General features: G+C 42.7%; 2 protein-coding genes across 3 annotated transcripts in view; one reads left to right on the plus strand and one right to left on the minus strand.

Annotated features, from left to right (window-relative positions):
* LRP11 (LDL receptor related protein 11) overlaps positions 1-2,000 on the minus strand; it is a 22,058-nt gene extending 20,058 nt beyond the window's left edge. The window contains exon 1 of one of the 2 annotated variants that reach the window (XM_042796037.1): positions 1,446-2,000. In XM_042796037.1, coding sequence (XP_042651971.1) covers positions 1,446-1,973 — 528 coding nt within the window. In that variant the 5' untranslated portion in view covers positions 1,974-2,000. Of the gene's footprint in view, positions 1-1,441 lie in introns of both variants that reach the window. The other variant, XM_042796036.1, reaches the window with a different exon arrangement.
* Positions 2,001-50,179: 48,179 nt separating this feature from the next.
* Positions 50,180-110,561, plus strand: PPP1R14C (protein phosphatase 1 regulatory inhibitor subunit 14C). Its single transcript, XM_042796163.1, has 4 exons — positions 50,180-50,942; positions 97,584-97,667; positions 99,039-99,071; positions 109,255-110,561. Exons 1-4 carry the CDS (start codon positions 50,664-50,666, stop codon positions 109,327-109,329), a joined length of 471 nt encoding a protein of 156 aa, XP_042652097.1. The 5' UTR covers positions 50,180-50,663; the 3' UTR covers positions 109,330-110,561.
* The last annotated feature ends 22,480 nt before the right edge of the window (positions 110,562-133,041 follow it).

The following is a 133,041-nucleotide window of genomic DNA, read 5'->3' on the forward strand; positions in this document are numbered from 1 at the left end:
AAAGGTTTTCAAAAAAGCCCAGTTCTCTGTGACTTTGATGTAAAACCTAGTCTTAAACCTTCTATCTTGCAAGCATGTACAGGGTTATAAAACACAATGACCCAAAACCTGCTACATAAATAATACTGTGGAACTAATACTTTTCCTGTTGAAAACATCAAAATCATACCTTGGGTTTTTCTGGTACCTTAAGATTGCCTCATCTTTACTACCATAAGTTCCTCCCTGTAGCTCTCTAGTTTACCTACCCATGCACTTTGCAAAACATATTTAGGCATCATAACTCCTCTAAAAATTGAGCCCCTGCTCTCTCGTATCTCCAGGGGATTCCCACGGGCATTCTCATACGACAGGCAGGAGTGGACGGACATCCAGCCTGAGGGCTCCCCTGCCAAGGGAGCAGTAACAGCGGGCGTCATCTGGACATGTGGTTTTCATTTACACCACCACTAGGTCTTATTCATGTTCCACGCAGTGACCAATTTAGTTCGGTTGAGATACATCCGTAAAGAAGATGAAGACATGTAGGAAAGTATTGCCAACAGAAGGCAATGAAATGAAGACAAAATAAATTAAGATGCAACTGTTTAACAACAGGCGCTGCGGGAGTAGGAGCAAGTTCTTTGGATCAGATGCTAGGAAACAGGCTCCAAATTTAGAAATCCAGACGTGTTTTCATCTACAGCTGCTTGCTCTGGATTATGTTGTTCTTAAATACGCTTCAGGGTTGAACAAACTGCCGCTTTTGATGCGGCCCAGACGCCAGAAGCGGTTATACAGTCTCCACGCCACCTCTGGACTACTGGTGAGACATCCTCGTCTTCTTCAGCCTAGCTCGCAAGTTCTTAAACCGGAAAAATTCTGATTTAAGCGAACGAGGAGCCCGCTTAGGCGGCGACATTTGGAGAGCACCCCCAAGCAGCCGGGCCCGTGCCGGCCCTCGGGCTCCTGCGGCGGGCACCGGCGGTTCGCACCCGCAGCTCCCCCGCCGAGCCCGCTCCCCTCCCCGCAGCCGGCCCCCCCGGGGCCGCGGTGCCCGCGCCCCCGCGCATCCCACCGGCCGCCTCCCGACGCCCGCCCGGTTGGGACGGGCACTCCCGAGGGGTCTGCACCGGCGGAGGGGTCGAGGCCCGTTTTTATCAAACCCGGCCCCCCCCCTCCACCCGCCCCCTCGGGCGTGTCTGGGCCGCCTCTCCCGCCCCGGGGTGGGGGCCCCCGCCGAAAGGCCCCGCCACGCCTCGTCCCCTCCTCCCGCGGGCGATGCCCCACGGCGCGGAGGCAGCAAATGGCGGCGGCGCCGCCCGGTGCCCGGTCGCCGGCCCTGCCCGCCCCCGCGCCGGGGGCCGCCATTTCCCTCCCGCCGCGGGGCCGCCGCCGCCCTCCCCGCGCGAAGCCATCTTGGGCCGGGCCCCGCTGCCCGCCCGCCCGCGGCGGCCCTTACCCGGCGGCGGCGGCGGCTGCAGGGCGAGGCCGGCGGGCCGGCGGCTGTAGGTGCTGTAGCCGCGGTGCGGGGCGAAGCGGCAGACGGGGCGGCCGCGGTGGGTGCAGTTGAAGAGGTAGCAGCCCAGCTCCGCCGCCGCCGCCGCCCCCCGCGGCCGGCCGGGCCCCTGCACCACGGCCAGCGTGCAGCGCGGCTCGGCGCAGCAGGCGTCCAGGCACTGCCGCCAGCCCGCCACGGCGGCGGGGGCCCGCAGGAAGGCGGCGCCGGCCGCGATGGAGTCCTTGGTGCGGATGATGGAGTCGGGCCTGGCGGAGAAGCCGCCGCTGCCGCCGCACCGCTCCCCGCCGCCCGCTGCCGCCGCCGCCGGCGGTCCCGGCTCCTCCTGCTGCAGCTGCCGGCGGAACTCCTCCAGCAGCGACTCCACGCCCGAGATCTGCGAGCGCAGGTCGGCCAGCGGCGCCGCGCACCGCCCGCCCGGCAGCACGGCCCGCCCGCCCAGCGCCGCCAGCAGCACCAGCACCAGCGCCGCCATGGCCCCGGGCGGCGGCGGCGGCGGCGGCGGCGGGAGCGGGGCGGGGGCAGGAGCGGCCCCCCCCGCCGGCGCTCGCGGGGAGGCGCCGGCCCCGCCCGGCTGCGCGAGGAGGCGCGGCGGCGCTCAGCACCTACCGCCGTGGACAGCTCCGGTGGGCGGGGCCTCCCCGGACACGCCTCCCCCCCCGGACGCGCCCCCTCGCTCCGCCCCTCCCGCCGCCGCCGCCGCGGGGCCCCTCGGCGAGGATTAACGGGGTGCCGCGTCCCCCCGCACCCCGGTCCCGCCGGGTTCGGCTCCTCCCGCCGCCTGCCAGGAGCGGGTTCCGCTACCAACGCGCCTTCCGCGGGTCCCCGGGGCAAACGCGGCGGCGGGGGGGGCGTCTGCCCGCGCCGCCTGCCCCTTGCGGAGGCCGCCCGCCGCTGGGAGGGGTGTGGGAGGGGGCCCTGAGCCCTAGGGACGGTTGGGGTAGGTGGTCACTGAAGCCGCTGGTGGTTGTGTGAACATAAGGAAGCAAGGGGAAAAAAAAAAAAAAAACAAACCAAAAAAACCTAAACACCCACAAAATAAACGGCGGAGGGCTCCAGCCCAGGTGCAGCATTGCTGCTCAGGAATTAAGAAGAAAAGCCCAGTAGTCAAAAGCGTAACGAGCAAAGGTGTGACGTCTTCAGCTTTAGCAAAAAAATCCCAGATGGGATCTTACCCACGCAAGATGGTGGTGAAGAGCTGCTCGTGTGCGTTTTTGAAGGAAAGGCTAAATTAGTTCTAGAGAAATGCTTCGAATTAAAATCACCAGGTTTACAGCTGTCGTAACTTCTGTTTTAATATTATTGTGAAATTAAGGCCTGCCTGAGTCTGTGACACAATAACAGTAAGACCTCCCTGAAAATCAGCAACCCTCAAAACCGCGGCCATATTTTTGTTTGGTGTCAGACAAATGGAGCCTCGAAGCACTGGGATGGCACACTGAGAGCTGCCCGCTGGCAGTAAGAAACGTAAACGTGCCAGTAAACATGTAGAGATGGTGATGGGCTTTGCGCTGCACGCAAAGGGGTGGCGGATGTATTTTTTCTCTAGTAATATGAGGTCTGGTGGTAACTCTCTGCTTCCATCTTGGCTTAGTTTTCTTCTTGCAAGCATCTTTAAGTGCAGACTCGCAAACTTCTTGAGTTACTGGAAAAGTCTTTATAGCTGCATCAAGAAATGATCATTAAGGCAGGGTTATTTTGAATATCCTTCATAATTTGGGCTTCTGTTAGGCCATGTTCCCAGCATAACTCAGAACTGCTTTGAAGACAAATCTGTTTTAATATTCTGCCACTGTGGGGCTTTAAGCATTGCCCAGGAAATGCACGTGCAGTTTATGGTTTGGATTATGATTTTTCCTCCTCCCCCAGGTCACTGGACTGTAGTTTGGTATGTCTTTGAAGCAGGCTGGCCCATCAGCAGTGTGGCTTTTGAAGATTGCTGTTCTCTGGCTATATGCTCTATGAGTTCTCTAAGTTTCTAGAAATTATATTTTTGAGACTTTCAATTTCCTATCAAATTTAGTTGAAACAGGTCAATGCGTTAAAAAGTTATAGGAAGATAGAGCAGCTAGACAGTAAAATGATTTAATCTTCATTTGCTTTGAAAATCAGGCTAAAATGCCACAGTTTTATTCTTTAGGAAAATTTTGGAGAGGTGATCAATCTATTCGTAACAGAGGTACAGACTGTGAAGCACTGACTTGCCAGCGGTGACACTGGTTTGCTACTGCTCTGCCGTTGGACTCTGTGATGCTACTCGTGCCGCCAGAATGTAAAACCATAAATAAAGCTGCTACCACCACTGCGATGGCTGAAGTCGGCAGAGGGAGCAAATGCACTGGGACATCCATCACTTTCTCATAGTCACCAGAGATTTGGGGCTCCTCTGCCTGAGCAGGAGCTCCCAGATGTGGGTGGGCAGACGGCCGGTGTTGATTAGCGGGGGCCCATTTCCAGGGCACGGGGGGGTTGCTCACACCACCACCCCCCGCGCCGCACCCAGTTCCACCAGAAAGGAGGCCCCTGGCTGCCGGCGAGGGTGACAGCGCCGCTCGAGAGGCAGGTTGTTCTTGCAGAAAGCACTCGGAGAAACTGTGACTTTCTGTTGCTTTGTAATGGAGAAGTTGTGGTTGGAAGGGGTCCCCAGGGAGAGTAGACTCTTCTTCAATCAGGTGGGCATTTAAGGAGTAAAGAAGGGTATGGCTAAAGAGAAGTAACTGTACTGTTGGTTTGCTTCAGGGGCACTTTTGCCTGTTTGATGGTTAGTAGATGTCAAAGCGTTTTCCTGAGCTGGGATAAGGATGATGTGCTTACATTGGTGCTTGGGAGTGTCGACACCACCCTCAGATTAGCTTTTTGAGCAAGACCATGCAAATGCAGCAGATTTTTTTACTGATGCTGGAGCAGAACTTGGTTTGTTGCCTAATTTTCTTGGCTTAGAACACATATCTCATTTTACTTTGGCCTTGTGAGAAAGATGGCATTCGTAGTCATGCTGAGCTTTCTTCAGAAGGTGGCAGCAGCTTATTACTTATATAAAAAAATTGCTGCTAGATGTTAATGTCTGCCTAAGTGTAAATAAGTGCTTACGCTTAATGTCATGTTTCTTTACGGGTTCACTGTTGTGAATGCCTTAGGCTTTCTTTAGGCTGTGGAGTTGCAAAACTAAATTAATATTTAGGTTATAGCAATACTTAAGATATTTTATTCCTGCCTATCATTGCAGTGTAATTTTGGGATGTTTTGATTTTCAAGCAGAGGGCATTAGACATTCATAAAGATATTTGTAAGGTTTTAGTTCTTTTTTCCCTTTTCAAAGGATACACACATGTACCACAGTTTGTTGTCCAAAACGTGCACTTCATAAGACATGGGACAGTTAAAGATACTGCTAGCTTTCTTTTCCACAAGTAGTGATTAAACAACACGTATGTTCCTTGCATCTAAACAATACCTGGCAGAGTAATATAGGGATTCAGAATTAATGAATATTCATGTTTCCAACGGTCTGCTGATTAGTTCCAATCTCTGTTCATATTCAAAATTCATAAATAATGAAAACTATGGGATTAAGATATGAGTGCATCTGCTTTTCTCTTCCTTCAGATATATTTTTTCCAAAGTAAGAGAAGAACAGGGATAAAAAAAGAAGGGACAGAAAGGTAATGGAGTAGGATGGAAAGAAATGGAGAAGGTAGAAAGGGAGCAGGAAGATCCAGACTTCTCCCATTTGAAGTGCTTTCCTATGGACTCGTGTTCTCTTTTTTTGCTGGAATATGTGCTCTGAAAAAGAAGTATGTCTTCCTTTTCATTTGATGTCTTCCAGATGCTCTGCAAACAGTAAACACATAATGCAAATGTTATCTGCAGAAAATGTGTCATCGGCATGATGCTGTCATTAAACACATATTCTCTGCTCCAGCTTGCTTGTGAGAATCTGTCGAGTAAACACCCATGATAGCTACAAATCAGCTCGGATGCTGGAGTGGACCGTTGACTGACAGCTGAGTTTGAGCAATTTGCCCACGAATGAATTGAAGTGATAACCTTTTCTTTGCAGCTTGAAGATTCAGGTTTCTGATGGTGAGAGTGAGAGCCGAGGTGTTCAGCAGAAATTAGAGAGGGCAGGGTAGTAAATGTTAGCAGTGGGAGCGGAGGAATTACAGGTATATAACTCAGCTTTTGTGTTTTGTCATTTTTTAATATTTGCCATCCCTCCCAGGCAAAATTGTGTAATGCTATGGTACCAGTGTTATGAAAACAGCAGGAGAAATCATTTTTCAAACTCCTAAATAGAAAATGTAATGTAATCATGAAAATGTTTCATATCATACTGATTATATGTACATCCCACAGTGATGCAAGTTAAACATGTACGGCCAGTTACAGCTTGAGATGGTTTTAGTCCAAGTATGGTAAACAGTTTTCCTTGCCCTCTTTAAGAAGAGAAAAATAGCCAAGCCCAGTCTTGGCACTGTGTGAGTGTGTATAATCGGGCTTGTCTTTCTACTGCTGTATTAAATACCAGTGTACAAAAAGTGAGAGGTCTACTAGTTGGTAAAGTGAAACATTACTAACAAACCCCTCTCCTTTCTATACGCCTGACTGTAATTGTGCCTAACACAAAACAAGTATTTTACTAAAACAGGGAAGGAGATGGAGAACAAAAAAAAAAAAAAAGGCATGAGACTGGTTTTTTAGAGACCCTTTTCCACTAGCAGCAGTGGTAAGGATCAGGCTAAGAAAAAGACATCAGGTGATCGCTTCAACGTTACGTTCATACGTGCTGTGATTGCTTCTCTGCCCAGATACTGCATAATTGACTGCACAGCATTAGCCAGGCACCACGTGGTGTGAGCATAGATACTCTGATGGAAAAAGCACCGAGACTCTGGTAGTGAGATAAATGTTTTTTTAAAAAAAAAACCCTCCTTGAAAAGAACAAGGATGGGTAGGGGTGAGAAGGGCGGAGACATTTCTGTAAAGTGAATTTATTCGTTGTGTTTATTACCTGACGTAAAGAAAAATTCACTGTGAGAGGAGAGATCACATAATGATCGTGCTCATTGCTGATAAGGCATAGGTGCTACTAGGGTGAACTGACTGTTTCATCAGAATCAAAATCATGCATAGATGTGAACGGGAAAAAAGAGTAAAGCTAAGCAAATAAATCCTAGTATTGCTCACAGAATCGTACCACTCTTACCATGTTTTTTAGCTGGATCTTGGAAAAACACATTTCTTTTCAACTTGGAATCCACCAAATGCTCCTTCAGCATTCTTCTGGTCAGTGCAATAGCACCGGCAGCTGCTTCTTTTGGCATAAAGGCTGTAAAACTGCAGTCTGAGAGGTGAAGGACAGTTGTGGTTTTATTTCAAAAAAAAAAAAAAAATGGTTCAAATACTTCTCAGGGAATGGCGGTATGAGAGCAGTAGATTTGTAACTGGAATTCCAGCCACTTCTGTAGAGATATTGCTCCTAATTTACAAACAGTAAAAGCATAATTTAACAGTAAGAGCCCAGGTTAAGTTAGGAGTAGAAAAAGTAATTTTGCTTGTAAACAGCCTCATTAGTAGGGGAATGGTTGAGAGAATGACGATGGGACAATAGTATGCATTTTTTTACAGTCGGCATATATAACCTTGGGAGACACTGACTGCGTATTTGTACTGGAGGAGAACAACTTGTGTTTCAAGATGTTAGCTGAGCAAAAATTTGTATAATCTGTGTCCACCAGTCAGTGAAAAAATTTCCTACTGCATGTTGAAAACGTGGAAAACTATTTAATCTACTGGCTGAAAGTATATAACTGACAGCTTAAATCCTTTATACTTGGATTTTTTTGAAATACACGAAGCTTTGATATTATGCATAAAGCTACAAAGGATTGCTTCCCAGAAGAAAAATATCTGGCTGAAAAATTGACTCATTGCTATTTCAACCATGTGTTCTGCAGTATGGTATGTTGATAAAAATCAATCGGGTAATAAGCTCATGAATAGTGAGTCAATGGAAGCTGGTGGCAGCCTTGATGTTGATCAATAATGTCAAGATTTTGTAACAGGTTACAAAATAATAGCGGGCTCTGCAGATACCGTTGAATTATCAACTGGATGTGACCACCAATACTCCTTTTTCTCTTGGTGACTTCTTCAGATTTTTTCATATAAAGGGTGAAAAGAAGCCAATTAGGTGATCATTGAGAGCTGTTTTCTATGGAATTCATCCTTTATATGCTCTGAATTTATCATGCTGCTCCTAAATAGATAATTTTGAACTTTTCAGCACTTCTTTCTTTTTGGTAGTTTCAAAACTGCAGAAAATACAGGACTTAAGGAATGCTTGCAAGGGCAGTAAGGTCTTTGCATCTTTACTGATTCTACAGGAAAACAGAAATGTAATTATGAAAATGTTTAACTTAATGGCAACAGTAGAAATCATGAGCTGACTGGCCAGCTTGATTTGCAGTGGAAGGCATCAGCCGCCTTCGCTCTGTTTTTTTTTTTAAGGCTTCCTTTTAACCTCCATTCCAAAGTACAAAACTCACTTTAAACCCAAATCTACTTCAATTTTCTTCCCAGATGCTTCTGTTCTCTGTTTTGTTTTGTTTTGTTTTGTTTTGTTTTGTTTTTTTCCTGGGGATGTTAAGCAGTAGAAATGAGTCTAGCAACCATTATTGCTAATTTTAACCCACCGTGTTACAGCTGACAGCTCTCCCAGTGATTTTTCTAAAGTGATTTCTTGGATAAAGCTTTGTCTCTTAATGCTGAGAATGAATCAGTTAGTTTGATAGATCAGCTAGAACAGTGAAAACGTGCAGTTCAGTTCAGCAGCCTGAGTTGCTGCTTTCATATTCTTCTGTTGTCTTAAGTGATTGTGGCCATGATTAGGTGGAAAGACAAGAAAATGCATGTAAAGGATTGTTTTCTGAACCTCGATGTTCAAAAATAGTCAGACTGTTCTTAGGTCTTCATGTAATTTTTAATAATAAAAGTGATAGTTTATGGCCTTGCCACATTGGTTTGCCTAGCTATTATTTTGTCAGAGAAGTAGGACCTGATATATTTTTCTGTTGCAGGCATAAAAAATGAACCCGTGATAGCTGAAGGGTTAAAATTTTTTCATAGTCTGAAGGTGTACAAACAAGATTGGTGGATCCTCTTTCTGTGTTGCAGAGCAGATCAGATAGCTTGCTCTCCCAGCTCTGAGAAAAGACTTATGGCTTTAGTAGGCTTTGGGTCAGATTCATAGTCTGCATCTCTTACTTGCAAATTGGCATTACTAATAGATATCTAGAAAAAGAGAGCTGCAATAGAAAAATTAATTAATGTTAATAACACAGTTTGAGGTCATTGCATTGAATAATTAAATGATGCAATTAAAAATATTCTTGTCTGTTTTTTCACTCGGTACAATCCAGTTCCTCTTTTGCATGTTAAACTGTGTTTGCCTTAGCTTACTATATTTGCATTTGTGGTTTTCTTATTTCCAAGCACTCTGACTGCGCAATTCGAGCAGTTCGCTTGTATTTCCGGCCATTGCCATGCTAGAACTGCTGTCACTGTTGCACTGTAGGTCACACACACACATGTCTCCAGGTGAAACCAGTGGTATGGTTTAGTGATGCTCCTGCTTTTGCAATGGTGGAGAAACGGGGTTTGGGTGTGTTGTAACTGGCCTGTTAACTTGTGCTTTTAGATGAGCTTTATCCCAAGCATTTTATTTCTGTCCTCATTTAAGAAGTCTTTCTGGACTTCAAAACAGGAGGGCTGTTAAATTAACTTAGATGGTTAAGAGAGTGGGATTCTCTTTAAATCGAGCTGCAAATCATACATTTTGTAGTGAAGCTTGAGGCAAAATGACTTGAATGCAGATAATCCTCCAATGTTCTTCTCCGTGTTCTCCCATATGTGTCTCAGAGGATGCATGTGTTTCCTCGCAGGTGACAAACTTGGCTAAGCAAATACTACAGAGGGTGTCAGTGTGAAAAACCCCAGCCATTGTGTCTCAGTCACCTGTAATTTAAATACTGTCACAGTATGTAAGTTGTAATGGGGGGAATATCTGGATTTGGGTTAGGCTCAAATACGGATTAGCCAGGGTAACCATGCAATGAAGATACACTGGTTGCATTAACCGAAAACGGTTTTAAATATGATATAGGCTTTCTTTCGGAGAGTTTAAGTTTCCAATTTTCCCCAATACTTTGGACTGCATTATTATTTAATAAGCACCCAGAGCTTGAGTGCCTATCTGAGCTATTGCATGTTATGAATTTACAGAATTGTCTGGTAATATTATTGAAAAATACTTTTAAAATAAGAGTTAGTGTTTCCTTGCTTCAAATGTGGCCTGGAAATACTGTGATCGCAAATATTTTCCTCAGTGTTTCTGCACTTCTTATCTGGACTAATCTGGAAACTAGCAGTGAAAAAACATTTATTTCAGACCCTCAGAAGAACCCCCTCGGTTGAAGCTCAGTTCTGTCAGGAGGTGAAGATTCGAGCAGGTTCATGGTTTGACCAAACCAGTTTGTCCCTTCTTACGTTTCTTTTAGAGAGAAAAAAAGGAAATACTTGGACTTCAGCAATAGTGACCTTTTATGTATATATATTTGATCAAGATACTATACTCCTACGTAAGCATAGTCCTTCAGCCACTGCAAGGGGCTGTGAATAAATGCAGTTTGTATGCACTAGGCTTTTTGCTCAGGAGGTTTTCTAGTTGCTAATATTGAACAGAAGTTATTTATATGTGAAGTTTGGAAACTGAGATTAGAAGCAGTGTAATTCACAATGAGCGTGTATTCCATTTGTATCATGAAGCCATTTTAAAGGGGTTTCCCCGCATGGTCAGGTTATTTTGTAGTGCATATGTGCTTGCTTGGCTCTTCCGGAGTTGAAAGCCTGCCCATATTTTTATGGCTTCAGCAGCTACAGAAAAACCAAAAGACTAGTGCTGAGACCATGTCACGGGTGTAATTAGCTCTCTGAGTGAGATGGGTGTGGCTGGTTACTGGTATTTCTGACTGGAAGTCACAGTTCATAGCCAGAAGAGCTACTGAAGTGTTTTTATAGGATATTATGGAGCTTTGAAGGCTGTAGAACATTATCACTGAACGTTAATATTATCATTGTAGAACATTATTATTGTTATTTCTTGATTATAAAGCATACATACAGTGCAATAGCTCATTTCAATAAAACTACTGAATTTATTTGTTTTTCTAATCTAAGTAAGTCTTGTAGAAGAGATCTTGCTGGGTCTCTACCAGGAGGGCCAGACTTCAACCTCTTGCTCTCTGTCAATACATAGTCTACAAGTGTTCAGGTTCCTAATACTTGAATAAATACTTGAATGCATACTTCTTGTTTTTCATTCTCTCAATAAAAACCTAATGACTTCTCCAAGGTCCAAGAAATTTGCTATGCATGGGACAAGTATTCAGATGTGTTGTTTAGTTATATCAACCTCACAAATCACGCTGTAGGTCCATCCAGACTGGAATCAGAGGAATTTTGTTGGGTTCTGTATAAACTTCCTGCCAGATGGTATGGAAAGTTTGGATACTGTGTGGGATTGACAGTTTACCTGAGAGGTAGATTAAAGTGATAATGGTATGTGCTATAGGGTTTTCTGGTATCTTTGAACAGCTCTCAATAAAGCTTATGTGCTTTGTTTAATGTTGTTAAAAAAAAATATCTCCTTTCATTCCTTAGCTTTTTAATTTCTGCCAGCAACTTTTTTTAATCCAGAGGAGTCAAGAATGTGTTTACACTTTTTTCCAAGAAAAGGGGCAGGAGAATCTCGTAACTTAATGCTTATATGAATTAGTAATTTAACTGTATGATAATAACATTTTATTTATACAACTGTTACTCAGCTCCTATTTTCAGGAATAAAATAGGTGAAATATATTAACGTAATTTCCACGCTTTGTAGAAAATTCTCAGTTCATGCAGCAAAACTCTCCTCTCCTTAGTGGAAATATAATCTCTATGAGCGGGCATCCTCTTCGAAAATACTCATGTAATATTTTTTCAAGAATGGTGCCATTAGCCAGTTCATGTTTTACTTACAGTGTGCATGACAAAGAGGGAAAGACTTTACCATTGTTTTGTCAGTTATGATATTAATAGGGCATTTCAGCTTTGGTTACTCACTCTCCTTGAGCTGTTGTTGAAATTTCATGTCTGAGGATCATTTCCCTGATATTACTCACTATTCAGTATATCCTGAGATGGAATGTCATCTCAAGGTAAAGACTTTTTAAAATCTGCTATTTGACTGAAGGATGTCTGGTTCTTCTGTGGCCTCCTGTGAGACTGCATATTTGCCCCTCGTCTTTCCAGTGGTCTGACACAGAAGGGAATGGCAGATGTATTATACATTTAAGTATTGCTTGAGCATCTGTAGGCTGTTTGGTGAATATAACACACCTATCCATAGGCTGGCATTGCATTTGGTCAAGATACCACTTAGTCATCCGCCTCTTCCTAACTGAGTTTGGGATTCTACCATATTTTGCATCATTTGTTACTTGATGACAACAAATTTATCCTCCAATTTATTTAAGCTATTTCAGTTATTTATTAATTTTTGTATTGCTTTAAACAGGTTAGCAATAGCCTGCATGAGTACTAAGTATAATTTTCTCCTGTAACAAAGCTGCCATATCCTTGCAAAAGATTGCCCAACTATCACCCTGCAGTGTCCCAGCTAGCTCATCATCCAGCTACACTAATCCAGGTTGCCTTTGCAAACCCAGAGACACTGGGAACACGCCTGTACAACCCTTCAGCTTTAGAATTTGAGAAATAGCATGTTGTTTTTATTGTTTATCTGATTTTTTTTTCTTCACGTATTAGACAATAAGTATAAAGGAAATATCTGCTTAAACAGCTTCCACATTCAGCAGTTTAACAGCATGACTTTTTGTGTAAGTGAATTCCTGGGTACCTTTCACATCCTGAATGCAATCCTCGGTGCAGTTGTTGTAATTATTCCCCTAGGATATCCCAGTTCTGGATCAGGACACTGTGTAAGTGAAGCCTGATCAGTTGGAAGAGTCTGGCCCTGCACTTCAAGATGTGACTTTAATTTATCCTAGAAAGAAATTTGCATTCCTCACACCCCAAGTCTGCATATTGAACAATCATTGTGCTCTTTTCCCCCTCTCTAGTTGCACGCCCTGTCTCTCTTGAACAGGGGACAACCCTTCTGTATCATACCTCCTTTCCTACTCTGGGCAATATCACACCTCACCTCTCCAAATCAGGACACAACCATTTTATTCTCTTTTCACCCTGCTCTCCCTTCCCCTACCTCCCACAGCACATGCCACCTCCCCCAAACAGGACGGAACCCTTGTGCCCCTTTTCCTCTGCCTTCCCCTGCAAACTGGGACCAGCTCTCCCAACTAGACCACCATACTTGTGTGACTCTGCTCACTCTTTCAAGCCCATAACTGTATCCAAGCAAAATGTGATCTGGGTTTAATTCTATTTAAAACAAAACAAAACAAAACAAAACAAAACAAAACAAAACGAACAAAAAACTTATTTGTTTTATTCTGGTTATGCAAAAAGAAGAGAGAGACTTTCTGGCTGTAAAGCCATTATTATATACAGTGGTAGGTAAAGGAGCGTGTTAACATACTCACCAAGGTCATGAAAAGGCTGTTTTGCCTCCCTCCCTCACCAAGGTTCCAGGGGTGTTGCACTACTTTTTGTTTAGCTAAGACAAGAAGTTCTTGTATCCTTCTGAACTTTGACTACATTAAAATAATGGGATAAAAATCTAGTAATTTCATTTGATAATTTGCCATGCCTTCTATTGAAACAAACCTTGTGATTCATTTGGGGAAGGACAATACAGCACTTTTATCTTGGGCTGCTCTGGAGAGACAGGAACTCGCAATCTGCTTAACAGACATTACAGATTGACACCAGAGTTTTCTGCATCCCTTCTCCTGAATTGGATGTAAGTCAGGCTTGCCATGGTGTGATGAGGTGCTTGAGAAGACTTTGGTTAAGCCTGACCCTCCTCAGCTCAGTCAGGCTGAAGGAAAGGGGCTGAAGCAGCTAGCCAGGTCTTGAGTCTTTGCGCCCCAAATTCACTTTTTGCACCAACCCATTTGCACCACACAGGTTACCCCAGCTCTGCCCATTAGCCTGTACCTAACCATCCCCTACAAATGCGCACAGCCCCACCAGAAGACTTACATGGAAACCTGCACACTGTCCCCCCAGGTGCCACCCAGCACTATCTCCACATGAAGCAACCCTGCCCTCCAGGCATCCAAAACACTCCAAGAGCTGGGGCACCCTTATGGTTGCCTTCACTGCACAGTTGTGTTGCCATGAAGTAAAGTAGAGCTGAGTTTGAAGGCTGGATGTGAATGTGACATTTTACAAAGCCATCAGGTTCTCGCTGGGAGAGGAGCAGGTACAGGAGTTGATTAGAGACAGAGAGAAGCTGCCCTTCTCTGCTCTGAAGGTGAGGGAAAGGAGCAGACTCTGTATTGGTGGGTAAAATCTTGTGATTCCCTTGCTTCCTCCTCAGTTTGGGTGCTGCAGAAAGCCTGCAGGTTTGGGACAGGATTAAGCACCTCGTAGTGGTTACCCCAGAGCATAGTTATCTGAAGCCCGAAGGCAGCCTCTAAGTCTAGCTCAGAGTTGTGCCAACCTCTTCCTTCTTACAAGGGAGGGGGTCCTCTTCACCATGGTCGGTGGTTCTGGCACACAGAGAGAGTGCTCCATTATGCCTGATGTGGCTTTTCATTTTACTTTCTTCATAGTAGTATCTAAGCACAAGCCTGAAGTGATGGATCTGCTATTTGCCACTAACAGCTCAGCCTCATAACTCTCTTGGGGAAGATTGTGCTTTTGGAGTAATACTTTGTTTTAACAGGGTATTGTTTTTTTCTTTTAATAGGGTATTGGTTTTGGTTTATGCGTATATGAACCAAAGATACATATATTTGTATGTATAAATCTATGTAAATGTACTTATATCTTTTTTTTTCAGAGAAGGTGAGGTTCAAGAGGAATGTCTTATTTGAAAGATAGAGGGTGGTAATATTTAAGGTGGCTCTTAGTGGCTGCAGGAGTTCACTCTTTAGCCTCCGGCTCTGTCCTGAAAATTATATTAACAGGTGGTCTTTATCCTCACAGTGGAAATTGTTGCTTTGTCGCAGGAAAGGAGCTGTTAAGTGCAGTCTTTATGTCTTATCCAAATGCATGAGAAACTCTGCTATCCCTTCCACCTACTTTTAAAGAACAACAAAAAAAAACCCCAGAATTATTGTTAAAAAGTCTAGGTCCTTGGTAACCATCATCAGCTGGGATGCTTCCAGTGGTCAAAAAGTTATCTGCTAGTTCCATCAGTAGGCTGAATTTTGATTTCAGTATCAGTTGAATAAGTTCTTAAAAAACAAAACAGGTTTGCATGTGAGGCATAAGCTACCTGAGAGTGAGAAAAGATTACTGTACTATTTTAAAAGAAGTGTTTGCTGTCTGCCCTCAGACATTGTAATTAACCTGTATGAGGCTAGAACTATGTATTATAAATGAGCAGAGAACATTCAAGCTATTTGTAGACTAGGCAACTTACCTAATTTACCAGCAGTCATGCAGCACCTAGTACAGCACCTCTCAGTATAGACTTTAAAGCTCTTCATTTTAAACAGTGTTGTGTGATCTGTAATTGCAATATACTGCTGTAAAATATTTTTACTATACTCTCTGTTACCTCTCTGAGTGCTCATTCTTCAGTGGGCTCTGAAAGAATAATTCAAACAAGTTTTATTTATTGTTGCTTCACACTTCCTCAGCACAATAATATGCCTTGTAACCTGTTTAGCAAGAACTTCCTGTTCCCTTTCTTTTTACAGGAAAAAGATTGAAGAGGTCCTAGGAAGTGCCTTCCAGATCATATTGTAGTCCCTGCATCTTCTGGTATTAATAACATTCCCTATTAATTTCCAATTTTTCTCTTCGTCAATCTCTGGCTTTGCAATCACACTCAGAGACCTTTCCATAACTCCTGACTTGGGAACTGCTTTCAATCCACTCTCTCTGGAAGTCACATTGTGTGCATATGATTCTGTCATGAAATACATACGCATAATACGTTTTACACTGGAGATGAAGCTTCAGATCTGACCCAGGCTGTGTGCACTAATGATAATGTTGAAATTGCTTATTATTTACAAACGGAAGTGTGAAATTACAGGATTCATAATTTGCATTACACTGGAAGGACATATAAAGTGGGTGCAATTGTAATGAAAAATAGTCAGTAGGGTTTTTTCCTTTATGCTTAAGAATTATGTTTTAGAAATTCTTTTACTTTTAGGTAGGCCATCTTCTATACCATGTTTTGGGCAAGTGAATGAAAATCAAAAGGTGGCATCTGTACATCTCTGAAGTTCTGGAGAGAAATGATATTCAGGAAGCTCTGCTACCTTGCCTACATACTCAGTCTTGATAGGATTTAAGATACAATCTGGTGTGTAAGAAACATGCTGTGTGCCTTTGTATCTGCTTCTCTATTCTTCTGTGGAATCCTTTTCCTGACGCTACCTCCCTGAAACCCCAAGCCATGCTCCTGAGCCCCATGCAAATGTGTTGCCAAACTGCGCACGACCCCGTGGCTGATGGGTTTTGGGAAGGGGACGTTGCAGCCAGAGCCAGCCCGCTGACCTGTACAGTAACAGAAGGGTAACTTCTTAAAAAGACTAATGAATGTGCTGCTTCCTCTGGTTATACCTATCCGTTGCAAGTGAAGAAAAGCTGTATGGTAGTGAATAAAGAAGGGCTAAAGTCAGTGAGGCAGATGAAGGTGTATACAGAATAGGGAGTGGATGAGCGGTGAAGCCCTTTCATACGTAGGGACGAATCTCCTCAGACCCACAAAATGGGGACTTTAGTATTGCAGACTGGGCAGTGGCACACTGTGGCCTGCGGCCAATTTCAGATTCCTGTTTTATTTAAAGGGGTGGCCACGATTGTGTGGGATCAGGTGGCACTGTCCCCCAGGGCATGTGTGTGTGTACAGGGGGAGAGGCCCTGAGTGTGCAGAGGGGGGTTTAGGCTGCGTGAGTCGAAGGCGCAGGCATGGCACTGGCTCCTGTGTGAGCAGGTGGCAAGGGATCTTGATGTTTTTAGGGGTGCATGTGGGGGCAGAAAGGGGCTGTGCAGCCTCCGACTAGCCCAGAACACCCTTGCATTAGGCATGGGCAGGGGAGAGCAGAGCTTGCTGGAGATGCCTGACAACTCTTCCAGGGTGCTTCTGTGATTTTAACAAATCCAATTGCCCCCAGCACAGCCCCGCTGTGTACAGCTGTACATTTGCATGCTGGCCCACAGCAAGATATGCCCCGTTTGTAAGTTTTTCTTGAGTTATCTAGTCTTGTGAATCCCACGTGGGTTTTTGAAGAGGCCGTGGACTTCCTGGAGATCTAGGGTAAGGAAACAGCCCAATTATGCCTTAACCACAGACTTTTCATAACTGCAAAACACTCAGGTGTAGATCAAAGGCAGTGATGGAGAGGCATTAGACATGTGCCAGTGCCAAAACAAAGGGGAAAAAAGCCTGCATAAGAATTACGGACAAAAACTGAAGGAGATCAACATCACCTATGTCAGTACCTGTCAGTACCTGCTATCACAAGTTGGGCAGATCCTGCTCTACAAACCACCTGAGGCACTTCGTGGCTGGCTCTGAGGGTGCCTCCCCAGCACAAGCAGCCATGCCTCCACCATCCGGGGTGCCAGGCAAAAACGCATGGGCCTCCCCCATGGGCAGGCACATGGCATTCCTTCCAGGCAGCACCCAAAGGGAAAAACACAGATGGGGCAGGCACCGAGGACTGGTTTGCGAAAAACAGCCAAGGAAACCATGAGCAGAAGACTCAGCATCTTCCACTAGTGGGTCCCAAAGGAAAAGATACGCCAAAGTTTGCAGATAACCAAGTTTGCAGATGGTAAGCAGATGGGTATTACTGATTGGCAAATGGTGCCCTGGATGTGAAGGATGAAGTCAGAGACCCCTCTGTTTTCTCCTCCTGATTTGTGAAAGTGAGGAGTTCATCACAGCATATCAAGTGGCTGAGTCATGAATCAGAAGACTTTAGCAGCAGATTATAGCAATAAAAAAATAAAATAAAGCACTTCAAGACTGTTGCCATCTCTGAAACAGGGACTTTCCAGAAGGGTTGTGAGTCTTCCTTACTTATGCTGCACAATTAAATATTCAGCATTTCCTGCTAAATTTAGGGTTATTGAAGTAAACAGTGATGCATAAGGGCAGAACTGGACAATTCCATTTTTAGGTATTAATAATTCAGAACCATATTTGAAAACAACAGAGGGATATGTACAATACATCATAGAGGTTTTTATTATATCCACCCACTGCCTATCCACCCACACAGAGATCTGGATGCTGTTTCTACTTGGAAACAATATAGCATCATCATATCTTAGGCTTGTTTAAGTATACAGATATACAGGATACATTTACAAGAATGCAGTGTTTTATGTGCATCCGGATGAGTCATTCTTTTTTTTCCTGCAACCAAATCAGCCTCTTATTACTTAAAGTTGGTATTGACAAACATTCATGCTTAAGATAAAAGAAACTGTTTATCAAATTACCAAAAAATAGAGAAAACTGCATTCTACAATGTGGAACATACTATTCTAGGATAAAGCTCTGTCACTGAGCTCTCAATTTTAGTATTGTGTTTAAAACCTGAATGTTTTGTTTATCACATTGTCATTATTTATCTGTCATTTTAGGGCATGTAAAAAGTTGCTTTGGGACCTAGCTGATAAAGTCCTTGTGAAACACTGGGTGTTACCTATGTGCTCCCTGTCACTGCCTCTGACACCAAAGCAGCCACAACACAAAGAACTACGTGGGGTGTGGGAGGAGAAGGAGAAGGCAGGAGAAGAAAAGGAGAGACAGTGGTTGCACTTGTTAGGGATATATTCTTACTGCAGTCTAGGCTTGTGGTTTTATTTAAGGACTGATACCTTAGCTGGCTTTCAATAACTTCAAGGATCATTTATCTCAAGTGAAAGAGGTTTCATGTTTTTTTGCTTGCCTATGGTGCTGGGCAGTACCTGCAGAGACGTGAGTATCACTCCTGCCCCATTGGCCTCAGGACCTCTCCACCCCAGCTGCCACCCCCAAGATGTGCAGGGCTGAGCAGAGGTGTATGTAAGACTGATTTCACCATTCTGGAGATCACTCTAAATATTGCTCCATAGACACTGTATAAGAGATTCAACAAGAGAGTTAAGAATATAAGGAGACACATTCAGCCTGGAGGAAGGAGATGAATTTCTATCAAGTAAATTCCAGCAAGGGGCCAAATTAGGCAAAGACCTAAGATATACCTCAAGTGAAAGAGGTAAACAGCTCAGCATTGTTTCAGGTTTATCCTGGTGAAATGAAGATCAGAACTTGCCTGGAGGGAGCTTGATTTATTTTATAGCTATCTAGTTATTTTTTTCTGTTGCCCAGACCATCTGTTCCATTGGTGGGTTTGTCATCATTCGCACACCCACTGAATGCCAAATTAATCCAAGTCACACAGTTTACACCTCCCTACTGACTTAGACCAAACTATATTTTCTTCCAGCATAAAATAGACATCAGAGCTAAGTTTGCCTCACTCACTTCCGAGGAGTAAAGGATGATCTTTGGGGCTGACTCTGATCCCCTAAGGAGACAACCTTAAAACACCAGAACTTTTGTAGTGGGTCCTACTGCAGCTCATCAGCACTGGGCAATAATGGATGCCCATCGGGAAAGGGATGCAAAAACAGAGCAAGGACACAGCCACACTGACAGGCCCCTCCCTCAGACTCCCAAGATGTGGATCTTTGGGAAACTCTCAGTCTTTGTATCCAGTGACTTTCGAATGGATTGACTTTCCATGAATCTTTTAAGCCCACAGACTTTTTGTGCCCGCAGCCTCCTGTGGCAATGAGTTACGCAGCTGAACTGTAGTTTGAAGAATTACCTATTTTTGCTTTCTTTGAAATTATCACTATTGATTTCATTTGAGGTTACATTGGAAGACAGCGAACAATTATTCACCATCTGCATCCTTCTAGCTACTCAAGATTGTTTAGACTTTTACTGTGTGCCCTCCCTGGTTCTCCCAGACAAAGCCTCCTGATCTCATTGACCACTTCTCACATCAAAACTGTTTGAGACTATGGAGCATCTTTGTTTTTTCCCACCCCTTTTTTTGAGCTGTGAAGATGGGGACAGAACAGCACACACTATTCAAATGCAGTCACACCGTGAATTTGTACAGTGACATGATATTTTCTGGCTTGGTCTTCATTTCTTTCCTAACATTTGATTTGCTTTTTTAAATGCTACTGAGCACTGAGCTGACATTTTCATAGACCTCTCTATAATAACCTCAATATTGCTTTCCACAGTGGTAGCAGCTATTTTGAAGCCTATCACTGCGTATGTATAGTTGGGCTTTTTTCTCCATGTGCATTACTTTACATTTATCAATATTGAATTCAGCTGCCTTTTTATTTCCAAGTCATTCTGTATTATGACATCCCTCTGCAGCTCTTAGCAGTTGGCTTTAAATTTACTTATTTGAATAACTTAGTGTTGTCAGCAAACTTTGTTACTTCATCTTGTCCCGTGTTCCAGGTCACTTAAGACTAGATCAATCAGTGTATTATTCCTGTGGGACTCCACTGGCGATCTTCCTCCAATGACTTTTATCTTTTGTGTCCTATCTTTTAACCATTTATTTCTCTGTGACAGTACCTTTTTTTTTTTTTTTTTTATCCCATTGCAGCCTAGCTTCTTTAGCTTCACTTTTTCTCATTGAAAATGTAGCTTAATGACTTTGAGAGGAACTTGAACATTGGTTGTAGCCAAAACAACTGGGTGGGGCACAATGGAGATAGGACCAAACTGACTCTTTTTTGTCACTATTCAAAAACTGCCATCTCTCCCAGTAATCATGAAAGGATGCCTGAGACAAACTGCTGCTGCACAAGCATGTCCCAGGGACGTCCATACTCAAACTGAAGATGCACACAGACATCTACAGTAACAAAGAGCACACCTGTTTGCAAAGATCTAGGCTGGCTCTGTGTTTGATTTGGAATCACTGGAATGTACTGGAGCTTCCTGGCAGTAGAGGAATATAATTAACTGTGCTTTGAGGAGTAGATTTGTTGTTCTGAGTTTATGTCAAGTGTGAGGGAGACTGTGGCCTGCAGAGATGAGGTCACTGAAATCTGCGGTTGGGAGACAACTGTGGGAGCCACTGGCAGATTTGCAGGCCTGGGAGGAAAACAGTAATGATGGCCTTGGGAAAAAAGGGCAGCGGAGGCAATTATCAAGTGAGACGTTTCACAAGGCAGTTCTGCACTGAATGCCAGAGCAGCAGTGATTTAATGTTAGGGGCAGTCAAACTAATAGCAACAAAAGATATTCAAAAATATGGAATTGTGAAACTAAAGGGTAGATGCATAACTGTCACATAGGACTCATTGTTACAAGATATTGCTGAAATTATTACATCAGAGCTCAGATTTAGTGTGGGCTAAATCAGCTTGTCTGGTGACAGGTCTGTCTTTTCAACTGTGCTACTGATGTTGCGAAACAGCTTTCTCTGGTGATCATTCCTATCCATCCTCCGTGTCTCCCTGCCTAGTCCTAATATGCCAATTTTGATACGCCTGTTCATCCACTAAAGTCTTTATCTCTTTCCAGTAGCTTTTTTTCCTTTTCTTGAGAGAAAAAAAAAAAATTCCATCTAGGTTTTCATCTTTTACTTTAAAAACTGGAGCACTGCGAGCATTCAATTCTTCAAGATCCTCAGCTGAACGAGCTTCATCTCCTAGTTCCCTGGGCTTATCAAATTTGGCCTTTTTGCAGGGAAGAATCTTAATTCTACCTCTCTTTCTGTCTAACTTAAAAGTAGGTCACTCCGCTCAAAATACTGATGCATTTAAAATAAAATGTCACCAGAGCACAACAGGATGGAACTCCCTGATCTGGAGTATGAGTCAGGGAGGGTTAATGGTGAGTAAGGCAGGTAAAGGCTAACCCATTACTTGTAAATGAGAGGGCGTCTGGCAAGAAGCCCTTGTAACCTGTAGTAGGAAGCTTCGAATACAACTCAATGGTTGAAAAGTAGCTTGTAAAGTGGAGACATCGCCAGTGCCAAGGCAGGGAGCTGCAGCACGGGTGTGAAATAGCCTCCCGGGGCATGGCAGTGCAGGGGTGCCTGTAGCCAAGACTGCTGGGGGTAGATGAGGAGACATAGAAATGGTCCCTCGGGTGCAGCTCTGAGAGGCAGAGCAGTGACTACTTCTGAAGCCCAGGAAATGGGGATTTTTTTGATTCAGAGAGTCTGCAGGTGACAAGGAAGTTAGTCAGAAGAAAGCTGGAAACCCAGGGGAGGAAAGGCGGAGAATTCCTATTACTGGAGCAGCAGGCAGGTGTGACGCAGTGCACCTCCTCACTGCAGCTCCCACCTCTGCCAGCGGGGCTGGGTGGCTGTGCAATAAGGGAGCAAAATATGTGTGTCTTGGAGAGGTGGCTGCTTCAGTGCCACTAGTGATCGAATGTGAGCCACAGTGAGTGTGACCAAGCGTGGTCAGGGAGTGATGAGGGAGATGCAGCAAAAGACCATCAACATGTCCAGATGAGAGAAAAGTCTCTCAGAATGTCAATTTGATACAAAAAACCCCTGGTGCCAGGGCCCTGGGGGCACAGCCAGCCCTGACTGTCCCTGCCTGGCCCCCCGGGGTTCCCCCCTGGCCCAGCACCCCACATCAGCCCCTGGGGCCGTCAGCCCCTGCCCCAGCGACACCACAGCAGGGCTGGTCTCCAGCTCCCCACAGCCCTGCCCGGTCACGGGCCCCACCGAGCCAGGCCCCCCCACAGACCTGTGTCCTGTCCCCATCCCCAGGGAGGTGCCCAGGGCTGGGGCTGCCCTGGTGCTCCCGGCTGCCTGCTCCTGGCTGGTGGTGGGACATGCCCTGGCTGCCAGGTCCTGCCCCAACAGACCCCCACGGGGAGCCCCTGGTTGGGAGTTTGCTGAAGCAGGATTCCCTTCTGGTCAAGCAGCTGTCCCAGCACACTCCAGCCAGGGCCAGGCAACGGATTTTGTAGCACGTGGGCGTTGCGACCATGGCAATGGTGATTCGCTGCCTGTATCATGTTTCTCAAGCAGGAGATAGAAAAGGGTTTGTGCTAGGCAAAAAAACCTCAGGTTGATTCTTGCTAGCATTAAAGTACGTGGCTGCACCTGTGTGTCTCATCTCCCTGCTGCCCCTGAGCAGGACCCTTCCTGCTCCCCTCCCCACCACAGCTCACGTCTGACGAGTGCTGGTGACTCCAGGCTTGTGAAATTTGGGAGGTGTCTTGTGGTGACTCATGAGGATACACAAGGTGTCATCTCACTCTGCAAGAGCTTCGGGGGTAAGGAGCCATCCCTGATACCCATATGTTGTGCAGGCAAAGCCACAGAGCTCTCCTAGAGCCTATGGAGCTGAGATAACAGTGCAGGTGCAGTGCTCCAGCCTGAAGAGCTGACTGCAAGACACTGGGGTTCAGTCACAGGATGATACTTCAAGAGCAATCTAGCAGCTGGCTGTCTCCAGTCCAAATATAAGACTGAACAGACCTTTTTGTCAATCAAAAGACAGGTGTTCAGGTGTCTTAAGTTTTTCACATAAGGCTGAATAAAACCTCTTGAACAAAAATATTTGCAGTTATTTCACACTTGAAGTATTTGTGTCCATTTTTTTGTTAGCTACCAAGCTGTATAAAACAGCAGGCAGAGGAGTTTCTTGGGGTAGGCTTTTTGTCAGATCTTTCTGAGCGAAACCCAGTATGAAATCATTTTCCACTGCAAAATGGCCCTGAGCATTTTTGTTAGCTTTGTGTATTCCTGCTCAGATATTACCAGTGTTCCTTGCTGGTTGAAAGGGTTTGAGAAGCAGATTGATGCAGTGGAAATTCAGTCAAGCCAGATGCACGTGCCTGCAAGAGAGGTGGTGAATCCTGTGTTGCAGGGATAAATGAGGTCAGGATTTACAAAAGAGACCCGTGTACTGCTCAGCCATGGACATGCTGTCACACTCTCTTTTGAGTGCCTGAAGACAGTCCTATGGTTTGCTCTAGCCTAGACCAGCCGCCACTGAATGTTTTTGGGAGCATGGCAGGGGGTGGGGGGCAGGGCAGAAACCTGTATGTTAGATTTTGCAATGGGTGCTTGTTCTTGGAAAGCTGTTCCCATCTTCTCATTTTCTTAATTTCATTGAATTTGGATGTCACTTAAGATTTAGTAATCTCTATTGCCCCACTGAGAAGCTAGACACTTTTTGTTGAATAACACCCTCACTTCCCATAGAAGAAAGCAGCATGTATGGTGAGGATCTTTCCAGCATGAATTCTGTGATTTGAGAGAGGGATTTACAGACATGTTGGAGAATAACATGCAAAGGGGAATTAAGGCTGTTTTACAATCAGTGCTGCAACCTAAGCATCAGACAGCTACTTCAGGGAGCTGATCCACAATGCTGCAGGCAGCAGGTTCGTGTCTCCTTGAGGAAGAAATTTGTATATATCAGAGATTCTTTGGGGAAGAAAAAGGAGAAAATGCCTGTGGACAGAGAACTTTAAGCCAGGGGTCCTCAAAGTTTTATTAAAGAAGGGCCCTCAATGGCCAGAGCACCTGGCAGGTGACCTCATAAAAGAGTGTGCAGCCTTTATGTTTGATAGATGTAACACTGAAAATGGACCTTGGGAAAGTTTGCATGTAAAATCTCCCAGGGGTATATGGTCCTAACGGTTAATAAAGTCTCTTTATTGCCTAATGATGTTTATGTGCTTAAAAAATGGCTGACTGTAGGTTTCATCCTGAGTGATGCTAGAGCACTGAAAGCAAGCCGTGCTTTTGCAAGTCTTACATTATCAGCACTCTTGTGCTTTTGGACAGACGAAAAATGGAAGGAGAATTGAAATTTTTTTTTTTTTTTTGTAATAAATGTTTCAGGGCTCTGCAAGCTGATTCTCAGTGGGTGGAAACAGGTAGCAGTGCAGAAAATAATCTCTTGCTGGTAAACTGAACAAATGTAAATGTAAGTGCAAAGTATAAAGGGTTTCTGGCAAATGTATACCTGGTACCTGTGATAGAAATGGTGGCACAGCAGAGCAGAGCAGACCTCCATCCATGCAGGTGTGCCATCTCTGACAGAAGCCCAGTATCAGCAAATTCATCTGTAGAGAGCAAACAGAATAGCTTCTGTCCCTACTTCAGTTTGTGTGTGAGTTAATAAGACTGAATGGGGAATTATGCGATTCAGGCACAATGTGGAGCTGCCTGACAGATTGCAGACAGATGTAAGCTGGCTTTGCCTGTGCTCTGCACTGACTGAAGCTCAGCTAATATATTCTGTTTCTCCGTCAGGCTTATTGCATCAAGCTCAGCATTGTGCTGATAGTGCAGTCACATGGCTTCTGCATCCAAATGGGCTCGCTTCCTACCAGCTTGAAGCAAACTTGCATCTTTCTTCGAAATATAATGTAGACATAACCTTATAACAGGCCACCACTTCTCAGCCTGCATAACAGGGAGCTGGGACGTGCTCAAGGCAGGAGGGAAAGGGACAGAGGTTGTCTCAAACACTTTGAAGTAGAAGGGATTTGTAGATACATCGTGGTACATAGGCAACCTGGAAGGGGTTACAGTGAGTGGGAGCAGATGGTAGCTTGACTGACAAGTGGAGATGCTGAGCTTCTGAGTATACGAAACTAACTGGGTCCCTGGAAGGAGAAAATTGAACAGTGTATATTTCACATAGGCTTGTTACTATGGCTGTTCCCTGACTAGCAGGTTACACCCATGTGTGATCGCCCCTCTTTATTCCTGTGATATGTTCCCTACTTGTGATACAGAGCAACCAAGCAATTTGATTATTGCCATGCTGATACAGATGCTTTGAGATCTTTCATTTGGACACAAGATGTCATTTTGTCATAAATACGGAGATATTGATTGCTCCATAAATTATACTGATTATTAGTCAGAGCATAGAAGGGACCAGTGAGATGGCTAGAGAATGTCAGAAAGAATATATCTACTTAATTCTGAGCAGGAGAAAATTTAACACTTTTATTTACAGTATTAGTCACTATTCGTATATGTACCCGCAGTTAACTCAGGTGCTTTTTGCTTTAAATTTGAAACTTAAAGTAGGAGTTCTTTGTTTTAAACTTTATTTTTTTAAAAACTGAAGTAGAGGGCAAGATTCTAATGTTCTTTCATGCTCTAAGTGCCCTGTTCCACTATAAGTCCCATTTGTTTTCTGTTTGGAAGAACTACCCATACAGCACAGTTACCAAAGACAAAAATATTGGGCAGACTTAAATTTCCCCTTTTTCCTAAACAGTACACACCACTCCTGTAAAATGCAAATGGATTTTTCCAGATTAGTCTTGTCCTAGTATGTAAATGTATATTCTTTGCTGTGCAATGGAGATGTTTTGCAAAGCTTAAGCAGATTTTGTTCAGTGTCAAAATGTGTACGTTGACCGCTTCCAGCTAGTTTTCCAGAGGAAAGGATGTAATAAGTGCAAACATTTATAATCCTAACAATTGATGGAAATGAAAACAGCAATTCTTGCTGCAATAAGTGTGTGTGTGTAGAACCTAACCACCAGGGAGAATATTAAATTATTCCTTGAATTTGCATAGTAACAATGATTGACACAATTTAGCAATCATTTTATTTTTAGAATATAAATATAAAGTTGTAAATGTAGTTATTTATGAGGCCCTATATTTAATCTTATGTTTAGTTTGCCATTTACTGCTTACAATTAATACCTTCCATGCCTCATAAAGCTTGTGCACAATTAAGCTTTCTCCAGGACCTTTATTCATTGACCAAAATGCCCCTGCCCTGGTTTCCACTGTGGCAGGAATGGCTCCTATGCTTTTTGCTATTCTGAGATTTCTAGTGTAGAGATGCTGAATGTTTGTACCTGCAGGTGACACTTGTAACCTGATATGTTGCTTAAACTAAAGGACCTTTTAAATGAATGAAAGACTAAAGTATATCAGGCTTCTGTGGTTTTGACACAGGTGGTTTGGGACAGAGGAGAGCATTCAGTTAGTATAACTCTGCCAGATTGCTTGTTACATCTAACTTCTTTCTTACTTCAATTTTTATGAAACTCTTGAAGATAAAGATCTTACTTGAGATAACTTCTCTGAAAACCCAAAAAGACTTCTGAAGACTCTGATGATTTTGCATGTGATTTATAAAGCAAAAACTTGCTTTTAATTTTTGTTTTAATTTCTTCAAGCCTCTGTTGTGGTGTCTCAAGCATAGTAGTGCGAATTTATGGTTTCAAGACTTCAAAACCACAGCATAATTATCTGTGTTTACTAACCAGCTGAACAAGTCACTTGCCACCTGAATACTGGAAAGATTGTTTTTCCACTTAAGAGAAAGAGTGAGGGGTCCATAGTTTTGTCTCACAGAATTTTTATCAACCAGTAAATGGAGAGAAAGTCTTGCCTATTGTAGCAAAGCAAGCTTCAGTAGCAACATTGTGCTGTGCTGAAGATGTGCTCCCGCCTCTCCCTAGAAAGTTGCCACCTACAGCCAGTTGCCTTTCTCAATGGCAAGAGATGGATGTTCTAGAGAAACACATTTAAACTTTTAATAACCTTATGTCAAAAGCACTGTAAAAGCAGGTTACTTCAGGTAAGTACTCCACTCCCTTTGCAGTGGATACTTCGGTGTTTAACTACCACAAACCATTAGAAAGATTTTCCTTAAGGTCATCTTAAATCTCTCATGCTGTATCATAAACCCATTACATTCTCCCCCTGTCCTCAGTCACATAGAAATTAATTAATTCAGTTTATTTTGCAATCATGTTTTAAATGTTGAAAGGGTTCTCACATCCCCCATTTTCTAGAATAACCAATCTCATTTTCCCTTTTTTCTCATAACTCATCCTCTTGCCTTCCCTAGACTTACTCCAGCCTATCTCCATCTTTCCCAAAGTGTACGATATGCACAGCTGTACACAGCACTCCAGCTGAGTGCTTGTATACACCACCCCTGTCTCTGAGATTCTGTTCCTGAGATATCCAGCTCTGAAGCTACATCAGTAAAATACATACCTATGTGGCATAATATAGAATAGATGACAAAATATATGTAGGACAGCAAAGTAAGGTTCTGTAGGAATCTTCTTTGTGGTGTATAGATGTGTATAGATGTGTAGTGCATGATGTGTATAGAAAAGGTGAAATGTACAAACTGGCTTTGGCAGAAAGCTGGTACTGAGCAAAATGTGGCAGCATATGGGAAGAGTTACAATGCATTTTGTAAGACCCTGGGGCAGGTATAAGGAAGTAGAATCTGTTGTGAAAACAGAAATGCAGCTAATTAAAGGACATGGGTATTAATATGCCTACCTATTTAGTACTCAGCCCTTTCATAGCATTTCTGGTGATTACACCCTACAGCATGAAAAATTAAATCCTTCAGTCTTATTCTAAACAAAACCGAAACAGGTATCAGTGCATTGGCTGTATTTCATTCCTTCAGAGTAGGAATATCTAAATACTCAGGACCCCAACCATGGTTGCTGGAAAATAAAAGAGCTGAGGTGTAGAGAATAAGCCTTACGTTGCCTTGCAGTGAGTGTTTACTCTTTGAGCCATGTTTTAGAATAAGTGATCTATATGGGTTCAAGTGCTTCCTTGTACTTAATTTGGGTGTATACTAGGAAGTTCTAAATTCAAGCTTTCCTGAGTCCACGTCAGGAGGGCAGAGTCCTGTCTCTGTCACCGAACACTTGAAAAGAACCAGTAAACCTTAAGTACTTATCTTCTTAAGCCAAGGGAGTGAAATTTGAGCAATTAAACAAGTGACCAGAGAGAAAGTGGTAAAGGTGTTCAGAATGGGAAAAACAGTGGTAAAAGCAAGATGTAGTCATTTCACTTTTGCTGATTTCTTTAGTTCAGAGCTACGTGTGTAACAGGCAAACAGAGTCTAGCAGGACAGACTCTGACGCAGCAATAAGTCTGCCTGAAACGTATCTGCTGATTGCTTTCCCCAGTTCCCTTCTCTCATGCTTGCCTGACAGCTCAATTAGTTCACTGCCATAAGAAATGGGTCATCTCAACAGCACCATAGCATATGGGTCATCTCCGCAGCGCTGTAGCAAATGCAGCAGAGCAGAGCGTGGACTCGGGCTTCTGAGCCTTCGCAGCTGGCGGAGGGCACCAGCGGGCAGCCGGCTTTTCTCCTGGCACAGCTCGGTACCCATCGCTCCGGGGGCAGCGGTGGTCAGGGGGGCTCTCGCTGAAGAGATTAATCCCTCCTTGTGTTAATCCCTCCCTCACAGATCAAGAACTCTTTCTGAGGTTACCCCAGGTTCCCATACTCCCCTTTCATTCACACTTGCATTTACTCCAAAAACTGAGCAATGATTTAAGTGGTTTTATATTTCAAGAGTATGCCAAAGAAGTTTATGGAGACTTCTACATACGGCCCTATAATATTTGCCTTTATTGCACATATCCAGTAGGCATATAGTAGAGCAGCCATTAAATGTAATGTTCAATACATATGGCCAAAGGAAGTGTGTTTAGAAAGCATGGCTAATAGTGTAGGGACAAATTGCATTTTGTATCCCACAGATACAAAGGCTGACAGACTGTTAGTTGCATGATCATTAGCTAAAGTGAGCTCCACAGAAATGCTTGAGGCGAAATAATAATAATATGGTGGCAGATGCAGCAGGAACAGCACAAGTCATCAGCACCAGTTAGAATGTCTTTTGCTTATTAGCAGAACATTCAGATTCCAGACAGAATTGTTAGGTTTAGTCTTTTTCTCATTTTTTTTCTTTATGAATTCTTCCTATCTTCAGGTCTTACTCCTTTATTGACATTGAATTTTCAAAGAATACCTAGAGACTACAAAATTTTCTTTGAAGAAACATATGGGTGAGAGAAGTTTTTTATGGCCTAGGAGAGGCTGTTTTCTTTATAACAGCATGCAGTGTTCAGATTCTTAATTACTGTTGCATTTTAAAAATAATTTATGCATATTTATTATTAATACTCCAAAATTATGATGTATAAATCTATGTCCTGATGCCTATCCCTAGTACTGAAACACAAAATTACACCAAAAACCTGCCTGCAAATGTAAAAAAACCTGCTCTTTATCATCTTCCTCCTTGAAAAGCCTGAACAAAACAGAGGAAGATAATAAGGATTTAAATGCATTCCTCATGATTTGTATTTCTTACACTGACTGTGGTAACAGTAATAGATTTTGTAGGTTTGGTCAAAGACAACCAAATATGAAACAATCTGTGCAGCGTTGTGTTTGGTCCCTGAGGGACACATCCATGAAGAACCATGAAGTCATATTTCATAATGACTTATCTGCAACTCATGGTTCAGCCTTCAAATTTCACAGGCACGACAAGTTATTAGAGTTTAATTCTGTTTGTTACTTCAGTTCCTAACTGAAACCAGCCACTTCTCCACATTATTTAAAATTTCTTCAGATGCTGGCTGGTTTCCTGCTGCCCTCTCAGGCGTGAATCAGTTTAGCAGCACTGCTGAGACCATCTCAGTGTTGTGCTGCACTGGGAGGGACTTTAAGACACCCTTCAGAACATGGTTGAAATAGGACTACAGAGCCCAGAAAACTATTCCAGGAGGTGGGTGTATGTATTTAAATCATGTTTCCCTTCAACACAACTAGCCATGGCATTAAGAATTACCTAATTTTTTACTACTACATAGCACTCATAGATGTTGAGGAATTTTCTCTGCTTTTTTTGTTTAGGAATGTGTCAGAACTCCTTTACTTTCTGCTATTAGCCAGGGTGCATGCAGTCTAGTCTAAAAGGGCTTGATCACACAAAAATACCCCAAGTGCTAGACTGGTCTGATTTTAAAGTGATGTTTGACAGAAATGACTAAATAATGGATGCTCCTTAATTGTAGGACACGTACAAGCACATGTGATGTCTCGCAAAGATGTATTATTAGAATTTTTTCAACCACTCGTGTTTATGTTTTTTTTTAATGTTTCCAGGCAATAGAAATTTAAGCTTACTAGTTGGTATATCATATGTCACCCAGTCTCCACCTCCCTTAGTCGCATTACAGCTTCAGTTCCAGAGTCCTGCATATCTGTAGATGAATTTAGAACTGTGCGTGGAAGAAGTCTTTGGGATGTAAGCACACACTTTGATACTGCCCACAGTAGGGACGGACCTAGGTGGACACATACTTGCTCTCCTAAACTCAGAAATGTGTGAGCATTTCTAGCAAGAGTAATTGCTATTGCCAATTCAAAGTGCATTAGCCATGAATGCTTGCTATATGCAGCTTCATTAGGAATGAAGTGTAAACACTGCTGTCAATCAACATTTTAATTGCCCAAATGTTTGTGGAAAGCCAATTCAGGATGATAGGAACATGTTAAAAGTGAATTCACCCTGAAATTTCAGCACTTGGTTGTGAAAGTATTTGCAGTGCTGACCCATCTGCACCTGGATTCTTTTAAAGCACTCTGGAGCTTTATCACTGCTATGATTTTTTTTCTCGTTCTAAAGTTGGTCTTGTAATAATAGAAACATGAAATTTGCTGACAGATTTCCCAGTGAGCTAGGATGGGCTGAAACTGCTATTTTAAGCACCCTTGTGAGAAGTGATTGGTAGTATATGTACTGAGCCTTGATTCAGCAAGAATTGGTGCAGGATCCCTGCTTCATGTTCAAGCTACAAGAAACATTGAAGAGGAACTCTACTTAAATGAATGGATAGAAACATTGCAAGATGTTTGGAAAAGCAACTTATTAATTTTGTTAGTAATAGAGAGCTGAAGATTACTCAGAAGAGTCCAACTCTATTGAGAATCTCAGCTGATGAAAATGGGCAGAAATTCAATGAATTCAACATGGTTATAATGATTTTACACTCACTCAGGATTTGATCTGACATCTGAATGTGAATTTATTTTAATCACAATTTAACCACAACTTCTGTCAGTTGAATACCTTTATATCTCGTTGTTCTGAAGCAAAGACAAAACTATTTTCCATCTCTGTATGATCAGCTTGAACAAACTGGGAAATCAGTGAAACAGGCAGTTGAACAGGCAGCGTAAACATGGCAGGATAGCCATGTTTAGACAATCTAAACCTATGGTAGATGACAGACCTCTGAAAAAGATTTTTTTGTTAATTTAATAAGTCAGCTGCACCTGAGAGTTGAAATTGATTTTGAGGGTGATCATCCGGAATAGCTTCCTAAAAAGGCCTGGGAAAGGAGGAGGTTTTAAAAGACTGGTTAGTAGTTGTGGTTATTGTGCTGTTGAGATCTGAGGTATACTGAGCTGAATTAGTTCCATATTTCTTTTCAGTTGAGGCTGGATTTAGCTGGAGGTTATCTCCTGGCAGGGCATGAAGCTAAATATGATTCAGAAAGACATTCTCTACAATAACTTCAGTGGTTTTGCACTTACTTAATTTTATTTTGTCAAGATCAAATTAAGCCAATTCTAGTTCATTAGGGAGGTGTGTGCACAATGAGCCTGGGGATGCAGAAGGGGGAAGCAGCCTTCGGGCTGCGTGGATGCCAGCCCTGACAGCTTTCACACACTCTTCCGGGGGGGGATGGAAAGAATGATGTAGCACAGCAGATTTTATCTGCGTGTGATATTTACTATTATTATAAGGGAATTTCAGGGTGTGGAGTTAACCCTCAAAAGTCTCTGTAACTACCTGCATATGTCACATAATGTATGTCATGTAAAATACATTCAGCATTCCCTGGTGAGTCTTTCTCTTCATCCTCTCCTATAATTGACCTGATCCACCAGCGAGCTCCCCGGTGCTATTGCAAATGAAGCTTAGGCCCTCTCCACATCTCCAGCCTTTTCTCTGACCCTTGAGAAGCATCTCCTTCAGCATCTTCTTGCTACTCTTGTCTTGTGATGTTCCTGGCTAATTGCTAGTTATTCCCAAATCCCGACTCACACAGCAGCTGTATACCACTTGCTCCTCCGTGTTTCATGATCTAAAGGAGGGAAGAAGTGCTTTTTGGAATGCAGCCTTCATAGAAAGCAAGAGTAATCTGGGATGGAAGAGTTTAAAATGAGCACCATCCAGTCCAACAAAGAGCTTGTGTTTTGGTGGGGTTTTTTTGTTTGTTTGTTTTGTTTTGTTGTTTTGTTTGGGGTTTTTTATTGTTGTTGTTGTTGTTGTTGTTTGGTCTTGGGTTTTGCTTTTTGTTTGTTTATTTTTTTGTTTTTGTCTTAAAAGTGGTGTGTTTTACACCGTGAGGTATCTCACACCAATAAAGTCTCCTGAGGTTAAAAAACCAAAACCAATGTGTGTATAATACCCTGCAGCTTTAGTACAGAATAAATTAGTTTAGCCTGAAAGGGTGTTTGGACAGAAGAAGAAGAGGCAGAGCTTAGTGCCTTACCTCACTGAATTTTTCTTGCAGTAAAACTGCCGTGCCCAATCTCTCCTGCAAATTTATCACATGCCCATTATTTGCTCCAAAGTAAAGAAAACATATTTTTTTCTTGGGAAGTGTTGAAGACAAAGCCCTAGTCTCCCTTTCCAAGCCTGACTGCCTTTCTGGGCAGCCTGCCCGCAGTTCAGGATCCCTGTTTATCCCAAGGAGAGCAAAAAAGCACAAAAGGCCTTTCTAACATCCACCCCTTTCCAGGTGTCAGAGGCCAGGCTGTGCCTGGGCAGGGGGGGACGGTGGGAGCCACGGCACCAGGTCTCTGCTGAGCCCACCGCCCACAGCCGACAGACGGGGTCTCCAGTGCATCTGCAGCCAGAGAAAGTCACACCAGGCATGTAGAGAATGGGGGGAGCAGAGTGCACCCCTGCCCACCCATGTAAAATGGCCATGGAGGAAAAAAATATGTGTGGCGTCCTGCCTTTAACAGCACAGCAGAGTCCGGCGTTTCCCTGCGGTCTCCTCGGGAAGCATCCCTCCCCAGGCTTTTGCTGGGCAGCACAAGTCCACGCAGTCTCTTCTTGAAGGCTGCGGCTTACCATCTTAGCTAGATCCTAACTGTATCTTTGATTCCGCCTGTTGCCTTGCCTGCCAGAAAGTAAAAATCAAACGTCCCGTTCTTTGTGGGTTATTCTTTTTTTGATCTCTGGAAACCGTATCCCTGAACTGCATTTTCAGTAATTGCAAGATTTATTTTTGTGCTGCTGTACATTAATCACATTGGAATGGGTGGAAAGCAAAAATAGAGAGGGAAGCGCATAATTCTTGAACAGGAAGAAAAAAATCAAAACATATCTAATTTTCTAAGACTCTTGAAAACAATGGTGCAGACTGGGTGGGGGGGGTGGAGGGGGTTGGGAAGTAGAGCAAGCTGCCAAAATGTACATAAAAGCAAGTCAGAACTGCACAAAAAGGCATGATGTTCCTTTAAAAAGCTACGTGTAATCACCAGGGTACCTGACTAACTGGTACATAACATGTTCGTCTAAGCATAGTAACGCTCCCACTGGGAGAAACACCATGAGCCGAACAAGAATATACATGCTTTGGAAATACTTTTCCAGAATCATGATGCTTGTTCCATTAGTCAATCTGGTGCGCTTTCAGTGGGTAGAAGACTGTTGAGCCTTAAATGAAACAGTCACACAGAAAATACGGAGGGAAACCGGGGAGCTTCATTTTTGAAAATGAAACTTCTGCATAGAAGAAAATAGGAGGACAAGATATGATCCTGTTGGGGTTTGCCTTAGAGGCCCTCAAAATGCCACAGGAAGTCCAAGCCACAGAAATGCCCGCCATTTATTAAGTAAAGATAAAGCTGCAATAATCTTGCAAAGGAAAGAACCAAAAAGAATAAAGAAAGAACTGAAACCTGTAGTACTCTTACAAATAAATAAGTTTTCATATCTTTCTAAATGTCTTTAAGTCTGTTATGCCTGACTCACTGCTGCTTTTGACTTTTCTGAAAATTAAGTCCATTTTTCTGCATAGTGTGTCTTTGTGGTACAAAATAAAACAGGAACATAAAAGCCTGAGGAAAGGATGGATTCTCAGTAAACACTCTGAATTTTTGCTCCCCCAATAGTCAGTGCCATCTGTAAGCAGGGTGAGGGCAGAAGGGCAAGAGCTTTGGCCCAAAGTCTCTGAGAGGCTGAAATCGCCTGTTCCCTCTGTCCTACCACAGTGGCAGGGCCCTGTGCCACATTAAGTGCTGGAGAAGCACATGAATCATGTGAAACCCCTGTGGCTCTACAGCCCGCTGTGGTCGCAGGGGTGGCATTGTACGTGGGGCTGCCAGGCTGGGTGGCAGCGAGGGGCAGCGTAACCTCCTCGAGGCTTTGGTTTTGCTGAACAGGATTGGCTCCACTCCAAAGCCGCAAACCGAGCAAAATTTCCAATCCCTTTCTGAATAAAATTGAATGCGTTGTTGATGGGGCCTGAAATATTGATGAGCCATCAAGATTTTTGTTTCCTGCACTCTGATTGATTTCTGGTGCTCAGTAAATGTAAGAAAAGTTCTACACATGTGAAGTGGTTCCCAACTAAATAAATGGGGAAAAAAACATCTCAAAAGGACAATCAATAAAGACCTGATACTTCCTCAACCTAACTGTCTATAAAGGCTAAATTTTCTCCAAATCAAACCTGTTCCATTAATAACAAGAGCAGATGAAGTGAATCTGAGATGTGAACAAGTGTTACAGAAATTCAAAATCTCTTTCCAGTGATTGTCAGAGGTCGTGGCACACAAGGGAAGATGTGAGTGATCAACACACCAAGGGACTGTACTGCCCCAAATGGAGGTGTTATGATGAACTTACACACCAAAAAAGGTTTTAACCTGCACTTACCCTAAAGATGTCCTTGAACTGGGGTCTCAGTTACAGATTTCAGCAAATGATAAGTGTTCAGAAGAGGAAATAGCAATTATTTCAAGGATATTACTAGCTCTTGGACTAGGTAGCTGGTTTGACTCTACATGGTGCTCACTGCTGGTGTGGCCTCAAACAGGCGGGATGGCCCCAGTGAAGCACAGGGAGGAAGCTGTAGCTATTGAGGAACTGCATTGATTGCTTTGATGCTTTCTTCAGCTGAGACACGTGTTGATCTATTTGAATGCATTTGGCTTTTGAAATTGTTTTAGAATACCTTGACAATACTTTTTTCATGGAATCACAGAAAAGGGGATCTGGGAAGCATGGAGGCACCTTGTCCATGTTTGTCCTGTTCCTAAATAGACACAAAGGGAGATGCTCAACTTCCTTGCGACAGTCAATTTGAGTGCCTGATTACCCTTATGAACTTCATAGTGAATCTTGTATATGAGTACTGGAATTGATATTGTGCTGACTAATGATGTATTACAGTCTGATCTATAACCTCATTTTTGTGAGGTCCAGTATTATGCTCTGAGAACACAAAGGGTGAATGTACTTTGCTACCTGAGTCCATGACTTAACCATCATTTTACATTGACTTACACACTAAGCTACTTCCAAAATGTGCTATCTCACCATTTCCTGCCCCCTTCCCAAATATCTCTACTTTCTACCTCCTGGGTATTCATGCAGCTGCAGCAGCTGTACTGGGGTCAAGTCCTTCCTCCTTCCCTACCTCACCCAGGGAAGGGATGTTTTCTGGTGGATCAGGTCCTTGGTCTGGATGACTGTGCAGCTGCAGAAGTCCTCACTTTTGCACCAGCAGCAGAGGGAATATGCAGCCAGGGACCTGGGGGAATGGACTTAGATTAGTGCCAGCCCATTGTGAAAGTGACCCTTAGGTACTGCCCAGGTATTCAAATATTGCAAGCCAGCTTCCCCTCCTCCTAAGATGCATCACATCAAAAAGAAAAATGGTTTTCTTCTGTTTCAAAGCCTTCACACTGCTCAACAGTTTCACATTTGCTCAGTCTTTTTTCCACAGACACTAAGGCTGGGACCTTGCCTTGAGAATGAGGAGACCCCACTATACCGTTCCAAGAACTGACTGAACATCATCTGCTTAAATGGAGTTTTGCTTTTGACTTTGGTGGGGCTGGCTTTCATTCTGAGGCTCTATGCTGGGCACAGAGAAGAGGAGTGGGGTCAGACATCTAAAGAACAGGCACCAGGAAGACTTCTCCCAGCTGTGTGGTGGCCTGCTCATGCCTCTGTGGCCTCCAGGCATGCCAGCATGCAGTGGGCATGGGTGCAGCATCGTGGGGAAATAGGGGTGTTTTGCACATCCAAAGCTGCCACATGGCTCCACAGACACCACCGACATGACCTGCCCTAACTGGTGCCCCAGCACGGCTCTGCTCTCAGCTTTCCCATGTCTGTGCTGGGAGAGCAGGACCTTTTGGCTTTCTGCAGAAATGAGTCAGGAATGAGTTATAAACAGCTGCCCTGGGATTATTTCCCAAATTTCAGGACCTATTTCTAGTTCTGGGTTGGGGTTTTTTTCTCCTTTCATTTGTTTTTATCTCAACTTTTTGCCCCATTCTCCCCACGCCCAGCTTGGGGCAAGATCTAGGTCAAACAGGTGATGACACAGCCTTTCCCTCTGGGCAGTAAGGTCCTCTCTGCTGAGGAGGAGACCAGGAAAAAAACTTTCCAGGAAACAGAATTGTAATGTTAGATGCAAAGGCAGGTGACAAGCACAGACATGGATGAGCACTGCAGAACTTCAGCCACAAAATCAACATGGAGGTTGCCAAAAAAAAAATAGCAGGAGAAAATGGCCAGCCTGCAAGGCAAACCACAGCAACCCAGTTTAATTGCCTAATTCAAAGTCCGCTGCTAAATAAAGATAGATCTGTAGTTCTCTGAAGCAGCTCATCACTGCAAAAGGCTCAGAAAACACAACTCTGTGTGGGGAAAGGAGTGTGGGAGAAAAAGTCCTAGGAATAATCACAGAAATTATGAAATCAGTATTTTTCCCACTCGGGAGGTAAAATTATAAAATAATAACAATAATAATAGTAATAATGGTAATAATACTTTTCTGTATTTACTGAAATAACACCAAACTGGACCAGAGATGCAGCTCTCTAGATGCTGTGCTGAGGGATGTTATGGCCCGTGCCCTGTACCCAGCATGGCCTGGGTCATGGAGTGGCTTTGGGGAGTCCCTGACACCGGGCAGGGTCCTCCTGTTGCATCAGTGCCATAAATCTACTTTTGTCTTCCTCTCTGCTATGCCCTCTGGGAAGCAAAACACAGCGTACACATGGTTCCACACTCCGAAGCGAATTAATGAAAGCTGGACTTTTATAATGATCCTCAGGACTCTTCTGTCATTTTCCTAAATTGGATGGGCACCTTACTTCAGTATGGCAATTAACGACAGTTAAATATAAATTGAGAATTAGTATCTTCCAACTTGATATGATGTAGTCCTAGCAGGCTTTTTAAGCTGTTTCCAACAGAAATCATTATTCTTCAATTACACTGTTTCAGCTTTGTCAGCTAGTATATAACCTGTGCGTGTTGTTCTTCAAATTAAAGAAAGGCTTGGCATTGCAACAGGGAAGAAGCACAGCATCTGCAATAGAAATGCCAAAATCCTGGAAGCTGCTCCACAAGCATGAGTATTATGTGCAAAGCAGATGGCAGGAAACTAAGCACATAGGAAAATACATGAGGTGTGTTTTGTGTAACTGTATTGCTACATTTTATTTAAGGTAAGTTTTTTTCGATGTATGCAATATACTGGAATGCTTATTAAAGCACTGGCAGTGCTCTGTAGAACAGGTGCCATTCTTAGCATTTGTGCAATAATATAAAGCTTCAGTAAGAGAAGATCGTTGTGAATCATAAGGATGACTTGGAAAGAACATGAAAATGCTGCCTGTTTGGCAATCAAGAAAAGATCCAACCACTTCACAGGATGCAGTTTGCAACTTTCATCCTGTGTAATGAAGTGAGCCAGGTTACACACGTGACCAAACACTTATGTAATAAATGTTACCGTAGATTTTCCAAGTGCATTAGTAATCCAATAAAATAATTCCCATGCTTCAATTAGATATGTGTATATTTTTCCCCTGCCCCATCTAATCAGGACAGATGAATTACATCAGATGGGGCCATCATGCCTGCTTAGGCAAGGACTGGCAGTTGTGAGATACCAGAGCTCTGCTTTGCTCTGCAGGCAGCAGACACTCCCATTGCAGGCAGAGGATTATAACCTGTCGAGTCAAAGTCTTAATCTCATCTCAGTCATGAGTCAATGTTGAAATAGCAATCAGTGCATGCACAAACAGCAAGAGGAAGATTTGTTGTGTCTGATGGGAACACTAAAGGAGAAAATGCTTCAGCTGACTTCACTGAAAATTCAGAGGACTCTTTTATGAGGAGCAAAATTTAATGACAGTACTCATAAGAAAATTAGAAATAAACAATTTAGCTGTGCTATGAGGAGAGAGGCTTATTTAAAACCTTCTATTAATTTTGATAAATATACTTTAAATGCTTTGACATAAAAAGAAACATGTCGTGTCATGTTAATATATGAAGCCAGAGGATTCACAGGTCCCATAGCTAATATAGGAAGGATGGAGATCAGCCAGGTAAAAACACTACTAAATAAACAGCTGGTTATTGCTGAATAACTTAATGGTAAAATAGTTATTGCCATTATTATCATATCTCATATAATAATAATATTATACTGTTTAATATATTCATCTATGCATTATGCAATATAGAATACTATAAATTCAGAATAAATTCAGAAATTCAGAATTAATTTCTCTACCTGCTTTCAGCCAATAAGGAACATCTGTTTTTTCTTTTTATCTTTTTAAAAAAGATTTCTAAAAATGTAACTCAGAGAAGCACTGTGCTGCATGCTTTTGAATGATGCAGGGATGCACTTCTGCTAGCAGGTACATCAAACTAGAGGTGAAGTCAGGCATGTGCCTTTTCATGGAAGTGTCTTTTTTTTTTTTCACTAACAGACCATAGCCCAGATTTCTATGGCCAAATCCTATGGCCCAAAATCCTAGGGAGGAGAACTGAGAAAGACTGGCAGGAGGCACTGGCTCCAGCCATGAAAGAGTGCAATACTTCTGTTCACTTAAAAACCTGTAGAAAGGCTGTTTAATAGAATTTTTCAAGACAATTGCTGGCAGAAGTGTTTTAGAGTGTGATGGGGGGTACCAACTGCTATGGAGATGTAGTGAGTAAATATTTGTTTTCCACTGTGTAAATGGCAACCTCATAGTTAGGGGACTCGTGTAGAGAGCTGGAAAGGTTGATTCTAGGATTGCTTCAGAGTCACCCTAAAAAAAAGCTTCCTCTAGCCACCCCAGTGCCTCCTAGTGCAGCCCCTACAGCCTCTGCTGAAGTCACACTGTGAGAAGCAGGGTATATAAACCCAAATAAAGTGCTGCAATGAGGCTGCTACACTGCTTCTAGTTCTCATTTAGAATCAGCCAAGGCAATTCTGAATGAGGCTCACTGCTGCGGACTCAATTTGGGCACCTTCTGCAAAAGCAGGAGGTTTTTTGGATTGCTCTTCTGAGGTAGTCTCCTGCACCGTGTAGAAAATGTAGCTACCTAACCACGGGCTTGGGATTCAGCTCTGAAGGAGGAGGGCAGTCAAAGTGGATTTGCTAACTCTAAAGATGATCTTTAAGGTCCCTTCCAACCCAAACCATTCTATGATTCTATAGATGTAAACAGGAAGAAATTCTTTCCTGTGAGGGTGGTGAGGCACTGGCCCAGGGTGCCCAGAGCAGCTGTGGGTGCCCCCTCCCTGGAAGGGTTCCAGGCCAGGCTGGACGGGGCTGGGAGCACCCTGGGCTGGGGGAAGGGGTCCCTGCCCCTGGCAGGGGGGTTGGGACTAGATGGTCTTTAAGGTCCATTCCAACCCAAACTGTTCTATGATTCCATGATTCTACCTATAATTGCCTCATTTCATAATGCTACAAAGCTTCACTATGTATCATTTCAGGAATAATTTGGATGGATGAATATAAATGCACTGTTACTAGAAAAAATGTGAGTGTGAAGTACAATTGTATATCAAAATATAGGCATAGTTAGATAATTCAACAACAGCATGCCTGAGCTGAAGGACCATTCCACATAGCACCAAACACTGGTACAATCTTTTTCATATGCTCTGCCTCTACTTTTTTCAGAGTCACCTTATGTTTTCTAGAACAGCTGCTTTAGATCCAGCCTCATCATCAGAAAAGCACATAATTTAGCAGGTGTATCTTATCAAATTCAATTTCTGCCTGTTTTTTCTTTGATTCATTAAGCTCCTTCTCCCATTCTCAGCATGATCCATGGCAGATTGCAATCTTTTCCCATTTACAACAGACCAGGGACATTTTATTGTCTGTTCTTTTAAGATGAATTACTCATGTACTAACTTCACAGAAGCTAGCATATATCTACATGTGATTTCTTCAAATGCCAAGGCTTCTTTCTGAGGTCAATCTAGTGAGTTTTTGAGAATCAGTACAGAGGGCTTTAGGAATAAGAATCATTAAAAATGCCCTAAATTATTAATGATTAATTTAACAATAGCTAGGATGACATATTTAAAGGTAGTAACATACTACCTCTTTTTAAGTGCAAAATTTTACAAACATACCTCAATACCATGCCTTTCACATCACATAGGAACAAAATATAAATAAAATTAATAACTTTATTTTTTCATAACTCACATTTTACATAGTTGTATGTGATGGAGGGGCATTTGCAGGCTGTGGGGCAGATGGAGATTGAGCTATGTAATAAAACTAATGCTTAAATTACAAATGATACCCTATCTGAGGCTAATAAATTGACTAACCCTCCTGTGAACATCAAACAGGTCAGTGCAGTAAGAGGTGACTAACTAGCTGATGCTTGTGGTGTTTTTCTTATGGTGGTTTGAAAGGAAAAGAAAATAACCCTGATGTAGATGGTATTTTCACTACTGCAAGAAATATATGGGTCCATTTTGCCACACTTCTCTGAATTTCAATTTAGGAAACAGTTTTATGAAGTGTTGATACCAAACTCTCAGTGGTGTTTAGAAACGTACAAAGCAAGAATGACAGAATAACTTTAAAGTTGACTACTGTTAAAAAGAGTAACCTGTGTTTATTGAACCTGACAGTGTTCCTCTCTCCTCCCATTACAACTAGAAAGTTAAATATAGGACAATACCTGTAGATAAAAGCTCCTAAATCATCTCTGCACTACCCAGTTCTTTGAAGCTTGTTAAAAGGAGGCAATTGAGACAGGAATTTAAGAGATTAACCAATATGTATATTCATACAAGATAATTAAATTTTGAAGCAGTCATACCATTGTATAAACCTTACTTGAGCTGAACCTCCTGGAGAATGAGTTAAGTCTAAGTGGGGGAGGAAATGCTAAATTGTGCCTTATACTGAAAATTACTGCAGACAATCTAATTTTTCCACTTAAAAAAATGTTCTTTATGTAACCAAATACCTTACATGACCATGTGTTTTTAACCTCTGCTCTGTTGTCTCAAACCATACTGTGCAAGGTTCTGGATAGGGAGTGTCTCTTTCTACAGATTTGTAAAAGTACTTAGGATGATGGGAATTTCATCTTGGTAATATTGCGATGAATTATTATAACTATTTTGTATTTATGAACATCTTATGCTTGCACATGGAATATTTTTCTTTCATATATTACATATACAGAGCTGCTAAGTGCAGCAAAATTGCATGAATGCCCCAGAGCTGGATGGTTGTTGTACACATAAAAGCTTATTCATTTAAATTGCACATATTTAGAGAGGGCTTTTGGATCCTCCTTCTTAAAAATAGGTTGGTACAGATTTACCCACAGAAATTAGGACTGAAGGGTACTTTCAGGCTATGTCTTTACAAGAAACAGGGTCATGACCTCTTCTTTCACCCTGAGGGCAAATACCATGGTGCTGTTGATTGCTTTTCCCCCTGAATGTGATAGCCTTGTCCATAGTGGCTCTTGGGGAAAATCTTTGGAGATGTGGTCCACAGGACAATGACCAGTGCAGGGCTGAGCTCCAATGTGAATGCCACTAGCAGCTTAGTGAGTAGCTGGGTACCAGTGCTTGAGCCTGCCTCTGGCCCTGGGGAGCTTGGGGGAATAGGTGTAGTCCAGGAGGCTCTTGATTCATCTCTGACTTCAGCCTGGATAAACTCTCCCTGTAGAAACATAAATAAACAACAAATATTTGCCTTTTTTTTTCCGAAACCCTCTGAAAATGTGGATTCCACAGCCTCCCTAAGCAGCGTATTTTGCCATTTCTCTATCCCTACTGTTTGAAATTTTTTTCATCACATTTAATCAAAATCTCCTTTGCTTCAGTTTAAACTCATTATTCCCTCTGCTCACCACGTGAGATCGAGAGTACATTATTTCCCTCAGCTTTATTGACACTTCTGCATTTTATAAACAAAATAATTCTGGTTCCTTTAGTCTTTCCTTGTAGGTTATTACAGAAAGGGCATATCTTTTAGACCTCCAATCATTCCAGTTGCTTCTCTCCAATTTCTGGCCAAACTGGTCCGATATCTTCTGGAGTCTCGCACTCTTAATAGGGGCCTTACCCACAGAACCTTGCACAGTAAAGTTACTTCATGTCTCACATGCATGACACTCTTCTTTTTACATCCCACTGTGATGTAGTTTTTTTCACCTCAGCATGTTTCTGACTCATGTTCAGTCTGTGATTCAGATCCCCTTGGTCCTTGTCGGTAGAACTGCTGTCAAATTCACATTTTCAAATCATGTATTTGCACAGCTGACTACTCCAGATGAATGTGGAGTGTTTGCTTTTCTTTTATTGAATTGCATCTTGTGATACACATATAAAACTGATGAACTAGTTTTGCTGCTGCTCTACATTTTGCTGATATCCTTTCTCAATGACTGCATCCTTAATGTTTTTTATTTACTAGATTTTGTGTGGCAACTGAGACTATCCTTAAGGTTTGAAAAGTGCGTTCAGCACTCTTGTAAAAATCTTCCAGAAAGAGCAGTAGAACTTATTCTACTTTTGCTCCTCATTTTGATCTCTATTCAAACCACAGCTGATAGCTTTCACCAATTAGCCCTCTTGATTGTTTATGCTCCCTCCACCAAAATAGCTTTTAGCTTGAAAGGACATGCACTGGGATGGCATCAATTACTTAATGCTTTTAACCATTCTGTGCTCTTGACATCTCTTGTTATAGCCAGAGAGACCACAGGCTCTTTCCATGCTAAACAGCCCAGTATCATTCTTGCTTTCCCAAAGGAGGTAACTAAGGACTTCGGAAGTTTAGCATATCTTTCTTGTACAACAACCAAGAGCAGCACCGGGTTTTAGCTACACATCCATGCCGGTTTTTAGACAGTCTTTGGATCACTCTTCATACATTCCTCTTCAGAATGCTTTGAGGTGCAGGGATGAGGGGACATGAGGCAAAGCAGGACTATTGGCACCCAAATTGCTAAGTGATTGTTTTCTGTCTAGCTTCCAGTTTTTCTTTCTTTTTTTTTTTTTTTTTTTTTTTTTTCCCCCAGATCCAAGCACCTGAGTGCCATCACTCACAACTAATTGCTAAGCAAAATGGGTAAAGCACATTATGTCCCGCCTTTACAGGCTGGCCAAGCTATGCAGAATAACTTATTATCATTCTTCATTATTTCTTGAGTACAAGTGAAATGGAGTGTGTAACAGAAGTGACAGGTACCAGCCTGGGAGATGACTGATCCAGAATATTATTAATCTAGATATTGTGAGTGTCTCACTCTAACCCGTACATTCTTTTCATATTTCTGTTTGTCTTTTTTTATGGACTAATACAAAGACTTTATCTGTGTCATTTTCTCCCTTTGTATTTTACCAAAGGGTTAATACTTCTATGTAAACAGAGCGGGATTCAAGGGCAAAACAACAATCAATATTGCTAGAGGCTATGGGATGTTAATTGTCCAGCCTTGCTTCATGGTTTGCTTTGCTTTTTTTTTTTTTTTTTTTTTAATCTTTTTCCTTTATTGATTCCTTACCTCCCCACTAATCCCTTCCAGAAAAAAGGAAGGCTGTCCACATCTTTATAAATAAAAGTGACAGCTTGGGTGGTAGTGCTCAGATGAACAATCATAGGTTATTTGTACCAGGAATTGCTGATGTTATTGAGGGCAAGTGCAAGTAAACAGAGGTTACTCACTTGTTCTTTAGTTGCTACCTATCCTCAACGCAAAGTACCATGGCAGCACAGCCTGTGTATCCTCACATGACAGAACAGCATGCACTAGAGATGCTCAGAGATGTTGTACTTGGTACTTGGGAGTGCTCTGAATTCATGGCTGCTTTCTGAGGCCCAACAGTGGGCACCCAGATTGCCTACCTTTGGAAACTGGAACCCTTCCAGAGAGACCTGCTGCTCTAAAAGACCTGGCATCCTCTCTCACCACTGCCACTGCAAGATCAGCTGGGAGAGCCAGAGCCGAATGGCACCCAGGTCCCATGCAAACTGCCAAGACGTGTGCTCAGGAGGAGCCCAAAGGGCAGGTCTCTCCCTGAGGACACCAGCTGGGCAGCCGTAGGCAGGACCGGGGGAAGGAGAGGAGGCTTCTATGGACAGCTCGTGTACAGGGGTCCTAATTCGCCTTCTTGTCTGGGAGTGGTTACATAGAAGGACTGTGTGGTCCTACACTATGTGTGTAAGGTGAGTGTTTGGAGGAATTCTACTGCAGAGGAATGGCCACCACTGGCAGACTTCAGGGCGTTGCAGTCTCCAGCCATTACTGGTGTAGGGGAAAAATAAGGCTCCAGTCACATCCCATGCTTGGATCTCTGCTCTGAGGCAGGAAGAGGTTGTCATTGTGCACGTTTACTTTGTAGGAAATAATGGCTGTATGTGTACAGATTTGTTTTTCCTTCTATTTTTTGTTCCCTCAATTGTAGCATTTACCTTGTACCTGAACATAGCTTGGCTTGGGTGTTGGGAACACCCGACAATCTCCTCTTGAAATGCAAGACTTCCAAAGTTTAATGATCAGAGAGTCTCAAGCTATAAACAGTTTATATCATAAGCAAGAAGGACCAGAGCAAACACTCCAATGTAACAAATATTTGCTTTGTGTCATTATTTTATATGACTAATATTAGAATTACTGCTTTGAGCACAGGTATTACAGCGGGGGGGCTGAGCAATGAGCTAGTAGTCTCTCCTTTACAAGAAAGGACAAAGAGGAAAAAGCAGCCCTTGGTAACAAACATTTGTAAGAGCCAGACTCTGAGGAGCTTTTTAGTAAAGGCAAAACAAACTAAAAAAGTAGGGGTTTGGATCATCAAAAGGATGATTGCAAGAACAAAAAGTCAGCAGTACTGAGAATGATAGATCGACACAACCACAATGTTTTTGGAGTGTGGAACATCAATATCACAGAGAGATGAAAAGCAATTGAAAATGAAAACAAAATCATAATACATGTGGGGACATGAGGAAGTCACCAGTCAGAGAGAGGGGCATTAATTAGGACATGCAAAGTAGAAAATCACTTAGCGACACAGAACCAGTTAACAGTTCATAGCCCCAAGCTAAATTCAAATAGGAGACACAAAAATGGCTATTATATACTGTCTGACAGACACGGGGTACCACTGTGATGAAAGCAGAGCTCAGTTCTGCAGTGGTTTATGAACGATGGCAATCTCCCCCTGAACTACTTTTGTTTATTGATGGGGAGGATGGCCACACTGATCCAGACACAGCGATGCACGAGCGTGACCCCAGTATCCACACCACAGGGGGAAACATCCTCTGAGCTGAGTGGGGTGTCAAGGCTTCTCATTGATGAAACACTTTTCTCACACAAAAATAACATTAAATATCTCAGGCTCCTCTGATGCAGTTATCAGGCGCAAGACAGACTATCATCTAGTTGATGGAAGTTTCCAATAATTGAGCAAAAGAGAAGCCCCGCGACAGCAAATTTCGATAGTGTTCCTGGAACAAAGTCTCAGAGCTCACCAACATGGTGCCATGCAGAGCTCTTAAATGGTGGGCTCTCCAGTAGACAAATTATTGCAAAAATAATGAAGTCTACCATCACACATGCAGGAGATTCCCTGGCAACTCCTAACTCAGGTATTTTGTTACCAAGCCAAGGAATACAAGCATGAAATGACTTTCGTGATTCTGAGAACGTGTAAAGGCTAACATGCATTTCAATGAGGAAATAAAATCACCAACTGGTGTGTACTTTGCAGTTTTAAACAATTCTGTGTTGCTGAAAATCTCCAGCAATGACTCTTCCACTCGACTCTAATCCTGAGCACATTGTCATGTGAAGCAGAAACCACTAAAATTATATACATGTGAATCCCTTAAAGAGCAAATGCCTCAGGAAAATAACAGATACTAAACTGAATGAAATTTCATGACACATGCTGGTTTATTTCAGAGTCTAGCAACTTCTTATTTCCAAAGTTGTTCAGAAAATAGCATGGAAATATCTAAGAGAAGCTGCTATGAAAGAGTGGAAAGCCATGGAGGAGAGGCAAGCTTTGGGTGTCTTTCCTTTGAGCTGCCTCCAGGGAAGGAAAACTTGTGGAGAGCAGCATAAAAAGGGGTTTTGGTTTTGGCCAGAGTAGTATTTGACAGGAAAATGGGGATTCAAAGTATCACTGAAGATAGAAAGCCTAAACTTTGTTTCCTAAATAGAAAGCTTGCCTAGAGAAGAACCTTTTAGCCACAGAAATGAGTCAACGCTGACATTTGTGGCCAGCATTGACAAAAATGTCAATTGTTTAGGAAGAGAATATACCTGCTGACAAACAGGGTTACTAAAGGTGAACAGGCAATTAATGCTCAGGGCCTTGAACCCTCAAGGGTCATTGCATAAGCCTCCTGAAAAATTAGTCCAGATCCTCTTTAATATTTTATTTGATTGGAAAACAGGTTAGGACCATGCAATTCATGCATGGGAAGTGTGTACAGCTTCATGTTGCTTACATTCACAAGAGATTTCCACATCCACTGTTTGAAAAAGAAACATAGGGAAGTGCAGGTGCTGCAAGTGTTCCTCCACCTTCAGTGTTTCCTAATTCAAGTTCTCTGTTCTTTACTTATCCTTATCAATACAATGTTCCTGTGAGAGAGACCTGGACATGATCACACTGAGAGAGCACAATATTTCAGTGGTGGTGTATTTTATCCCCCGCTTTGGTTTTATTGATCAGCCATTAGCTTTAGACGAAATGCAGCACTGCGATTTTGATTTAGATGCTGGAAGACCCTGTCCTATAAAACTTAATTTCTTATGCCCTGAATTCATTCCTCAAAGCAGGTCTGAAAATGGGGCTGAAGGGTTGGGAAGGATTTTACCTCCCTCTCCTGCATTAACTATTGTCTTTGTTACGGGTGTAACCATTAATGGTTCCATTGTGGTACAGAGAAGTATTTGCAAGGAAACTTCTCACTCCAAGAAATGCTCTCATACGCCTCCAGACACTCAGGAGTAAAGTAGAGATTGTGCCCACACAGGGCTGCCTTGCTCATTCCCAGGATGTAGCAGATCTAAACGTTTTTGCTCAACTTTGACTTTTAAACAAATAGATCTTTCTTTCAAATGAAGCAAAATCGTTGCAGGAAAGATTCTTGGCAGCACTTTTTGCCCTGGCTTCCTGAGGAATGCACTTGCTTTAAAAACTGAATGAAAACCCAGTGGCACATAAAACTGCCTTATGACAATGCTGGCAGTTCTACCAGTTTCTCATCCACCCACGTTTACCAACCACTATGCATTATGTTACGATTGTAACTTTGAAATGATAACCTCTGAGGACATGGTTTTTAATCACCAGTACCTCATTTTCTACTTTAAGAGTGTTGCGGAAGTGCTATTTGAATAGCGGGTGCCAGCTTTTAGATGTCTGCAGTGATTATAATATCCTATTAATAGTAGTATTGAAAAAGTCCTTCAGCTGAGACTTTCTGGATTCTCACACTCAGAGTCATCCAGAATATTTTAGCCATCTGTACACCTGATATTTGCTACAGCAGGGAACAAAAATCTCAGTGTTTTCCAAGCCAGTTTAGGACCAGTGTGGAACACCTCAGCATTCTTTTGGCTCCAGAAAATATCCTACTATGGTGACAATTCGGGTATTCCTGCTTTATGTCCCATGGAACATCAAGTATGATGCATAGTATGGCTTTTAAAAGCCCCTCGTGCAATATTTACCTTCTTCTGCATTAATCAATTTTTTTCTTCTCAGCAACCGAAAACAAAATGAGTCTGTAAAGATGAAAGTGCTCTAAACAGGAAAGTTTCAAGTTTTGTGGTTGAGAATGTCAGCACCAGACTTCCAGCATGATATGCAGAGCTGAAGACTCAAATTATAGGGCACTCTAAACACAAAAGTTTAAAAGACAGCCGCTCCCCTCTTTCAAAAACTCCTCTGCATCTTTTTTTTTTTTTTTTTTTTTTTTTAAGAACAAGTTGTTGACGATGGTATTTGCTTACTGTATTTACCCAAGACCAGATTTATAAAAGCCAGGCAGGCAGCACTACCCAGCTGCCACTGGAAGTCAAGATTTGCTTGGGTAATGGCAGGGAAGACTGCCTGTCAGATAGGACAGGCCCCTCGCATAGAGTCAGACTTGCGAGATGTGACTTTCTCTCAAGTTCCACCCGTGTGATCTACACTGATGCCTAGTTGCAGTTGCTCAGTATCTCTGAAAATCATGAGGTACCTGAATGTGAATAAGGAACTTAACTTTATATCCCTTTCTTTGAAGAACTGGTGCTTTTTTAGACAAAAACTTAAAAGCTATCCTACCATTTAAGACAAATAATAAGGCTTTATCTCTTCATTATATTAGATTATGATCTCTTTAGCGGCACAAGCTGAGTTTTACCTAAATATCCTGATGAGACTCAAATGCCTCATGCTAGCCTCTTGATCAGTGGTGTGTCAAATGCAGAGGGCAGAAGCTGAAATGCCACTGCTACCATGTGGGCATGCCAAAACAGCTGCAAGGGTTTGACCGGAGCAGATATGCCCAGCTAATTACAGCCAGTGATCCATGCCCCTTTTTGCCTCTGCCCCTTGCTGACTTAAGGCATCCTCCCCCGGGCCAGTGTGTGCAGGGGACGGTCCCCACAGCTGTACCTGAGTTTGGGGACACCAAGCACTTGCAGCCCCAGGTCTGCATGCACAGGACGTTGGCTTCTGCCTTTGTCACAGGCAAACAAACCTCTTCGCTAACAGGGATGGTCCAGGGCCCCTGGCCCGCGCCTGCGGTGTGTCAGCTGCTCGCTGGCAGTCATCGGCGCGTTTTGGTGTGTGTGATGGGCCACTCGTGATTTCACTCAGTGCCTCCTGAGAGACACAAAGCCGCTGAAAACGCTAACGCTAACCGGTGCCTTTTAGAAAGACAGCCATCTCCACATGGCGAATTGTTACACTAACTGCTGATAGCTCGAACTATTTGCTTTCTATTTGAGTTCGCTGCCCTGAAATCATTCATTTCACCACCCATCCCACCCCACCCCCCCCCCCCCCCCCACACACCCCGGAGAGAAGAAACCGATCGCATTCAGAGTTTTAATGCTGCAGATGTACAGGAGTTACAAACGCCGTGTGCGTGACAGGGCAATACTGCATTGGGGAAAAAAAAAAAAAAAAAAAGCCAAGTACCGCCCAGCAGCCGAAATCCCCGGGGAGCCTCCGGGCAGGGCCCTGCGGCGGGCACACGCCGCCCCGGCTCCGCCGGCGGCGAGAAGCACCGGCACCGGCACCGGCACCGGGGCCGGAGCGGCCCAGAGGCTCCGCCGCCGGCACCGCTGCTCCCCCGAGTTGGCTCCGAGCTCAGGGCCGAGCCGAGCCGAGCCGAGCCGAGCCGAGCCGAGCCGAGCCGAGCCGAGCCGCCCCTCGGCTGTCCCCGCCCCCCGCCGGTTTGGGCCCAGCCCTCCCGGCGGCGGGGCCGGCTGCGCCGCCGTGCCATGCGAGGCTTTAAACGGCAGGTGCGGGGGAGCGAGGCAGACGCGCAACCGGCGGCTGGTGCGGCCCGGCGGTAGCCTTTCGGCTCGGCGGGAGCCGCGGCGCAGCGGACCATGTCGGTGGCGACCGGGGGCAGCGAGGCGGCGGCGGGCGGCGGCGGCGGGAACCGCGTTTTCTTCCAGAGCCCCCGCGGCGGCGGCGGGAGCGGCGGCTCCTCCGGCGGCGCCTCCCGGGAGGACTCGGTGTCGGCGGCGGCGGCGGTGGTGCAGGTCCAGCAGCGGCGCCACCAGCAAGGGAAAGTGACGGTGAAATACGATCGGAAGGAGCTGCGGAAGCGGCTGGTGCTGGAGGAGTGGATCGTGGAGCAGCTGGGGCAGCTCTACGGCTGCGAGGTGCGGGGCATGGGCCGGGGTGGCGGGGTCCCCGGCGCGGCCGCCGCAGTCCATCTCCCCCCCCCCCCCCCCCGCCCCGCCGCCGCCTCCCTCGCCCCCCGGCATCCTCCTCCCGCCCCGAGCCGCGTTCCGGCGGCGGGCAGGGGAGCGCTGTCACCACCACCTCCAAATGACATTCCCGGCCCGCCGCCCCGCGCCTCCGCGGTGCCCCGCCGCGGGGGAGGGGGGAAGGTGGGTCCCCCCCCCCGTCCGGCAGAAAAGGCGTCTCTCGCCCCCCTCTCCTACCCCCTCCCGAGGTGAATGGGAGGGGGCCGCCTTTCGGGGACAGGCGGCGGCTGCCCCACGGCCGCGCACGGAGCGGCCCCGCTTCTCCCGGGGGTGCCGGGCTGCGGCGGCTGCGCGCCCCGGGGCGGTGTTCGGTCGGGAGCCGCTGGCCCTGCAGCCCCCCTCGGGGCGCGGAGGCGCCTGCCCCGGGCTGGGGGCGGCTCGGCCCCCGTTAGAGGCGAGATGGCGAGCGCCGGAGGGGAGAGCGTTGTGCCGGGGGGAAGGAGGAGGAGGAGGAGGAGGAGGGAGCTGCGCGGAGGCGGCTGTTGTGGAGGAAGGAGCCCGGTGCGGGTACGGTCCCCGCTGGACCGTGGTCTTGTATGACCCCGGGAACCGGGTGGATACGGGCCAGGACATTTCAGCGAGCAGTTAGAAGATCGTCAGGTTGAGATTCGAAAATACCGTGTGTGTGTGTTGTATCTAATTTGTAGACATAAAACCTGTTTTTCTGTTACTCTGGGCAAAAAGTGAGTGTTGCCAGAATGAATTTTCTTCTGTAGAGGACAGGTGAACAGGAGGATTTTTCAAGATTATTCAGAGGAATAGTAACTGTTGTCTTCCCTACAGAGATGAGTGTTGTAAGTAAAGGAAGTACCAGTACTTTGTTTTGTCAAAGCTTCATTAGAAATGTAGACCTTGAAGTCCCCAGGGGATCCTACCTCCCTGCCACCTTGAGTATTTACTGTTATAAAGGATCAAAATGTTAAGTCTAAACTGAGATTTACACACACTTTGCCCATCGGTAGTCTAATTCACTTTTGTTAGAGACTTCTGGAAGTGAGATTTGTTGAAGCTAAATGTGACTTTTGCGGCTAGCATGTCTGGAGCCAACATCTTGCCCCAGGGCTCCCTGGTATTCTGGAGTTAGGAAGGCAAGAGTTTGACAGTCCCTGAGGTGTGAATGTCTCAAATGGATGTGAAGGCCTAAATAACCAGGCCTGAATATCTAGCATGTACATCATACAAATGTTTAAAGAAACTTCCTTTCATCCTAAAACCAGTTTATCAGCAAATTTGCCAGAAGGACTTGCCCTCATAAAAAATGTGCATGTGACGAGTTCAAACCTACTTAACTATTCACATCAATGAATGAAGGTAAGAAAAGATAGAAGTGGAAACTCTGGATAAAAATAAGCAGTTGTTACTTCTCATCCTGGTGTGACTTGCCTCTCCAGGCGTGTGATTTGTTAGGCCACGTAGCCTGTAGGCTGCAGGGATTTTTCTGAGGTTGGAAGTACTTACAACTGTTTGCATGAACTGATGATTTTTGTGCCTGCATGAGCTGATAGTGTAGTTAGTAGCTGGCCTACTGGATCTATTGCCTCTGGTTTGGCTCCTGTTGTTCGAAAAATGACAGGCCTGTTTGGTCCATGTGCTGTGTGCTTTTGATGTTCAGGCATAGATCTATATGTATGAAAGGATGTGATACATGGGGCAAAACCAAGGCCTAGAGGAATTATTGATGCTCTTCACAGTATTCAAATAACTGGCTTGCTGGAGGAATAATCTTTCATTCTTCGTTATTGTGGCTGCTGCCTTTGACTGAAATAGAAGATCTGCTTTAGAAGGAGGGCTCTCCATAAGGACAGGGGCCATATATGGCTGCATAAAAAACTTCTTTGATTTGGTTTCTGGGGTGACTTGCAGGGATAAAAATGATTTGACACAGCAGATGAAAGCGTTTTTACCTTTGAAGGTTGAGAGCAAAATGTTTAAGTCTTCTTCTGTTGTTTGCTGTTAGGCATGAACTCTGTTCACTGTCAGCATGGATGACAGTAGTGAAAAGGTCAAGCAATTAATATCCTATCAGAAGAAAGTTGAAGATGCATGATCAATGTAGTGATTAAAGACAATAGCAATTTAATGGAAGATATGTTGCTTGAATCCGCTTGAATTACTTTAAGGTTTACAGATGTATCTTTCCAGCTGAAACTTAATCACTTATGCAGACAGCTAATAACCCTTCTGAAGGCAGGGGAGGAAGGGAGGAGGGAGTGGTTGGGAATTGCTTGCTTTAACTTCTGTGGAAGATCTGCCATAACTTCTTGATGTGATGGCACTTAAATTCTGAAACAATCTGAAATCTTCCAGAATGTCTGAAATAGCCATTGAATTGCTAATCCTGGAGGTGCTAACCAGTGTCAGTGTTTCATCACTATTCTGATTTGGAGCTTTCTTCCTAAGGAGCAATGTACTCAATTTCTGGGAAGAGCACAGATTGGTAGAGGGCACTTGCAGTGTGGTGACCAAAAACCTGCAAGAAGACCTAGATGTGTCTGTGTGGGACTGCATAATGTAGTGCCTGCTCACTGTTTTCCATTCAAATTATGTTTTCTATTAAATTATGCTGAGATTTATCAGTAAGTGGCTACTTGCAGAAAGACTCCCTTTATTCAACACTAAACAAGTATTCATAGTCTCTCAAGTACTTGCAAGTTAAGTCAGCTATAAGCCTGTCTTGGCTTGGTGACAAAGTTTAGGAGATGAGGTTGGGAATTAAGAGGATACGTTTGTGTTCTTTTTCTAGTGGATCTTGTCTTTAGTTTTAAAAATTGGATGCCAAGCAGGATGCTGGAATTGGGGGAAGTGGTTTAGAAGGAACTCTTTGATTGTATTTTTAATGCTGACCACAGATCCATGATAGAGATCAGCTTTAGAAAGGTTACTTCCACATGATGCAGATTTTAGGGCTTAAAAACCAGCCTCAGTGGTAAATGGTTACCAAGGTAGAAAACTCTAGTAGGAACAGACTCTTAAGCAGGATTTGTTTGGCACCAGAAGCTGTCAGGGTAATGCACTTGGGTCAGGTGCTTCAGGTAAGTGTCAGTCTGGCTGTTTGATCCTGGAGCTGCTTCAGTAAAAAGAAAAAAAAAAAAGTTTGTTCTGGTTTCTATGAATGCTGAAACTGAGGTGGTGGTCACAGATTAGTATATTGAAAGTGCAGTGCCTTAATTGAAGGACTTGAACTGACATCAGTGTTGACCTTTACTAGGTATCTTATTTCTAAAAATAATTTCTTCACACATGTTCCATGTTTTGGGCTAAGTCTGTTATTGGTTAAGAATAGCTAAATAATGCTGCACAGAACAACTTACATCATCACTATTCATTCCCTAATGGTTTGCAACTTCAGCATAAAAGTGATGACAGCCTAGTTTTCCAGATGTATGATCTATGTTGTGTGCACCTGCCAAACGTGTACAACTTTATATCTGAAAAAAAACCAAACCAAAACAAAGAAAACAAAACAAACCCACCTGCCGGATTTGTCCCCAGAAACCATTCAACTTTGCAGGTGAATTACTGTGCCCAGGAGTCCTGTCTACCCACAATTACAGCACTTGCTATAAATTGCAGAATGCTGATGGAATGAGCATGTTAAGGGCACACAGATTTTGCACATTATTAGTAAACACCGAAGAAAGATTTTGCTTGTGCTATGGGTTTGTTGCTGAGTATTTTTTAATGTACAGCCTTGCATGTACAAATAAAATGAGCCCTTAGATTTTTGCACTCTGAGAGTTGAGTATAAGACTTACCTTTCTATATGAGATATTGCTGAGCTTAGTTGGTTAATCAGCTATTTTATTAGAGTATGTCTACTTGTGTTTGGAAATCAGTGCTTGGCAAAGGATATGACGTTGGTCTGGAAGTAACAGGGAATTATGTTCAAGCTTACTGTTTTTCCATTCTAGGGCATAATACCCTGGAATTCTATTTAAAAATTCAGCATACAAGAAAATATAGCTGGAAGAGCTGCCCATAAAAGCCCCTCAAGCATTTCCTTTAAGAGTACAAAGCCATGCCAGGATGAAAAATGTCATGTGTAAGGCTCTTCTACCTCCTGATAGGGGTACTATGCCGCGATTGAGAGACGGAGACCCAGCTCGATGCAAGTCAGGATCTACTTTATTGAACACAACAACCGATTTTATATTCCAAACAGACAAAGAGAGACACGTGTTTTAAGCTGATTGGCACAATGGTTAATCACCTAATACATATTACAAAAGTTGAGCTCATGATTGGCTAACGTCTAAGGTCAGCTTGACTTTTTCTGCAGTTAATTTTCTGCTAGCTCACAGCATTCTTCTCCTTAACGACTTCTACTCCTGTTTCTATAGCACGTGCTTATCTCTAGTTAAGAAACCAGCCCTCCTGGAAGAAATCGTCCTTAGCCCCAGGGGTGTAACAGTTTGCTTACAGAGTATGCAAATTACGAGACGCCAAGTTGAGCACGTCCTTGCTGCTAGAAGGAGAGACCAGGCTGCCCCCGACATCTCCCCCTTCTTGTTGCACAATAAGGACCCTTTTCACTGAACTGGCTATCAGGTTCTGCACACACTGCAAAAAACAGGGTAAACAAAGTAACAAAAGAATAAAAACGACTAAAGCATACACAATCCTTTTTACAAGGCTTCTCAACCATCCTGATAGGCTTACTGTCTATCAAAGAACAATTCAGAAAATTAAAAACATATAAAGCTTTCTGAAGGCGTTCCTCGGGGGTAACGGTCCCTATTCCCCCTTTTTGTTGTTGCAATAAGCGTTTCAGAGACTGATGAGAGCGTTCAATTAAGGATTGGCCCGTGGGGGAATGAGGGATACCCGTAATGTGGTTGATCCCCCAAGAACTCAAAAACTTTTTAATTGCAGTTGAAATATATGCAGGGCCATTGTCAGTTTTAATTTGAGAAGGTATGCCTAAAGTGGCAAAAGCACGCAGCAGATGTCGTTGAACATCGCGCGCCTTTTCGCCAGTATGACAAGAGGCAAATAATGCCCCAGAAAAGGTATCAATAGAGGAGTGAATATATTTTAAGTGACCAAACTCCGAAAAATGAGTGACGTCGGTTTGCCAAAGTTGCAAACTTTGCAATCCTCTAGGATTAACTCCTCCTGCTATTGTAGGAAATGAGTGCCTTTGACAATCGGGACACACAGCAACTATACTGGTTGCCTGCTGAGTAGTAAGGCCAAATTGTCGCTTAACCCCACCAGCATTTTGGTGAAAGAAAGCGTGGCTGAGTTTTGCTTGTGCTATGCGGTCTGGCAGTACCTGTACCGGTAATGTAAGCAGGTCAGCTTGCCGGTTCCCTTCCGCTATAAAGCCAGGTAAGGAAGTGTGAGATCTGACATGCATAATGAAATAGGAATGAATGCGAGAATCTAAAAGAAAAATAAGCTCCTGTAACAAAGCAAATAATGCAAAATGTGAGACATTTCGTAACACAGACGCCTCAGCTCGTTCAACAATCCCTGCAACATAAGCTGAATCAGTGATGATATTAAGCGGTGTAGACCATTTTCTAAAGGCTCGGACGACGGCAGTCAGTTCCACGATTTGGGGGGAACCCGGCACTGTCTTTATATCCGATTCCCATTGTTTGCGCTGGTCGTCCCACCAGAGGATAACAGATTTGTGGGACTTCCCAGATCCATCTGTAAAAACAGTAAGAGCTTGCAAAGGCTGGTCACTCCTCTTTGGTCTAGGTACAAGCTGGAAATTAGCATTAAACAATTTATGAGAAGGTGGGTGAGAAGTGAGTTGGCCTGTATAACCAGCTATCGCTATACTGAAGGCTTCCGATTGTTGGTGAAGCCACTGCAAATAATCACTGACCATAGGCAAATAAATACAAGTGAAGTCCATTCCAGACAACATTAACAAGCGCCGCCTGGCACGGACAATCAAGGATGCAAACATTTCATGCTGTGTTGAGATGGTTTTCGTGGGTTGATTCGGTAAAAATACCCATTCAATGATAAGCAACGGGTCAGACTCCTGCAAGTCCCATTGAAATATCAAGGCATGAGGCTGTCGAGCAGGATTCAAAATGATTAAAAGGAAAGGTAACTCAGGGGCATATCGATGTGCCTGTCTTAAGGTAATAGCTGTAGCAACTTTTTGTAAGGAATCAACAGCTGCAGGGTTGAGAGCGCGAGGGGAACATAAGTCTGTGCTCCCCTTAAGCAGGTCGAATAAAGGACTTAAATCTGCATTGGAAATTCCTAGCAAAGGTCGGACCCAATTAATTGTTCCCAACAACTTCTGCACATCATGCAAAGTCCTCACATCTGCTTGAATTAGTAAAGGCTGTGGGACTATAGTTTGAGCCCGTATGCGCCAGCCTAGATATTTCCATGGTGGTATTTTCTGAACCTTTTCTGGCGCAACACAAAGACCTGCTGAATTAACAGCAGTTATGACAAGGGCTACAGCTTCCTCCATGACTTCGTGATGTTGTGCTGCCACTAGAATATCATCCATATAATGGTACAATAAAACGCAGGGCATCTTTGTTCTAACAGGGCTAAGGACCTTGGCTACATACCATTGGCATATTGTGGGACTGTTTTTCATTCCTTGTGGTAGCACAACCCACTGATATCTCTGCAATGGAGCTTGCATGTTGACGCTTGGAACTGAAAAAGCAAATTTAGGAGAATCTTCTGGATGCAAAGGGATATTAAAAAAGCAGTCCTTGAGGTCAATGACTGTCAGAGACCAGTCCCGGGGGATCATTGTGGGAGAAGGGAGCCCTGGTTGCAGGGCTCCCATGTCTTCCATAGCGTCATTAATTTTTCTGAGGTCATGGAGCAAGCGCCACTTGCCAGTTTGTTTTTTAATCACAAAAACAGGTGAATTCCAGGGGCTTACAGAGGGCACAACATGTCTTTTGGATAACTGTTCATCAACTAATTCTTCCAGGGCGCGAAGCTTTTCTAGCGGCAGGGGCCATTGATCCACCCAGACAGGGGTACTAGTTTTCCAGGTTAATTTCAGGGTGTCGCGCACCTCAATGGCCCCTCCTAAAAATGCGTTTGAATAGCCATTCCCCATTGTGACAGTACATCACGTCCTCATAAGATCATAGGCACAGGTAGCACAAAGGGCTTAACAGAGGCTACGTGCCCCTCCTAAAAATGCGTTTGGAGTCCCCTCCCCCATTGCGACTCCCATAGCGAATACTGTGTGGGGGTTAACAGCAACTGTGCGAGAGATTTGAGATCATGCGGAGTCATGACATAAGTATCTAAGACAGAAGATAACAAACTCGCGAAATATGGGGAAGAGAGGCCATGCTCGGTAACAGTACGGCGCAACTCCTTCACCACAGGGAAGGATAATGCCTCCCATTGAGCCCCCCTCCCCTGATAGATAACAGGAGCGACTATTTTTTTCGCAAGTTGCAAGTCCCCCTCTTTCAGAGCTTGTCGTTTAATATTTGCCCATACGTCCTGGGGATCGGGAGGGTAGAGATCTGGCTCCTCCTCTGGGTCCACTGGTCCTGGATCAAAAGGATCATCCTCTGGGGGGTACTTGGCGGCACCCACCTCAAGAGGCTCCGAGGTCTTCTTATCGACCGGGAGACCTTTCCTGTCTTTAGTGTCTTTATTCTTAACGGTCTCCTGAGCCTTCAGAGTTTCAAAGATAGTCCTCCACCACGGGAGCATGCGCTGTGCTTCAGCATTCCCTGTTGTAGCCGCGTCCCACAGCTTAATCCCCACGTCATCCCAAAGCTCAGTCGTTAATATACTGGAAGCAGTCACAGTGGGGATTTTCACTTGTACCCACTTGAGCATAACCTTAAGATCTTGCCCAGAGAGATTCTTTTCATATTTTTCAAGAAGGGCTTTCATAAGTTCGTACACGTCCCTCTCTGGGGAAGACACCTGACTTCCCATGTCTCCCACAGCTCACCTCACAACTCCGGAGGGATTCTTAATGCCGGCTCCTGCTTCCTTTCAGCAGCTCATTCAAAGTTCTGTGGGACTCGCAGCATGCCACGCAGATAGGTGGTTCTTAATCCCGAATCACGTCGGGGTCACCAATTTGCCGCGATTGAGAGACGGAGACCCAGCTCGATGCAAGTCAGGATCCACTTTATTGAACACAACAACCGATTTTATATTCCAAACAGACAAAGAGAGACACGTGTTTTAAGCTGATTGGCACAATGGTTAATCACCTAATACATATTACAAAAGTTGAGCTCATGATTGGCTAACGTCTAAGGTCAGCTTGACTTTTTCTGCAGTTAATTTTCTGCTAGCTCACAGCATTCTTCTCCTTAACGACTTCTACTCCTGTTTCTATAGCACGTGCTTATCTCTAGTTACGAAACCAGCCCTCCTGGAAGAAATCGTCCTTAGCCCCAGGGGTGTAACAGTTTGCTTACAGAGTATGCAAATTACGAGACGCCAAGTTGAGCACGTCCTTGCTGCTAGAAGGAGAGACCAGGCTGCCCCCGACAGTACTACAATGACAAGAGTGTTATGAAGCTCTGAAATGGGTAAGGGAGTTCACGTTGGCAGGGACAATCTATATCTATTAGGATATATATATTTTAAAAAAGTGTTGGTGGGGTATGGGAGGGAAAGGAGCAATTTAACTTGGACCTGTGTGGATTGAGTTCCCTTCCCCTGGATGTTCTGACTGCAGTGCTGGAGAACACCTTCGGCTGTCTTCCTGAATCTGCTGGGATATGCCAATGGTGACAGCTTGTCCCTAATATAGCATCAGAGACTCTGTTGGTCTGTACACACTTCAATTTGAACTGGTTGGTGCTAGACAGGAGAAGGCAAGGAAGGCTCTTATATAGGCCAGAGAGAGATTGCAAAAGTAAAATCTTCCTAACCTTTCCTTTCCTCTCCTGCCACACAGATGTTTTGGCCTCAGTGATGAAGCTAGTGGTGAGGTGTAAAAGTGTTGTCAGGAAGGTGAACAGTCTGTATGGTTAGGCTTTTTGAAAAGGATGGATTTTTGCAAGAGGGGTTCTAGTCACTTAACTGTGAGCTGTGAACTCAATAGCTGCCTTGTCTATATTTTCAAAATATTTTTTCGGTACTAAATCTAGTTGCAGACTGACGGTATTGGTGGTCCACCAAGAGCAGTGCTGCATATGCTGAATATCTAGATACTGTACAGGATATCAGTTCCTCTGTGCATTGGCATTCAAATTGTCATGTCATAGTCTGATGGACTTGGTTGCAGCTGTTTCTCTCTGTACTTATTTGGGACCATATTTATACAGGGCACTGACCTTCTGCACAGTATGGACCACCTTCTCCAGCTCACTTAGTGACAGGCCAGTGGCTTTGCACACCCAGCAGATCCTGTGTGTCTGAAGCACTGGTCATAGTTACCAGTCACTATTTTGCTCTGGGTTTGGAAGAATGCTGAATCAAATGGTGCAAGGACTTCAGGGCCAAAAGCTTCCCCTTGAACCTCAAGCATCCTGTCCTTCCCAAAAGAGCGTGGTCAGCATGCTGCTAAGGCTGCCATGTGGTGATGTGGACCTGACAGTATGATCAGGTATGACTTACTCCTCAGGTTATGGTGAAGTAATGTCTGACATTCATTATTCATTTTTCAGAAAGGCTTTTGTTAAGGAAATCCACTGAATATTCGAATATCCACTGAAGTATTTCGATTATTTCTTTTGGACAGCTATTACAGATGTCAGATCTCCACGTTGTGTGGCATGAACTCTGGAGCCCTCTCTGAGGGTAGGGGTGCTGCTCAACATGCCCGGGTCAGTTGAAGGGTTGCTGTGATCTAGAAAGGACACATGAAACACTGGTGTAGCAAAGACTTCTTATGTAGCAACCGCAGAAAGGCATTTAAATCCCAAGAGTAGAAAACAAAGTCCCAAATGGCCGATAAAATGCACGTTGCTTTAAAACAACCCTTATAAAATGTATGCTGCTGCTTTCAGAGAAGGAGTGGGCTTAAGTACCTGTGAGGGTGCCAAGCACCTGATGTCGGTGAGGCAGGAGCCTTTTGTCTCTAAATGCACTGCTTAAACCCCGATTTTAGCTTCTAAAGACCCTAATCTAGTAGGAAATGTATCCCCATTCAGCTACTTTCCTCCTTTTTACATGCAAAAAAATTGCACTACATCTCAAAGGAGTTAAAAAAAATTATTTTTCTACTACTTGAGCATTGTACAGTCTGGATGTCATTTCTGCACTGGTCATGGTTCATTGTTTTATCTTGAGTAGCAGCAATATTCTCGACTTCTAAATTAGACACTTTACAACATAGATCTTCATCTTCCACCAGCGATTCCATAGCAAATCTTTTGTCCCTTACCTCTGTGTTCAAGATTCAACTGGTCTCTCTGCTGAAGCAGTAGGTGTGGTTGTTTTATAACAAGGCAAAGAAATAATTGATTGCTTACATCACTTACCTTTTTATAATTGTACTTCTTATAAACAGTAGCTTCCAACCGTTGTGGCTACAAAGGCTCTTCTGCCTTTAGGCAAATTGCTTTACTTAGAGTCAGTGCTTGATTATCTGGGGTAATGAGGGTGGGGCGTAGGGAGGTGGTGGAAGAGAACATGGATACAGTGGAAAAACTGTGGATTAAAAAAACCCCAAAGCTGTAAGCTATGCAGCAGATAGTACAGTGAACATAGAGCTGACGGGGGGGGGGGGGGGGAAGAGGGGGAATTGGTCATCAATTTACCCCTTTCTCCCACTCAAGTTTATCAGACAAACCCATCTATATTGCTTTTGGACTTGAGTCCAGCTTGCATGTGTCTGCACTTGTAGCACAATTAAACTACAACATAGATGATCTATCTAACAGATAGCTGAGAGCTGGTTATGTTACGCTTTGTTGAAGATGCTGGGCTGACTTGTGTGCTGTTGATCCCCTGTACCCCAGTATTCTGACAGTGGGATCTCCCATTATTCTCATAGCTTTGCATTAGCTGATCTCAACTGTGCTATGGAAGGAAATGCCTGAAACAAAAATAACCCTGTTTAAATGAAGAAAATATGTATTTCATGGCACATCTGTCTCCTCCTAAAAGGCACAGGGAATGTTTCTAAATAGGTATATCTAAATAAAAAGATGATGTACTTGAAGTAAGACTCCACAAGTAGTGTGATAGTTTAGGGTTGTCATGAGAATAAACTAATTCTGTATTGATTCAGGCCTTGCAAAGACTGGCTGAACTCCTGTTTGCATTCTTGTAGTTCTCAATTTAGATTAGTTTATTGTTCAGCCACTTAAAAGGCACTGTACTTGGCCCCAGAGCCAACCAAAAAAACCCTGAACGATTTTGTTGTGCATAAGTGTGTGAAGCAGTTCTCAGAGTACAGGAGATGCTGATGAAAAAAATATGTTACTGCATCTCTAACCTGATTCAGTCTGAATTATGGTCACCTTGTTTCTTGTCACCACAGGTGATAAAGCAGCAGCAGCAATATCAATCCATTCTTCCAGCAGCCTTGTGTCTTGCCTGCAGTGTAAGAAAGCCAAGTTCTCATTTTTCCCTTCCCTTTTTATTTTCATTCCCTACATCTAACTCCAGAAACTTCTATTTGACAGCACAAATTGAGTAGGTTAGACATGGCCATCCATCTGTGTCACTGCAACTTTTGGCTGCCTGTCATAAAACATTGGCAGTTTCTTTTGCTGTCCCCACTGTGTGACACATGGAATTATGGAAGTCAAGATTTCTAGAACCTATTAAAGTTGGAGAGGGTGGGGAGGAGGGAATAGAAGTCTTAATTGTATGCAGTCCATACAGCAGCAATAAGACTATATTTCAAAGGTAGAATAAATTTAGCCTGTTAAAGATCTTCTTGGAACAAGGTTTGGGCAGAGGTGCATACTGAAACAAATCAAATCTTTGAAGTGATAAGTATTTAATTCTGAGGATCATATCTGAATATCAGAACTGTTCCCTTTTTTTCCCTTAGGAGCATGATATCTATTCTAGGAACCAGTTCAACACTGTATCTTAAACTATTTTTGGGGAGCACACAGATCACAGCCCCAGAAGGCATCTTGTGTCTTTTCAATTCACGTGGTATTTATCAGCAGCTCAGATCTAGTGGATCTAAACCTAGCGTAAAATCATAACATGTACTATAGGTCTTTAATTATTAGAAAGCTGTTAGCTTAATTCAGTGTAATACCGTTCAGCAGGTGGAGCAAAACTAGTACAAGAGACAGCTTTAAAGTGGCCTAAGGGGAGGTAAAAGGCTATCTTGTGCAGTGGTGCTAGCCGACCTGTGACACTTACATTGGTGACTGGAAAGTGCTGCCAACAAGGGGATCACATGCTTTTGGTTCTGTTTGTTGGACTTCATAAATGCAAATGATGGCACAATCAATGCCTAGTGCAAATCCTCTTATCAGACTGTCTTAATAGGATTACTTTCCAGAACAGAGAATTGGGAAGCATCTCCTAGGTCACAGGGTCTACTTTCTAATTTGCAGATAAGCTCTTTGCATTGTATATAATGTTTTAATGGAGTAACTCAGTTATATGATGTTTCTTTCCACATTATTTCATAGACTTAAATATACCTTTTAAACCATTTAGACACTAGGCTCTTTCCCACCCCCTTCATAAAATATAGAAAGACATAGACAAAGACCAGTGCTTGCTCGGGATGAGCTTGCCTGGACTTTCACTCGGAGTGAAGTCTAAATAGGCTGTAAATGCACTTTACTGTGTCCTCACTCTGGGCATCATCAGGCTCATTTGATGACAGCAATAGAGGGGCAAAAGTATCAAGACAGTGATTCTCCTGAGGTCACTTGTTAACTTATAACAAAATCTGCTGTTTGAGTAGATGTCTGGAGGCTCTGGGAGAACTGTGCTCACTAATATTTCATGGAATTAATTTAGCAGTACTTGGAAGATATATGATGTTAGCTGCTCAAGATCCTAGCTTATTTTAGAACTTGAATGATAACTTCTTTGAAGTAGATACCTAAATTAAGTCTAGTGTGGTACAAATGAGTTGTTCTTCTTTAGGTGACTGATATATACCATTTTGACACATTTACTTTAAACACAAAGAATGCTGTGAGCTTTTAAAATTTGTTGATTTACATTTTAATATCCAGAGCACATACTGCATTTTTTTTTTGTCAGAAAAGAAGTCCAGATGTTCTGGAATAAATTATTTAGTCTTTTTCTTTTTGTTATGCTGGTAGTGATCATGCCATTTTAGGCTTAATGTCGAACTCTGTATTCCTGTTTCAGGTACACTGAGGGAAAACTGCTTAGTCTTCTTTCTAAGGAAGTTAACAAAACTCTCTAATTTTGGATTATGGTTAAATTCCTCCGCTTAATGTTGAAAACTGAATCCTTTAAGTGTAGAAACTAATGGGGGGGTAGCACTGGTGGAAACTAGCTCACTGGCAGTCAGAAACATCTCAGCTCTTACTTCAGCTGTCATTGTATTACTAGTTTACTAGTCTGCTTACTTAAAGATTTAATTGACTTGCTTATTTGTATCCAGCTGCTATTTGTTTATCAAGACCAAACTCTGACACAGAAGATTTGCTTTAGTGTCTTGAAGTAATTCTGGTAACCAAAGAATGCATTTATACGAGGAAGTAAGATATCAGTCCTTCACTTTATAATCTGGAGGCTGACTTGTCTCAGGTTGACTGCAACGGAGGCTTCCAGGACTTGTGTAAAAGCAAACACCTAAACAACCTCTCCCCTTTGTTTTTATCAGTAGGACTTGGAAAGCTTTTTCATTTTTTTTTTTTTTTAAGTTTATATCAGATTTCACCTTAAACTATGTAATGACTACATCTGACATTAGAATTGTTAGTTCTTACTCTGGGTTAGCAGTTTTCAGTACACTGGATGTAGCAAGTAGAAGGAGGCTGCTCCATGTGCCAAATACATTTTTGGGAATCTGACAGAAGCAGCACTGGAATCAGAGGTCCCATACAGGCTTTAGCTCCCTTCTCCAAGGGTTTGTCATCCTCAGTGGGATAGTCACAGCAGATTATCCCACTTCATAGATCTGGGGCTGTTTAGCAAATTCATTTTAAAGATCCCTCAGGCACTCTTCTACCTTTTGCAGTCCAGGGACTTCCCTGAGGAGTGAAGTGGTGTCTTTGGCCCCTGGGGAAGAGGAGTGTCTGCTTTAAAGCATGTTAGAACTCCTGCTGATATTTCTTGACACCAGTGGACCAGAGCCAAAATGCATTGATTGCCAGTCCCTGGCCTGCCTGCTGCTCAAAATTGGTGTCTTGGGGGAGGCAGAGGTCTTGCAGTCATCGCTGTGTAGAGCACACAGCTATACCCAGTCAGCACTTGGTGTGGAAACCAGGGAGTGTTTTGATACAAATCATGAGAAGCTCTCCAGTTCTTAGACTAAATTTCTTTAAGAAGTTTACATTGCTCCTAGATTCTGCATGATGCAGGAGGACTTGTTTTGGTACCACTGAATAAAACATTCCCTCCCCCGCTCCCAGAAGGCAGACTTCTTGTCTCCCATGTCAAATCTGACAGGACCTAATAATTCTGGCTAAAGAAATACTGACATTTGAAAACTGTCTCTGTTCTAACCAATAGCACTTTAATTGGCTGGTAAGACAAAAATGTGGTGAGAAGACCATGAGTGTGTCAGATGCTTGATGTACCCATACTGTATGACTTTTATTGCAGAAGTCAATTTACACACAGCTTCTCAGCATAGAGAAAATCAATACTGGAGACTAAGCGATTCTTTTTACAGGGCTGCTGAAGCTAAGGCAAGGAGAGCCATTTAGAGGCCTTATTATTTCACATGCTCTTTCCTTGTGTTCTCTGGAGTGATCAGATAGAGTAATTAATCCTTGAAGTGCCCCAAGAGGCAAACCTACTTAATTGTACTGCTGTTTTGCATAAATTCCCAGAGTGCAAAGGACCTGGTGTTGATCCTGTTTGGTTGAAATGCTTCCTTAAAGTGTATTCCTTGGGTCTTTTTCACCTCCACTCTTAAAAGAAAACAGTAAATCAGTCAAATCTGATGTAGCATGCAGTGGCCCTAGTCATCAGGGCTCATGCTAGGAGAGTGTGGCACCACCATAGTGTGAATGAAAGACAAAACTGCTGATGAATCTCAGGGCACCCTAAGTGCTAGGTCAGCACTTGGGAATCTTAAGCTACTGCTGTATGAGTTTGGTTCCTTTCAGAAAGGGGAATGGATCTTTCCAGAGGCTAGGAAGTCAGTTCCAGGCATGGTATGTGCCTTCCAAGTAAAGCTGTATTATTAGCATGGAAATGCAAGGATGAGGCGTGGCAACCTGTAGCTGTAGAAAATGATCTGCATGTTCCTCCCGTGTTGTCTAGCTGTGGAGCTCAGAACACACTCAAACTTTGCTTCCACACAATGCAGCTTGCTTTCACAAGCAATTTTTTGCTTGGACAAGAAGTCCTCTCTTCAGCTTCTCTAGCTCATCATTGCCTTCCATGTGGTGCAACGTTACAGTATGGGTTTAGCTGATATCAAACTATTGTGTTCTTCCCATATGCAGAATTATGTATAAACTGCAGGGAAGCAGTCAACTGGGCTTCTGTTTGGAGGTGGAGAGTGACCTGCTGCGAATCAGGCAAAGGTAGGGATGTCCTGTGACTGCTATGTGGAAAGTCTTTCCACTGGCATAATCCTCCTCAAAGTACTCCCGTTTGTAAAGCTGATGGCTTAACTTCCTGTGCCTCTTAAGGATGACTGTGCAACAGTGACTTAGTGTACAACATGTATTTGCTAATACCAAACTATTTCTGCCCTGTGTGAAAGTGGATGGTGACAAAAAACATGATGTGTCCTTCCTATCTGCTTTGGAGTGTTTTGTTTAACAGTGACAACCAAGCATAGCCTTAGCATGTCCTATTTTTATGTTGAGAACACAAGGCATTTGCTTTGGAGACATCACTTGATTTTAAACAAATATCTTGCTGAAATTGGATCCATGTCATAGGTATGGTTAGGTAGTGCTGAATGTTTTTCTCTTCCTCTGCTCAGTGTAGTTTCTGATTGATGCCTCTTGTTCATTTAGCAATTTCACACTCTAGTGATTCCTTTAGACTTCTGTAGAGATGCACAAATTAGACAACAATTCCTTAACCAGCATGTTATGGATATTTTTGGGTAAGCTGAAGTTAAGAGAATAGTAAAATAGTAGTATTAGTACTAAAGAAGGCTAAAGGAAATCTAAACCTTAGTGTGACTGGATGCCAGTTCCTTCTCTATGCTTACTAGTGACACTGCAGTTCGAACACAACATTCTTTACTTTCTCTGCATAATAGGTAGAGCTGTGTTTTGTTTTTTAAAATTAACTTTATGGCTGAATGGAATGCCTGATGTGCTGAATTATTACTGGCAGTTGTTTTTAGGGAAATGTGTATTTTGGTGTCCTAAAAATCCTTTTCCTGTAATCACATCCCACTAATTCATTTTATTCTGTGTTGTGGTAAAAGTGACAGAGAACTGCAGCCATCATAACAGGCGATTGACTTTTATTGTCAAAGTTACAGGCACCATGATGTACAGAATTCTTGAAAGTCAGAATCTCATGGCATTTGTTCTTGTATTTCTCGTGGTGCTTGTTTTTTTGTAATTTAGTAGCAATGGCATGAACCCCAGAGAATCTGCTGCTCCACCTTGTGTCTTGCCCACACCCCCACCTGCTGGCTACATCCCTGATTTTACTTCCTGTGGCTCTGGTATAGCCTACCCTCTTAGGATGCATACCACAGGGACATATCTCCTGCCTTGAGAACTGCTCTGAAACTTAAGTGGTTGGGAACTTTTTTGGGAACCCTTGCCCTAGAAGGTGCAGAGACGGCAGCTGATAGAGCTCTGAGGAAATGAGGATTTTCCCCAGCCTTCTTCCACCTACTTCTCCACTATCAGCAAGTAGAGATCAAGTTCTGTGCTGTCCTAAACAACACGTCTTTGGCTAGTGGAGAACACATACTCCTCTCCTCTAGAGCTTGCTTCTGTCCATCTCTAATAGGCAGTAGAAGGATATCCACTGCCTCTGAACCAATGGGAAGTGTTGGGTTATCAGGGCCAGGTAGGAAGAGATTGGAGAAGCAAAGGAGAAAATGAAAAGTTGGAAAGTTGGGTGGACCTGGAGAGGCAGAAGTAAGATAGAGATGGTAGAATGCATATGGTAGGCTGCTTTCATTGTCTCTGGTTTTCCATGTTATTTTTTTCACTGGTGTGTACTTCTGATCCAGGTATGTGGGTGTAGGTCTCCTCACCTAAAATCTGCTGGTTTGATTCTAGCAGCAGGAGTATGGGCAGTAGAAGGTGCCAATTTGATAAATTTAAGTAATTATTCAGTAGCCTGCTTTCTTCCTGTGCCCCCAAGTCCCTGATCTAGCTTGTTCCCTTCTGTCTTTCTCCTCTTCGTTAAAAACTCACAGAAATATTCACAGTAGTGGAAGAAAGAATGCCAAGGGTTATAGGGACAATGAGATGGACAGTAGTTTGTTGCAAGTTTGCTCCTCTTGCTTTAGAGGTTGCTTTTTAGACAAGTGAGTGCTGGAATTTTGTATTTTACTAAAATTTGTTTGAATAACGTTCATATAATAATAAGCAATGCTGGTATTGGAGGGTCCACTGGAAACGGATTAGAGGGAGAAGTAATATGATCACTATCAACAACTGCTGGCATTTCTACAATTAAGTGAGGATGTTTGTACGTTAACTCTGAAGGCACATGATATACCCAAAGATTTCTAAAGATTTGTCCAGTGTTTTTTGTAACTTGTGCATCGGATCTGGGCAAGTGTCTTCAGGTACACTCGTGCAGTTGCTACCTCACTCAAAGCCTACCACCAGCGAGTGAAATGGTCTTTAAATGGATTTTCCTCAGACTTTTCAGGGCTGACAGGTGCTCAGTAATATAAATTGTTAATGGCCATAAGGAGTTTCTCATGGAACAGGAACCACCAGCTCCAAATGTCTGAGGTACAGCCTATAGCAAAAATGAAATAATAGACAGTTTTAAGGTGATGTTCTGCACACTGTGCCTCTTAAAGGCATGTTATGAGGCAGATTTTTAAATAGTAGCAATTTTCCACTCACTGATCCCAGTTTAACACTTAAAGTACTCCAGTTATGGTACAAATAATTAGTGTTAGAAAATGATGGTTTTTCAACATTAGCCTCTAAGTGACCTATTCACCCTATCACATTATGGCATCTGCTGTTATTCCAGACTACTGCTATTTTCTCATCCTTTTGACTTTTTAAAAAATCTTTACAAAAAGGCAAAACCTCAACTATGCATGCAATTATTTCCACAGTGCTGAACAGGAGTACTAGGTATGTGCTTCTGAAACACTGCAGCAGACTGGTTGGCCATGCCTTGAAAAAACAGATTTCTTCCCTTCTGATTTTCACAGCTGCAGTGTTAAGCATAAAAGTAGCGAAGTTAGAGTATGTCTGACTCTGTCCTCCCACAGTGGCTTGCTTTTCATTTTGACTCCATCCTGTATGAATGTTTCTTTTAGTGGTCATCCAGGTTTTTGACTTCTTTTGCTTTTCAAATGGTCAGTTAGCAAATCAATGTGAAGAAAGTTGTATTAAAACCTAGTCTGGGAATTTCTTGCTCCAAAAGACAAAATACACAGAGAAGGCAAAAAGAAGGTAAGCCATCTGTGAATTAGCAAAGACTGGCTCACTGAGGAGCTGTGTGCAGAGCTTTCAGATCCGCTGCTGTAGATGAGGAGTCTTTGCTTGCTGTAGGGTAAGGAGAAGGAAGAACAATAGCAAGCAAAGGGGGTGTGTTATAGGAGGGGAATTAATATATGCAGAGACATGCCCATTTGACATTGATCTGACTTAGTGTTTGAGATGCTGCAGGAAATGAGACGTGAAGTAGAGGCTGGGGGAAAAGAAGCATGATCTTTTCTCTCTTCTTTCCTAATTCACAAACCGTCCCCTTTCAAATCTTATAATACTCAGTGTGGAGCAGCAGTGATGCTGAAGCTGATTTCTGGTCAAAATGTAGCTGCAGAGCAGTGGTACTGCTGACGAGGCTGGCTGGCAGCGAAGGAAGGAAGGAAAACCTGAGCACCCTTGAGAAAGGAGGAAGGTCAGCAGCGGCCCTGTGGCTGGCTGCCCGTTGATGGGCAGGAGGCGTTTCTGGCTTGAGCCCAGCTGGGGGTGCCTCTGCTGGCTGCAAAAACAGTATTTGGTGAGAGATCTTGCTTTTTGCCATCCATTTTACGCAGTGGTCCTGCAGCGCTGTGCAGAGCCTGCACGGGCTCAGGTGTGCTGTGCAGCCCTGAGCCTTGCTGCCAGTTGTCCCGTGTGCTCCTGTTGCGCCTGTCCCGTGCAGGGACAGCCCTGGGCATTGGGCACCTCCCTGGGGACGGGCCGAGGCCAGGCTGGGACGTGGGTCTGCAGGAGGGCCTGGCTTGGTGGAGCCTGTGGGCGAGCAGGGCTGTGGGGAGCTGGAGATCGGCCTTGGTGGGGCAGGGGCTGATGGCCCCCGGGGGCTGACGTGGGGTGCTGGGACATGAGGAAGCCCTGAGGGGCTGCGGAGGGACGGGACTGGTGGTGCCCCCAGAGCCCTGGCACTCAAGTGAGTTTGGCTTCTGGAACTGGCTTACCTGTGAGCAGAGCTCGCTTTAGGATATATTCTTATAAAAGCCCTTAGTTCTGGGTGCTTCTGAAGGCTGTTGTAGGCAAATGTGGGACGTTTGGCCTTGCAGGGAGAGCTCCAGGTCTGGAAAACAGGCTGTAATGTAGGGGTGTGAGGTTTGTTAGCATGCATATCAGAGACTGAGCTCTTCAAGATGTATGTGCAGACCCAGGTGTGCTATCATAACCAGAGTAGCTGTATGGACCCTGATGAGAAGGTGTGTGCCACACTGTTAATTTAGTTCTTATGTAAAGACTAATTTTTTAAGTGCCTTTGTTCCACCATGAGATCTATTTAAATGTCAATTTCTGGAACAGTGTTTCTTAATTTCCTTATACCACAACAGCTTGATACGCTGATAGATTCTGCTTGCCACAGGCTCTTGGTACTGGGGTTGAAATAGCTGTACAGTGCAGAGTAGGGGAAGGGAGAAGAGAGGTCAGGCCAAGCCCGGAGCCCGTGAATGCTGTGTGGAGGGACTGCAGTCCTGTTAGGGACTGGGGACTGGCTGGAGGTGTTACAAGGAGGAAAGTCAGTAAGACCCCAAGTACTACTTATGTTCCAGTATTCCTCCAGAAGTTGGCTGTACAACACCCTCTTATCACTTTGTTATGGAAGTGCACTGGCAGGTAAGAGACAATAAAAGGAAGTACAAGAGCTGATGACTTTTCTGGTTGTATCTTTACAACATTCAGAGTACTGCCTGACCTGCAAAGATTTATGTAAGTGAGGGGAAAAAGGATTAAACTTGTTAGATAATAGTTTCTTTGCAGCAATGTAAGCCAGTCTTGGCTGCTGCTGTGTTAATGATGTCTTAAACAAAAACTATCAGCAGGCTAATGGCAGTTTTGAAAACAGAAACTTACCAGGCTCCATTCTATTCATCTCCAAAGAGATGAACGTTTCCAGTCCTAATGATCCATTTAACTGCCAGTATTAAACAGACATCTCAAGAAAAATTATATGCAATTAAAAAGGAAGAAGCCTGTTAATGTAACAGAGTCTGTGCAATCGAGGACGGTCAGGCAACTAGAAGGCAGATTTTTAAACTGAGGTTAGTTTTAATTTAACTCTCACAGAATTTTATTTTTCCTGTTTCCCAGATAAATATTTACACTGCTTTTAATTCTGAAGCACAGTTGGTCTCAAGTGCTCAAAGGTTAATGAACAAAGCTTCAAAACTAAAGGCTAGCGAAGTATTTCTTCCACATCAGAGATGGCAATGATCACTTTATGACTTGCCCCATGTCATACGTATACGTACATCATGGTAAGATCACTGTAAGGCTGTTGGACTCATTTATCTTGCTTAATTGCAGGACTACCTTCATTCACTATCCGTAGTTCCTGTTCCCTGATTGTGGAGCTCTTCACTCTTTTTGAGACCACACTTCCTCGTGAGTCACAGACTTCTGCAAGCCCTGGGGAGCGGTCTTGTAGTGTACGAATGCGTTCAGTGTTCAGTTGGCATGTTTCTTCTGTGCGCAAGATAGCCTCGCGTGTAAAACACAGCCAGATGCAGAGCAAGTGGAATAACCTGGGCTCCCAGGCCCATTGCACTCATAAGCAGCATGGATCACTGTGTACCTAGGTACTTCAGTCCCATATGCCCATTGCTAGGACTGCTGATGTCTTATTCCCATGAGTTTTTTTGCTGCAGTAAACTGAGCTGCCCTTTATTTACCAGTGAATTGTGGGAACTTGTCTGTCCTTGGGGCATGTTTTGAGGGAGAAGGGAGGAAGATGATGTGGGAAAATATCAAATGACTGAAATTGCTTTAAGGCTGTAATCAAAGGGCTATAATCATCAAAAGGTGGAAGAGTACCAGCCCACGAGTAAGCAGCGGTGGGATTTTTGCCTGTAGCTCCAAATTGGCCAGGGCGGCTGGGGGTGGAGTACTGAGTGGATACTTGTGTGGGGTAGGAGCTCATTAGCAGCAATGCATGAGTAAGGGCCAAAGCTGACTTGCTATAAAACAAAGTGATAGAAGAAGGCCAGAGTAGTTTCTTACGAATAAAAAAAAAAAAAAGTCAAACAAGACAGATATCACTGCCTTGGCTGCTAGGGCAATGTGAAGATACTTTGATGTAAAACTGTGGCCCAGTACTCAAAACAACTCTTATCACCAGGTTGTATATATGTAACATAAGCCACCAAGCTGCACTTGGGATGAGTAATTTCTAACTACAACTTTAATTTGTCTTCACTTGTTCCTCTGTGTATTTGGAATCTTCCTTGTAGACTGGAAGTTCAACCAGCTGTTATTTCTCCTTTGGCTTTATCTGAAATATTTCAGGATTTCACATGAATATTTCTTATTTGAGTGCTTACATCATGGATTCTCTTAACTTATAAAAAATAATTATTTTTTATCTGTGTGTAATATTTATTTAACAACAACACCACGTAGGAACTTTAAAAATTAACCTGCTTTCCTTACTCTCTTTGCATAAGTAGTCATCCAGAGCTACACCTTAAGCCACAGCAGGAAATGAGTTCTGCTCTGTGTAGAAACAAGGTAAAATTGATGTCCTAATTTTTCTAATTAAGGAAATAATGGTTTAATCCCTTTGGATAGGAAAATGGTGTTGCAAGTTTGTGTATTTTGGTTTTGAACAGTTTTGTCTGACAAAGTATCTTATGACTTGGCTTATCTTTATTCAGTGGTAGATGCCAAAGGCATTGTATGAAGGATCTTCAGCATTTTTAAAGTGGACTACACATGAAAGTACTCTTGGCATAGCTCATCTCCTGCTTGCAGCTGTAAGTAATGGGAATCTTAAAGGAATTTTAGTGACTGGCAATGGATTCTGCCACCTTATTTTAACTTTCTATTCCACAGGCCAGTTAAAAAGCTTGGGTTACTCTTTGCTGATCATAAAATGCTCCCTGGATGCCTGTATTCTGTGCTGAAATGACGAGGCAGTGGCTGCTACATCTGTTCCATGTTTGGTAGATTTTATCCTGTGAACTCCTGTTATGGTAGGTAGCACTGCTTATTAGGAATGTAGGATTTATTAGGGTCCTTACTCCAGTGCTTGGCACTGTGTGCATAACTGGACCCTTTGTGCCTGCCTGTGGGAGTAATATAGGTACAGTGTCCTGTACGTGTTTCTTCTACAAGCTGTGAAGATGGGTTTGAGGGGCTTGTTCCATTTTCTCTCTTCCAAACCATCTGGGTTTGGAAGAATTTGAGAAGCATTAAAGTAGCTATTTGGTAGCTTTGGGCAACAGCAAGAAAGTGGGACCCTCAAACAGTGTGGAGATGTAGCTACTTTAGAAACATCTGAATGTTTTTCTTACTTATTCTCAGAAAACAGTTCTCCCTCCCCCAATCCATTATGTTTTTGTCTTTGAGAGAGCAGATAGACCTCTTAAGTGGTCCAATCTGTCCAATCCCTCTGTCACAGGAAGGAGTCAGACATTTCTTAAGCTGTTGCTATGATGAAGTTCAGTAAACAAGGGCATGCAGGTGTGGAAAGTGTAGTTGCTGCTGTTCCTGGAGGAATTTGTGATGTCTAACCACATGCTCTTTCTGGACACATCCTGAAAGTGGTAAGGTTAACTTTAAACTCTGCTCTCGCTGGCCATTTGAATGATTAAGAAGGCTAGCACCGAGTGAAGGCCGGTGAGAAGGAGCTGATGATACCACCTTGTGCTGACTGGTATGACCCTGTGCCAGCTCTTCTGAACTACCATGGGAATGCTTCGGCTTGGTTTCCTGGAGAAAAGCTTGCCTTTGGAGGTTGCATATGTGTGCAGCCCAGCTACCCCTAGTTTCAGAAAAAAGTCTACCCAGGAGGTTGGACTCAGGCCAATTACTGCATGACAAACTTTTCATGCTGCTCCTGTATTTTGGCATACTCATTCTTCTGGACCAGCTCTTGGAAAAGCACTATGTTTCTTTAGTATTTGAATGAGTAGTCTGACACCCTCAAACTGTTAATTTGAAACTGGGTATTCTATTATTAGCTGTAGCCTGAAGTGATTTTCAGAATCCACCTGTCACTTCAGTTACGCTGACTTTTTCCTTGTTTTGTTTCTTTCTTCACTGATAAGAGAAAATATTAAAGAATTGTGCATCCCTTAGAGCTTGTGGCTAATGTGGTATATTAACATATTTTAGAATGCCTAAAAAGAGAGTTTTAAAGAAATCTGGTAACTTCTGTTGGACAAAGAGCAATTGCATGCAATCACGATGCTGCATGGCAAATCCTGAAGCTCAAGCTTTTAATTTGGGGGAGGGGGGGAAAGAGGTTTTAGAGCTACCTGAGCACTGATTTACCACTACCAATTTTGAGAGGGTCCTCTTCTACTTCAGAAGTCTTCTGAGCTAGTGCTACAAGGTACTTTAAAAGCTGAGCAGAAGCAGATTATTTTTATGGGCATAAACACTTTTTTCAAGCTCAGAACAGTTTGCTGAACCCATTCAGATACAAATCCTGAAAGCTGCTTCTCTGGCCAGTACCAGTTTGGACTGCCACTATAACAGGGTTAGTGGTATTTGAAAGTGTATTCCTTTCCATTACTAAAGTAAAATGGCAAGCTAATAGTGTTTGCAGAAAATTCAGGGGTGTGTGTGTCTTCTGCCATGCTGACTTCTATAACGCTAACTTGAAATTGGCCAGAGGGATGATGATAGCATAGCATGATAACTGTAGGATTTAGCTGCCTATTTTCACAAAACTTAGAGACCCCCTGAGTATCTTCACTGGAGGGAAAATCTTCATCCTTTATTAGATGGTAGTGAATCCACACAGGTAAGCTGTTACAGCTTCTTGTATATTCTTAATAAGGGAAGAGCTTTATTTGGGCACCTGAGAATCAAGACATGACTGACAGGAAACGCATGCTTCCTTAGCTCTGGTGCTCCCTAGCCTGTGTTATTGTTTCTGCTCTGTGTAAGAACAAACATAAAGAATCCAACCACATGCGGTACATATTGCTCTTTTGAGTAGCTCCTATGTTGGTCTCTGATAGACCAGACAGATCTGCTACTCATAGCAGATCATAGTGCCATCTTAATTTAATTTTTTTTTTTTTTTTACTTTATGGGAAACAGCATTCACCTTAAAGTCTATGTTGTCTTAAAGAAAATTACCTGTTAGTAACAAGTCAGACTTTGATGTGAAACTTATTTTCAAGCTACTAGTCATCCTCTGAATCTGCTTTGTTGACGTGCCATTTCATTGGCAAAGGGAGTCATTGCTTTTGTGTGCCACAGTGTAAAATAATAGACAAAAGAACAAAACAACCCACCTCAAAATACACCCCTCCTGACCCCAATGGTCCTGTATGTTACCCTGGGAGTTAGGTGAACACTCTTGCTCCATCTACAAGAGGTCTTGTGGAAGTCAGCTGTTCTGAGATGCACTGGATGTAGTTTGAGCTGAAACCTATTTTGATGACTGAAATATTTAAGTGGGAAACAACAGGAATATGAGACAGGAGCAGCATGGAGCTTCCCCTCTTATCTTTTTTTCCCAGGGAGGGAAAGGGAGTGTCTGACTTTGATCTTGATCCCTTCCTTCCACCTGCTTCTGCGTGCATGTTCATGCAGTTTCATGTCTGAAGGCTTGATTATTGTCTCTGGTGTTCCTGGAATACCTCCCATTTGAGAAAATCTGTAGGTGGAAATAGAAACAGGCCTGTGAGAATCTAGAGGCGCAAAGATTATAGGGGTCTTCCTCATGAACATGTTTGTGTCCAGGCTGATCTCTATAAGGGCCTCAAATCTTAGACTTTGGATGTTTGTAGGAAAAGTAGCCACTTAAAAATAACTTGTTTGTTTAACATAGTATTATACTTTGAATTCAGAGATCCTTTGAACTGGCTGTTCCGTATTAAACATAGACTAGCACTAGCACACAACTGGTACTTTAAAGATGTGCAGGAATGCTTCTGGATTCCTTTTGATGGTATCAGTTCTGTACCATGACTGTGAGGTCAGACTCAATGGAGTTTCTGTTTGCAGAAAGTGTGTGATTACTTATGGCTATCGTTTTGTCCCTAGAATGGAAAAGGGCTGCTGGGAGTGTTTGGTTTATATGCAGGTGTTTTGTAGGCCTGGGTTATTTGAGAAGGAGGTTTACTGAGGACTTTATTTTGGATTCTCGGAGTTAGTTCCTTATCTCTGCCCTGTGGGATGTTGTTTCTTATACTTCAGTGCCACCCAAATACTCTGGATTTGAATGTATATGCTAAGTACAGTGTGTCAGTGAGAACACTGCTGTCCTTTACATATACCATTTTATTTTAAGTTGTAGGGTTTAACCGCTTGAAATTTTCTTCTCCTGCATTTCCAATTCTATCTTTGTTTTCAAAGGTGGAGTAATGTGAGAAGAATGCAAAGTAGCCAGCTCTTTGACTGAAATGTGCTAATGAGAAAAAGCTATGAATTATGTTTAAGAACTGGAGCGAAAAGGATGCTCAGATTGTATTACTTCCTTTTATTGGGATCTGGAAGTAGAAGATAATTTTCTACAGAAAAGACTACTGCACTGTATTGAGTAAATGAACATCTGTCCAAGTTAAACATTTAACTTGAGGCAGGGTTGGGTTTGGGTTTTTGGGCGCGGAAATTAACATTTGTTGGGTGGTCAAAGTACCAGCTGGTAGTGCCCATCTTTAGAACTTCTGATGTGTTTCATTTGATCTGGTAGTAAAAAGCTTTTAGTCTTAAAATACAATGTGACAAATGGAAAAACTAAATTACATTAATTGTGACTTGTAACATGTCTTTTGATTAAGCAGTATGAGTAACACAATCAGCCAGACTTTAAGACAGTTTGTCCTTAGTCTCATGTCCTGACTCAACCTTTACCAAGGTACACTGGTTAACTTTATCAAGATCTGAAGGGCATTGGCTCCAGCTCTCCTGGACTAGGATAACGCTGTATGTTGCCTTCAGGATGAAAAATAGCAGCAGTGAACTTCAGCTACTCCCATAACAAGAGGATACAGGTCTTCCATGTAGGTATATGAGAGATACCATTAGTAAGATTCACCAGCTGTGAGACAGACCTCTATACTATAATGGCTTGACACTCCCTTTATAGTCACCTGTTTTTTACTGTAGATGGGTGGGGGACATAAAGCCAGGTAAGAGAAATCCCAACTTGACTCCTGGGCCTTGATTAAAAAAAAAAAAAAAGTAACTTTTGTAGCTGTGCTTTAAAATAATGCAACACAAATGATTTTGATCAGATGGAAGTTCTCATTCTGGAAGATGGCTGCTCTTGAGTTAGGTATGACTGTTTACATACTAAGAGGCTTCATGTGCATGAGTTTTGGTTGTCATGTTATCAACATGTATTTTTGAAAGCAGGGAATATGAAGAAATGAGAAAGCTAACCTCCAAGTGCCTCCAAGATGCAAGATGGTAGAAGGAAGGTAAAACTCACAGGAATGAGTAGCTGAAGTGTAAATCCAGGTAAATTCTTTGAATGGTTCCTTGAAAGTCTGCCAGAGGCTAGAAGGCAGCCAGTATTGTCCAGAAGGAGTAAACATGCTATTACAGCCTCACCTGATGCTTGCTCAAGCTGGTCTGGCACCTTGCTGTAAATATATTGTACTGGCTGAGTTAAAGATACAGAAATTTTGAGCCCTTATTACACAAATCATGAGATAATTTAGACAAAATTGATCTCTCTTGACTCCTTAATTTATCTTGGCAGCAGCTTTTGAATGATGCCAGTAAACTCATGATTAAAATTACTTTGATGGCTATTGCAGGAGCTTTTGCAAGACCAAGCAACTAGGAGTAGAGCCCTACTGTGATAGGCACTTAGTTGCAAACACAAATGGGAGATAGTGTTGCTTGAAAAATGTGGTGCTGAGGTGTCTATTGATGGTGACTCTAATGTACCCAAGTGAGCTGGTGTAGGATCCATCCAAAAGCTGTTGGTAATCTAAAGCTCTCATCTGAGGTGGCTTGCCTCAAAGTAGCATGCTAAAGATGAGGGCTATTTTGGACCATGAAAACGTTCTGTGTGTCAGAAGGTTTAACTGATAGTATTTTGCTTGTGAACACAAAGGTGGCTTTCGAAAATGATGCTTCAAGAATTTTTCTTTCATGACTGTACAGAGGCAGGAGCATCAGCTCACTGTACACCCTCTCAAGACTATGTAGTAAAGTTTGCGGTTTATCTGTTACGGGAGACTTTCAATTATTGTAAATATAAATGTTAAAATGCAGTAAGAAATATGGCATAATCAAACCAACTTCTAACTACAGTATTTTGTGACACAATTCTATGTGTTCCAGGGCCTGAAAAACACATTTAAGCTTCTAGCTTCCCCTCATGGGGGTTTATGGAGAACTGGGTTCAAAACTTTTAAATCATGAGCAAATTTTATCTAGATGTGCTAAAGCAGAATGAATGGCTTGTGCTTAGCCATTATATGGCCAGGGAGCAGTACATGTAGGCATTACCTGGGTTCCTTATGGCCCTGGGAACAAAACATGGTGGCATTGTGATAGTAAATATGATACCCTATGTAGGTGGGACTGAAGCCTATGGATGTAGGTGCCTGAGCCTTCTAGTGGCTAAAGTTGCCCTTAAAACATGATAAAACTTTACTTTTACCTTGTACTAAGAGAACACATTCATTATTTGGTTATCTCTGTTTAAAGTGTTGGTCTGTTGTACTAGAGACTTATTAAAAGTTAGTTGTTCTTAATCTCCTGGTGTAGAGGTTCAGCTGCCTTTATTTGGGAAAGCAGAACTTCCCATCTTCAGGTACGCTGCAATGTACCTTGCTTGGGCACTAAAGAAACACCAGTATCTTATTTGATGCTTCATTTCAGAAGAGCTCTGTGGAGCCCCAGGGCTGCATGTATGCCATGTTTTGGTGGCCAAATTTGCTGCATCTGGGATTAGGGCTGTCATAACAGTACTCTGCTCTAAAACCACACAGTCCCTCAGGTGAAACAAATGTTAAACTGTACCACCTGAAAGCCTTTGATGGGAGGTGGTAGGGAGACAGAGGCATGTATTTGTGAAAATGTGAACACTTGCCTCTGGAGATGCTTCAGAACAAGGCCCCTACATGAATGTCTCTTGGTGAGTAGGCAGAGAGGCTACTGTAGTGGGAAGTGGTGGATTTTAGCAGAACAAAACACGGTGTAGCTGTGTGCCCTGCCAGAAACCTTCTTTAACGTGGCAAAGCTCATACTGTTTGCTGAACCAGACTTCAACTCTGCTTGGTTATTTGTTCAGAGCGTCTGTCTTTGTTGTGAGGATCAAAGTACCATCTGGAGGTACGAGTGAGGTAAAGTGTCTGAGATTGTTTCAGAGTTTAAGTGTGACAACAACTTTTTCGGTGAAGAGCAGAAAGTATTTTGAAATTTGACTTGTTAACTGATTCATCCTTTTAAATAAGACCTATACTGTGCTCGTTTCCCTATTTGGGATTCAAAGACTGAGAAGGTAATATTCAACTTCAATCCTTGCTCTCCTGACTTAAGTGCTACGCTTATTTTTTTAATTATTTCTTTTAAAAATGCAAACCAGCTGTGATTTCAACTTGGTGGTTTCTTAGCGTAGTGCAGATGATACTGCCTATTCTCACATTTTTGTGTCTTAATGAACTTGAGCATCTTTTAGCATGGGGCCTGGTATGCTCTGGACTGAAGCGTTGGGGAAGTTATTAATTGAACCTTGATTCTTTTGATGCTAGCTTTTCTAGGAGACGGAACTGAGCCGAGGTTGCTGAGGCTTAGCTTAAAAATTTTGGAACTAAGAGAGAGCTGTTTTGTCTCTTCACAATAGCTGGCCCTGACAGTTTAACAGAGCTTATTGACCATCTGCTTTGTCTAGTTTGCCACATGGCAGAATAACAACTAAGCCAAAACACTGGCTGCACAGTGTATTAATTAAACGACTTGCTTGTGAACACTATCAAGATACTAGATTGATGTTGTACATTTAACTTGAAGAGTTTTGTCCTTTCCTATGCTGCAGTTTCTGCATATTGAGCCAGAGTGTAAGATAGGTGGTGGGAAAGGAGCTATTCAACTGTATGTTGGAGTCCCTAGTTGTCTCCTTGCCCTTTGTCTTCTGTTACTCATTCTCAACAGATGGGACCTGGAGTATATTACAGTCTTGTTCTCCTGCTGCTACTGCTGACTGCTGCTCTTTGCCTCTCACAAAGCTGGCAAAAGCAACAGCTGTTTCATAATTTCTCTGTTTGAAGGGAGAAGCAGAGCAAGGGGAGGGGGGAAGAGACTGAAAGACTAGTCATCTTGCTTGCAAAGGACTAGAGAGAAATGTTGCTCTTGTTTTTCTTTCAAGAACCAGTATCTCTTCTGAGAACAGATTTCATGTTCTTCAGTGTTTGTGTTCCTGGAAATACAATGCATCTTTCTTTGAGGTGAGAGCAGAAGTTGAGAGCTTTAAGCAAATAGCATTGGTTATGTCTGCATATTTCTAGCTGGAGAAACCTGACTACGGGCTGCTTGTTAGTGTGACTAATTCTGCTCAAAGGCACAGCCCCCTGGGAAAGCAGTTTTTTAAATCCAGACTGTGCTGGTGGCAGAGGCATATAACATGTTCTCTGAAAGGGATGTGGCAAGACTTTGGCAATATCCAACAACTGTCTGCTTGATCAAGGGACATGCTGTAGGTAGCATCTCTGCAGCTAGAAGCTGAATCCTGTTGAGCTTGTTATAATGAACAGATGGCTTGTTAATATAATCTGCTGTGCTACAGCAAGCCATACTTCTTCAAGGCCTTGCTACCTATACTTTCATTGCAGAAATCTGTGTACAGGTTCTTTTTCTTCTGGTAACTTTTTGTAACAGCAGGTAACTGTTCCTACATATGTGTATATAGGTGCATATTTGTGGTTTATTAACATGCTTCTGAAGGATTAGTGTATATATAGGTGTATGCTGTGTATATAGTATGCTGTTGGATGGTGTAACACGAAATAGTATTGCAATTCAGTAATACCATCAATCTGAATGAAGCTACTGTTTGGCTGTTTTTTTAGTATACCTAAGCTGCTGAAATGCTTTGCATGTTAGGTAAATAACTTCAGGAGAAAGCTGAAACTGCTGTACTCATTTGGACTCTGTCTGAAAAGCTGTGTCTAGTCAGCCACAGAAAAAGTCCCTATTAAGACCTCCTTGTTTTGGCCTCTGGAAATTCAGTGCTAACCAGAATCATCGCTTTGTGTTCTATACTTCCAGGAGCTGCACGGGATCTCTGTACATTGAAGTGCTTTAGATCCCAGGTGGTCCTGGTATGTGCTGTCCTTCAGAACCAGGAAACGAATTAAGAAATGAGATCTTGAGTATGCCTTCAGGGTCTCTCCTTTCTGGGAAGCTTTGGTGTTCCTGATAGTTGAAGGTGTCTCCAGCATTTAAGGGGTACTTGAGAAAATTATTCTCCCCTCAAAACTTTCTTTGCCTCACCACCTTTTTTTTTCCTAATGTGTTGATTAATGTACTTAAGAGTAGTCTATTGGTCTTTTGTTACTTTGAAAATATGAGCTCCCCTGCTGGGGTTTCAACCCAGTACTGAAGGGCTAGGCTTGATATAGCTTTTAAAAACAGTTGTTTCCTAGAGCTGTATTTCAGTCATAGCAAACAGTTTAAGCAGTTGTTTTCTTTACCATGTATGTGGGAGTTATGCTGCTAAGAAGTGGTAGTGGTGGGAAAATAATGTTCATCCTTCAGCAGTCTGTTGGGGACCTTTTCCTTCAGTTCAGCCTAATTGCAATTTCTTTGTTCTTGATATTGCCAGTCTGTAAGTTCATCTCATTTGAGGGCCATCATCAGTCCTGGACCTTCTCTGTTTGCCTGCATTGTCTTTCAGCAACAGTGATGTTGTGGTTTGAGCCTGGTTGGCAGCCAAACACCACGCAGCCACTCACTCCCCCTTCTCTTCTGGCAATGAGAAGGGACAGATGAGCCAGGATTGGGGTTTGAGATAGGACCGGGAGGGGCAGATCACGCAGTATGGTCGCAAGCAAAAGGCAGACTTGTTAGGGGAAGAAAAAAAAGAACATACATTTATTATAGACACTAACAACACGTAACAGTAGGACAGTGAGAAGCATTGCCACATTTTGAGAACACCTTCCCCCCACCCTTCCCTTCTTCCCGGGCTCAGCTCCGCTCCTGATATCTCTACGTCCTCCCCCCAGCGGCGCAGGGGCAGGGACAGGGAATGGGGGGTGCAGTCAGTGCTGCCACTTGCTCCATCTTCGGTGAGGGGAGCTTCTGGAACTTGTTCCCCCTGCTCCAGCTTAGTCCCCCTCTCACAGGAGACAGTCCTCCACAAAATTCCTCTGATGTGAGTCCCTCCCACGGGCTGCAGCGTTTCCTTACACTGCTCTGGCGTGGGACACCAACTTTTTTCAACTGGCTGCAGCCCTTCCCGAGCTGCTCCGGCGTGGGACATTCTTGTGTGCTGCAATCCTCCCAGCTCTGAATTACAACAATGGGGCTACCTTTTCCTACAAGACCTCAGCCTTCTTTGGACACAGCACCTTGATCAACCAGGCAAAAACCACAGGCCATAAATCAATGTCTGCTCCACCATAGATCTTCATGGGTGGCAGGGGGGCCGCCCTGCTGTCTCACCACAGGATACAGGGGGGTCTCTGCTCCAGCACACATCCTCCCTCCTTTCTTCCTCTGTTCCTTCACTGACCGTGGTGTTCACGAAGCTGCAGCAACTCCTCCTCACAAGTCCGACTGCTTGTCACCACGTCCCTTCTTAAATACGTTATCGCAGAGGTGCAGATGATTGGCTCAATTTCCCAAACAGAAGTGGAGCTGACTTGGAGCTGGGGGAGCTTTGGGAAGCTTCTCACTGGGGGCTTCCCCTATAGCCCCCTCCCCTGCCACCAAAAAACCCCACCACTCACTCAAACCCAAGACAAGTGATTTTGAGTGCCAGCAGCTGTTGCATGAGTATCTGGATTTTTTACAGTTGTACTGGAAAACGTTGCCTGTTTATGTTTATCTGAGGAGCAGAGGGACACCTCAGTGCTTTGACCCCATTCTGTTTTGGGCTTTCTAACACTGTCATGATCATGTAGCCCCCCACAAAGTTTTCATTATCCAATGTGAAAAGTCTGTCACATGTTTGCTGCTGTAAGATAGCATGTCCTGGAAGATGATGGGCTCTTTTGCATTTAAAAAGTAAAGTTGTGAGTAAATTAGATGCTTCAGAATGACTTTGCTTTTTTACTTTTATACCAAGCCAAAACAACAAATTTCTTGCCTTATGCTATGCTTTTCTCCTTTAGTATGTCTTAAATGACTCTTCAGGCTATGGTTATGGAACCACAAAGCTTTTATTCCTTTTTAAAAAAAAAAAATCCATGTCCATAACTCTTAATTCTTCTGCAATGCCACTGGGAAGAGAAACACGCATTTTTTTTCAGCCTGTGACTATTTTCAACAATGACTAGAGGTCACTGACAAGACTTGACTTAGCATGTTTGTATGTATGAAAAATGGAGGAGAATATTTTAACATATGTTTCACATCTGCTTAGAAAAGGGAAATCTTGAGGTTCAAGCAACAAATTTTAGACTGACCACAACAAAGTGAGAATTCTGCTGAAGAAGTGCACAGTTTAAGGATCCTGGGAGATGAAATGGGAGATTGTGATGCTGCAGGCTACCTTGGAAGGCAGTTAGACTGGTATCTGTTCTTAAAACAGTTGTGGCAGATAATCTGTGGACTCTGTCAGATGGTACTTGGTCAGTTTGCATTTTCAAGATGGCAACAGCATTTATAAGGTCGGCTGGCTGTTTAGAGTGCATTTCTTTGGCAGTGAGCAAAGTTTATTTCTCATGGGATGGATGAATGTACCCATAGGGATATAGGGGGCTTCATAGTGAAATGGTTAGAAGAGTGTGGGAGGAGTTGGCACTCAGAAGGGTTTGCTTGGGAGCTTTTATTTTAGTAGTGCTTTGGACTTCTTTCCGTTGAACTCTTCTCTTGCATTCAGTGCCTTAGTTGCAAGGATGTGCTCTTAATGTGGAAATATAGTTCCTCCTTGTGTGTGCTTGAAACTAAATGAATGAGAAGACATTTTTGCCAGGCTTCTTAGGCTTTTAAGTGGAGGTATCCTAAAATAAAGGCTAAAGTCTAAATTCCTTTCAAATGTGCTACATTTGGTTTAATACAAAGATTTTGGAAACAAATGGGCTAAAACTCATGGCAATTAGATGTTAACTAAAACAGGATGAGATGAAATACAGGACCTGTGGCACATGTGTCAGGTAGTGAAATGGTGCTTTTGCAAGTGTGAAGGAAGTGTAATGCTGCAAGAGAGAAATCCCAGTTAACAAACCAGCTAGGAAGACAACATTTCAATGAAAGAAAGAACTGAATGCTTCCATTGAAAATCCCCATTTTGAAAGAAATTAATATGCCTATACCAATGGCAGAGAATATAGAATATACCTTCCAGCACTTACTCCTTTGCTCCGTCTTCCACTGATGGAAATTTTTTCAGAGGAGACATATATTAAATTGAGAAATGGAGCTTTCCTTGTATATTTCTTGCTGGCTTGTGCTATTTTGTCTGTAGATGTTTGGGAAACATGCCTTTTTTTAACTTAGCAGCTGCCTCTACAAGGAAAAGCCATCATGATGCCAATGCAGACTAGGCAAGGATTTTCCAGCCAGAAGAGGAGAGTACAAATAGGTATTCTGCCTATTCAAGAGAAGTGGCCATGTTTCTGTTGTACTGGGCAGCTGCATCAGTGTCATAGTTAAAAACATCTAATTTTTAAGGGCTGTCACAATTTTTCCTGAAGTTGTCAAATACCTGTATGGTAAAGTAAGAGTAAATAACAAGCTGTATCTAACTCTCAACTTCCATTTCCCAAAATGAACCAATGGAAGTATTTAAATGAATGATAGAGCCACAGACCAAGCAAGCATTGCCAAACAGCTTTTTGGCCAGCAAGGAATTCCTAGAAGCTGTTCTGTTCCAAGTCAGAGCCTATTTAGGTTTCTCACTGTTGGGTGCTTTATGGCAGGAGATCTGAGCAAGTGCTTCCTAAACAGCTGCTCATACAAGAACTACTGTGTATGGACAGACCAGAGTCAGCACTGCAAGTGTGTGACCCCTGACTAGTGTTTCAGTCACCCATTCAAGCAACAAATGAATACCAAACTAAAAATAGCAAGTCCAGGGCCCAGGATAAGTATTTTCAGTCACCTACATAATAGGTTCTTTTGACAACTTGCTGTTAAAACACAGGATACCAAGAAATTGATTTGCTAAAAAAAAAATCATCACCTAAGTAGTGTGTGCATGTGGTGTTTTTTTTTTACTTTTCCAAAAGCCCATTTAGCAGCTAATTAGAGAAGTTAATTCTGTTGTTTCTTTGCAAATGACTTCCTTAGCTCTCATAATTAAAAAAAAAAAAGCTGAGAGGGGAAAAAATTTTTGAACAGAAGCAGGGAGAAGAAAAGTAAAAGGATCTGTTATTTATCTTTATTGGCCAAGGCGCCTGCACAAACCTCCCGTCCTGTTTATGGAGTTGGAGGCTGCATCCATATGTACAGAGCTACTGCCCTGCTGCTGATGGGAGAATGCAGCCAGGGAAAATGTGGCAGCCAGCCCATGCTGGCTGTAAGGGTGTCTAAGTAAAAAGGCATGGCCTTTTGAAAGAGAGCAGAAAGTCTTTCTTCCAGCTGAGAAAACTTGATGGGTGTGTTGGTCACCAATAACAGGCAGTGTGTCTGCTAGACAAATCCAGCCTCCACTCAGTTGGCAGAGTTTGAAGTGCAATAAAACTCCAGTTTAGCTCTCCTAACACATTATTTGTTCAATAGCAGCTTTGTGGTCCTGCTAGCAGCAGAATGGAGAACTGTGGAAAGAGAGGAGCAAGGTTTCTTCTGCAGAGACAGTTTTAGAACATCAGACTGAGGTCACCGTGGCATTCTTGTATGGTCTAAATAAACACAGAGGAGTCTGACAGTAGTGGTCACATTGATGCCAAAGCATACAGTGAATTTTAATGACTGGTTAGCCTATACTGATTAAAGAGAGCTCCTGACTTCCACTTTAAAATTTTGTTGCCATCACTCTTGGGTGTATGTAGGCCAGAATCTACATTGAAATAGCTCATGGAAATTTTGATGCTTTGTCTATTACAAGCTACTAATGTTATAAAGTGCTAGCTTCAAGTAAATATGTCAACAGTTTTTCAACTACTTGCTCTTTTGTTGTATGCTAAGTGATACCATGTTTCATGCCAAGCCTTGTGTTGGCATAACTGTGTGGTGCTAAGGCAGTTTAGATGTGACTTGCAGCATCTGTCAGTGGTGCAGCCGAACACAGTAACAGGAGAGCAGTCCAGATTTCGATTGCTCCAATTCTGAAAACCTTTAGTTGCATAGCCTCTGTATATTGAGTTGTCTTCTGAAATTGGCCTGGCCTCCCTTCCCTGAGTAACTTTAGTGGATGGTTTGGTAGTACTTGTACCTTGTCTCACTGTGCTTTAACTTAAACTTCCCTTTCCCTTCTTCCAGCTGACTTTTGACACACTTGGCTGTCTTTTCTCCCACCCCTTAAACAGGGTAAAATGTCATACATGCTAACCATGTTCTGATGTAGGAACTAAGCAGTTGACTTAAATTTAGTGTTTGGTCAGCCTGTACCTGTAAGGAGATTGTTCAGAGAAAATCATGGTGTGTTGCCACTGTCTTTCTGCCCTCTGGCCTTTTAACTGAAGAAAAGGCAAAACTGCAGTGGCATCTGTAAAGACAGCAGCTGCCTCTTGTGTTGAGTGTCAGTGCAGGCAGGCTTCTGTTCTGGGGGAGGGTGAAGATATTCAGGGAAGCTGGGTGGGGACCCATGCACTGGATGTGAAAGTCACTTTCCTATCCTCTTTCACAAAGGCTTGCCCATAAAGGGAGGTTTCACAGGAATTGCATTGAGGGATCATCTTATCTCTGCCTGTAACCCTGATCCCTCTATGCTGACAGAAGCACCCCAATTGAAGTAAGGGCACAATAAAATTGCTGCTTATTCTGTCACCAGAACACCAGGACTGTGCTGTTGCTATTTTAGCGTATTTGTGAGCTATTTTATAATAAAAATTTGGGCTGTGTTTACTGCTTTAGAGGGGCTGACTCTTTGAATGGAACTTGTAATTGGAATAGCATCTGTCCACTTCATCTGCTCTACAGTTGCATGAGAGCCAAGAGGAGAGGCTGATCTGTGGCAGTGCCAGCTTGAAACAAAAAACAACCATTTGCAGTGAGTGAGGGAAGAGAAAGAGCCAGCTTGGGTAATGAGATGGAATAACTTGGCTTGAGTGGGTGCTCCTCCCTTGCTTATTGAAAATATCAGTTGTTGTTAATTGCTTTAATGAGGTTCATAACTAGAATTTTAAGTGTTTGTGTGTGCTGTATAGTCATTGCCCTGTTAGTGTATTTTTAATTTCTATTTGAATTCTGAAGCTATAACTGTACCCAACTTGGGCACAGATGTGGACATTAAGGTGCCTTTATACTTAAGTGATTGCCAGAAGTTATTTTAAATTTGTTTTGCAACATGTTTTTTCTTTATAATCGTTTCTAAGTAAGGAAGTTTGACCTGTTCTTGACTATTCATAAGTAACACTAGCATACAGGTTTAATGTCTCAGTTTGCCTAGGGTGATATCCTTATACAGGGATTGTACCACTTGACGTTATTTTGTCCTGAATTCCTTTGTTCTTCTCACCACCCAAAACCAAACCTCCAAACCTGTGACTCTCATGAGTTAAGCTTTCCAGACAGTTTGCAAGAGTACTGGTTGACAGATTATGTTGTCAGATAATGTAACTCAGAGGGAGCATGTCCCTCTTGTTTGACTGCATCAGTTCAAATTTTTAAAATCTCTGAACTTGTCATTGTCTAAGATGGTTACATCCAAATTTTAGGTCTCTCTCTTGCCTGTAAGAGACACATTGCTCAAACTGGTCTGCTACGTGTGTAACAGGAAATGATGGGGATGGTGATGAGTATGGAGGAGGCCAAGCGACTTAGAGGTTGCCCTTATACTTCAGCTATGTGTCTCTTCTGTGTCTCTCTTGGCTAACTTTATGCCCTTTCATAGTCTTCAAAAAGGAGTAAGTGATTCTGAATATTCAAAACTCGTAAAAGTCCCAGCCATTAAGGAGACATTCTCACAGGATCCCTTTCCTTTGTCTGGTTTTTGATTTTGGCCAAGGAAACCAGTTGCTTCAGATGCAGTATGGGCTAGTGCTTTTTTAAACTAGGATTAACTTCAGGACATCTTACCAAGTCTATAAAAAGGAACAGTATTTTTCACTGAAATGCTGGCAGAGGTCTTATGAAATGTGAGTAAAAGCCATTCTCATCTGTAGTCTCATTTTCCCTTTGACTCCATATTGCTGTCTATTGGAAAGCATACTCTTGTTTGCTCATCTAGATGAGTGTTAGACCAACAGGTTACTGTCACCATGTGACAGTACAGTTTTGCAGCCCTATGTGTTTTTTTTTTTTTGAATATTTGCAGTTAACAATACTGTGAAAGCTATGTAGTTCATCAGGAATAATGAATGAGCTTTTGATCTAACGCAAAAGGAGCTTCAGTCTTTTCTTTTCCTTGCTTATTGGTGGTCAAGAGTGAGCTCCCTGCTCTTTGAAGCTCTGCATTACAGAACTCATGAAAACATGGGTCACTTGTTGGTCAGCTGCCTAAAGCAATGTGTATGGACATACTGATATATTGATGGTATGTCTTACACAGAAAGTACTAGTCTGGAAAATGCAAAGGGATCTAGTCACTGTCATATCATCCGCTCAGTGTTGTCCTTCCAGGCTTTACTGACTTAAATAAGGTTATTTCTGCAAATCCATCTCTATTTGGAAGCTGACATGTTAGAAGGGTGTGTTTTGCTTGTGCTGAGGTAAGAGGAGGAAGAAGGAGTAGTTCCTAACCATGCTGTTTCAGTGAAGGCTGGCTAGGTGGTGGGATGGGCATGCTCTTCCAATTGTCTAAGGAGCATGGTGGCATCCTTTTAACATGTAATACTGTGCTTTTTCTCAGTGTCTCTGGTTGGGGCCAACACACACCAAAGTTGCATACTGACATGGATCTAGGATGTTGTTAGGTTATGCTTTAGACCTGGGAACTTGAGAGTGCTGTTTCCTGGGTTCAGACATGAATTTCCAACAGGTGTCCTCTTTGGCATATCATTGGAGTAAGATGTGTTCTTCCTAATACAAGCTTGAGGCTATTTGCTCACTTGTCTACTAAACAACATAGGGTGAATTGGCAGATACAGACAGGCTTTAGCTACCTCTTTCTTCTGAGCCAGGTGGATGTGGGTAAGCTTTGGTCTGGAAATCAGATTGCTGTGTTAATAAACTATGGCACCTGAATGGCACTCTGCCAACAGGGTTTATTCTCTTGGTCCGAAAGCCATGCTAGTGCAGCTATGGTTTGTGCACGCTGGCTGAGTGAGCTAAGGTCCAGCTGTACCTGCCTGTGTAGACACTATCACTGTGTGTGTCTCTGTCCACCTTTCTCATCTGGCTTAATAACCTCTCCCCACAGCTTTGTTATATCCTCCTTACTGCCAAGCACTGATGATTCCTGGGTAAGCTCCTCCTCTGATTCACGACAAGGTGTGTATTCCCCCATGCAGAGCCCCTTAAGCATTGTTCTTGGCATTACTCTTGATTTAACAACGGAAAACATGCTTTTAAAATGTTAAACTTGTCCAAATTGAAATAACCTGAGCTGAAGAGATTTCCAGTAGGTGCCTGCCTCAGCTGGAATATTTTATAAAGATTTTTAGGTAAGAGTTCAATTATTTTATGTTGAGACTAAAATCAGGAGGGAAAAAGTGTTTTTTCCACACTGCATGAGGACTTTCAACAGTTTAATTGAAACTCAAATTTCCATGATCAGGCATATTAAGGAGGGAACATACTTGCTTTGTGTTGGAGATGCCTGTGGCCAGTTTATGAAAATTTTCTGAGTTTAATCAAGCATCTCCCCCCCCGCCCCTTTCACTTGTGCTTGTCATGTGCCCAAACTTGTTAAAGTTTGGTAATAAGCTCCCAGATTGTCTTATGTGAACAGGCTTCCTCTATAGGGAACTAGGAGGGGCTGTTCTCTTGCAATTCACCTTGGCAGGGAGCCCTGGTCACAGCGCCTGGGAGCTGAGTTGCTCCTTTCTCTGCTTGCAGTGGTCCTTCCTCTGGCCCTCAGCTGAGGAGAAAGGGTATGTAAGAAGGAGATAGAAGGAATACCCCAAAAAAGTAGGAGCAGAAGAGGTAGGATTTTTCAGGAATCAAACTGAGCGTAAGCTGAGAACCAAATTTTTAAAAACAGGATCAGAGGGAAACGGGTACTTGAGGACAAAAGTTAGGCTGCTGTTCTCCAGACCTGAGAGCTGAATCTAGGTCTCAGAAGACTTTTCTGTGCTCTACCAGCGATGTCAGGGGCCCTTGCTGTGTTTGTAAAATGTTACCTCCCTCTAGTGGTGTGTGTGCGAGGCCGTGGGCACAGTCCCCTGCGAGCTCCAGGGGTGAGGGTGGGTGGCTTAGCTCGAGATCGTGATAAAAACACCGTGCCCTTGCTTTTTATCCAGTTGTTCCTACCATGCTATGTAGATACAGGTGCACTCGGTGTTCCTGAGAGATGCTGGGCAACTTGCATAAGCCATTCTGACAGGTGGACACTCAGTGTCCCTGCCCTCCTGGTTATTTAACTAGAGCCCCGTGAGGTCAGGCTTGAAGACAAGCTCAGCACAGGAGGAGGTTTCTGTAAATAGCCACAATGCCACAGACAAATTATGATTTTACAGAAGCAGTAGGATCATTGGCTCATTATGAATGGACAAATCCAGTAACCTTGCCTTTAATGTCTTTGTACTTTTATTTAATGAACAAGTGATAGAGAAGGGTAGACTTGGTGTTTACAAGAGGCTGCTCCTCTGTTTAGGACAGCCTGGATGCAACACAGGCTTTTCTAACTCTTAGTTGGAGCCAAGACTGGATGGCATGTGCTCAGGGCTGTGGGGCCTTGCGCTCTAGGGTGCATTTGAGATTTCACATTCAATGGGTTGCTACTGAGGTAAGTGTTTGATGGGGAGAAATAGTATGCAACTGCATGATAAAGATTTTGTCATACTAGGAGTTCAGCATCCTAAATGTGCTCACTGGTTATCAACTGTGCAAACTAATACTCACTGTTGCATGAACCATTTCACCTGGACCAACAGAAATGAGAGGTAATTTTTTTTTGCACATCTAATGTTATATCATCATGGCTGCTATGGTATTACTGCTGTTAATATTTTAGGATTGGAGAAGACATAGGGTCATTTAGTAATTGGGTTATACGACTGAAGATTCTTGTTCCTACTGCAGGTGTCCCCAACCCTGGCACTTCCGAGTCTCTTCTTGCTGTCTTTATCATCCTTTCCTAATTTATGTTCCTCATACCAATCAATAGACAATAGCAGCCTTTTTGTGTTGCAAACAGCTCTACTTTAGCTGTTATATTTTGAGTCTCCATTTAACTAGGATTAGTTTTAAGTCAAAAAGAGCTTTCTTTGATTCTGGATTTATCATTTTTGATCATTTAAACTATTTTTTTTATTATAACTTTTATATAATTTTACCCTGACCTATAGATCCCCCAAAGCAACTGAATACTTTGAAATGAGGAACACATGGGTTTTTCCTTTATTTAATACAAATGACTATTTGGTAGTATTCTTTTACTTGTACATGTGCAATCCATTCATAATCCCACCAGGTTACATATGTAGCCAATGACTTCCAGTCCTGGTAATTTATGGCACTTTATTGTCCGGAGACTGAAACCGTTGTCTTGCACTGGCGGAAGTGCCGTCCATATCTGCAGATGAACTTGTTCAGAGCTAACTGTATTAGATGTCCAGCAGATGTCTCTTAAAAAAATAAATCTTTTTATATATTAAATGGATACTTCTAGAATAACTGATCCTACTATGAATCAGGGATTTCTCTCATAGATCTGAATTATATGGTCTACTTTCCCTCCTTTTCCTTGATCTTTCTTTTGCTGTCCTTACAGTTTGCTTCCAAGCTCACTATACAAATGATGGCTTTAACTTTTCTTGCTGTGCTTAACTTCACCTTTCTCTCCCAAACTTAAAATCTAAAGTAAAACCCAAACAAACTTATTTCATTATTTCCTAGCACTGTGAATGAGATGATGCACAGATAGCAGGCTAATTGAGAGTTGGGTTTATAGTGGGATGGTATCCATAGGCAACTGTTGCCCATTAAAATTTAAAGTCCCAGATAAATGTTTAATTAGTAAATACTTGTAATGCTGTCAAACCTGCTTGTGCTGTGCTGAAGGTGCTGTCCTCAGAGTCAGCAGACTAGAGTGTGCAAATGTTCTTCAGCTGCCCCTGCAAAATCTTGCCCTTTGGCTTCAGCTGCTGTGGGAGGTGGTTTCAGACCTTTTCCCTGGTCTCACTAAGGGATGCTCACCTCTTTCTGTTCCATTTTCTGCTGGGGCTCTGGTCACCTCTGCCAGAGGCTAAAAAGCAAGTAGTTGGAGAGGTTGTAATGTCTTAAACTGCTACAGCTATTTACTACTTAGTGTGTGTCTGTGCCCCAAGATCTTTTGCCAGTAGCCTGCAAAGCATTGATGCAGCCTAAATAACCATGGGGCTGTCTTCCAATGCAAGGTTGAATTTAAGTTGCATTAAATAGCATGGAAGCTAACTTTTGATATTTTTGGACTTTTGAATACTCAAGCAGAAAATAGTCTCATGTCCTGCCTACATTGTTAATGCAAACTGGAGAGGGTGCTTAAAAGGAGAGTGTCCATCTTCCCCTCCCCCAATTCTACTGATGGGTGTTTGCACCTGCAACCCCCATACCTCTTCTATTTTAGGTCTTCTGGGGGCTGCTCCTTGTCAGCATGCTTGTGGTTTCTTTTTTTTTCCCACATCATCTGATATTTGCAAGACTTTGTCTCCCTCTCACTGGAGCAGAATATGGCAGTGCTTTGGTTTTGCTGCACAGCCTTATGGCACTAACAAGACCTTTGCAATACCACCCTTCAGCTATCCACAACCCCTTTCAGACTTGCCTCAGCTTCATCTAGATCTAGCTGCTTAACTGCAGTAGGATTAACCACACTTATCTCACGAATCAAGTCAGGCAAACAGAAGACATGACTGTTTCTTCCTTCCCTCTATCATTACAGCTATTGTGGGGTGGTCAGGCTCCTGCCCTAAGCACATGTTTTTCATGCCTAATATAAAACTCTTGAGAAGCACAGTAGTTCGTATGGGGAAAAAATGCTTCAATTATATTTGTTCATTCAGCCAAAAATAAGAGCAGGAGTTACCTTTTTGGCCTTCCCTCTCCATTTGTGTTGTGTATCAGAGTTTGAATCTGCTGTGAAGAAGATACATTTTTTTGTAAAAGACTATGTGTAACTTAATTGAATGCCTGTATGTCAGACAGAGCTATAGTCCCTCATTTCTGAAGTATTCCTAATTTATTTTTTGTTATGGCTTTCCTTGATGTAGAGGAGCTGTTACTTCTTATACCAAAGCTTCAGTGAATTACAGGTACAGTTACCCTGTGGACTGATGGCAGTGTGAACCTTGATGGTGTAGGAGAAAGTTGATTTGCAGAACATGAGTGAAGAGGGATAGAGGCAAGGATTTCTCCCACATGACTGGTACCAATCAGAGTAAAACTAACCTTTTAGGAGTAATCAACTTTAATGAAGTGTGATTACAAGTTATACCTTATAGGGAATTCCCCCTCACTGTCACATTTCAGCATCATTTCAGTTTGCCAGAATGCCACTCCAAGAGGCAAAATGTTTATCTGACAAATATTCAGTGTGCTGAACAGCACTTCTGGGCACAGACAGATAAATAATTGGTGTTTACACAGGTCCATGGATGTGTATTCTGATAAGTTTACACTATTAATGGTAACTCCAGGCAACCTATCTTAACAGTGTTTATGATGAGCTGTTTAGATAAAATGTTCAGAAGCTTTACTGTCTATTTGGGGAATTTCTGGTTCTTAGTGTGATATGCAAATAGTGTAGAGTTGGAATAGTAAGCTACTAAGTAAGGATTAATCTTTATCCTTTCAAATTCTGATGGCTTTCACTGAATATCTTTATAGTCTGGGGAAGACTTCATTTCTCTCCCCTTCACTTCATTGTTTAAATTGCTAATGAGTGTAAGCATTGGGTTAGAAACTCTCTTATTGCCAGACTGTTACAGTAACTAGTATTTTTATGATTCACCTCAGCAAATGCCGATACTTCCTTTCTGACTAAAATGTTCTCTGAAAGAGTGAACTTGCTAATTGGGCAAAGGATGTGCTTTGTGTATTTTTATTCATGGGGTCTCACAGCCTGCACCGCTGCACTATTGTGCTCCTGCATGCTTTCCTTAGAGATGGGGAACGGGGAACTTATCCTACTTCTGTTCTTCCTCCTAAAACCCAAATAAATGTTGAACAGTTGGAATTTTAGCTGAAGTTTCTGATATGGGCAGTTGTTTGGCACTTTGGTACTTAACTTTCTTTAGATTAACTCAATCTAATTTCTTATCTTCCTTGCTAATGTTTGGACTCTTTGTTTATCCAACAGAAGAGTAATTTTGGTGTTACCTATGGCAGTTGCTATTGGAGTTGTTAAATTATTTCACAATTGTTGAAACTTTTGTAAATTGCTGGAATCACATTTGGTCAAAATGCTTCTTAAAAGGATCTTGAAAAGCGTTGGTGGGGTACAAGACAGCTGCTTCTGGCGACAATAGTGGTCTTGTTGCTTCATTCTGACTGTCCTGGGTTGAGTGAGTGGAGTTTTTTGGTGGCAGGGGAGGGGGCTATCGGGGTGGCCCCCTGTGAGAAGCTTCTTGAAGCTCCCCCAGCTCCAAGTCAGCTCCACTTCTGTTTGGGAAATCGAACCAATCGTCTGTGCCTCTGCGATAACGTATTTAAGAAGGGACGTGGTGACATGCAGGGGGACTTGTGAGGAGGAGTTGCTGCAGCTTCATGAACACCAAGGTCAGTGGAGGAACGGAGGAAGAAAGGAGGAGGGATGTGTGCCGGAGCAGAGACCCCCTGTATCCTGTGGTGAGACGGCAGGGCGGCCCCCCCTGCCACCTATGAAGATCTGTGGTGGAGCAGACATTGATTTATGGCCTGTGGCTCCTGCTGGGTTGATCAAGGTTCTATGCCTGCAGAAGGCCAGGGTCTCATGGGAAAAGGTAGCCCCATTGTTGTAATTCAGTGCTGGGAGGATTTCAGCATGCAGGGGAGTCCCATGTCAGAGCAGCTCGGGAAGGGCTGCAGCCGTGGGAGGGAATCCAGTCAGAGGAAGTTAGTGACCCATGACGGAGCAGTGTGGGGAACGCTGCGGCCCATGGGAGGAACTCATGTTGGAGAAAGTTTGTGGAGGACTGTCTCCTGTGAGAGGGGGACCACGATGGAGCAGGAGGAACAAGTTCTGGACACTCCCCTCACCGAAGATGAAGAAAGTGGCAGCGCTGACTGCATCCCCCATTCCCTGCCCCTGCGCCACTGGGGGAGGAGGTAGAGATATCGGGAGCAGAGCTGAGCCTGGGAAGAAGGGAGGGGTGGGGGAAGGTGTTCTCAAGATGTGGCAATGTTTCTCACTGTCCTACTCTGTTATGTGTTGTTAGTGTCTGTAATAAATATGCTCTTTTTTTTTCTTCCCCTAAGGAGTCTGCCTCTTGCTTGTGATCATAAAGGGGATATTTTTCCCCTTCCCAGTCCTATCTCGAACCCCAATCCTGGCGCTCTGTCCCTTCTCATTGCCGGAGGGGAAGGGGGAGAGAGCTGCTGCATTGTGGTTGGCTGCCAACCAGGCCTAAACCACGACACTGACTCTCAAATCCACCCTCCCCTTTGGACGCTTTCAGGTCCCTGCTTTCATTCAGGAGATGCCAAGGTGATGCAGTGCCAGTGACTTGATCAGTGACAATGTACTTGTGGGAGAGGACAGCCTTGCAGTGTCCATACATTGGCTTGGGTGGAGCAGGGGCAATGGGGGAGCCATGTGTTTGTGGCACTGAGGCCACTTTGAGGGTGGGACTTGGCATGGGGGAGTGACTGAGACCAGAGTGTTTTGTATGTGCAGTGAGGTGCTGCTTTACCGTTTTGAAGTGCCTTTTATGATGAGAAAATGCAAAAAATGGCCAGCAGAATATCTTTTTTGCGTAACTGTAAATGCAATAAACAGTGATATCTGTGGATGATGGATTCGTATTGGGATTCCAAAGCCCAGGAGTCCTTCAAAATGTGTGGACTGCTGCTCTGACTCGGGGAACAAGGAGTTTGATGTGTTGGTGATGCAAAGGGAGAAGTGTATGGGTGGAGAAGGTTTGAAAAAAGTTCTGTAAAAACTCTATGCCTTAGACTTCGTGCTTCACTGCAGGTACTGGAAGTCTGAACTCTTCTGATGGGGCATGTACGTCATCCTTGTAAGGCAACTTTAAGCAAGCGAGATCCTGCATAGTGTAACAAAATAAGCAGTCTAATCCAGAATGTTTTCAGAAGCAATTCTGTGACTTGCTACAGCTTTTATCTACTTCTTCTTCCCTGACCTCCTCTCCATCCTCTTGCCCAGTACTGTGAGAGTAGCATGACCTGTGCTGCATGGGTTAGTAACTCCTGGCTATGAGGGGAAGGTTGCTTAAGAGCTGTCACCTCCTGTGTGGCCAGGGCTTGGCCTTCTGCTGGCCCAGGAGCAAGGAATCAAGCCACTGTCCCTTACTGATTTCCTTCTTGTCTGGCTCCAGGCAGATGAAATTGTGTGCTATCACTAGGCTGCTTTTGAAGTTAGTTAAAGGATATCTCTATGAACTAAGTGGGAATTCCTGCTTTTCAGGAAGAAGAGATGCCAGATGTAGAAATTGATATCGATGACCTTCTTGATGCAGCCAATGAAGAAGAGAGAGCTCTCAAATTACAGGTAATATTATTTTCTATGTTTATATTGGAATGTGGCTGAATTAAGGTATCTGGGTCCATATCATGTGTTTCACTGAATCCACTGTAAGTGCAGAATTAGAACTGTGAGGTTCCTAGGTCTCAGTTTAGCATAATCTACTGGTCTGTATACAAAGGTAATCAAAATCCTTTATGGCAAAATATTTTTCGAAAGCAGGTGATAACAGGAGTAAATATAAGTTCAAAGAATCCAGTAATATAGGGAGATATGCTGAGACAGATTAGACTCATTCTATTTTTCACAAGTATATAAAATAATGAATAGAAAGCACAGAAAAGTAAGGAACAGTCACATAAAAAAATGATGTGGCTGAGAGTCAGTTATGATGACCAGATAGTTTGTGATTCACTGCAGCAGTAGAAATATACACGCATGCATATACAGATCAGAAATCCTTCATTGTCCTTAGGCTACTGGAAATTTTTTCTCTGTCTATACTAGCTAGAAATTGGAACACGTGGTGTTATCTTGGAGTCTAAAAAGCTTGAGGAAAGGTTAAAATGGTCAGCAACAGGAATTAATAGGGAAAGTCAGAAGCTGTCCGATGAAATTACACAATTCAAAGCATCTCTCTAATTCTCTGAATCTTGCTTGAGGTAAAAGTTAATGGAAGATTTGGGGGGGGGGGGGGGGCGGGGAATGAGCATCTGTCTTAGAGATACATGTATCTAAATCAAGATACAAAAAAAAAAATGAGTGTCTCTGTTTATAATCTTTTCAGATACATTAAAAGAAGGAAACCTGTCTCAAATCAGTGCTTTGCCTTCAGCTCACTTCTGGGAGGTGACTAACTGGTGCTTAGATGCACCACATTTGATTTGCAGTGCCTATCGGCACCACTTCCTCAGTGCCCACTGACCAGCCACAGAGACCTGAGGTGGCACAGCCCTAGGCTGTTTACTCAGCATTCATAAATAGCTTTGCCACTTCTGCCTAAACTAGCTGCTGCAGCTGCCCTGCTAGGAATGCCTGTCCTAGCTAAAGTCTGTATTTCTGTATTATGAAGACTGTGGTGCCCTCACAGAAAGCTACCTTTCACATGTGTATTGCTGGGAGAAATGTTCCTGGATTATCTTCTTGTTGGAGAGGGGGCTTTTATAACTTCCAACCTGGAAGAAGCCATCATTCCTCTCCCCTTGCAAATCGTTCTGATCCACCTAAGGAGCAAAAGTGACTTGCTATAATGCTTGGTTTTCAGTAGCATCTTTATCCAGTGATTCCTGGTTCTTGCTCCTTTTCTTCCCCACTCCCTTGACAGGTTTCATACTGCAGACTTGTTTATGTTCACTGTTATTCTGTATTGGAACTGACACTTTCATGTTTTGCTTTTAGGAAACTCTTGTAGATTGCTACAAACCAACAGAGGTAAAAAGACTTTTTTTTAAATACTATTAATGTGTGGAAAGTGTAGCTATATTCAAGCTAAAGTAACTTTTTTATATTTATGATAAAGTAAATATAGGAATACTAATGGGGAGCTGATGGGCTTGGGGCTTTATATCCTGGGAATGTTTGTGACTGTCACTTGACTACAGTAGGAACAGGATTTGGGCCTTGTGGAGGGACTGCTGATCATTGTAACTGAAGTATCAATGTTGTCTTCTGTAATGTCCCTATTGGCTTTACTGATGCTTAAAGCTGTCATGTTACAAGAGAACTAAACACAATTCTCATTAGATGGTTAAAACCCAACTATATTTGCATGAAATTTCAACTTGAGATGGATTGTGTGCTTTTCAATGTGAAGTCATTTAATTTTATCTCTGACAGTAAAATTGTTTGTTCTGGGAACTGTTATGTAGCTATGTAGCTCAGCTAGTTGTTTTTGTGAATGGGTTTGAATACAATTGTGGTACAACCTGAACTAGCAGGATTTAGTTAAGAGTACTCAACTTTCAACTTGAATATCCATTAGCATGTCCAGTGCCAATACAGGCTACTTTTCATATAGTAAGTTGTGCTTACTAGGAAGAGAAATCATAAAAAAAAAAAAAAAACCAAAACAAAACCAAAACTCCAAAACAACCAACCAACAAAACAAACCTCCTCAAACTTGGACTCACTGTAAAAAATGTAAAAAAAAAAAAAAAAAAAAAAAAAAAAAAAATGTTGTGGGTCAGTTTCTTGGTTCAATTTATAGAGTCAGTGCTTTCCCACCAGTGGCTGCTGCACAGTATTTAATAGAGTGGGTGGTTTACAGGATTCCCCTGGTCAGGGACATTTCAGCTGGCATGACTAGGAGCCAGGTGTTTGGTTTTTGAAACAAGGCTGCATATAGCTTGGTTCCTCTATAACATCTGCAGCTGCAGCCACTTAAACTGCTGAGGCTTAAGGGCTGTCAGGAAGAACCACTGGTATTGTTAAATAGACACTTCCCTGTCCATCAGATACTTTCTTTACGGCTTTTCCATTTTTATTGATTCCTGTGGCAGATGGGGAGAATTCTCCAGAATTGTTATTACAGTTGCTGGTACTAACTTTTTGACAGTGCAGGGAATTGATCCAGAAAGACTCTCATGGTAATACTTGTATAGCTTGATCTGTGTTGCACCTTGGTTTCTTTGCAGCAGATAATACACATCTCACATCATGGAGATGCCAGCCAGGCCAAAAAATTAAGTCTTCAGGTATCTCACTGTAGTAATGTTACACTACAGATGACCCTTGTCAGCTACCTCCAGCCTTCTTGCAGTTGAACCTTAGTTGTTTTTTGGAAGATAGATATGAAGACTGATATGGCATGTGGAGCCTGACATGGTTCTTTGTCCCAGGCTAGTGAGAGAAAGTGGGGTCATGAGTGAGTGGGAGGAACAAGTTGCTAAGAGTTTAGCAGCTACTCATGCTGATCTGAAGGCAGATGAGGAAAGCAGAGAATCAAATAATTACCCTTTTTCCTCCTTTGAACATGTAATATTATTTTTTTTTCTTGACTCTGAAGCTTGACACTTAATGCAAGGACAAATTTCAGAGCTCTGATAAGGGTATATGACAGATGTTAGTGAGTTATCCACAGGAAACCTTGGTCGTAGAACTGCAGGAAAATTTGTGCTGTGCTAGTAAATTAAGTTGGCATGGCAGTTTACAGGAAACAATTTTGGACATGTGTGCTTGACTGTCCTCAAGGCACTTGGATCAAGGCAAGTGCTTATATCTCCTCTTCTGTGAGGATAGTTGCCAAAATTGTACGCATTTCCCAGGACCATACAACAGCAGCTTTTCTTCATCTATAGCATAAGCCCAGTAATGCTTCATGACTGCAAACTTATGCTACTTAAAAATAGTGATTTTTAACCTGCCATGTGTGGACTAAGGAGAGCCTTTAAGTCGCCTTAAACTTGCTATATGAGGATCCACACCTTGTCTAGAAATTCTGTAATCCTTCCATATTTGCAGACCATTCAAAACTATTGGGGTAATTGGTTTGTGAATGGATTTCTAGAAGATTTTGTGGAGAAAGGATGTGAGCTGATAAAATTTTTCCTGACCAATAAAATACAGTCAGTCAAGTGCACTAAGGATTTTGGCATCAAGAGCTATACAGTTTGCAAAAGACAGTAACCTAACTGGGGAAAAATTTATGTAATATGATGTTGTACCTGGTTTGAGCCTGGTCGGCAGCCAACCACCACGCAGCCACTCACTCCCCCTTCCGGCAATAAGAAGGGACAGAGAGCCAGGCTTGGGGTTCGAGACAGGACCGGGATGGGGGAAAAAATCCACCTTTATGGTCACGAGCAAGAGGCAGACTCGTTAGGGGAAGAAAAAAAGAACATACATTTATTACAGACACTAACAACACGTAATAGAGTAGGACAGTGAGAAGCATTGCCACATCTTGAGAACACCTTCCGCCCACCCCTCCTTTCTTCCCCGGCTCAGCTCTGCTCCCAATATCTCTACCTCTTCCCCAAAGCTGTGCAGGGGGCAGGGAATGGAGGGTGCTGTCAGTGCTGCTGCTTCTTCCATCTTCGGTGAGGGGAGTGTCCAGAACTTGTTCCTCCTGCTCCATCGTGGTCCCCCTCTCACAGGAGACAGTCCTCCACAAACTTGCTCTGACATGAGTCCCTCCCATGGGCCGCAGCATTCCCTACACTGCTCTGTTGTGGGTCACCAACTTTCCCCAACTGGAGTCCCTCCCATGGCTGCAGCCCTTCCCAAGCTGCTCCGGTGTGGGACATTCCTGTGTGCTGCAATCCTCCCAGCACTGAATTACAACAACGGGGCTACCTTTTCCCACAAGACCCCAGCCTTCTTTGGGCAGAGCACCTTGATCGGCCTTGCGAAAACCACAGGCCATAAATCAATGTCTGCTCCACCGCAGATCTTCATGGGTGGTGGTGGGGGGGGGCTGCCCTGCTGTCTCACCACAGGATACAGGGGAATCTCTGCTCCAGCACACCTCCCTCCTCTGTTCCTCCACTGATCTTGGTGTTCATGCAGCTGCATCAACTCCTCCTCACAAGTCCAACTGTCCGTCACCACGTCCCTTCTTAAATACGTTATTGCAGAGGCGCAGCTGATTGGCTCAGTTTCCAAACAGAAGTGGAGCTGACTTGGAGCTGGGGGAGCTTTGGGAAGCTTCTCACTGGGGGCTGCCCCTATAGCCCCCTCCCCTGCCACCAAAAAAACCCCGCCACTCACTCAACCCAGGACAGATGTCTTTACTATTCAGAACATAAAGAAAACCAGTACAGACAGCTTAATAACTTGAAGCCCTTATCTCGTCCATTTAAAAAAACCAAACCGAACCCCTATGTCAATTTTGCTTAGTGTCTTCCACTTAGACTAAAGGTTAGGGAAAGACTGAGGGATTTTTGCATGTGCTCTGGATTGACTTTTCATCAGAAGAAACAGTTATCCAGGTCACTTGAAAGGCAGAAGGAATTCTCAGCCTCTTCAGTAAATTGGCCAAAGATAGCATCTGACAGTAACTTATGAGGAACTGCTCTGAAACCTTTTTTCTAAGGGAAATATAGCTAGACTGTTGAATGTGCTCTAAAATTTTAAAAGCTTTTCTAAGGTAGCAGATATGGCCGTTGTTTTAATTAGTATGGAAATATGCTTTATGTGGAAACCTTGTTTTAACGAGTCATGTAGTTTACCCAAATAAGGGAACAAAGAGTTAATCAGGAAAGTGCACACAGTATGATTTTTGGGTGCTATTTAAGTTTACGTTAATGATCCTTAAATTAAACTGTTGATTTGCTAATCAAGATTCGTATGCAATGTGACTTTCAGTCATTAAAAGTTAGTTTTGTAAAATGTGCCAGAAGCAAAAAATAATTTCTGGGCACAATCTACCAACTTGGCTGTTTCTACAAACATAATAATTAAAACGGAAAAAAAACCAAAAGCAGTGGCTGAGAAATTTGGTAACCAGCAAAGTATATGCTTTTATTGGTGTTAATCACTGCAGTATGTGACTTGTATTTATACTTTACATCCTTTTACTTGAGCCGCAATCTCCTTGCTCTGTGAAGTTAAGTTGCACCTGTTGATGAGAAGCTGAGTAGCTGCCTGACCCCGAGGCACAGTGTTTGCGATCTCAAATGTGAACAGTGCTTTGACACATAATGATGGTCTTCCCACCATGCAAAACTAAACAGTGCTGGAAGTATTTTTCAGACAGTTTACTTTTTCCCTGATTCCCCTTTTCTCTTCTGTTACTATCATACAGAGTTCAAAAGTGGTACATGCAATGTAGTCTTGATGCAAGACATGGCTTAGCATGAGAGAACAGCAATTAATTTTTAGGACTGCACAAACTTAAAGGCACATGCTATCTACAAAATCAGTGCCATAACCAAATCTTGGATCTGAACTTTAGTGGTTGAAAAGGAGCAGGGAGCAACAGCATTTTCCTGCATCACCCATGTGCCAGAGCAGCCAGTGCTTCATGCAGTGCCATGCGTCATCTGTGGAAAATCCCACTTGGGCCTTTGTCAGGCTGCTGTCTCGGTTCTACCTATATGGTGGAGAATCTTAATGTAGGACACAGGGAATTTTGAGTCTTATGTTAGCAGTGAATGTAACAAAGAAATTGAAATATAATCTGTAATTTTGATCATAAGATTCTGGTACTTGACGGTAGACTTGTTTAAAATAGGAAGACTGTTGTGGCCATAAAATCAATGAGGTTTTGTCAAGACATACACTTTGAAGGAGGCTAGTTAAATCTGTGTTAGTGTATCTCTGCTACTGGTAACAGTAAAATTTCAGCAGGTTTTAACACTTCATTTTGAGAAAGGTAGAGATGCATTTGCTTAACGATGTGTTTCTCCAAGTTCCTAACAAATGATAGGCTTGTGATGCAGCTTTTTAGAGTGATCCAGGCACTGTGGTTTTTAAAACTAAAGACTGTTTTGGGTAGTCTTTGGATAATGCACATATTTAGTATGCAGACATGAATAGAAAGCTCAACCCTTCGGAAATGGAACCTCTAAACTTTTGAAGGATCATACTTTTTTGGTCCTGCTGTGTTATGCATTATATCAAGTTTATGTTACTGTTTTGTTTTTTTATTATAATTGCAAGGCACTAATATGTAGGATACCTGTTTGAAGCAATAGTAACTAAAGATGTGTCCTGAAGTCTTAGTGCAGTGTACTGCCTTACATCTAGGTGAGCCTAAGAGCTCATGGGCATTTATTGCAGCTCAGCTGATGAGTGGTAAATTACTAAGCCACAGTAACTATATTATGTGTCCATATTACTTGAAATCAAATAGGACACTTTGTAGAGGAAAAAGTTAAGAAACATGCATATTTAAAAGCATTGCAGACAGACATTTTTAGAAAAATAGGATTTCTTGTTCAACCATTTGACCACTCTGAATTCAGTGAATTAAAACTGTTTATATGCCTGCTGAGATCTGTCCTATATTGTACTACAGTATTGGAGGGAATTAAGCTTGCATGTTTTACTTTCTGCATGTACTCATGAATACAAGTTACAAATACCCATAGCAATAAGAATGGAGGAGCAAATGGTGATTTGACAAGAATAAGATGTCCTTGTTTACATGCTGCTGAATTGGAGAATATCTGGATTGCATGTCTTGACAATAGCTAAGCTTTGTGGTATGTAGTCAATGCCTTGTACAGGGCTCACAGAGAAGCTAAATTGCTGTGTATTGTCTTCCTCTGGGCACTGATGGTGCCGTGGCCTCACGGGAGAGAATGTGCCAGTGGGATCATTCAGTGAAGCTACAGAGGTGCTGCACCAGTTCTTGCTGATAAAGGCAGCTTCTGGCCCCATTCTCCCCAAGCATGGGTGCCACCTCATTTCCCTGCTTCCTGTAGGATCAGCTTCAGGTTTGAGCCTGTGGGGAAGGGAAGGTGGGTGTCAGTAATGTTCCTTCCTTTTTTTTAATTTATTTTTTTATTTTTTTTATTTCCCATTCCGATAGCATTTTTGAGCTATTGTTTAGTTTCTTTCCCAAGTAGCAGCGGGGATTGATCTCCAGGCCAACTTTACTTTTTACATCCAACCAATCAGATTCTCCAGGAAATAGCCTTGAGCAAACAGTCAGGGAAATCTTGATTTTTGACTTGGCTTCAGGGAAGTAAAGCTGTGGCGGAAAGCTGGTTCAGGATTAATTTCATGCTCTAGTGAAGCAGGAGGACTAGAAACTCTAAATTTTGGCTTAAGAACTAGTCCTACTACATGTGTAGTGTTTGTTGAAGAGAAATCTGGAGAGACAGAGTCTAATTAGTCTCCAGAATTAATTGGAAGACTTGAATAGGAAGCCTGGAATTCATTGTCTGTCAAATGACCTCATTAAAATAATGCATCACACCTCCAAAGCAGAGAGTGATTTCTTCCCCTTTCCTGAATTATCATTTCACCTTTGTTTGTTGTCTTTTTTTTTTTTTTTTAATTCTGCATTAGATGAATACTTTTGCTGAACTGAATACCCTTGATTCAAGGGAAGGCATTAGAGAAGGGAGAAGACAAATGCCTAAGGCTGAATATAGATGAGTTCAAATGAACTATAGATTTAGTCTCTGTCTCTCATCTAAATTTGCCTTTAGAATTAGAAAGACATGTTCTAGAAACAATGATTTTGTATTATAAATTAACAGGATTCTCAGTACTTGTAACAAAGCTGTATTTAAAAGCGGTATCCTTGCAGAAAATCTGTAAAGAATTTGAACCGTTTGTGTATACTTCTGCTTTGCTTTTCTTTTTTCCAAGGCCCAAAGTGATGGTGCAATATTTTTTTTCTGTTAAAAGTAGATGTGGGTTGTGTATTTCTGGCTGTATCCCTCCAAGGAATAATTAATTTCTGGAATCCTTAGCTGAATTATTGTTAAATATTTTCCAACTCTGTGAATTAAATAAGCATTATATAAGCAGATAATCCAACCTGTGTTAAAGAACTACTTTTAACGTAGATTAGTACATGATCAGCTTTCAAATGCATGATGCTAAACTTCAGCGTATCTCCTAGAGGAGATTTCAATAAAATGTTCTGTGTAAGATGATTTTTGTGTATGAGGTTGAGATAGATGTGGCTATTAAGTCTTCTATTAAGCCTTGACTCAAATGTCCACAAGGTATGAAACTGCAATTTTGGAGTGATGATTAAAGAAAACAAATGGCTATTACTATCATAAAGCTGAGTTGATTAGGCATAAAGTTGAAGGCTTACTGAAATGCTGTGAAGTCTCTTTTCCTGCCTCCAAAAGGGAAAATGTGCATCTCTTCTAGACTGCTGCCTTTCCATGATGGGGATCTGCAAAACAAGAAAGGCATAAGCACTGGGGCACAACTGTGTTAATGACAGCCACTCCATACGAGTGTCAGATGCAAAATGATACTTAAATCAGAAATATACTGAACCAATGCTGTGGTTTGCACACCCATGGGATGTGCACAACAGCCCTACTGCATCCTGTAAAATGTCTGCCACATATAAAATGTTCCTGTTGAATTTTACTGTTTGGTATAGAAGCCTTATTTTAGGAAAAACTGTTCCTGAGGGGTAAAGCATTTTCAATTATTATATATACTTAAAGTGAATACAGCTCTCTTTCTGTTCCTTGAGAATAGCCTCAATTACCTCAGATCTGCTTAGGGGGTTTCCCCTACAGTTTGCTTTATTTTGGCAGCACTAAAAAAGTTGCTAGGTGGTATGAAACTTACTTGAAAACTTCAAGCAAATATCTTGTTTTGCAAAAAAATATTTGTGGTACAGTTTCAGAGTATAAGGAGAGGAGCTCCTCCCTTCCCTTGCTGCAATGTCATATCGTAAAGCAGCTGACCCTTGACTGCATTTCACATCCAAGGGAAACTTGTGCCAAACTCTTCTGAGTTGTGGGAGACAATGGACAGAGAAATGGCAGAGGTGCCCTTCAAACAGGGATATACCCCACATGGGCACAGGCAGAGTACCACAAACTTGCCTGTCCGCTCTGCACATGCCCCTTCTTGGAATGCTCTTACTTTCAACTTCTGTAAAGCAGTTGGACAGTTTCCAGTTGCAGTGTCTTGTGCTTTGATGGTGAGTGAGGGTGTTGTAGAGTATTTGTGGCTTTAACAGATGACTAATAAAGTCTTCCAAAAGGAAGAACTGAACTTTAGCCTGTTCCTTTCCAAAGCTGTCTTAATCTGATGTTTTGGCATGGAAGTATAGTTTATTATGGAAAGAGCTGTTGAAAGGCAATGCTAATTGCATTAATCTCAAGAAAAAAAATCTTAAAATCACTCTAGAGAGTTTATTTCAATAATGATTTTGCTACAGGGCTTCATTTAAGTTTGATAGTAAAAAATCCTAAAGTGTATTTGTATGCTTGAAACAGCACCATGCCACATTAATTTTGTATTATTTAGCAGGTCTTTACAATGATGAAAGGATAACACCAAACCAATGCACTGTGCGTTGAAAGCTGTGAATTTTTAGAGTAAACCTGCCTCCCTTCTTTTTCTGACCTGAATGGATAAGTACTGTACTCTGACAAGTTTAGAGTGGTTACTGTTACAGTGGCTTGTGCCTACGAGGAAGAAGACAGCTTCTAGAGGATGGAGGGGGGAGGATTAGGGGTTTTAACAAATCTGTTTTTCTGATCATCTCTTCAGGCTATCAGTCTAGCTGGATGGGAAGCACAATACTGATATATGTAGATGTATTCCTTTGCTGGCCTTGGTCTAGTTAGTTCTGGAGTGGAGGCTGAAATATAAAAGTTTGTTGGTGAGTGTTTGTGGCCCCCACTGATGTGTATGCTACTCTGCCTTTGCTGCTGTTAGTTGAAGCCACAGCTAATGTTGGTGCAGCGATAACCATGGTGCAACAGTACATGCAGTACAGTATAGATGTGCATAATCTGTCAAGAAAGGAAATTTCTCTCTTGGGCTGATACCTGCCAGGATTGTGGGCCCACCAGAAAACCCTGACATATCGCTCAAGTTAAAATACACATTTACAAAGACTTTCCTTGTGCACAGTATGGCACCTGGGTAATATATGTTTCAGTGTGACTTTTTTTGAGAGGTACTGTGTTGTCATTTAGGTGGTGACCTTGTTTACTGGAATTTTTAGCCTCAAGCACTCAGCTAGGAAGTCATGCTTTTTGTCCTTTCACATCAACCTGTCTAAATCCATAATTACATTCCATGTTGTTAGCTAAATGATTTCATAAGAACCTTTTCATAGGTATATACATAGTACTGTGGGTAAACATTATTCTCCCAATGTGACAGTAAGGAGGTGATTTAGCTTTTAATACTTCTGCAGTTATAAGATAGTATACCAAAAGGATCTCAGATAATGGTGCAATTCAGTAAGCTTCTGTTCTCCCACAATTTAAAAAGAGAAAATCTGCTGAAACAGTGGAAAATACCACTGAATAAAGACGTTGGCCAGTTTCATTCAGTCATATAAAAATATATGTACAAATTTATTTTTTTCAGAACAGTGTCATTTACTGAGCTCCACAACTAGTTTCACCCAGCGTAAGCCAGTGATGCTACTTTTGGCTCCTAGTTCCTGCCCTGCCTTGGACTGGCATGAGTGGTGGTGTGGGACTGAGTGGTCAGCCTGATCAGAGAGCTGAGCCAGCTTGGAAAGTAGCAGGGCAAGAGGAAAAACCAGCTGAGTTTGTAGCCAGATCAGCTTTCTGTTCCAGCTGAGTATGCAGCCAACCAAAATGCTAGTGCCGCCCTGGAGCGTGGCGAGAGAAACACCTCTTTTGGCAGGGCTTCTGATTTCCGTGCGGGCTTAAACTGTGAAAGTCTGCTTTGACTGTTTGCGTTGTATCCAGCCACAGATTTTGCTTGATTCAGTAGTTGGTAGAAAGCCCTGTGTAGTAAAAGCCTGAAAGATGGCTAGCAACCGAGCCTGAACACTCATGCAGAGGAAAAGCTAGTTGCTCGTACCCCTGCTGTGCGATGAGAGTATGCATATAAGGTTCCTGGAGATCAGGCCAGAGAGCATAGCAGTAAAAGCCTAAATATAATGTATAGTTTGCTTTGATTTTTTTTTTTAACTCAAAATTATGGTATGATGGGATCATAAAAAATACTCATATTTTCTAATCTTTTTTCCTAGGAATTTATCAAAGAGCTGCTAACTCGGATAAGAGGAATGAGGAAACTCAGTCCCCCTCAAAAGAAGAGTATATAAATAACTCAAAGTAGTAGCGCTCTGTAAAAGACATGACAAGGGAAACGGGACTTTGAATACAAGACCTTTATTAAAATAGTTGTCTTCACAACTTTTTTTGATTTCATTCAGTTTTGACTCAAGGAATTTCTTTTGTGTGTTTTAAGGGTTTTTTTTTAAGTGTCTTTTTTTTTTTTTTATCAAGAATATCAACAATTTGGATGCTGCTCAACTTTCACTTGAGGATTACTGAAGCAAGTGAAGAATCCAAGAGTTAGTGATGAGGGGCAGCAAGCCTACATGGTGAACCAGAAGATCTTGTAAATTTACAGAGCTAGGAGACTTCTCCTTGCGACTAGTTGGATAACATTTTTTAAGTTGGTTGTACATTTAAGTCATGGATGTCAAGTTTCTTGTGCTTGTCTGTACATAAATTATAAAGTGGGTTGTGAATACTGTTTCACATGGATGGAAAGAAAAGTTTGTTACGGTGAATTATTTAAATGGTGGTTACTGCAAATTTGCTACCAGAAGGTACCAATTTAGATTACTAAAATGAGTGCTGCCATTTTTCTAAATACTCTTAAAGCAGCCCAGTGAAGAATTTCGTCATATCTCCTTGTTTAGACCGCAACATATGAAAATTGGAAATTTTAAGGGCTTAATTTATAGACTTAAAGTTATTTGATTGACTTTGCTTTGCCAGATCATTTCCTCTCCACCTCATGGTGTCTTGGAACTGTGCTAACCTATACTGAATAAGGGCCTGCAATGATAACTAGAGAAATGTCCATCACCTTTTAAAAGCTGCTTCACAGTGGAGGAAAGGCAGTGCTACCAAAATGAATTACAAGCACGGTTTTGCATTTAGTGATGTGGTCTTAATTGAATGCAGATTCCTTTCCTATTAAGGTAGGCAAAGAATGTTATAGCCTTTGTTTATGGCTCTGCCCTGAGAAGCAGGGAGACTTCTTAACTTGGGCTCTCTTACTTGTAAAAGCAAGAACAGAAGAGAGATTCCTGCTCCCTTCTGGAAAATGTCCTAACTGAAATGTTCAATAAGCTACCGTATGCTGGTAGGTGACACTAGTCAGGCATTTTATATCAAGGGTGCTCTGAACATATTTTATTTTTCAAAAGAAGTACATGTTTGTGAATTTTATGTATACTGGCAAGCTTTTTTAATGTATTTAATTTTGTAATGTTTACCGATGATTTTATTTACCAGATATTTACTCAAATAAATGGAACAACTTGTGACTTGTTACATGTACATGTTACAAGACTACTGTTGCTGAGTAGGTTGGTAAATGGATTTGCTCATCAACAAGAAGCCTGTGCGGTGGTAAGTACATGGGAACCCCAGCTGTATGGACCCTAACTGGCCTTTAATGTGCCCACTATCACTCAGACCTTGCCCGGTATTACATGGTCAAACTCCTGCAGCCTGGTGCACAGCTTCACTTTTGAAAGTCTTCTGTAGAAGAGGCCTTCCTTCCCTCTGCCCTGGGGGGATTTAAAAAGGAAAAAAGTAAAAAAAAAAATCCTGGAAATTCTTTCAGATAAATGTTGGTGCTTCCTTCTTCTCCTTCTACTGTAGGTGGGTGTAGGGGAAGGCTTATACTGAGTGACTCCCAGTTCTCTACTGAAGGCGTGGCAGAAGGGGGTCTTTCAGCAAGAGTAACTCTATCTTTCTTCCCTTCTGTACCTCTGAATTCTCAAGGAATTCTACCAGCCCTAAGAAAAGACTTGGTTGGTTTGCCTGCAACTTCTTAAATTTAAATTTGGTACCTTGCTGAACTTGCAAGTCAGCTCTGATTTCCTAAGGAGACTTCAAGCAAAGTTTTTTAAAATTGTGAAGTGAAATCTGTGCTCCAGGGAAATTGGGGGGAGCTTCTGATTTCACCTGTTTCTGTGTTGGGATCTCCCACTATTACTGTCAGCACTATCAGTGGGATGTCTTTGGCTCTGAAAGAGGCCCATGTGAATGACCTGTCTTGTCACAAGGAGATTCTTTCCTTCGTCTGTGCTCCTTGCAGAGGAGCTGATGTAGCTAGATCTAAACGACAACGTTTACCGACATCATGCTCTGAAGGAAAGAGTGTTACATGAAAAGCTTCCTTGACTCTCGAGGTAAGGGGCCTTCTGTTAGATTTTTTTTTTTTTTTTTTTTTTCACTCAACTCTGGGGGGCAGAAATTAGTGGTGGTAATAAAGAAGTCTTAGTGACTAGCAAACTTCTGATGTTTGGCTGGGTGGGTGCTTTTTCTGGAAAGCCTGCTGGTTTGTAAAATGTTGAGAACCTATTGTGAGCACTAAGTTTATTATGTCCAAAATGGAAAAAAAAGCTTTTGATTTGAGACGTGTTAGCAATGCTTAGAGTTTTGAGCTGGTATCAGAAATGCTGTCTGCTCACGGGTACTGATCCCAGACTCAAAATTATTCATGTGCATTTAGCACATGGACTGAAATAACTGAGAGCACACAATATACTTTTTCAACTTCTAAGGTGATTACAGCTGCCCATCTTTCGTAAGTTGTATTTAGAAGCAACCCCATTCTGAACATTAAAGGGTTCTAGTAATTTCTGCTTCCACAGATGCATTTGGTGACTTCACTTGTTATTTCAAACATATTTTTTTTCTTCTATTATAATGTGTTCAAAATCAGAAATGTCAAGTAATGGCAACTGCATCAGTTCTCTCACTTCCTACAGCAAAATGCTACCCCACAAATATTTTTCTCCCTCATGTTGGCTAAGAAATTCCTGCCCAAGTGTGTGTATTGCACATTTCTGTCTTTTGTCCTATTCATCTTGCACTGAAGTAGCTGTGGAAAATAGCAGTCTACCCCTTCTGAAAACCAATTGGTTTGGTGATACTTAGAAACAATGAAGACTGGGACAGTCCTTAATAATTTCCTGTCTAATGTGGGTGGGACAATCATTTCTGTGAAGGGCTTCCTCTTTTCCAGCTCTACATGTCCTCCTATCTTACAAGTGTCAGTGAGCAAAAACAAACTCTAAATTGCTTTTGTTTGCAGCTGGCCTGATTTTATTGGAGACTTACAGGATCTCATTCATTGCTACTTCTTACTTAATGGAGATACTCTTGGCCTTGGTGTGAGGGGAGAATTGACCCATTCACTTAAGGTTTCATTGTGCTTTATGTCTTTATACTGTGTGGGTGTTCTTGGCTCCGGGCAATGTTCAAAGGGCATATCAATGGCAAACTATTACTGAAACAACTTGAAATTAAATCTTAGTCCTGGTTCTTCACTGCCTTGGCTGGACAGCTTTCATGAGAAGGGCCAAGTCTGGCTGCAATGAGAGCTTCCTTTGGGCTTTAAGTGGCTAATGAAAGGAACTGAAGTTCCTCCTTATGAATATGTAGTGAAGCTGAGGTTTTTGTTTTGGTATTTAAGTGCCTTTCCAGTATACGAAGATTGCCTGCAAGAGCATATGTTTCTGAGGTCTGCTTCATGGCGTAATTAGCCTTTGCATGTTTTACAGCAGGAGCTGACAGTGTGATGTCTCCTGCAGTTGCTCTTCTAATTGGCTTAAAGAGGAGGAATGAGCTTGTAATCATATTTAGGGTGCCTTTTGAAACTGCAGTGACAGGATAGTACATTCCTGTGGCACAGAAGGACATGAGCCGTTCTTCTGCCAGCCTTGTTTTTGTCCCTTTGCCCCATTATTCCTATGGTGGGTTTTACTTCTAAAGTTGCTGTTCGTGCAGGGAGCACCTGGCAAAAATGTGGGAGGGAAACTTTCCCTATTCTCAGAGAACATGACCAAGAAAAGCAGAAGCAAAATATCTGCTCCTTTTGGGCATTTCAAATTCTTTAACACTGAGTCTTGGTAAGAGTCGTTAGCACTTTACCTTGGTAGGTATAATATAGTGTATGTGAAACTGGAATTACTCGATCTATTTATGTGATGGTTTTGCTGATTTAAGACAGCCTTAATGTAAACACGCACTTCAGGGTAAAAAAAAAAAAAAAAATCAGGTGGGTCACATCAAAAGAGAGCCTGTTGCTTGGAAACTAGAAGATACAGGTCTTATTCTAAACAGTTTAATATAAACTCTTGGTGAAGTGCTGTAACAAAAGGATTAATTGCTTCTTGGCTACCTAAGGTTTGTCATTGCTTGACATCTGTGCACAATGTTACCAGGTACTGAATAACTGCATGCAATGCTTTTTAAAGGATATTCAGATTTAGGGAGGGAGTTGGAAAAGAAATCAAGTGCTGGGAAGTCTGGTAAAAAAAAAAAATACTAAGAAAATCGCCTGTTACATGTTTAGCCATTAAGAAAACTGAGAAGAGTCTTGCTTTGCTGCATGTATTTCTGTATGGGAAGAAAATGAGAGATGTAAGGGTTTTCATGTATTGGAGAAGAGCATAAGGAGGAAGAATGCCTGGAAGATAATGAAACCTGAAGTGCGGAAGAAGGTAGAACACCTTGATGATGAGAGTGTGGAGCCCTTTGAGCCTGCTACTGAGGGAATAGGTGAGCTAACCATCTGTTAGTATCCCCAAATTGACATTGGGTGCTTTTCTAGATAAGTTCTCATTGGATGAGTTGCTCAGTTCAGTCAAGATAATCAAAGGCCTAAAACTCTAGATATCTGCTTCAAGTTTTTTTTAGAATTTTGTAAAGCAGAGGAAGCAAGTAAGAAACTGATTTGTATACTTATGTATTGTGGCCATGTCACTACATGCTGATGTAGTGGTCAAATCAGATTACAAGTACCAGCTACATGTATATAATGTGTTGTATATAATATAACTCTACTGCTTTTTACTTGACTTCCATGTTACTTCTTTTTTTCTGGCAGTAAGCAAATAGTGAGTGTGAATGTAATTAAAGTTGCCGTTGAAAGCTATAGAAATTGAAGTGAAGAAGAGAAAATGTGCCTAGAAAGTACCTAGTGCTGCAAAATTTCTTCTTTCCACTGTAGGATTCTGCTGTCAGTGTAAATACAGAGTGTTTCTGAAGTTTTTAAATTGCTATTTGTAATAATCTTGCCTAGTGCTGATGGGATTTTATTTGCTTTATTTTTTCAGTAGAACTAATGACCAAATTATCTGAGCTGTTAGCTTACACTCAGAGTTCTGTTTTCCAACAAAAATTGAAAGCTGCTTAAGAAACTAAGCTATTTGAAAACTTAGTTTTTAGAATGTATCTAAGACGAAGACTTTGGAGGTGAGGTGAACAGGTTTTGTTTGGTAGTAAAGTCAAATGTCTTCTCTCACTGCACTGGTGTTTGACTGTTTTAAGTTAAAAATAAAAGATATCCTGGGATAGCCCTTAGCAGAGGTTTCAGTCTGACTAACTGTATAATACTGGGGTGGACTTGGAGCACATAACTAATTAACAGAAAATGTAGAAGGTCCAGTTCAAGGACATAGAGACTTGTCTGACTACCCCTTCTAGAGGGCAGCGGGGCACAAGAGCACAAGAATCTTTCCTGCCTCCTAAAGGAGGATCCTACATCAGTGCCAGCAAGGCTTCAACTCTTGCCATGGCATCGTGGATGGGTTTGTGTCCCCTCATAGCCCATAGTCATACTAGGACTTGTGGGAATTGGGGTGGTGAGTACGATCAGATATGAGAAGAATTGGAGCATGCGGGTGTTAGGACAGGATTGTGCTTACCCAGGATCAGTGTTTCTCTTTGTGTTGCTTGACCTGAGGTAAAACCAGGTTGGAATAACTTTTATCTAATATACTGATCCTACAGCAAAGAGGGAATCTCAGTAGGGGTACGTTAAAACTCTCATCGGTATCTGCTGTCTCCTAGTAAGAGAAGCCAATTTGGGGCAGCGGTGGCTGTGCAGACCCTGCAGGCAGGTATCCCCACAACTCTGTCTGAACATGGCTTTGGATTAGGGCCCGCCTTTCTATTTGTGCAGCCTCTACTACTGCAGTAACTAGCGGGAAGCCTCATAGGGAGAATGAAAAGGCTTCAACAGATGTCTCTGACTTGCCCAGCAACCCGTATGGAGTCAGAGCCATGTCAGGACTACAGACAGTGTGCCATGATGGTGCTTGAGGAAAAGGCACTAGGATTGACTTAGTGAGCTACCACTGTGATAGGCTAGGTAGGTAGGCTTCAAGTGTGTCCTAAGAGTTGCTACAGCAGAGAGGAGTTCTGGATGCTGTCTGTGGGTTGCTTCCAGTGTACCTGGACATCACTGGGCAGAGGGGGACGGTGCGCTGCCTAATGTCTGTAGAGATGTAAAGGATCATGTGTCTGTTTGTCTACCATAGCATACCAGAAACAGACTTGAACTCCACCTGTGCTGAAGCGGGCCCTCGGGTAGTCTTGTACCTAGTTCTTGCAGCTAGTGATCCTTGATGAATTGCATGTTTTCTGTTGTGTTTCTCCAGTCTTTAAACCTACCGAAGCAGTAGTTACTAAATCAGTTTTAGCATCCATTGCCTCCAGGACTGTCATGGTGCATTTGTCTATAGCCTGTATTATTTTTCCTTGTTCTTTCAAGTTTAACAGCTTGATTATTTCTCTTAAGGACCTTTCACTACTCAGTGGAAATGGGAATGTGTTGTCTGGTGCTAATTCTGCCACAGAGGCTCTGATGCCAATACTTAATCAATCCAGAAGACTAGAAGGGATGCTGTAAATTTTACTGTATTATGAATTATGACCTCATACTGCTGGAATTTATTCACTTTTGCCTTATTTCTTTACTTTCCCAAGTATGTCTTCATCAGTGTGTGAATGCAACTTAGCCACATACTGTAAAGAGAGAACAAAGCTTCTGGAGCTAATCAATTTCTCTTACATTCTGGGGGGGGAGGGGGGGTGGGAAAAGTAGCCTTTTTTTTTTTTTTTCTTTTTTTTTCCCCAAATATCTGGAAGACAATCCAGTGTCATTTGCAGGGCTGCACAAATGTTTTTGTTTGGAAACCTGAGGGTGTAGTGCAAATAGTAAAACAAGTAATAATGGGTGGCAGACACACAAATTTATCAAATGGAGACCTTCTTTCTGTCCTTTGGAAAAAAACCCCAAGCTTCTGTGTCTTCTGAGGTCAGCGCTTGTCAGAGATTAACTGCCTTCCATCGAGCTCAGCTGAGCTTTGTACTGTGTCCAGGCAGTGGCCCAGCAGAGACTGGTACTGGTGGTTCTGGAGTAAGGCAGATATGCACACATTTGTGTAATCATGTAACAGCTAACTTGCTCAACCTTGACTCCAATGTTTGGGCTGCTAATAAACCAGTGTGTTAGGCAGAGCACTGGTAGGATGTCATCGTCCTTTTCCATTTTGCAGTGGCTGTGATGTGTGCAGTCTCTGCTGCCACTGCCAGTAAGGAATACTGCAGCTTTTCAGCCTTGAAATTAGTAAAAAACATGTTTTTCGTTTGGGAGGGACATGAGTTTGTTGCCAATCCAAACATAAAAATAACTCTGTTCCTCTGATATATGTACCTAAAAAGCAAGTCTTTCAAATAGGTATAGCTGTACATATGCTATTACCAACTGGCAATGTCTGGTTTTGAGAGAAAATCAAGCTGTTTAATGTTCTTTTATCTGGACCCATTTAATTCATGCCTCCTAAACTCCAGCTGTCCTTTTAATACAGCTTTCGCAGTCATCAGAAATGCTTTAGCATATTTCTTTGGGGAATTTTTCTGGTGCTAGTTTAGACTTAAAACAAAGCGATCCCATTTTGGAAAAAGGCTATGTAAGCTGTAACTTGTTTGCCTAATTCCCCTCTTTATTCTTGTCTCAAAGGTATTTCTGTTTCCATATCAACAATGTACCACAGTAGTGCATGTTTTATAATGGTAAATCCTTGGAATTTTAATAGTTTACCTCAGGTGCCTGCTCTTTCTTTTGTCCTCTGATGTACCTTGGTCAAGAGCTGCCACTTAACATATCGTATTGATTATTTCTTCATCTATGAAGCTGTACATTCAGCTTAGTGCTTAATCACTCTGAGGCTGGATTTTCTGTCCTTGGCTCAAGGACAATGTGTTAAAAATATATGTCAACTCTTCAAAAATTAGAAGTTTTAATGCCAGAGTTGAGTGAAGTGATAATTGTTTAACTTTTCCCCTTCTGGTTACCTTTCAAATCTGAAAATCTGAGCACTTCCTGAAATTAGTATGACTTTTTCAATTCTGATCTTGTTAGCTGCTTCCTAATTCATTTAGTACTTGTATTTCTTACAGTTTTTATTTATGGTTGCAGTTGGTATCTCCTCTAACAACTGTTCCCCCTCACTCAGACTTCCTCTCTAGTGCTTTCTTCCCTTTTGCAACAGAAGCTCAAGTATGTCAGAAGTATGCCATCTCTGCAGCACCAGAAAAGATAACTAGTCAGGGATTCTAGAGATCAAACAAATCAGATTAACCCACAGTATTGCTGTGTTTTCTTTGCTGAAGAAATTAGACTATCGTGACCAGCCACAGTCCTGAGTTTTGCATCTTTTTCATAAAAGCAGAATCTTCCCTAGGAGAGAGGGTTTATTTTTTTCAAGGCAGGAATCATCTGAAAGAAAGTACTTGAAACTCTGGGAGTTGGTTCAAATATCTCGGGTAAGGCTCATGTACAAGGTTGCCTTTCTAGGGGGAAAAAAAAAAAAAAAAACAACACAAAAAAACCCCACACAACAAAAAACTTGGGACTGTTCAGAGCCTTTTTATCTAACCACTACGTCTTGTTAACTAGAAATTGAGGAGCAGCTGTCAAATATACATCAGTGCTAGGAACCCAGATCAAACAGCAGGTATGGTACAGGAATACGCTGACCTTCCACTTCTTTCAAAGTTTCTTCCCTGTCTGTACCTTGCTAGTCTCCACTGCTCAAAAATCATGAGGTAAGTAATGTAGGCACTCTACGGCTACAGAGTCCTGAATCTTTTATAATGCGTATTTGATTGTTTCTTGAGATGCTTTCTCAGTGATAACTTGTAAGTTGTTTGTTCTCTTGATGGAGGACTGAAACTTCCTTTCTGATATCTAGCAATTTCAGGAACAGAAAACCTTGGAAGGATGCTGGGTTTGTGATAAAAACATTAAGGTCAGGGTCAATCAGGAAAATAACATTTGTAGGCTCTGGAACTGACCAAGTTCCTGTTCTGCTGTGGTGTTATGTCTCACACAGCCTATGGAGCTCTGCTTGGGCTGGTAGGACCACAGGTCTGCTTATGCACAGAAACCCCCAGGGTAGACAAGCTAGATAAAATATGCTGGCATCAGTTGGGTATAGAACTGATGTATTTTACCCTCTCTCCAGTTAAATGCAGGCTACTCATTTCATTTAACTGGAAAGCAACCTTGCTTTAAATTGGGTTAGTGACAGGGGGCTTTCATATAGCAATTCCATGTTTTGCTGCAGTACGTAGGGATCTTAGTGGAAAAAAACAGGTCTTGAGTGTGTGCTAGAAACAAACAGCTCTTTTTGTGTATAAATAATTGAGGACAGAGAAGCAAGCTGTTTTTTTAAAATGTGTTTAGATTGCAAGTGTGTTGCAGTGGAGCCTAGCTAACACCCCAACCAATTATACTTCCAAATTTTGCCCTCTGGGGACAGGAAAAGGCTGTCAAATCCTGGGCTTTCTGCAAATCATGGAAGTCTTTGAGTTCTCATTGTTAAAAGGGTCACTTACTGATAGCAAACAACTCTAATAAACAAATGGTCATTGGTGCTCAAATTTTGACAGAAGGTTTGAGCTGTGTAATTTGGGAGATGGATCCACAGCTTTCTGTGCCACATATTTGTAGGTTGGTAAACTAAAATGACAACATTTTTGCTATATCCTTTTTCTGTAAATGGCATATTAAGTGTGTGGTTCAGTTACCCACACAATTTGGTACTGTTCTACTGCTGAGGGGAGAGTCAAATAACCAGTGGTTGCTTTCTGTGCAGAGTTTTGGGCATGGATTATCTTATAGAAGTGGTGTGTGAGTGCCACTGGGAGATATTAAAAATAAACAGTATCTTATTCTCCAGTTCATGGGGACATCCCCCTTCTTAGGGTAACACAGGGAATTGGAAGGGCTCGCGGATGAGGGACAGGGCTGCATGGAAGGACAGGGGATCTGACCTGTTTGTCATGTGTCAGGCAGCTTGGAGCTGAGCAGATGTAAGTGCTTGTAACTTACTTCCATGAGAGTGCACAGAGGACTTGAAGTTATTTACTTAGGGATAGTAAACTAGAGAACTCTTATATTCAAGGTAAACACCACAAAATATTTCCCCCACCCTATTTGTTGGCATTAATTAAACAGAATTGAGTTCTCTACTTCGTCTGTTATTCTGGTGCCCACTCAGCTTGCTGCAGCCTGAGGTTTGTCCCATCCATCCTGCTCCGACCTAAATATCTCTTACTGTCTGTTCTGTTTTCTGACTGTTTTCTGCTTTGCAGATCTTGGAGAAATGTTTTCCACAAGAGGGTATAAGACAACACTTTGCATTAAGCCACTGCCATGACAGAAACTGGCTGTTAATTCCTACTTCTTGCACTATCCCTACTTGGGTCATGACCACATACTATATCCATCACTGCTTAGGGCAAGAGAAGGGCTCCAGTGAGCACAACCTGCCTATGTGTTCCTATTGAGACTCGGGTAAGACATACAAATCCTCACATGCTAATGCAGCGGCTGCCTAAAGTGGTGTCAGCAAGTCTCACGGCTGAAAGCCCAGGCGTGGGCAGTGCTCCCTCCTTGAGCAGTCTCAGGTGGGCATGTCACCGGTGCTTAGTCAACAGCAGTGTCAAAAAGCAAGAAGCAGCACTTCCTCTCCTCTTCACGGAGCTCTTAACAGTTGATGTAACAAAAGCTTTGTGTATTGGACAGCCTGCCTGCAGGAAAACAAACATGCAAACTCTTCTGTGTCTAATATCAGGTCAAACTGTCAAAACAGATTGTAGTGATTCTCTCTGAAGGAACGGAAAATTCTTCATCTCAAGTCCTGGTGCCCTTCATAGCTTTGACAACAGAGCTTCTCGGGACAGCAATGTGTTCTAAACAAGATGCTGCTAGTATCTAACGGTATATTGGTATTTTCCCTTCCTTTATTCCCTGATTTCTAGTTTCCCAAAGGAGTAAAATCAGTCCTTTTAGCAGCTGACATGTCAAAAGCATCCACAAGAAAACTACAGGAAGCTGGCAGTGACTTGGAAAAATGAAGCAAGTCTGCAGGGAGTATCTTGGCTGATTCAGTGGCTTTCTAACATCTTTCCCTCCCAGCTGGACCTGCCTCCTGGCAGCAAAGGCCTCATCTAGGCTGAACACATCAGAGGCAGAAGCAGCACACTGACCTCTTTAATTTCTGAGGATTAATATGTTTTACTGTAAGGTGAAGGCCTAAATGAATGCTGAGGAGCCTTGCTCATGTTCCTCTCTTTCTCTCCTCCATCACCTCTTGCTTGCTTACTGGCGGGAGTTATAAATAATGTAATATTTTTAAAATACCTTTGAAAAAATTATAATTGATGTAAACTGTATATTATAAGATCACTTCTGAAGGGGAGCTATGATGGATGTAACAAGTGGGAATCCGGCTGAGGGATTGCTGTTGGTTGGGTATATTTCAAAGGTTTAAATAGGATTATGGTGTTTGTTAAGAATGGGAAAATAATCTTTATCTCTCCAGAACATTAGGGATACTCCATTTTTTATACCACTGAAGAGTACTCTATGGGCAAATATAAAGTTCCTGTAGTCTAAATAGTCTAACTTGACATTTACCCAGCCTAACTGGGGATTTTCTCTTACCAACAACACACACCACTTGTTCTGCTGCAGGCTTGTTAAGGCCGCTGCTTGAGACATTCATAACTAACTACTGATTTGAAGGGCCTTGATTTACCGGTGTTCCAGCACAGGGCACTTTAAAAGGACCTTTATTTAAAAAATTACTCATTTCACAATGTCTCTCACCTGCAGCACTATGAATTTGAGGCTCCCAACTCACTGGCCATTCTTGAAAATCTTTTGGATATTGACAAGTTGGATGAATAGCGTACACCTATTTAGGTAGTACCTTGTGACTGCTTGGTGCTATAGCAATAAATAAATAGTAAAAACCCCCAGGCTTTATAGTTATGTAAACTGCCTTTTTTGACAAGATAATGTTAACATCTGGTTTGTATAGCAGGCAACAGGCTTTTTTGTCCTATAAAAATAATGGGTTAAAAAAACCAAACAACAAAACAAAACAAACAAACAAACAAAACCAAAAAAACCCCAACACCCCAACAAACAAACAAAAAAAGAAAACCAAAAGCAAACCTCCCAAACCATCTTCTGTTACTTCGACAACTCTTTAAAATGCAGCAGGTAACATTATGTAAAATGTTCATTTAACCCTGACCACTGCTTTCTCCATTGTCCCTAATGTCTATGCAGCCCTTTCTGCTATTTGAGGGGGGAGAGGTGTTTTAGTGTGTGTGTTCACCTCAGTTCAGGGCATAGGAACTGCAGTTCTTTGCTGCAGAGCATGGCCTTACCGGCGTGTGGAGCAGAGCAAGGTCATCCACAGCAGGCTAAGGAAGAGAATAAATCAATGAACCAAGCAAAAGCAGTCACTGGTAACTAGCTAAGAATAAAGAGAAGGGCTCAGGTATGCAGTGTTTGCCATCAGCAGAGATTGAAATCTTCAAGCCAAATGGTGCATTTCTGAGCTCTGGGTGAGGCTTGGAGGAAGCCAGAGTTGTTATTGGATCTTGGGATGCTGTGGCCTGAATGAAGGTCAGCTTCAGACAATGTTTGCTGACAAGTTCAGTAGAGGAGTTTCTGCGTGAGCTGGCTTTAATGGATTTGAATGAAATATGAAATGTTGGACCCTCAGTGTTTGAAGCCATTAACTCTTGGTTTCGGAGCCCTGCTGGTTTTGCCTGGCTGGGAGATGGTGGAAAACCTCAGGGGGCTCTTTCTGACCCAGCTGGGAGGGAAGAAGAAACCTGAGTACATGACTGCAAGGTTTCCAGCCCAGTGGGCAGCCTGAAAAGAGCTGGATGATTCAAATGCACTATTAAAACACTGCAGCTGCTCTGGGAAGGAAGTAGCATGTGTGGGGTTTCTTGGGTGCTTAATCCATTTTTAGTTTCATGTAATGCATTTTTTTTTTTTTTTCTTCAAACTGGCTGCTCTGTCAATGTTAATGCTGCCTTGGAACACCTCCTTTCAGTTGTTGCAGGGCTTGACCTAGCTCAGTAGAAAGGCCAAATAAAATATTCCTGACCTGGTATAGACTGAGCCCTACATTGCTCCTGCTGTGCTTGACCCCTTGGGGCACTCCACTATGCCCGTCCCCATGGCCCTCAGGCTCTGGTGGCTGTCCTTCCCTCCCTTGCCCACACACTGACCCTTCCTGCTTTGGCAGCCCTTTGCCCCCCAGAGGAGGGGGAGAGGCTTGACCTGCCCCTGAACCCCTTCCTCCTCCTCCCCAGGCCTCTGTTCAGCTGTAGCACCTGGTGCTGCTCAACAGAGCAAGGAGGGCACTCAGGTCTCTGGTTGAGCTGAGGGCTGGTGCTCACATCCCGGAGGCTGTGCAGCATCACCCTGCGAGAAATGACAGGGATCTGCCGAGCTATTACTTCTGTGATGTGTCTGGGGCTTTTTCTGGGGATTTCACCTGTTTGGAAGGGAGGTAGTTGTAATACAAATGAGCTTTGCTGCAATGAAGAAAGCATGCAGCTGATAAGTCTTTCTAGCTCTGCAAACTGGGATTTAAGCTAGCAGCCTCTTGTGTGGCCTTGAGAAAGTAATTTCTGCATGTCAGACCCCCTTTGCAGTAATGGTGCAGGGTGAGTTTTGTCACAGGAGTATTGTCAGGATAAATGCAGCTGAGGCAGGAAATCATCATGGTGACATGAATCTCCTGACTGTCTTGGATCGAATGCAATAAACAGGATGTGTAACTCATGCATGTGATTTCACCTTGGAGTAAATTTACTTAGCTTTCTCAAAACTGTATTGATATTTTAAAATGGGAAACAAAACCAACCCCAAAGTCCAGTGTATAGAGACAGGAAAGGTTATTTTTAACAGCGTGGGAAGTGCTGTACTTACAAGGCTAATGCTACCCATGGTATGTGCCTTGCATTTTGCTCAACAGAAGCAGAGTCCTCTTGGGTTACAGAGCTGAAGGGGAATAACAAGCTGGTGTGCTAATAATTCCCATGTTACTATTTTTAAAGTTCTGCCTGTGTTGTTTTGAGGTGTTGTTACCCAGCAGTGCCTCCCGATGCCAGGTTACTTGAGGCAAAGTTGGTGCTTCCAGTTAAGTCTGTATTAATTTCCCAGCTTTTTGTTTCCTACTCCCCTCCCTCCACCTTCATTTACAATACAGTGTTATGCTCTTGTACTTTAAAAAAAAAAAAAAAAATCTTGTAGCCATAAACTAGAATTTGAGAAAGCATTTGTTGTCTGGCTCAAATACTCAGAGTTGTATTTGCAGAGTCCCAGCACCCTCTACCTGCCTTTTTTGATCTTAGTTAGGGGTACACAAAATTAGTTCAGTGTTTTATCTTTTTTGATGTCTTGATGCTTTCCTAGTCACTTGTATGTGCAAACACTGCTGAACATGCACAGCTGAGCGACAGGTCATATAATTATAGTCAAAGGTCCTTCTTGCATGCCTGCCCCAGTCCCCAGCAGAAGCTCACAGGGAGGCATGGTCTGCTGCTGTGGGGCTTGGTGAAGCCTCTGTGCTGCTGGAGGAGCTGTCTGGGGAAATCTGGCTCCCTTGCAAGGGCTCTGATAATCTGTACCGACAACTGTGAGGGTGCCGGCGGGAGCTGCTGAACGGGCAAACAAGACAGTTATTAGCAATAAAAGCTGAAACATTCATGAGACTTCCTCTGAAAGAAAGGGAATTTTTCTACAGGAGTGGGGAAGGTTAATGTACAGCTTGTCCTCTGCAATAACTCTGTCTCTTACCCCTTCAATGTGCAGGGAGATGCCTGATGCTGGTCCGTGATAAAGCATCACTCACCTGGAGGTGGCAGGGCTGCCTGTCTGCTGCTGCATTCCTGCAGTAACAAGCAGCCTTCTCAGGTGTGTGGGGCAAATAAGGAAGGGGGCAGCTCAATTTTGGAGTCATGGGGGGCAGGTGTGAGAGGGAGAAGAGGGAGGTGTGAATGGGGAGGTCCTTGAATGTGGAGCCATCTCACCACGGTCTCAGAAGCCCCTTGCTGTAGTCTCCCATGTGCCCACACACAGAGGTGTAACATAAAGGTTATACCAATTCACTATTCCAGGCTTCATTTTTATTCTCTGTGTGTGTGCGTGTGTTTTTAAATTATTAATGTGCAACACAGCAACAACTGAACCTGCTGTTAGATAGTTCCTCCTAGGACCTTTTTAAATATTCAGTACTTACTAACAGAATGAAACAAGCAAACAGTAGTAGCTAAAGGGTTGAGGATGCACTTAATTTTTAAACAGTTAAAAACAAATTAGGCAACACTTCAGAAGGCAAGCACATAAAGGCCATTTGCCTTGTACTGAGCAGTCTGCTTGGCAATAGTAGGCTGTCTGGCTGATCTGGGTTTCTGAGTGTGGCTGAGTGATCAGTTCAATGGCCAGTGCTGTTAGAGCAGCGATTCTGTAGACTCAGCTGCATGGCAGCTCCTGGATTTATCTTTTCGGTCAGCCCTCATGGGAACCAGGCACTTTCCTTTCTAAAGATGCATCTGCTGTGGGCAAATCTTGTTGTGTTATGTCCTCGTAGACCTGAGCTGGAGCTCTCCTTCTGCCAGCTTCCCTCTATTTTCCCTTCTTTGTGTGTGGATGTTGCCAAAGCGGACAGATAGCAATCGTGCTCCCCCCCAGGCAAAGAAATGAGAAAACATTCCCCAGCAGCTTTCTTGATTCCTTATTCCAAAGTCCTGTTTATCTTATCAATATTCGTGGCGCTTTATATGTTTTCAGGGTATCTCACAGGCCAGTGGGAGACTAGGTAGGTTCAGGAAAGTGATGTTCTCCTTAAGGATTGTGAAGCAACTGAACAACTTGCTCAAGATCATGTAGCAAGTATGGAGGTGGGGACTTCGCCTCTGAGCTTGCTGGATTTATTGTTCTATCTGGCTGCTGCCACAGGAGCTCAGCACAGTGTCCCTCCTGCTGTTGCTGGTGGCATCCAGAAACAGCGAGGGGCAGATGTCTGCACCGCTCTACAGCGGCTGGGTGGGAGGAGTGGGTATCACTTACTGACCTCAATCCTCCAGGAAAGGCTGGTGACTTTTGTAGCAGGTAAAACCATAGTCTTGGGGCCCTGCTGAGAATAAAACCCAACAAACACTACTCAGGCCTGGATGCAGGAGCAGCTCTGCTTGGAGCATCTCCTGTCTGTCTGCTGAGGCCAAGGGACAGGAATAGCTCTCCCAGAGCCTCATGAGGCTGGTGGCTCTGTGGGTGGACAGAGGACATGCCTGAATCAGGGGCTGGACTGCCAAATGCGGGCTGCCCAGGACAGCTGCCGGCCATGGGGACAAGGGGTGAGCTTAGTGCAGAAGGTGAGGGAGTGAATGTGCCCTGTAGAAATGCCACACTCGAGCCTGGTCCCTCTCCACAGCAGGGGGGAAGATAATGTGTGACACTGAATTGTTCTGGAATAAAACGGGTATGAATGAGAGCTTGTGTCAAGCCAGAAGACCTGTGTGTGAGAAGGATGAAGATAAGAACTGATTGCGTGAGAGAGATGCGGGGGAGCAGCATGTGTGCAAGGTAGAGGAGGGGAAATAAAGGGAGAGGGAGCTTGCAAGTCACGGAACAGCTTGAGGTCAAATGAGAAAAAGTGGAACAGAGTACAGGCAAGTGATATTTGATATAATAAAAATCCAAATAGAAAACTCAGCAAGGGCTAGAGAGCATAAAATGAGGTGTGGCTGGGGGAAAAGAAGATTAAAATCATGGAAATAAAGTAAAAACTACTAGGACTGCAGATATAGTGGAAGATAATGCAATAACATTAAACAGAGCCAGTGCACACTCATTCACTAGTATTGATCAATGCAATATTTATTTGGGTAGCAAAATACACTTCAAGGTTGCTTAAAAGGATTGTATGGCGCTGGCCAGAGCATAGCAAGTGCTGGCTGTAATAGGTGACAGTAAATAATTACAGGTGGGAAGGCTAGAGTTACTAATTGTTAAAATTTCCTGACCCTGCTCATTATAAGATCCTTGTTTCAGTTACTTATAACTCTAAGAAGCTATGACTGGGCTGTAATTTTCCATACCAGCTGTCTGCCTCAGGCTCAATGTCTTTGAAAAACAGCATTTCAAGACAACTGGGATGAGACTGGGTGCATGTAGGAGATAGAAGTGGGGACAGAAAATAGAAGAGTATAAAAGCATCACTCACATGCCTGAGGACAAAAGCCCAGCTGGAGCAAAGACTTGAGACAGACTTTAAGGGTAACAAGGAAGAATCCTGCCGGTATGCTAGCTGCTAAAAGAAATTCAGGGTAGATATGGATCTGCTCACAGATGGGGAGGCAGTCTAGCGATGGTTGACACAGAAAAGACTGAAGTGCTCAAGTACATGAAAAATAGTCGCAAAGATGAAGCACCCAAATCCCCCCAAGTAGTGCCAGGCAGTATAGCAAGGGGCAATGCCCACAGACTACACCATGGGGTGTTTGGGTTGGACCCGAGGCAAAAGGAGAGTGTTGCTGCATAGGAAAAGGTACCCAGAGGGGATTTGGAGGTTTTTGGGACTGAGTTAAATAAAGCTGCAACTGACCTAGTGTGGCTTTGCTGATAGCCCTGCTATGACCAGGGCACGGCCTGCCTCCCAACCAGCATCTCCTTGGTGCTGTGATGCTGCAGTGGAAAATGTTGCTGTGACTATGCTGGTAAAAGGTCCGGTGACTTTTTGAGAAGCATTACTGTCTCTATTTTAGTTTTGAGAGGCAAAAGAGGTGAGGTTTTAGGTCACGGGTAGGGGACACAAAGCACTGTCCGTCAAGGCAGCCTTTACTTCTAAGCCCATAATGACAAGCGAAGTTTTTCTCTTTTACCCTTCTTCTGCTGTTGGGAGGCATGTGGGAAAGCCTTGAGCAAATGTCCCATCTTCACTGATGCTACAGATGATAAAAGAGGCAAACCAGGTTTGGCTCTCGGTTGTGCTTCTCTTTCGAGTGGCAGCAGTCAGCTGCATGTCTAAACTCTGGCAAGGTTTGCACATATTTTTTCCCCATTTGACAGCTGAATGCTTCTGACATGCTCAGAGATCTGATAGGGATGACAGCCTTGAAAAACACAGGAGGAAGTGACTAGTTCTTTCTCCAGAGCAGGGAATAAATTGTGTCTCATATGCAGGAAAATAAAGAGAAAAACAAACTGTTGAATAACTGTGAAGTGAAACCTGACTGTTCTGTGCAGTAAATAAGGGAAGAGTCGTGTGGAAAAAAGATGGGGTCACATCATAAAGACTGTATAGTAAATGAAAACAACTAGCAGAAGCGATCCCTGTCTTTTCAGGTTTTGACCACCCATGTAGTGCTTGGTGTCAGGCAGTTGGGTTTAAGCAGGAAAGGTCTCTGCAGCAGTCTTTCACACTGGGCTCTAGTTTGCCCTGAAACCAGGACAGCGTCTTGCTAAAGCCACACTGGTGAATTTTAGACACCCTTTTAATTTAGCAGGCCCTTGGTACGTGAGGAATGGATGTAGGTGAACAGGCAGAATTATCTGTATATCTCCTGTCTGCAGGGCAGAAGCGTTACTGATGTAGTTACAGGAATTCAGAGACATGGTTTTGAATGTAATGTGAGAGAGACGCGGAGCCCAGCTGAACAAACTGAAGACAGTAGTAGGGGATGTTCACTTGCTGCCTCCCAGAATATCACTTAGTCATCCCACAGGAGAGAAAATCCTTACGTGGGTTTAAAGTCAGCAATCATGGCAGGAGAAAATGTACAGCTCTTGCAGCAGAGAAAAATCACCAGAGGAGCTCCTGTGGGTCTATGCAGTTCAGCAGATTTATATGTGACCTGGAAAAAGAGGTCAGTGGTTAGCTGCCAAAATTTGCTGATGGCATTAAATTGTTCAGATTAGTAAGGAGCAAGACCAGCTGTGAAGATGTGTAGGAAAACCTTGTAAGACTGAGTGACAGAGCAAAAGGATTACACATGAAATTCAGCACAGATGAATGTTAAGGAATGCACATAAGAGCAAAACAATTATAACTCATAAAATAATAGTGCAGATAAGAGCTGATGGAGTATGAGAATATAATCCAGGATCTTGATCTAGGGTTATATAAAATACCTGAAAACACTGGCAGTGGTCGGTACTCTGTGATGGCTAAAAAACTAACATAACAAATGTTAGTAGTTATTAACATGATAGGGAACAAAACAGAACATTGTGCCACTATACTTTTTTTTTTTTTTACCTGCTTGAATTTTCTATGCAGTTCTGATCCTCTCATCTCAAACAGATTATGGTAGACCTAGAAAATGTGCAAAAAAGGGCAACAAGGATGATCCAAGGTGTAGTAAACCTTTTGTACAGGGAGGAAGATGCTAGACTAGAGAAGAGGTGTGTAAGGGTGGATAGGCTAGAAGTTTGCAAAATCATGGGAAGGGTAGATAGGGGCAGAACTCAGTTAATATGAGAACTGAGAGGCATCAAGTGGAGATAATCAACCCAGACTCAGAACAAATGAAAACATGGGGTTCTCTAAATAACAAGTGGCTGACCTGAAGAGCCAAATCTTTACCACAGTGGGTGCCAAAAGCTCAAGGGAGACTGAATGATTAATAGGAAGAGAGAGTAATTGGTTACCACAAAAAGATAAGCTCTCATTACCCTCATACATACCTGATTCAGGGCAGGCCTGAACTGGAACTAGGGAAAAGTTAGGACAGTCATAGCAATAAGAATCATACAGGCCTGTCTTATTCCTATTTTTCTCTAGACATTTGATTATAGTGACTGCTTGGAGAGGGGTTCCTGGGCCAGGTGACTGTTGGTCTGATCTTATCTCCTGGAGAAAGTGGTTCAAGGAGCTGACCCTAGCTCTGTTAATACTTGCCATCTCAGTGGAGTGTACGAATTTCTCATGTAAACTGACAAACTGGTTAAAGATCAGAATAAGAATTTTTATAGTTATATTTTAAAGTGCTATTTTGAAATGTCTTAACTAGCTCCTGACTCTTTTAAAAGCACATCTGTGTTGAACAGTCATTTCATGACAAATCAAGCTGCATGGCCCTCATTCCAGTGTTATGCAGGCAGCAAATATGGTACTTCTATAGTAAATATTAGTTTTGGTAAAACAGCACTTTCTGCTCTAACCTTCACTAGACTGGTTTCCAAGACTTTTTCTTGCGGGCTGGATGACAAGTTCACACTACTTTTTTTGTCAGTCCCTCATTTGAGAATGAGAACAGGGAGGGCTAATATAGGAGGGATTTTTCCCCCCAGTATGTCCTGTCAATTTTCCTTTGATATGGAGAATAACTTGTTCCTCTGTCAAAAGAGGCCAATTTTGCACTGTGAGAAGGAACAATGTGAGCCCTCCAATAACCGCTGTGGCAGGGAACTCAACAGTCTCTACTCTGTCTCACCCCAAAGACTCTCAGGATTCCTGCTAACTGTAGTAAGTTCAATACAGGCGAGAACTGACCTTGGGGGTGGGGTAATAGCTCAGGATGAGCTTAGAAAAGAGTGAGAAGTAAGAGTAAGTTTTTGTGATGGACATACAGTTCATGTGGGACAGTTAATGGCCAGACGTAATAAGGAGTTATTGGAAGAATAGAGTTGAATAGCTGTATTGGAAGGAATATTTGGAGGTCATTTAATCTAAGCACTTACCAAAAGAGTTAGCCTCAACATCAGATCACATTGGTCAGAGCCTATTAGTGATCCAGTGACTGCTTTGTGTAGTTTTTCTCTTGGCACTCAGCCATAGGCTAGTCCCTGTGTGTCTTGGTCACTGTGTCTTGATCAAGATTGTGAAGAAACAATGACTCTTGTAAGGTCTGTTTTTTTTTTTCTTTTTTCTTTTTTTTTTTTTTTTTTTTTTTTGTTGTTGTTTGTTTTGTTTTGTTTTGTTTTTTTCTTGTATCCACTCACATTACTTGCTTTTCACAGGGGCTGTGATTTTGGCAGTTCATGCAAAACATTGGGGTAAAAGGACTTCCTGAGTTGGGAGAGTCAATGAGAAATATATAATACAAGCTGAGCATTTCTGGTACTTGAGTTGGTCCCACTGGAGAAGCGATTGGGTAAGACAATGGGCACTGTAGGGGGCAGAGGAAAATTATCAGCTTTTTCTGTCCACGATTGCTAGTCCTTGCCCAGCCGTTGGGTGGAAGGAAGACCCTGACTGGATCCAGATTGATTGTCTTGTGTGTCTTCTCTGGTTGCCTGGAGAGTATCTTCCCCAATAGACATAATCTCTGGGCCTTACTGTTTCCCAGAGAAGCTGATCAGTATGTGGACTATAAGTGAAACTTCTTACTGGGTCGGAAAAGCCAGATTTCAGCCCCCATGGGTCACTTATCCTCCATTGCTGTTGTGGTAGCCGCTGCTTCCAAGGGTAGGTTTGTTTTGGGAGTGAGGGACACCGTGTGTGTGTGTATTGAGTGGATGTTCAAAGACAGTACACACATGATTGTATCTTAAACAGTTCTTTTGGCTGCTTTCTGCATGATTTGTTGAATAGAATGAAGATGCACAAACGAAAGCCAACTACCCTGTTTGTGATGTGTCCCTAGTCCCCCCCATCTCAGCCTCACAGCTGTGTTCCTGAAGCTTCTTGCTGGTAAGCCCTGGTGTTATGATCCCAAACATTAGCAGGCCAGGGAGCTTATATGGCAAGGCCACGGCTGTGTATGACCTGTGGCTGAGGGCCATGTCAGGACAGCGTCCTGGGGGGCTGGGCTTGGGGGGCAGCCCGCTGCGTGATGCTCCCCAGCTTTGCTATCTGCTGTGGCTCAAGCAAGAGCTCACAGGCTGGCGTTAATATTTGCAAGCTTTCTGCCACCTGATCGTCAAATGAAAAATTAATATGCTTATGTGCCAACTAAATTATGCTGTACTCTAATTCCTGAAGAAAATCTTGATAAGAGTGCTTTGGAGAAAGGCTTTTTAATATCCTTTCCAAGTGACTAAAGGAATTCCAATTAGACCTTACATGTCATTTTCGTTTCCCTTGTTGTTGCTGCCTAATTCTGAAAAATGCTTCTATCCCTAATGCTTTCATGTATCATCTGCTCTTCTTATTTGTCCACCTGGCCATAATCCTGGTGAGTGACATGACAGCTTTTTCCATGGGAAGAGCATTACAAATTCTAATAATATCTTTCACTGAAGTAGCACTCTTATCCCTGGTGGAGCTGTGCAAAACGAAGTTTTATATACATACTTTCATGACTTCGTATGGTTTTATAATCTCACATTTTGTGGCTCCTGGTTACCACATTTCATATAACTTGGAGAAAAAAAGCCCCCAACCCTCTTTCTTTCCTATGTGCTTTTGATTAAAAAACAAATCATCTCTTTGGCTTGAAAGTAGGATTTATTTAGTTTTTGGATTAGAAACAAGTCTATTCAGCATTTAAATATAATAAGAAAGTGTCCTTATGTGCTAAACCAGGCATGTTTGTGTAACAAAGTAAAACCCAATTCAACCCCTCTGAATTTTAGCTGGTCAGCTTTGCATTTCATTACTGCTATCCCATACATCTTTACGCTGAAAAAGTGGAAAATATATTTTTGTGCTGAAACTTTTATATTAAATAATTTTCATCTGCCAGTGAAATGCAACTATTTTTTTGAAAGTGATGTGGCCAGTGCTGAGTACTCTGCTGCAACATTGTGCAGTAGTTTATGGGATGTGGTGAAGGGAGTACAATGCCCAAGCAAAATGAGAGCGAGGATTTCTGTGGGCTGAATGTTAATGACTCAAGCTGCAGTTTTCCCAGAGCACTTGGGTTAACTTCTCTCAGTATGGAGGACAATGAACAAGAGATCTTCCTGACCGAGTGTCATGGCTTTAGTTCAGCACAGATGCAGGGGGAAGGTTGCTGTTGAACCACTAGCACAGGGGTTTTTTTTTCAGTACCTGCAATTTCTTTGTCCTTGATAATGAAAAATATGTCTGTGAAATGAAGGACTGATGAAAAAATATCCAGTGACTTCTTTGGGTGTTGGCTTAGTGTAAAAATGGTATTTCCTACACTCTAATAGTTCTGCTCGGTGCCTGAATGTGGTGTTTAAATTGGGTAACTGCTGCTGCAGCCTCCTGTCCAGGCTAGAGCTCCTTGGCAGAAACTACTCTCTGCTACATTTGTTCTCATAGAATACAGGGCCCACCCTTGGCTGAATTCTTATTTAATTGATGGTGATCAGGAGTAATTTCATAGAAGGCAAAGGACTGATGCTGCAAAATAGTCTCAAAGAGGACGTAGTCTCTTTATGCATTACTTTATTAATTATAGTATGCTTGAGAACTAAGAATGTAATTTCAATCAGTAAAACATGTGGCGAGTCATTGCTTCATAGCCCAGCTTTCCAAGGATGGCTGTGCAATTTATATTTTGTCCCTGGATAACCTCTGAGCTCAGTCATGTCCAAATCAGTACTTAGATATTTAGTCCACATTTAAGTTCATTTTTATTAATCCTTATTTAAGTGTGGATTGTCCCATACCCTTTGGTATTACATAATTTGAAGGAAAACTTTTAGTTGTCATATATTTTGCAATGCGTAGCTCTGAATATCCCATAAAGGAGATATT

Source organism: Tyto alba, unplaced genomic scaffold, assembly GCF_018691265.1.
Source record: "Tyto alba isolate M040663 unplaced genomic scaffold, T.alba_DEE_v4.0 Super-Scaffold_22, whole genome shotgun sequence".
NCBI classification, from domain to species: domain Eukaryota; kingdom Metazoa; phylum Chordata; class Aves; order Strigiformes; family Tytonidae; genus Tyto; species Tyto alba.

Coding starts and splice junctions, on each gene's coding strand:
- PPP1R14C (XM_042796163.1), top strand. CDS start 50,664: ATGTCGGTGGCGACCGGGGGCAGCGAGGCGGCGGCGGGCGGCGGCGGC. Junction 97,668..99,038: donor AGAGAGCTCTCAAATTACAG/GTAATATTATTT, acceptor TTTTGCTTTTAG/GAAACTCTTGTAGATTGCTA. Junction 99,072..109,254: donor ATTGCTACAAACCAACAGAG/GTAAAAAGACTT, acceptor CTTTTTTCCTAG/GAATTTATCAAAGAGCTGCT.